Genomic DNA, 140,833 nt, shown 5'->3' with positions numbered 1-140,833 from the left:
CAAGGATGGTGGTAAACTGGGCAGCAAACGACACATTACAGACTAAAAGGAAAGTAGAGGGAATGAAGAGGAAGGGAATGCTATGATACTCCCTTCCCATTTTCAACTGCTTTACTTTGGGACTTCACAATTTGTAACATACTTCCTTCTTTAGGACAATATCCCAAGTTTCTGGTCAATCTTAGCTCCCTCAGAATTTAGCGGCTGCTTTGGAAAACTTCTGCAAGAGTTTTCAAAGGAGGGCATATTGAAATTGGGATGGATCAGGGAAATTTTAGAGATCTGAGTTCCACCCAGCTAAGGGTTTAGGCAACTCACCACAACAGGCCCATCCTCCTGGGCCAGGTATGTAATGGTTGCTGAGGTGAAGTTGAAATAACCAGCCTTGAGAGGGCGTAGGACCACAGTGTGGGAGACATTGCTAGCACTGCCTGAGAGTTAAGGAAGGGACAAAGATGAAACTAAGATTGTAACAATTCCCCAGAATAGCTTTCAACTGTGGACTAAATGTGCCATTCACAAAACAACTGCCAACACATGTATCATGCAACATGACTAGAGGAATGAAAAAAAAAATAGACTATTTTTTAAGTCTAAAGTGTCAGGTATAATATGATGTTTCCTTAGCAAAAGTTTTAAGAGATCGTGAGTACTCAGATCAATGTTTTTAAAGTAAACTTTCAAAGCAATATATTGTATGGGTGAAAAATTAGTCAGTTAAGCCCATAGAAAAGAATTCATTTGCTATAGTTGAAGGATGTTCTTGAACATGCAAAAACAAACAAAAACCAAAAAAATACAAAAAGATTTTCTCATCAGAAAATCTAAATAGATTTAATTCACAAGCGAAAAACATCATCTAATTCAAAATACTCAGGAAATAAAACTGGTAAATCAGCATAAGAGATGCAGTGAATAAGAAAAAACTTTAAAAAATCACACACATCCTCCATGCTAGTATCCAATAGACTTTTTTAAAAGCACGTTAAACATCCTTGCCTGGCCATAAATATCTTTAGAAAGGTCTACACCATCTCTACATGTTTCAGGGCCTTATAACCTGAACTTCAGGAACCTCCTTCCTTAGGTCTACACTAAATTATGCTTGCACAATTCCCACCAGTCTCTCTTGTCCCCTCCTAGGCAGAGATGACAGGAGAATGGCCGTGCACACTCAGCCTGCTTGAAGTAACCCCGCTGCTTTGCCGGCAACCTTCCCTCCCACACACCAGCCTTCATTGCCCACTGCCAAGTGGATACGGGGCAATCCGGTCCCATTTGACATTGAGCATTCCAGAGACAATGCCAAAGTCTTCTGGGGGGAAAGAATCATCAGATAATTCCACATCTAATGCAGCACTAGAAAAAGGAGGAAACAAAATGGGTTAGTAAATAACAGATATCAAATTAAAGCCATCAACAATCAAATCTGCCCCTTGTCCTAAAAAATGAGAACTGTAGAAGTCATACGGTAAGTTGGGTCCGTTTCATTGAAGAATCCTGGTCAAGGACTAGAATCTATGGCTCAGTAGCACCAAAATACTCAAATATCTAGGAGAGAATGGGTCCAAATATGTTCTTACCTCAAATTCTCCTCATAGAGAACATGTGTGGAGAGAAGGGAAGGAGGAATAAGATGCATATGGGAGAAAAAATTAAAGGGAATAAAATGAAAGAAAAGGAATGAAAATACTCATAGGCTAAGAGATTGAAACTTCAAACCCCTGAGGTAAAAAAAAAAGGATTATATATTTTCTGCCTCAACTTCCTCTCCCCATTTCACCTGAATTCTTGTTTCTACTCCCGTCTGAAACTCTTCCAATCCAAAAAGTGAAAGATGGTTTCTTACTGCTCAGGTAAGAATACCCTCCTCTTCTAAAACTAGGTCCAGCAGTATATTCACTCACAATATCTGATGCTGGAGGTGTCCCAAAGAAAAATCACTCCCTATTAGGATGTTCCCTGTTCCCAGCTAGGAAATCCAGATAAGGGCCCAAACTGTAGCTCACAGGCCTCAGGTCCTTACCTTGAGCCAACATTGTAGATGTTATATTGTAAAGTCAGGTCTCGCCCCTCCACAGCATATCTGTTCAGCAGTGATTTGGAGGCCAAAAGCCTGGCCCCTTCCTCTGCTTGAGTGACAGCAAATAGAGCCAACAGCACAAATGCCAGCAGCTTCATCTATGGAGAGAAAAAGGAAAGTGAGCAAGCAGTTAACCCAAATATGTAAAAAACAAAACAAAACAAAACACCATAATCCTCCTGACTGCCCTCCCTTACAAAGTCCTACTGATCCCATTAAAAGCAGCAGCCCCTTCCACAAAGCAGTCTATAAGCCACCAGAGCTGACCCATTCGTTAGATTTCCCTACCATCTCCAACCTGCAGCCTTTTGGAAAACCAGCCTAAGTACCAGCATATCCACCGGCCTCCCTCCTGTTACGGGCTCGGGATGCTCCCCAACTGGTATGGTCTCCTCAGAGGACACCATATGTCCAGAATAGGGGTGTCCGTGGGGCGCTTTAATTCGGCCGAATTAAAAGCAGCAGCCTCTAGCTTTCCCTCACAGAGGAGTCTCCCAAGGCCGCTAAGTTGCCGCTGCTCCTCTCCTTCTCCACTGGGATCCCACCGAACGCCCACAGGGTCCTCCCCTACGCCTCTGTATCCTACTCGCAGCCCTTCTCCCGGGATCCCATTCATCCTCGCCTCCCACATCCCTTTCTAGGTCTCTCAGTCCTCTCTGTCCCCTCCCCCCTCTTGTCAAGGTTACACGTCCTCCGGCCGGCGTGCCCTCTCCTCTACACGCCCGCCGCGAGCTAACTCCCAGTCGATGGGTGATGCGCGGATACAAGACTCTCTGCTTTGGCCCAGACCTCTAGAGCCTCGGGACTCACCATATGCATCCCTAAAACCTTTCTGGAGCCAGCAAAACCGGAAGAGAGCGTCAGCGCACGAAAGACCGGAAATAACTATGACCGGAAACCTCGCGATTCCGCCCGATGCCTTGTGGGAGTTGTAGTTCGTGGGCAAGCCCCACCTTTCCCTCTGCAGTGCCGGCCCGCCTCGAAGGTAGGAGAGCTCTTAAGATAGGCCTGTCGGTGCCTTCTCCACGGTTTTCTTATTCCGCCTTCAGTGTCTTTTCAAGGTTACTTGCCGCTACTGTATGTGACCAGCAACTGGCTAAGTTCTCGGGAGAACTAACAGACCTATAGGTTTGGTACATTTATCTAGAATGTCGAGTGTACTGTCATTGGAGAAGTAGGAATTAGAAAAAAGCTCTTTCTCTCAGGGTTACCAGCATTCTTTCTGTTCCTGGGAGAGAAACTTAGTCATCCCTATATTCAGTAAGTCACCAAGCCCTGATCTTTATTTGGAAGCCTTTTGAAATGACAAAAAAGTAGATCCTTTATTCTCCACTCCCCCATCGCCACTTTAGTTCCTGCTGGTTACTCTGTGCTTCCCTGCGCTTTTCAGTCAGCTACCAAACTTTCCCAAACAGCATTTTGAACCGGAGATTCTAAGTTCAGACGTTGGGCAATGGAATTCGGCAGTAGTCCTGAGTTCAAGTCCCAGTTCTGTCTCTTCCTGGTTAGGTGATCTTGAAGCAAAGGTGATCCTGAAGCAAGTGTATACTCTTATAAAGCTTTGGTTTCCAAATCTGTAAAATGGAGATAAAATACCCCCAAAAGGTCTTGGGAGGATCCAATAAGATAATGTATGTAAAACTTATTATTGTACTTGGCACATGTATGTGCTCAATAAATGGGAACTATAAATACTACTTTTATTGTTCTGTATCTCCATTGTAGCATTCCTTCCTTCAATAGGCATTTATTGAGCACCATTTTGTGCCTGTCACTATTTTAGGTACTGAGAATGAAGTGATGGACAAGACAGATGAAATTTCATTTTTCATGGGGCTTACTCTTGTGGACTAATACACATCACCTTGTATTTGTTTTAGGATCTGCCCCACCCCCACTCCCACACTACCCCTAACCTCCACCTCCCAGACTGAGAACAGGGACATCTGTTTTTCATGGAAGATATTCCAGGAATGAATAATAATGACTTCTCTACAAACCACTTCCACTCTGCTTCGACTTCAGGCCTTTGTGCATTTGCTTCTCTGGAATGCCCTACTGGCCCTTCTTTCCTTATCCAAATCCAGCCCATTGTTCACGGCTGTGTTCTCATCTCATCCCTTCTGGGAAGCCTTCCTTGGCTTTCCTAGACCACGTTGATTTGTGTATAGCACCAGAGTTTAGAACAATTTTTTTCTAATTGTTTCTGGCCTGAAAAAATCTATCTTAAGTATTAGGTCCTATTTCTGTAGTGTATGCTTATCCAAAGTCCCTACAGCAATGCTGAACACACAGAAAGTGCTCAGGAAGCACCTGCTGATTGGAGAAATTTTCCTTCCTTCCCAAGATTGCTTTCTATAGTAATTTCTCCAGGACTGGAAAGATGTGAGGTGTGGGTGCTCTTGTTTCTCAGACTCAGCTGCATCCAAAAGGAATATATCTTCAGCATACACAGTTTGAATTCTGTATAAAATAGGCATTTCTGGATTCAGAAGAGAAATGCCTTCATCCCTGCTTTGCCCGCTTGTAACTTTGACTCTTCTCCTACCTCTACCCCATTCACTGAGTCACTTATTCATTAACTGATATATTTAGCATTAATTTTTTGAGCAACTGTTATATGTCTAGCACTGTAATAGTCACTGTAGGGGATACCATGATAGGATATGGTATCTGCCCTCTAGAAGTTTAGAGCCTAATAATGGGATGAGATATACTCATGATAATGCAAAGACAAATGGAATGTCATAAAAGAGGTACAAAGTGTCACAGAAGCCCAGAGGAAGGAGAGCTCTTATTTACTTGGAATGATCAGTAAAATGCTTTCGAAGACAGCAAGAGAACCTAAGATGGCAGCTAGGTGAGATAGGGCAAAAAAACACTTCCGTGAAAAATACTAGATAAAAACCAGAAAGTGACCCAGAATACCGGTTTCAGCGATGCGCCAGCTGGATGAGGTCTGCTAGTACCACAGGGGCTGTATACTTGGTGAAACTGGGAGTCTGCATTCTGAAACGAGTGAGTAAGCTGGCTGGAAGACCTGCAGCCATGCTGTGGTATGGGGAAGCCAGGGGTTGGCGTTTGGAGACCGACTGGTTCTTTTAAAAAGAAAAAAAAAAGGAAAAACCCAGGAGCGGCTGCAGCTGTGACAGTGGGAACCATGCAGTAAAACACAGCAGGAGAGGGCTGAGCCAGCTTCTCGGTGTCTGGCCTGGAGGATAGCCCACTGCAGATACCCTCAGGGCCAAGGGAGTGGAGGGGAGAGCCGGAAGCAGAAAGAAACCCCTCGGCTTGCAGCTGGCTCCCTGGAGGGCTGGATAAACTCCTCCCTGGGGCCATGCCCACATCCCAGAGCCCCGCCAGTTGTCCTGGAGCTGGGAAGGAGGAACTGTGCGTGGGGGGTGGGTTGAGATGCCCCGTTTGGCCATCTTTGCATCAGGCTGAGAGTGCCCCTGCATGGCCTGGTGGCCCGGGGCTTCCCTTGAGGGACGGCGCACACTGGTGATGTAGCACATCATTCCCTCAGGAGAGGTCCTGGAAGATCACAGCTGAGAAAGGGGGACCGCTCGGAAAACCAAGGATGCTACGCCAAGTCCAGTGGTTTGTGGGTCAGCAAGAGAGAGGGTCTGGGGCTGAACTGAAATGAAGGCTTAGACTCTTGTGGTGGCCTTGAATCTCTGGGAACCTGGGGGGTTTGAATATTAAAGCTGCCCTTCCTCCCTGGCCACCCGGACACATGCCCCACATTTAGGGCGGACAGCTCCAGCAAGACACCCAAACTGAGTTCTCCAACTGAACCCCACAAGAATCATTTCCCCACACACTGTGGGGACAAGGTTGAGGAGAACTGACTTGAGGGGTATAGGTGACTTGCAGATGCCATCTGCTGGTTAGTTAAAGAAAGTGTACGCCACCAACTTGTGTTTCTGAAAAATTAGATTGGTATCTTTTTTTACAACTTGAAAGAACCCTATCAAGCAAAGCAAATGCCAAGAGGCCAAAAACAACAGAAAATCTTAATGCATCTGATAAAACCAGACGATATGGAGAACCCAATTCCAAACACCCAAATCAAAAATATCAGAAGAGACACAGTACTTGGCACAATTAATCAAAGAACTACAATCGAGGAACGAAAACATGGCAAAGGATTTAAAGGACATGAAGAAGACCATGGCCCAGGATATAAGTGACATAAAGAAGACCCTAGAAGAGCATAAAGAGGACATTGCAAGAGTAAATAAAAAATAGAAGATCTCATGGAAATAAAAGGAACTGTTGGCCAAATTAAAAAGACTCTGGATATTCACAACACAAGATTAGAGGAAGTTGAACAACATCTCAGTGTCCTAGAAGTCCACAAAACAGAAAATAAAAGAACAAAAGAAAGAATGGAGAAAAAAATCTAAATGGATCTCAGGGATATGATAGATAAAATAAAACGTCCAAACTTAAGACTCATTGGTGTCCCAGAAGGGGAAGAGAAGGGTAAAGGTCTAGAAAGAGTGTTCAAAGAAATTGTTGGGGAAAAGTTCCCCAACCTTCTACGCAATATAAATACACAAAGCATAAATGCCCAGCAAACTCCAAATAGAATAAATCCAAATAAACCCACTCCAAGACATATTCCGATCAGACTCTCAAATACTGAAGAGAAGAAGCAACTTCTGAAAGCAGCAAGAGAAAAGCAATTCACCACATACAAAGGAAACAACATACGACGAAGTTGTGACTACTCAGTGGCCACCATGGAGGTGAGAAGGCAGTGGCATGACATATTTAAAATTCTGAGAGAGAAAAATTTCCAACAAAGAATACTTTATGCAGCAAAACTCTCCTTCAGATTTGAGGGAGAGCTTAAATTTTTCACAGACAAACAAATGCTGAGAGAGTTTGCCAATAAAAGACCTGCCCTACTTCAGATACTAAAGGGAGCCCTACTGACAGAGAAACAAAGAAAGGAGAAAGAGATATAGAGAATTTTAACAGACATATATAGAACCTTACATCCCAAATCACCAGGACACTCATTTTTCTCTAGTGATCATGGATCTTTCTCCGGAAGGGACCGTAAGCTGGGACATAAAACAAGCCTCAATAAATTAAAAAAAAAAATTGAATATATTCAAAGCAAATTCTCCAACCACAATGGAATACAAATAGAAGTCAATAATTTTTGAATTGTAACTCCACTATTTACTTCCTACATGATATAAAATACACAAACTCTAATGACAAATCAGTGGTTTTGAACTCAACGTAAAATATGTAATTTTAGACAACTATATAAAGGTGGGGGAATGGAGGAGTATAGGAATATAGTTTATGTGTCCTATTGAAGTGAAGGTGGTATCAAAGAAAAACAAGATTGTTGTGGATTTAAGAGGTTAATTTTAAGCCCCACAGTAAACACAAAGAAATTATCAGAGAATATGACCATAGAGATGAAAAGTAGTATGGGTTAAGAGAAATGGGGGAAGGGGCAATGGGGAGTTAAGAAATGAGTGTAGGGTTGCTGTTTGAGGTGAAGGGAAATTTCTAGTAATGGATGGTGGGAAAGAGCATTACAACGTTCTAAATGTGATTAATCCCACTAATGAAATGCTAGGGAGGGGTGGAATGGGAAGATTTAGGCTGTATATGTTTCCACAATTGAAAAAAAAAATAAAAAAGACAGGCTAAATAGATGACAATTGAATGCCAAGGATGAACCTGGATGGAATTGGAGGATGGAGGACAGGAAGCTCAAAGGGACAAATTTGAGGCATAAGGAAAAGGAAATATAGAATGTAAGCTTTGTATCATTGTTGAACCTGTTGTACTTCTTAGCTGCGCTTAATTGGATTGCATAAAAGAATGTTCTTGTTGATGGGAAGTGTATATGTGAATTATAGTGTTTGTTCAAGGATGTGTGCAGCTAGCTCTCATATGTTCAGAAGACAGAGCAATAGATGATGGATGATAGATAGGGAGGGAGAGAGGGAGGGAAAGAAAGAAATGGTGATGTGACAGCATGTTAAAGTTGGTGGATTGGGGTATCGGGGGAGGGGGGTCAGGGTAAGCTGGAGTTCTGTGTATGGGGTTTGTATTGTTTTTGCAACTGTTCCTATAACTTTGAATTTATTTCAAAATAAAAAAATAAAAAAAAAAACAATATAAAAACATTAAAAAAAAAAAAAAAGACAGCAAAAAGAGGTGTTCTGTGTGAGAAGGATTTCAGGTAGAGGGAAAGGTTTGGGCTGTTTTGCCCCTACAGTCCTCATTTTCAGGTCCTTATCATGCCCTTTGGGTTTTGTTTTGTTTTGTTTTAACCAGGTCCTCCTCAACTTTTTTTTTTGGAGAAGTTGTAGGTTTATAGAAAAATCATGCAAGAAACAGGGTTCATTTATACCTCCTCTATACACTAATACCTTGCATTAGTGTGGTACATTTGTTAAAACTGATGAAAGAATATTATTATAACTGTACTATTAACTATAGTCCATGGTTTACATTAGGCCTCCTCAATTTTTTAACAGCCTCCTAACTCCTCTCTGCCTCCATTCTAGCCCCTCCAATCCATCTGCCCCACTGTTAGCATGCTGATCCCTAATGGTTTCCCTTCATCTACAGAATAAGATCCATAATCCTTGGCAGGCTATATGTGGTAGATTGAATTATGTATCCCGATTTAGATACATTCTCAATCTTAATCAGAATTCCTGTGTGTGTGAACCCATTATAAATAGGATCTCTTGAAGATACTATTTTTGGTTAAGGTGTGGTCCAACTGCATGAAGTTGGATCTTAATCTGGATTATTGGAGTCCTTTATAAGCAGAAGAAATTCATACAGTCAGAGAAAAAGCCACGGGGAGGAGCCAGAAGCCAGAAGTCAATGGAACCCAGAAGAGAAAGGAGAGCACACCACCATGTGATGTGAGGCAAGGATACAATCCAAGGAAACCGAAGGTTCACCAGCAGCCAGGCCCAGAATGCTACAGTCTTCCAGGAGAAAGCATTGCCTTACTGATGCCTTGATTTTGGACTTCTCCTAGCCTCAAAACAGTGAGTCAATAATGTCCCATTGTTTAGGCTAACCTGTTGTGTGATATTTGTCATAGCAGCCTGTAGAACTAAGACACCATACAAGGATGTTGAGATCTGTCCCAACCCACAGCATTGCTCATTCTTTCCTCTGTCAGGAATGCCCAGCTCTGCCTCTCATTCCCTGCTCTATGTTATCTGTCCAAGTCTTTCTCATCCCCTTAAAACTCAGCTCAGAAATCATCTCCTTCACGTAGACTTCACCGATTATTCCCGGATGGGAACTATGCCGCTGGCCTCGCCCGTGCTAACCTGAACGAACTGCATTAATGGGTTCCCTTGCTCTCTGGCTATTGGTTGGATTTGACCAATGGGTGGGTGGGGGGCACACCCACGAGAGATTGGAAGACAGGAAGAGAGTCTATTTATTCTTCGATCTCCTTACCTGATGTTTTGCCTCCTGGCAGGAGTCCCTCTCCATGTAGCTACTCTCTCTGGGTTCTTGATAGCTGCTCCCTTCCCTGACCCCATCTGATCAAGAAGTGTGAGTGGGCAAGTTCCTGGCTGTTTGAAAATGCCCACTGTGTCCTGCATCCTTGCTGATACAGTGACTGAAGCAGGCTGAGCTATTCTAAGTGTATCGAAGGCAGTTTAGTTGGAATCAGACGTATTTATAAACAATTCCTTTAGGAGAGGGAGCTGAGGAACTCCCAATCATCCCTTGGTGCAGGGATGCCCTCACCAAGGGTCTCCTTCTTCCTTGGTGAGGGCATCCCTGCATCCCAGGTTAGAAGTTTGTACACATCCAGAGATTCCTCTGTAGTAAGAAAAAAATAAAATAAAAATAAAGATGTGCAGAGGGCAAGGGCAGAATTGGTCCCAAGTCTGAGTGAAGGTTAAGCAATACATGCCTACTCCCAGTCCCTTTCTCCAGACCTGCAACCCCGCAGTGCCTTTCCACCCAGGCCTTTCCCAAAAACTGCAAATAGAGGAGGCATTGGGTCAACCCGTGCTGTATGGTGAGTGTAAAGTACCTCTCATTAGTCATCCTGCAGCTTTACGTGGTCCATGTTTTCTACAAATCTGTTGGTCTGGGTCCCTATGACTTGAGTTTAGAAAGTTACTTGTACCTGGGATGTGCTGTGGTGAACTTGGGATTTCCAAGGAGAAGCTGGGGGATCAGAGAAGTGGAGGACAGTGCTGCAATGGTGCACCCACACCTAGAGATATCAGGCTAACTGGGTGGGTGGCCAACTGGGACTAAATCAAGTGCTTTTGGAATTTAGTCAGCAATAGGAAGCAGCTCATCAGGCTCCCCAAATCTTCCCTGAGGCTCCTGCTCACACTGTCTATCAAACAGAAAGAAAATGTGAAGAACAGAGAGATAGCTTCCAAAGGCTTCCCTCTGACAGGCTGCTGGCTTGGGGGATTCCCAGCATCTGAGAGATGAAAGAAAAGAAGCAGTAAACTAGAAGGAAAATATGCTTTCTCCATTCAGTGGGTTGTAGAGAGGATTCTAGGACTATTAGGACAGAGACCAATGATATGAGATATATGCAGGAATTTACTTTTTAATTTATTTATTTTTATTAGAGAAGTTATAGGTTTACAGAAAACTCATGCAGAAAATACTAAGTTCCTATATACCTGCCCTCATTATTAACATTTTGCAATAGTGTGGTACCTTTGTTATAACTGATGAGAGAATATTATTATAATTATACTATAAACTATAGCCCATAGTTTACATTAGGGTTCACTGCATGTATTGTACAATCATATGGGTTTTTAAAAAATTCTTACTCTAATAACGTATATACATCCTAAAATTTCCCCCATTTAATTACATTCATACAAATTTTTCATTACTGACATTTTAATTTCTGGCATACGTTTCAGAGTCCCTATGTATCTCTGACTGTGGATTACATAAAACAATCTAGAAAATTTAGAATGGGATAAATTTCAGGATATTAAACGCATGGACCAAGACGGCTTAAATCATAAGACCTCAAGTTCAGGATGTGTTGGTCTATGCCTCATAGAATGCCTAAGACTTTAGATTAAATCAGTGTCCCTTAGTTTAAAGTGACATTACCACATATCCTTGGCAGAAAAAGAGTAAAAAGGAGTCTTTATTTGCCAGTTTGGTCTTTGTCTTTTGGAAAGATTTCTCATGGCCCAGGCCACTTTCTAGACCTGATGGAGAAAGTGTCAGTGATGTCATAGTTTGAGTTGCTACCACTTTTAAAAAAAACTTTTTATTTTGAAATAGTTTCAGATTTACAGGACGGCTGCAAAAATAATAGAAACCCCATACAGAGAATGCCAACATACCCATCACTCAGATACCCACATCCACCTACTTTTATTTTTTTTGTTTGTTTTTTGTTTTGTTTTGATTTTCATTTTTATTGAGATATATTCACATACGACACAAACCAACCAAAGTATATAATCACTGGATCACAGTTTATCATCTCCACCTACTTTTAATGTATTGCCACACTGCCCTATCATTCTATCTACCCAACTATCCATCTTTCTATTTATCTATTTTCTAAATATTTGAGAGTAGGTTGTACATATCATGCTCCTTGAACACTCAATATTGTCATGTACATTTCCCAAGAACAAGGAAATGTAACCACCTTAAGTACCTTATGTACAATTAATGAGTTCAAGAAATTTAACATTGATATAAAGCTTACAGTCTATATTCTACTTTTTTTCCCTATGTCCCAATAATATCTTTTTGGGCATTTTCTCCTCAATTATCAGATCTAGTATGGGATCATGTATAGTCTTTAATTGTTATTGACTCTTTAACCTCTCTCTCTCTCTTTTTTTTAAATGTGGATACATATATACAAAATGAACTTTCCCATCTCAACCACTTTCAAGCATACAATTCAGTTGTATTAATCACACTCAAAATGTTGTGCTACCTTCACCACTATCCATTACCAGAATTTCCCTTCACCCCAATCAGAAACTCTGCACACATTATGTATTATATCCCCTCTTCCCTCCTCCCAGACCCCATGGAGTAATCTGTGCTCTATTTTCTGTCTGTATGAATTTCATATTATAGCAGTTTAATTTGAGTGGAATCATATAATATACGCCCCTTTGTGCCTGACTTACTTCATTCAACATGATGTTCTCAAGGTTCATCCGTGTAGTAGCATATACGAGAACTTCATTCCTTTTACTGCTGAAGAATATTCCATTGTATGTGTGTATATATACACCACATTTTGTTTATTTGTTCATCTGCTGATGGACCTTTGCGATGCTTCCACCTTTTGGCTATTGCGAATAATTCTGCTATGAACATTGGTGTACAAATATCTGCCCTAGTCCTTGCTTTCAAATCTTTGGGGTATATACCTAGAAGTAGAATTGCCAGATCATATAGTAGTTCTATGTTTTTAAGGAACCACCAAACTGTTTTCCACAGTGGCTGCACTATTTCACATTTCCACCAGTAATGTACTAAGGTTCTCATTTCTTTGCATTCTTACCAGCAATTGTTATTTTCTGTTATTTTAATAATAGTCATTCTAGGAGTATCTCTTTGAGGTTTTGATTTGCATTTTCCTAATGGCTAATGATATTGACCATCTTTTCATGTGCCTGTTGGCCATTTGTATATCTTCTTTGGAGAAATGTGTGTTCAAGTCCTTTGCCCGTTTTTGTAGTGAATCTTTTAGAATCCCATCTCATTTCTTTCTGGGAATATTTTTCTGATGTCTTCTTTGTGGTTACCACGGGGCCTAAATTTTACATCCTAAATCTGTAACAATCTTGTTGGTTTGATACTAACTTAACTTCAATAGGAACCCTATGTTCCTGTACCCCTCTTTCCCTCCACCTTTATATAGTTCTTGTTGTAAATTACGTATTTATACGTTGTAAGTCCAAAACCATTAGTTTATCATTTCTTTTTATGAATTTGCATTTTAGACCCCGTAAGAAGTAAAAAGTGGGGTTACAAACCAAAATATACAATAGTTCTGGCATTTATATTTACCTTTACCAGAGATATTTATTTCTTCTTGTGACTTTGATCCATTGTCTAATGTCCTTTCTTTTCAAACTGAAGAACTCCTTTTAATATTTCTTGTAGGTCCAGTATAGTGGTGATGAACTCCATTGGCTTTTGTTTATCTGGGAATTTCTTAATCTCTCCCTCGTTTTTGAAAGTTGGTTGGCATTTTTTTCCTTTTAGGGCTTTAAATATGTCTTCCCACTGCCTTTTTGCCTTCATGGTTTTCCTTGAAAAATGGACACTTATTCTTATTGAGGTTCCCTTGTGTATGACACATTGATTCTCTCTTGTGACTTTTGGAATTCTCTCTTTATCTTTGGCATTCGACAGTTTGATTACTGTACATCTCAGTGTCGATATACTTGGGCTTATCCTGTTTGGAGTTCATTTGGCTTCATGGATATATATTTTCATGTTGTTCGTTAAATTTTGGAGCTGTTTTAGTTTCCTAGGCTGCTTAAAGCAAACACCATGAAATGGTTCAGCTTAAACAATGGGAATTTATTCACTCATGGTTTGAGTCTGGCAAAATGTCCAAATCAAGGCATCATCAAGGTGATGCTTTCTTTTAGAAGACTGGCTGTTGGCAAACCTTGGCTCCTCAGACGTACTGTAAGCACTTGGTAGCATCTGCTTGTCTCTCCCTTCTCTTCTGGGTTTTTTTGATTTCAGTTTCTTCCTTCCATGGCTTTCTTTCTCTCTCTCTGTCTGTATTCATTCCATTTATAAGGGACTCCATTAACAAGATTAAGACCAATCCTGAATGGGGTGGATCACACCTTAACTGAGGTAGCCTCATCAAAAAGTCCTTCTTACAATGGCTTCACACCCGTAAGGAATGGACTAGATTTAAGAACATGTTTTTCTGGGGTATGTACAGCTTCAAACCACCACAGGAAATTTTCAGCCATTATTTCTTCAAATATGCTTTCTGCTCCTTTCTTTCTTTTCCTTCTGGGACTCCCACAGTATTGGTATGTTTGATGGTGTCCCACTGGTGTCTCAGGCCTATTCACTTTTCTTCATTCTTTTTTCCTTTCTGCTCCTGAGACTGAATATTTCAATTGTCTTATTTTCAGGTTCCCTGAGTCTTCCTTCCCATAGCTCCAATCTGCTCTTGGACCCCTCTAGGGAATTATGTATTTGTTTCTATGATCTTCAGTTCTATATGGGTCTTTTTCATGATTTCTATCTCAAGGAGACTGCCACCCAAGAGATTGAGTAGAAGTTTTTTAAAAGCGCAGGGATCTGAGATTGCAACATATATAGCTGCGTGGAGAGAGGGAGTGGGGCCTACTTCAGAGCCCCCACCACTGCTGTGGAGCCACCACTGGGGAGGAGCAGCTGCTGCCGCCCAGGACTGGGCCCTTAGGGAGGAGGAGGCAAGAAGATGGCGGACGACCCCACTGCTGCTGACAGGAACGTGGAGATCTGGAAGATCAAAAAGTTCATCAAGAGCTTGGAGGCAGCCCACAGGTGAGTGGCTGCATCAGGACCCCAGTGTCCTCTTGGTTCCTGGTCCTCTCAGGATGGCTGCCCTCACGTCACATGGCAGGATGAGGAGAACCAGGCAGTAGTCAACTCCTGTGTTCTAGATCTCTGGATAAATGATATGGACAGATTGCTTAATCTGTATGATTTAAAAAATGAAAGCAAGTTACGTGTGTTTGAGTACCTTGCAAGTGAAAATTGTTGATTAATAGAACATTCACCTCAATGATGATAAAGGGAATACTGCAAAAGCACTGAATTTCAGCAATGGCACAAGCATGATTTTGCTGATCATTCCTCCCAAAGACCAGATTTTACAAGTGGCAAAAATGTTAGCAGATGAGTTTGGAACTGCATCTAACATTAAGTCATGAGTAAATCGCCTTTTAGTCCTGGGAGTCATTACATCTGTACAATAAAGACTCAAACTTGATAACAAAGTACCTCCAAATGGTCTGGTTGTTTACTGTGGAACAACTGTAATGGAAGAAGAAAAGGAAAAGAAAGTCAACATTGACTTTGAGCCTTTCAAACCAATTAATGTCATTGTATTTGTGTGACAACAAATTGCATATGGAGGCTCTTACAGCATTACTTTTGGATGATAGCAAGTTTGTCTTCATTGTAATAGATGATAGTGGTGCACTTTTTGGCACATTCCAAGGAAATAGAAGAGAAATCCTGCACAAATTCACTGTGGATCTCCCAAAAAACATGGTAAAGGAAGTCAGTCTGCCTTGTGTTTTGCCCGTTTAAGAATGGAAAAATGACATAACTATGTTCGGAAAGTAGCTGAGACAGCTGTGCAGCTGTTTATTTCTGGGGACAAAGTGAATGTGGCTGGTCTCATTTTAGCTGGATCAGCTGACTTTAAAACTGAAGTAAGTCAATCTGATATGTTTGATCAGAGATTGCAATCAAAAGTTTTAAAATTATTTGATATCTACTATGGTTGTGAAAATTGATTCAACCACGCTATTATCTACTGAAGTTTTCTCCAACGTGACATTTATTAAAGAGAAGAAATTAATAGGGTGATATTTTGATGAAATCAGCCAGGAAATGGGCAAGTACTCTTTTGGAGTTGAAAATACACTAAAGGCTTTGGAAATGGGAGCTGTAGAGATTCTAATAGTCTATGAAAATTGGGATATAAAGAGATACATTCTTCAATGCCAAGGCACAAAAGAGGAGAAGATTCTCTATCTAACTCCAGAACAAGAGAAGGATAAATCCCATTTCACAGACAGAGACAGGACAAGAACATGAGCTGATTGAGAGAATGCCCCTGCTAGAATGGTTTGCTAATTAAACAAAAAAAATTCAGAGCTGCATTGGAAATTGTCACAGGAAGGATCCCAGTTTGTAAAAGGATTTGGTAGAATTGGAGGTATCTTGAGGTACCAAGTAGATTTCCAGGGAATGGAATACCAAGGAGGAGGTGATGTATTTTTTTACCTCAGTGACTACCAGGTAGTCAACATGGGTCCAGCAAACTGTGCCTCACCCTCCAGCAACCACCCAAGGAGCATACCCATGGTGGAATCCAAAAAGATCCCTGCCTTACAATTGGAACATTTCCAGAACCTAATCCATGAGCATTGGATAGTGAAAAGAAAACCAAAATGAAACTAGACCCAACCCTACACTTTGGTTTTTCATGATGTTAGCTCAACAGCCTACAACAAAATTCCTAAATTCCACTTGGGACTAATTTAAAAAAGAATCCCAGTTTTTGCCTTTACTTGATGGTGAAATTGGTTGCTCTTGTATTTTATGGGAAAAAAGTGATTTTTTAAACCTTCATACATAGAAGCAAAAATACTCTAACTGCTGCAAACCTTCAAAAGTTTATAGAAGTGAGATCATACTGGTTTGTTTCTTATTTTCATTGGAGAAAAATTAAATAGCTGCATTTTTCAGTGACCCATTTACATGGCATTCTTAGTTTAGACTGCATAAGAAGGAATATACGTGGTGAAATGTTGGGGAAAAGAAAAGTGCAGTTATCTATGGGCTGGGATGGCTCAGAGAGATCCTACAGTAGGAGAGTGTGATATAAAGGACTTCTATGTCCCCCTCAGTCCCTTCACCCCTTCGTTCCTCCCCACCCTCCTCTCTGGTAAGGGTGAGAAGCTATTTTAGCATAAGAGTACATCAGTGCATTCTGAGAGCCAGTCTCTATGAGCAAGAGTGTGGCTTGTTTGTTGATAGATGCCATGCCCTGAAGTAGGAATAGCTTGGTCCACTGTGAGACCTCCAGGAAGGCGCAAGAAACAGTGATTTTCCCCCACCCCACTGCAAGGGGCGGCAGCAGGAAGAAGTAGCATCCAGCAGGAAGGAGATAAGGAAAAGGAAGGGCTCCTTTGGGAAAAGGTACTTCCAGGTATCTGTTCAAAGGCTGATTCTGAATGGCAACCTTTGGGAGAAAGTGAATACATGTATGCCCTGCCCTCTCAGGCCAGACTCCCGGTATGTTAATGGCCAGCTACTGACAGGGCTGGATTTTTGGTTTGGTTTGGTTTGGTTTATTCCAGATAATGAGCTGTGCCCACCCATTCATCCTTCCAGACACCAGCTGCATTGACCAGCTGCTCTCTGCGCTCTGTTCTGCCACTGCACTCACCACACTGTAGTAAGATGACTTGTTGCCAAGTCTGCCCCTCGTGGGACTGTGAGCACCTGGAAGGCAGGGACACACCTCGCCTTTGTTGACCCTATAGATGGTCATTGAACAGAACTGAGCCTTGGTGGGAGAGGAAAAGCATTGCTGCTGTCCATCCAACACAGTCAGTTTTGGCTGGAATTGGAGAAGATGCTAGATTGTAGAGCCAAGAACACTGCTGAGCACACAGGCATTCAATAAAGCCCTCTCTAATATTTTATTCTGAAAAACTTTGAACTTATAGAAACTTGAAAGAATGGTTCAGTGAACACCTGTATGCCTTTCTCCTAGATTCACAAATTGCTAACATTTTGCCCATTTGCTTTATCTATCTCTATATAATCATACACATACATACACATACAATTTTTGGAACCATTTGAAAGTAAGTCACAAACATCATGACACTCTACCCCTGTGTACTTCAGCATGTATCTCCCAGGAACAAGGGCATTCTCCTCCATAACCGTAATACCATTCTCACACTCAGGAAGTTTAATATTGCTCTAATACTATTTTCTAATATTCAGATCATTTTCAATTTTCCCCCAAAATTTCCTTTAAAACTAAAATCTAGGATCCCATCCATGATCATGTATTGTAGCATTGCATTTGATTTATACATTTGTTTAGACCAAACCAAAAGAGCTTCTCCCAGGGAGAGTGTGGCAAGAAAAGAGAAATGCAAGGAGGATAGAATCTTGGCTATTACCTGTCCAGATTGAGAGGATGGGAGGAGAAAGGGGAGTGGAGAAATTCCAGACTGAGCTCGGGCTCTTGAAACAGACAGAGTTTCAGGCTCTTGAAACAGACAGTCAATCCCTCGAAAATCTCGACAGACCTGGCCATCTGAAGTTGCTGGTGTCTGTTTCTTGGGATTCTGGAGTTTACATCTGCATTTCTTGATGCCCTTTGGGGTTTTGTTCCATTTTCAGAATTTGACCATCGTCACCTCGTCTCCCTTGCTGTTAGTCCTGGAGGGGGCTAGAAGGTGGGGGCTGAGCAGGCTTAGTCTCTTGCTGAAAAGTGAAGAAGGAGGTGTGTGTGTGTGCATGAGCATGTGCTTGTGTGCTTGCATGGAGGGGTGTATGTGTGTGTGTGTTTGGGATGAACTGAGCCCTCACATCCCTCAGAGGAGCCCTCCTTGAACCTAGGGCCCTGGGACCCCACCCTCCTATTGCTATGACAACCACTTCTGTGAGGACATGGGGGCTGAAGAATTGTGAGTGTGCGGTGAGGGAGGGAGGGGACACACCAGGGTCTCATTGCATTAGGGACCATAGAACTTTAGTGATAATGAAGAACGAGGATAGGACTTTGTCATCAACTTTCAAAGTGAGAGGGCAGGATATGGGCACACACAGGAGCTGGTGCAGGGTGACTTCCAAAGTTCTGCTTGGTGTGAGCTGCTCCACCTCTAACTGACCGCTCCTTCTTCTCCTTAGGAGCCCAGAGAAGCTTGGGGAGCCCCAGGGGCAGAAAATCTCTCCTTTAACAACGTTGATATATCTTGGAGCTCCATTTACAGCTTCACAGATGACATGGGCTACCAGGGGAGCCAGGACCTGAGCAGTGTGAGTGCCCCGTCCCTGCACCCATCCCTCCTCCGACACCTCCTCACGCCTCACCTTTCCACCACGCAGGCATTTTAGCTCACCCACCACCCACAAGACATCCTGAGGCAACCTTCCAGGCCTTCTCTACATCCTTCCAATTCACGTCATTATTTCTTTGTAAGCATGGTTAACATGGTTCAAATCTACTCCTTCCAGAAAAAAATACCAACAATACTAGCAATTGCAGCTTACATTTATTGCATGCCAGTACCTTTACAAGAAGTTATATCTCATTGAAGCCTCATAAAACCCTATGGTCTGCATTTTCATTCCCATTTTTCAGATGAAGAAACTGAGGCACCAGCAGGTGAAATAACTCTCCTAAGGTCACTTAAGTAAGAAGCAGAGACTCTAGGGTTTGAGTCCAGTTTGTCTGACTCAAGAGCTCACACACAGAACTGCTACTCAATTTTTATTAGTCCTCCATGGCATCCTTTCCACATTTATGTTCTGTTAAACATGCTTGTTACAAGAAATTTTTGTTTGGTTGGGTTTTGGGGGTGGGGTGGGGTAGGAGCTAAAGGCTAACCATTTTTGTTGTTGTTGTTGTTATTGAGGTATAATTGACATACAATGAACTGCACATATTTAAGGTGTACAATTTGATAAACTTTGATGTATTTATATTCTCATGAAACCATCACTACACTTAAGATAATAAACATATCCGTCAGCCCCCAATACAAGCAACCCTGCTTTCTAGAAGAGGAAAAATAGAGGGTGATTATTTCCCTTTTGAAATGAATCCTTATTTATACAAAGTACTTGCCTTAGGATCCTTTGGAATAATGAGCCCCCTTCTAACACATTCGGAATATGCCCGTGTGTCCTTTGCAAATGCTGCTTTATAACTTCTCTTTAGTGATTTTCAGTGACTGCCCCCACCCTGTACCCCACCCCCAGGTGGACAGTCTTTTAGAAAAGTGCTCCCTGCACTGTCCACCAGGTGAGTGCCAGGCTTGCCCTCTGACCTCAGTCCTTCTCTGCCTCACTTCCTTCTGCTCAGACGTGCAGTCCCACATGTACTGGGATAGGTCTGTGGACAGCACGCTTCACCCCTTGCTCTTGGATTTCCCAAGGAAGAAGAGTCCAGCCTTTCTCTGTCCAAGAGGCGGAAGCGGAGCAAGGTTGCCATCGTCCGGATGGAAAGAAATGAGATGAAGAAAAGGGATAAGGAGGATGAAGACGACGAGGAGGACAAGGCAGTGAGGTCTGCCGCCTCTCCTCGAGCTCCTAGGGCAATTCAGAGACAATATCCATACTTGAGGACCAGCAAACTGGGGCATGAGGAACACTTGAAGATCTTGGAAAGTAGCTTGAGCACGTCCACCGCCGAGGTCAAGTTGTCCCGCTGGAGGCTGGCCGTGTTTTGTGAATACTTATGTAGCTGCTGCCACAGGAGGCAGAAGTCTGTGGAGGAAAGCAAGACCTCAGGCTCCAGAGAAAGGAGGAGCCCCAGTGAGCCTGGCTCAGGCAAGGCTGGATTGGTGGGCGATGGGCCCGAGCTCAAAGGATTTCCTCAAAGAACTTCAAGGAAAGGTCTGGGCAGAAACTAGGAGTGAAAGCATAATCCTTCAGTTTGTAAATAAAGCAAATTTTATTTTTGTGAATGGCATGTATGGCCTGGATGATTTCAAGTTTTTATCTTTCTTAATTTTTTTTTAATGGTAGATGGCTCCACTTTCTTCCTGTTTATCTACCCCTTTCCCTCTCTGAACATCTCGTTTCCTAACTCTATATGAATTTCTGTCTCTAAGAAATGGGGACAGTGTATGACTGAGTCTGAGACCTCAAGATGCATGAGAAGGCTTTTTTTCAAAACTTTGAGGCCTGAAACTCCAAAAAAGTGAAAATCAACCCGATGAGTTTCTGTCTTGAGGTAACTAACTTGCACTCCAAGGCCCAATTTTGCAGGTTTTCGGCTTCAGAGTTATCTCATTTTCCTCTTAGTTCTTCTCAGCTCTAAAACAAAGCCTGTGAGTTCCTAATAGTAGCAAACAATAAGAATGAAAGGAAAATGTTGTGTTTTTTGTTTGTTTTTTAATATTCTGATAAAGTTAAAAAAAAACAATGAGTGTCAAAAAAAGTAAATGAACAATGGGGGGAGGAGGGGAATGGAATGTTTTGGATGTTCTTTTTTATTTTAATTTTAATTTTTTGGGGGGATTAATGAAAATGTTCAAAGATTGTGGTGATGAATGCACAACTATATGATGATACTATGAACAATTGATTGTACGCTTTGAATGTATGTTATGTGAATATATTGCAATAAAATTGCATTTAAAAAAAAAGAAGAAAAGGAAAACTGTTTTGACCAGAATGAACTTAGAAGCCATATCTAAAATTATGGTTACTCCTAGCAACAAAGCTTAAGGCCAGCTCCCAAGTTTATATTGCTGTCTCATCTTTCTTTCCTAAGCCTGAGTAAAGGAGAAAAGGACTCCATGCCTTCCACAGCTCCCCCAATCCCTTCCCTCCTCCACATACACATTAATTATTCAGAAGGAATCTTACAGATAAAAAAATTATCTTAGGTCATGTTCCCTAGAAGCTGAGCATGAGATAGAGATTCTTGTGCAAGTGATTGAGAGCATGCTCTCCGAAGAAGCAGGGTGAGATAAGCAGGGTAAAGTAGGGGAAGAAAACTAAGCAACGATGTGGTCTTGGTTAGAACCTGCTTCAGCTGATCCAGTAAGCTCAGAAGCATGAATTAAACCACATAGTTAGTCCCATTTTTGAGGTAAGGGTTTGACCATGTGCAGGTCCATCTCAGTCAATCACTGGCTGCAGGCTGCCCAAAAGTAATGGGGTTGCTGTAACTTCTCCAGCAAGGTAGCCCCTGGTGACTGAGGATCGTTGTCCAGTGAAGGGGCCATCCATGAGCTGCTCACAGTCAACCCACACAGAAGCTGGGAATGGGGGTATAGCCCAGAAAAGGGCATCTGGGCAGGGTACCCACAGCAACTACTGTCATAGCACACTTAAAGAAGGATACATAAAAATAGATGCACAAATGGGGGAGAAAGGGCAGCTCTTCCTTAAAGAAGAATTGCAATAAACAAATACAGAAGGAAAGAGGGAAATAGAAAATCACTATTAGAACTTCAGAGCCATTATGGCTGCAGCAAGATCTAACCATGATGGTGAAATAGTGGGTGAACGTTTGAGGAGAAACAGGATACTTGCATAGTCTCAATATATTTATTGAATTGCAAAGGGGAAAACAAAAACTTTACAGGGGAGAAAATTCAACTGAAATTCAACCGAATTATCAAGATTAACATTACCAGTAATAAGACATACCATATTGACATGGTGTACCCCTGGCATAAACCATTTAAAAGGCACATCACTTCTGTGGCATTCTTGCCAAAAAGGCATAACCTCAATCTAAGCATGAGAAAACATCAGACAAACCCAAATTGAGGGAAAGTTCTACCAAATTAATTGACCAGTACCCTTCAAAAGTGCCAAAACCCTGAATGACAAGGAAAGACTAAGGAATGATCACATATTAAAGGAGACTGAGACATGACAAATTAAATGGTAGTGGATCAGATCCTGGAACAGAAAAAGGCCATTTGTGGACAAAGTGGTCAAAGCCAAACAAAGTGTAGTTAATATTATTGCACTAATGTTAATTTCTTAGCTTGATCATTGTTCTATGAGTATGCAAGATAGTAACAATAAGAGAAGCTGGGTGAAGGGCATAAGGAAACTGTACTATTTTTGTAATTTTTCTGTAAGTCTAAAATTATTTCTAAATAAAAAGTTAAATAAGTAAATTCTCAGTTTAAGGAATTATACAACATTGCCAGCACCCCTGAATCATCCCATACACCTTCCTTCCTAATCACAACTTCCTACCTCTCCACAGAGGTAACCACTATACTGACTTTTATGGGAATAATGTCCTTGCTTTGCATTATGATTTTTCCTCCCAGGCAACCAGTCCTAAAAATATAAAGCTTAATTTTGCCTGTTTTAGAATTTTATGTACATGGAATTGTGCAATATGTATTCTTTTGTCACTCCCTTTTTGCTTTGCTGTGTCCATTTTCTATGTCTATTATCCTTATTTTCCCATCCTTCTATATTCTTTGGGTTTATTTGGCTCTTCTTAAATTTCTTGAACTGGTTGCTTAGCTCATTAATTTTCAACCTTTCTGCTTTTCTAATATATGACTTTAAGGCTGCAATTTTTCCTCTTCATACTACTTTAACTGCATCCCACCAGTTTCAATAGATGATATTTTTGTTATTCTTTAATTTAAGAATATTTTCTACATTACGTTATTTCTTTTTTGACCCATGGTTTACTTAGTAATGGATTTTCATACTTGCAAAAATATTTTTGTGTTGAGTTCTAGAAAACTTTATTGTGATCAGAAATCATATTTTGTACTATTTCCTTCCTTTCAAATCATTGAGATTTATTTTATTTCCCAGTATATGTTTAATTTTTATAAATGTTCCATGTGTGCTTGAAAAAATGTACAGTTTATGCTTATTGGATATAGCATTATATATATATATATATAATATTTCATTTACCCTATTTAACTTAATGCTATTTTATTATATAAGAGAGGCTGAGTGATTTTATTTACCACCATTGTTTTATTACTATCAAAAAGTTTCAAAATGCTGCCAATTAAACTGTTGTTGGTATCCTCAAATTCAGGATACCAACAACATCCCAATTTCAGAGACAGTTAAAATATGTCTTAGAATTAATGATATACGCCATATCCTCACTGATTTTTCCCCCTACCTATTCTATCAATTACAGAGAGAAATGTATTAAAATCTATTATTGGAATTTTTCTAATTCTCTTTGTGTAGGGCTCTCAATTTTTTCTTTTTATATATTGAGGCCATGTTATTAGATGCACAAATATTTAGGATTATTATATTTCCCTGGAGAATATTATCTTTTTGAATATATGAAGATGATTATGAATTAACACTCTTTATGTCTAATATTGTTTTTTGCCTGAAATTCTATTTGGTCCACTTTTACTATCACTGTGCCAGCTTTCTTCTGGTTTGGGTTTGTATAATTTATCTTTTTTCCAGACTTTTACTTTCAATTTTCCCGTTTTCATGTGTTTTAGGTATATCTTGTGACCAAAATATAGTTAAGTCTTTATTTTATTGATCAAGCCTGACAATATTTGACTTTTAATTGAAGGATTTAACCCATTTACATTTAATAAAGTTACTTATATATCAGGGTTTAAATCTGCCATATCACTTATACTTTCTATTTGTGTATTCTATTTTCTCTCTTGTTTTGACTTAAATAAACTTTTAACTTAGATTTATAGAACAATTTTAGATTTACATAAAAATTGTGAAGATAGTCCAGAGTTCCCATATATCTGCACCAGTTTCACCTATAGTTTTTTTGTTTGTTTTTTTAATGAATTTTTTATTGAGATTGTTCAGATACCATACAACTATCCAAAGATCCAAAGTGTACAGTCAATTGCCCACAGCACCACCATACACTGTGCATCCATCAATACAATTATTTTTTTTCAATTTTTAGAACATTTTCACTACTCCAGAAAAGAAACAAAGAAAAAAAAAAAAGGAAACTCACATCCTCCTGTACCCCTAACTATGCCCCCCGTCCATTATTGATTCGTAGTTTTGGTATAGCACATTTGTTACTGTTGATGAAAGAATGTTAAAATACTACTAACTGTAGTATATAGTTTGCAATAGGTATATATTTCTTCCCTATATGCCTCTCTATTATTAACCTCTAGTTATAGTGACATACATTTCTTCTAGTTCATGAGAGAGATTTCTAATATTTGTATAGTTAATCACCGACATTGTCCACCACAAGATTCACTGTTTTATACATTCCCATCTTTTAACTTCCAGCTTTCCTTCTAGTGACATGCGTGACTCTGAGCTTACCCTTTCCACCACCTTCACACACCTTTTAGCACTGTTATTCTCATTACATGCTACCATCACCCTAGTTGAACATTCTGCTCATAATAAGCAACTACTCCCCATACTTTAGCCTCATTCTATATCCCGGTAACTTATATTTCATGTCTATGAATTTACATATTATAATTAGTTCATATCAGTGGGACCCTGCAATATTTGCCTTTATGTGTCTGTCTTATTTCACTCAATATAGCGCCCTCAAGGTTTCTTCATCAACCCATTTCTTTTAAGATGGTTTTGTTCAAACACTATACATTCCATCCTAAGTAAACAATCATTGGTTCCCTGTATAGTCACGTATTTATGTATTGAGCACCATTGCCACTCTCTATATAAGGACATTTCTTCCACAAAGATGGAGGAAGAGTCAAAGAAGGCAGAGAGGCAAAAGAAAAAGGCAAGAGAAAGAGAGAAAAGCAAACAAACAAACAAACAAAAAAACTTGATAGCTAGAAAGTGACAAAAGGAAAGATAGCATTAACCTAAAGTAAAATAAAAAGTCAGACAACATCACCAATGCCTGGAATCCCATACCCTTCCCCTATTTCCCCCCCACCATTTGCATTTAGCTTTGGTATATTGCTTTTGTTACATTAAAGGAAGCATAATACAATGTTTCTGTTAAGTCTAGCCTCTAGTTTGCATTGATTGTATTTTCCCCCCAATCCCACCCTATTTTTAACACCTTGCAATGTTGACATTCATTTGTTCTACCTCATGTAAAAACATATGTGTACCTTTTATTACAATCATTGAGCATCCTAGGTTTCCCTGAGTTACACAGTCCCAGTCTTTATCGTTCATCTTTTGTTCTGGTGTCCCACCCACATGATCCCAGCCTTCCTCTTTCAACCATATTCACAGTCATGTTTGTTCAGTGTACTTACATTGCTGTGCTATTATCTCCCAAAATTGTTTTCCAAACCTCTCACTCCTGTCTTTTCCTTTCTGTCTGCAGTACTTCCTTTAGTGTTTCCTGTAGAGCAGGTTTCTTGTTCACAAACTCGGTCATTGTTTGTCAGAGAATATTTTAAGCTTTCCCTCATATCTGAAGGATAGTTTTGCCAGATATAGGATTCTTGGTTGGTGGTTTTTCTCTTTCAGTAGCTTAAATATATCACCCCACTTCCTTCTTGCCTCCTTGGTTTCTATTGAGAAATTCACACATAGTCTTATCAAGCTTCCTTTGTATGTGATAGATCGTTTCTCTCTTGCTGCTTTCAGGATTCTCTCTTTATCTTTGATGTTTGATAATCTGATTATTAAGTGTCTTGGCATAGACCTATTCAGATCTATTCTGTTCGGGGTACGCTGCGCTTCTTGGATCCATAATTTTATGTCTTTCATAAGAGATGAGAAATTTTCATTGATTATTTCCTCTATTATTGCTTCTGCCCCTTTTCCCTTCTCTTCTCCTTCTGGGACACCAATGACACATAAATTCTTGCTTTTTGTCTTGCCTTTAAGTTCCGAGAGACGTTGCTTGTATTTTTCCATTCTTCTCCCTATCTGTTCTTTTGTGTGTAGGCTTTCAGGTGTCTTGTTCTTCAGTTCCTGAGTGTTTTCTTCTGCCTCTTGAGATCTGTTGTTGTATGTTTCCAGTGTGTCTTTCATCTCTTGTGTTGTGCCTTTCATTTCCATAGATTCCACCAGTTGGTTTTTTGAACTTTCAGTTTCTACCTTATGTACGTCCTGTGTTTTCATTATACGGTTCATCTCTTTTGCTATATCTTCCCTAAACTTTTTGAATTCACTTATTATTAGTTGTTTCAATTCCTGCATCACAGTTGAAGTGCAAGTTTGTTCCCCTGACTGGGCCATAACCTCATTTTTCTTGGTGTAGGTTGTAGTTTTCTGTTGTCTAGGCATGGTTTCCTTGGTTACCCCAATCAGGCCTCCCCAGACCACAATGGGCTCAGGTCCCAGAAGGAAGAAATATTCAGTATCCGGTTTCCCTGGTGTGTCTTAGAAAATTGGTATACCTTCTGATGCCTCTGGTCACTGCTTTTATGCCCAAGCAGGTGGTGCCTGTTAGCCTATAATTCTTGACTGTTGTAAGTTCTGGATGAAAAACAGGTAGTAGAGCTGGGCCCCACCCCTTTCCTCTTAGAGAAGATAGTCGCCCTAGGGGGAGGTCATTAGCATTTCAATGGTCTCTCTCTGCCTGTGCTATACCCTTGTCTGGGTCACAGAACTGGGAACTGAAAATGGCTGAGGCTTTCTCCACTGAGTCAAAAAAGGAACAGAACTAGTCCAAAGCAACCCTCCAGCTCTCCGAGGTCAGTCGTCACCCAAAGCCTCTGTCTACTTGTTGAGGATTCATACCTTATAGTGAACAGTTCACACTTGCTAATTAAAACCCCAGCTGGAGCTCAGCTGAGCTATATTCACTTGCTGGGAGACAGCTTCTCTCTGGCACCACAAGGCTTTGTAGCTTGGGCTGTGGGGGAGGGGTCTCCCGATTAGGATCCACAGTTTTTACTTACAGATTTTATGCTGTGATCTCGGGCATTCCTCCCAATTCAGATTGTTATATGATGAGTGGATGGTCATGTTTGTCCCCCTGCAGTTATTCCAGATTATTTACTAGTTGTTTCTGGTTTTTTTTAGTTGTTCCAGGGGGACTACTTAGCTTCCACTCCTCTCTCTGCCACCATCTTAGATCCTCTCCACCTATAGTTTCTTATATTAATATAGTATATCTGTTATAATTAATAAACCAACATTGATACATTATCATTAATTAAAATCCATACTTTATTCATATTTTCTTAGCTTTTAGCTAGTATTCTTTTTCTGTTCCAGGATCCCATCCAGAATGCCATATTACATTGCATAAGCTCTTCTTGGCTGTGACATTTTCTCAGACTTTCCTGTTTTTTATGACCTTGACATGTTTAGGAGTACTGGTCAAGTATTTTGTAGAATATCTCTCAACTGGGTTTTAGCTAATGTTTTTCTCTTGATTAGACTGAATTACATTTTGGGGAGGAAGACAAAAGAAGTAGAGTTTCATTTTCATCACATCATCTCAAGAATACAGATAGATGATCAACATAATTTATACTGTCACTGTTGACCTTGATCATCTGGCTGAGGGAGTATTTGTCAGGTTTCCCCACTGTAAAGTTACTCTTCACCACCCCCCTCTCCCCTTTCTACACTGTTTTCTTTGGAAGAAGGTCATTACATGCAGCCCATGCTTAGGAAGTAGAGTTTTGCTCCACCTCCTTGAGAGTGGAGTATTAATGTAAGTTATTTGGATTTCTTCTGCACAAGATATTTGTGTCTAATATCACTTAATTTTGTTGCTCAAATTGTTTTAGCTTTGCTCACTGGGTACTCTTTTGGTTGGTGCCTGTGTCCCTTCATTTGTGGGGTTTGGATTTTTTGTTGTTTTTTGTTTTTAGCATTTCGTTACATTCTGGTCCTACCAGATGCTCCAGGCTCATCTTATATATTTTTACTGCCCCAGTTCTAGAATCAGCCATTTCTCCAGGGAGCCCTGGTTCTTTTTATTGGAGGATGGTATTAGAATCCAAGATCTGAGTGTTAAATGTGCACTTTGCTACTGGAGGTTGTTGCTTCTAGGCCCACTGAGCAGACAAAGCAAGGAATCGCATGTGAGTGTAAACTCCAATTCCAACAATAAGAAACCAGGTTCCTTACATCCACCATTTATTGAATTGTTCAATTCCACTATATATGTACAGTGGAATCAGAATTGTTAACCATATATCCATGGGAAATAACTGTATTGAATAAAGCACAGTGTTTATGTACAGTTTCTTTGCCTTTAATCTATTAGACTCTACTCATTTCCAAAGTTTCTTAGATCAGCATCTTTCCCTTCACTCCCTTCATTGAGGTTGTTTTGTACATTTTTATTTCATAGACTGTTTTTTAGAGAAGATGTAGGTTTACAGAAAAATTACACAGAAAGTACAGAGTTCCTATATACCCCTCCACATACACACAGTTTTCCCTATTACTAACACTTTGCATTAGTATGGTGCATTTTTTACAATTGAAGAGCCAATATTATTATGATTATATTATTAACTGAAGTCCATAGTTTACTTTCGGCTCCACTCTTTGTATTGTATGGTTCTGTGTTGTTGTTGTTGTTTGTATTTATTGTGGTAACATATATACACTTTAAAATATCCCATTGTAACCACTTGCAAATATACAATTCTGTGGTATTTGTTACATTCACAATGTTGTGCTACCATCACCACCATCCATTATCAAAACTTCACCATCAACCCAAACACATTCTTTACCCATTAAACAGTAATTCCCATAATACCCACCCTGTCCCACTACCAGCCCTGGTAGCCTATAATCTACTTTCTGTCTATATTTGAATTTGCATATTTTAATTATTTCATATAAGTGAGATCATACAGTATTTGTCCTTTTGTGTCTGGCATATTTCATTCAACATGATGTCTTTAGGGTCCATCCATGTTGTAGCATATATAGAATTTTATTCCTTTTTACAGCTGAATAATACTCACTGTATGTGTATTTTATTTTTTTATACATCTCTTGATGGACACTTGGATTGTTTTCACCTTTTGACTATTGTTGAATAATGCTGCTACAAACATTGGTGTACAAATATATGTTTGAGTCCCTGCTTTCAATCCTTTTGGATTGCCAGAAGTGGGGTTGCTGGGTCATATGGTAGTTTTATGCTTACTTTTCTGAGGAACCACCAAACTATTTTCCATAGGGGTTGCACCATTTTACATTCCCACCAAAAATGAGGGTTCCTAACACTTGTTGTTTTTCTTTTTTAAAAAAAGCAGTTTTATTTACACACCATACAAGCCATGCAATGTGTACACCCTTAGCTATGTGTACAATCATTGGTTCTTGGTATAATCACAGAGTTGTGCTTTCATCACTACAATTTGAGAACATTTTCATTGCTCCAAAAGCAAAAGCCCCATACCCCTTATACCCTCCTATTATTGACACAGCATTGGTATGGTATCTTTGTACAATTGATGGAAGAATATTAAAATATTACTTAAACATAGTTCATAGTTTGCATTTAAATGTATTTTTCTCATATACCATCCTATTATTAACACCTTGTAGTAGTGGCATAAATTTGTTCTAGTTCATGAAAGAACATTCTTTTATTTATACTGTTGACCACCTTCATTATCCACAACAGGATTCACTATGTTATGTAGTCCCATATTTCTTCCTCTAGCTTTCCTTCTAGTGACATACACAACCCTTAACTTCCCCTTTCAACCACAATCACACCTATAATTCAGTGCTGTTAATTATACTCACAATAATGTGCCACCATCAACTCTATCCATTTTCAAACACTTACAGTCAACCGTATTAAAAATTCTGCACAAATATCTTAAAGATCTTGTGAAAGGAGGTGGTTTCTTAGACCTCACACCCAAGGCACGAGCAACCAAAGAACAAATAGACAAATGGGATCTCCTCAAAATTAAACACTTTTGTACATCAAAGGACTTTGTCAGAAAAGTCAAAAGGCAACCTACACAATGGGAGATGATATTTGGAAACCACATATCAGATAAGGGTTTAATATCTCAAATATATAAAGGAATCCTGCATCTCAATAACAGAAAGACAAACAATCCAATTAAAAAAATGGGCAAAAGACATGAACAGACATTTTTCTGAAGAGGAAATACAAATGGCTCAAAAGCATATGAAAAAAATGCTCAACTTCACTGGCTATTAAGGAAATGCAAATCAAAACCACAATGAGATATCATCTCACACCTACCAGAATGGCCATTATCCAAAAAACAGAAAATGACAAGTGCTGGAGAGGATGTGGAGAAAGAGGCACACTTATTCATTGTTGGTGGGAATGTAGAATGGTGCAACCACTCTGGAAGACAGTATGGAGGTTCCTCAGGAAGCTAAATATAGATTTGCCATATGACCCAGCTATTCCATTGTTGGGTATATACTCAGAGGAACTGAAACTTAAGACACAAACAGACATTTGTAAACCAATGTTTATTGCAGCATTATTCACAGTTGCCAAGAGATGGAAACAGCCCAAATGTCCATCAAAGGACGAGTGGATAAACAAACTGTGGTATATACACATGATGGAATATTATGCAGCTGTAAGACAGAACAAAGACATGGATCATGTAATAATGTGGATGAACCTTGAGGACATTATGTTGAGTGAAGTTAGCCAGAAACAAAAGGACAGATTCTGTATGGTCTCACTAATATGAACAGACATTAATGAACAAACTTTGGGAGTTAAAAGCTGACAACACAGGCAACCAGGAGATAGAAAGAGGGCAGAGATCAGCCATTTGATGCTGAAGGACTACAGAGTGTTTAGGATTGATTGCATAGATCCAGAAATAGATAGCATAATACTGTGTGATGGTAGCACGGTATTTTAAGTACACTGAACAAAGATGTCTGTGAGTAAAGCTGAAAGAGGTGGGATAGGAGAATGTATGATACCAGAGGTAAAGATAGATGATAAAGACTGGGACTGTGTAACGTGGCAAAAACTGGAGTGGCCAATGACTGTTACTAAATATACAAATATAAAAATGTTTTTGCATGTGGGAAAGCAAATGAATGTCAACCATGTAGAAATTTGAAAAAGGGATGGTATTCAGGAAAAAACATAATCAAAGCAAACTGGAGTCTATGGTCAACAGTAACATTGTAATATACCTCCATTAAATGTAACAAAGGCAATACGCCAATGCTAAATGTATATGAGAAGGGGATATAGGGGAGTAATATGGGATTCTTGGTAGTGGCGTTATTTGCTGTCCTTAGTAGTATATTGTATTGTATGACATGTTATTTTTCTTTTTATCATTTTTTCTTATTGCTAAAAAAAAAACAAAAAAACAATTTTTCTTGTAGTAATCAGTATGTTCAAATGCTGATTGTGGTGATAAATGTACAACTTTATGATGATACCATGAACAACTGATTGTACACTGTGGATAAATGTATGGTATGTGAATATAACTCTATAAAATTGTAGGAAAATATATATATAGGAGTAAAAGTGTTGGAGAAAACATGGTGAGAGAGATGATGCCTCACCAATATGGACTAACTACAATGTGTAAACTCAGAGTTGAATCTTAGAACATAGCCTAACGTGGACACAATAATTGTAATAGTCCCTAGATTGTAAGCTCTTACAGCAGTTAACTCTATCCCTGAATTGTAAGGCCTATCTCTAAACTTTGAGATGCTGATCCCCTAGCGTATGTTGTCACAAACATTGGGACTGGGGGTTTGATGTGCTGAGCCCTCGAGCATGGGATTTGCCCTTATGAAGCTCATTACCACAAAGGAGAGTCTAAAGTTGTATGTAATGGTGCCTAAGAGTCTCCCCCTGAGTACCTCTTTGTTGCTCAGATGTGGCCCTCTCTCTCTCTAACTGAGCCATCTCGACAGGTGCACTCGCTGCCCTCCCCCCTACGTGGGACCCAACTCCCAGGCGTGTAAATCTCCCTGGCAACGCAGAGTATGACTCCCGGGGATGAATGTGGACCCAGCATCGTGGGACTGAGAGTATCTTCTTGACCAAAAGGGGGATGCAAAATGAGACGAAATAGTTTCAGTGGCTGAGAGATTCCAAATGGAGTCGAGAGGTCACTCTGGTGGACATTCTTATGCACTATATAGATAACACCTCTTAGGCTTTAATGTATTGGAATAGCTAGAAGTAAATACCTGAAACTACCAAACTCCAACCCAGCAGTCTGGACTCCTGAAGACAATTATATAATAATGTAGATTACAAGGGGTGACAGTGTGATTGTGAAGACCTTGTGGATCACACCCCCTTTATCTAGTGTATGGATGAGTGGAGGAATGGGGATAAAAACTAAAGGACAAATGGGGTGGGATGGGGGGATGATTTGGGTGTTTTTTTTGACTTTTATTTTTTATTCTTGTTCTGGTTCTTTCTGATGTAAGGAAAATGTTCAGAGATAGATTGTGGGGATGAACGCATAACTATGTTATCATACTGTGGGCAGTGGATTGTATACCATGGATGATTGTATGGTGTGTGAATGTATTTCAATAAAACTGAATTTAATAAAAAAAAAAAATTCTGCACAAATTAAGCATCAGCTCCCCATTCTTTACCCTCATTCTATCTTTTGGTAACCTGTATTCTAGATATTAACTCCATGAGTTTGTTCATTATATTTAGTTCATATTAGTGAGATCATACAATTATTTGTCCTTTTGTGTCTGGCTTATTTCATGCAACACAATGATCTTGAGGTTCATCTATGTTGTCACATGTCTCAGGACTTCATTCATTCTTACTGCTGAATAATATTCCATCATGTGTATATATCATATTTTGTTTATCCAGCCCTCGGTTGATGGACATTTGTTTTTTTTTCATCTTTTGGCAATTGTGAATAATGCTGCTATGAACATTGGTGTGCAAATGTCTGTTTGAATCCCTGCTTTCAGTTCTTCTGGGTATGTATATATACCTAGTAGTGGGATTGCCAGATCATATGGCAATTCTATATTTAGCTTCCTGAGGCAACACCAAACTGTCTTCCACAGCAGCTGTACCTTTTTATATTCCCACCAGCAGTGAGTGACTGTTACTATTTCTCCACATCCTCTCCAGCATTTGTAATTTTCTGTTTTTTGGATAATGGCCATTCTGCTAGGTGTGAGATGATATCTCATTGTGTTTTTGATTTGCATTTCTCTAATAGCCAGTGAAGTTGAGTATTTTTTCATATATTTTTGAGCCATTTCTGTTTCCTCTTCAGAAAAGTGTCTGTCCATGTCTTTTGCCCATTTTTAAATTGGGTTGTTTGTCTTTTTATTTTGAGTTGTAGGATTCTTTATGGATTCTGGATATTAAACCCTTATCAGATATGTCGTTTCCAAATATTTTCTCCCATTGAGTAGGCTGCCTTTTCACCTTTTTGACAAAGTGCTTTGAAGCACAAAAGTATTCAAGTTTGAGGTGGTCCCATTTATCCATTTTTTTTCTTTCATTGCTTGTGCCTTGGGTGTAAAGTCTAAGAAATCACAACCTACCCCAAAATCTTGAAGATGCTTCTCTACATTTTTTTCTAGGAGTTTTATGATACTGGATCCTATATTTAGGTCTTTGATCCACTTTGAATTAATTTTTTGTATAGGGTATGAAATAAGGGTCCTCTTTCATTCTTTTGGATATGGATATCCAGTTCTCCCAGCAGCATTTATTGAAGAGACTGTTCTGTCCCAATTGAGTGGAAGTGGTAGCCTTATCAAAAATCAACTGACCATACAAAGAAGAAATTGCAGGAGAAATCAGTAAATATCTGGAGATGAATGAAAATGAGAATACAACATATCAAAAGGTATGGCATGCTGGGAAGGCAGTACTGAGAGAGAAATTTGTAGCTCTAAACACCTACCTTTAAAAGGAAGAAAGAGCTAAAACCAAATTCCTAATTGAACAACTGAAGAAACCAGAGAAAGAGCAGCAAACTAACCCTAAAGCAAGTAGAAGAAGAGAAATAACAAAGATTAAAGCAGAAATAAATGAATTGGAGGAAAAAAATAGAATCAATAAAACCAAAAATTGGTTTTTTGAGATCAACGAGATTGACAAACCCTTAGCTAGACTGCCAAAGCCAAAAAGAGAGAAGATATAAATAAATAAAATCAGAGATGAGAAGGGGGTCATTACCATGGACCCCAAAGAAATAAAAAAAAAAAATCATAAGAGAATACTATGAACAACTATATGCCCACAAACTAGACAACTTAGATGAAATGGACAATTTCCTAGAAACACACAGACAAGCTCTACTGACTCGAGAAGAAATAGAAGACCTTAACAAACCAATCACAAGGAAAGAGATTCAATCAGTCATCAATACCTCCCTACAAAGAAAAGCTCAGGGCCAGATGGCTTCACAGGGGAATTTTACCAAACATTCCAAGAAGAGACCTAACAACATTCCTGCTCAAACTCTTCCAAAAAATTGAAGAAAAGCAGACACTACTTAACTCATTCTCTGAAGCAAAAATCATTCTAATACCAAAACCTGGTAAAGATACAAGAAAGGACAATCTCTGTAATAAATATAAACGCAAAAATTCTCAACAAAATACTTGCAAATAAAATCCAAAGGTACATTAAAAAAATTATACACACGACCAAATGGGGTTTATTCCAGGAATGCAAAGGTGATTCAACACAAGAAAATCAATCAATGTAATAAAGCACATTAACAAATTGAAGGGGAAAAATCACGTGATCATCTCAACTGACACAGAAAAGGCATCTGACAAAATTCAGCATCCTTTCTTGATAAAAACACTTCAAAAGTTAGGAACCAAAGGAAACTTCTTCAATATGATACAGGGTATATATGAAACCCACAGTCAGCATGAAAGCCTTCCCCTTAAGATCAGGAACAAGACAAGGATGCCCATTGTGACCACATTCAACATTTTGCTAGAAGTTCTAGCTAGAGCAATTAGGCATGAAAAAGAAATAAAAGGCATTCAAATCAGAAAGGAAGAAGTAAGACTCTCATTATTTGCAGATGACATGATCCCATAGTTGGAAATTCCTGGGAAATCTATGAAAAAACTACTTGAGCTAATAAACAAACTCAGCAAAGTGGCAGGATGCAAGATTAACATGCAAAAATCAGTGATGTTTCTATACACTAACTGAGGAGGCAACTAAGAAAAAAATTCCATTCAGAATAGCAACTAAAAGAATCAAATGTCTAGGAATAAACTTAACCAAGGATGTAAAGGACTTGTACACAGAAAACCACAATACATTGCTAGAAGAAATCAAAGAAGACCTAAATAGGTGGAAAGACATTCCACATTCATGCATAGGAAGGCTAAAGATCATTAAGATGTCAATTCTACCCAAATTGAACTACAGATTCAATACAATACCAATCAAAATTCCAACAATCTATTTTAAGACTTGGAAAAGTTAATTATTAAATTTATTTGGGAGGGAAAGGGAATAGACAAAAGCATCCTGAAAAGAAGAATGAAGTTAGAGGACTTACACTTTCTGAATTTAAAGCTTATTATAAAGCCACAGTGGTCTAAACAGCATGGTATTGGCACAAAGATAGACATTATTGATCTATGGAATCGAATTGAGAGTTCAGAAATAGACCCTCAGATCTATGGTCAATTGATATTTTTATAAGGCCCCCAAATCGACTGAATTGGGACAGAATTGTCTCTTCAATAAATGCTAATGGGTGAATTGGATATCCATATCCAGAGGAATGAAAGAGGACCCCTACCTCACACCCTATCAAAAATCAACTCAAAATGGATAAAAGGCCTAAATATAGGGACCAGTACCATAAAACTCTTAGAAGAAAATTTAGGGAAACATCTTCAAGACCTAGTGATAGGAGGTAGCTTCTTAGACCTTACACCCAAAGCACAAGCAATGAAAGAAAAAAATATATAAATGGGAACTCCTCAAGATTGAACACTTCTGTGCTTCAAAGTACTTTGTCAACTTTAAGGCAGCCAACTCAATGGGAGAAGATATTTGGAAACCACATATCTGACAAGGGTTTGATATCCAGTATATATAAAGAAATCCTACAACTCAATAATAAAAGGACAAACAACCCAATTATAAAATGGGCAAAAGACATGAATAGACATATTTCCAAAGAGGAAATACAAATGGCTAAAAAGCCCATGAAAAGATGTTCATCTTCATTAGCTATTGGGGAAATGCTAATCAAAACCACAATGGAGGCGGGGCAAGATGGCAGACTGGTGAGCTGTAAGTTTTAGTTACTCCTCCAGGAAAGTAGGTAAAAAGCCAGGAACTGCGTGGACTGGACACCACAGAGCAATCTGTCTTTGGGCATACTTCATACAACACTCATGAAAACGTGGAACTGCTGAGATCAGCGAAATCTGTAAGTTTTTGCGGCCAGGGGACCCGCGCCCCTCCCTGCCAGGCTCAGTCCCGGGGGAGGAGGGGCTGTCAGCTCCGGGAAGGACAAGGGAGAACTGCAGTGGCTGCTCTTATCGGAAACTCATTCTACTGATTCAAACTCCAACCATAGATAGACTGAGACCAGACACCAGAGACTCTGAGAGCAGCCAGCCCAGCAGAGAGGAGACAGGCATAGAAAAAAAACAACACGAAAAACTCCAAAATAAAAGCAGAGGATTTTTGGAGTTCTGGTGAACACAGAAAGGGGAAGGGCGGAGCTCAGGCCTTGAGGCACATATGCAAATCCCGAAGCAAAGCTGATCTCTCTGCCCTGTGCACCTTTCCTTAATGGCCCTGGTTGCTTTGTCTATTAGCATTTCAATAACCCATTAGATCTCTGAGGAGGGCCGTTTTTTTTTTTTTTTTTTTTTAAATCCTTTTTGCTTTTTCTAAAACAATTACTCTAAGAAGCTCAATACAGAAAGCTTCAAAGAATTGCAATTTGGGCACTTCAAGTCAAGAGCAGAACTAAGAGAGCTCTGAGACAAAAGGCAATAATCCAGTGGCTGAGAAAATTCACTAAACAACACAACTTCCCAAGAAAAGGGGGGTGTCCGCTCACAGCCACCATCCTGGTGGACAGGAAACACTCCTGCCCATCGCCAGCCCCATAGCCCAGAGCTGCCCCAGACAACCCAGTGTGACGGAAGGGCTTCAAATAACAGGCACACACCACAAAACTGGGCGTGGACATTAGCCTTCCCTGCAACCTCAGCTGAATGTCCCAGAGCTGGGAAGGTGGAGCAGTGTGAATTAACAAAGCCCCATTCAGCCATCATTTGAGCAGACTGGGAGCCTCCCTACACAGCCCAGCAGCCCAGAACTGCCCTGGGGGGACGGCACTCACCTGTGACATAGCACAGTCATCCCTCAACAGAGGACCCGGGGTGCACAGCCTGGAAGAGGGGCCCACTTGCAAGTCTCAGGAGCCATACGCCAATACCAAAGACTTGTGGGTCAGTGGCAGAGACAAACTGTGGCAGGACTGAACTGAAGGATTAGACTATTGCAGCAGCTTTAAAACTCTAGGATCATCAGGGAGATTTGATTGTTAGGGCCACCCCCCCTCCCCGACTGCCCAGAAACACGCCCCACATACAGGGCAGGCAACACCAACTACACATGCAAGCTTGGTACACCAATTGGGCCCCACAAGACTCACTCCCCACTCACCAAAAAGGCTAAGCAGGGGAGATCTGGCTTGTGGAGAACAGGTAGCTCGTGGACGCCACCTGCTGGTTAGTTAGAGAAAGTGTACTCCACGAAGCTGTAGATCTGATAAATTAGAGATAAGGACTTCAATAGGTCTACAAACCCTAAAAGAACCCTATCAAGTTCAGCAAATGCCACGAGGCCAAAAACAACAGAAAATTATAAAGCATATGAAAAAAACCAGACGATATGGATAACCCAAGCCCAAGCACCCAAATCAAAAGACCAGAAGAGACACAGCACCTAGAGCAGCTACTCAAAGAACTAAAGATGAACAATGAGACCATAGTACGGGATATGAAGGAAATCAAGAAGACCCTAGAAGAGCATAAAGAAGACATTGCAAGACTAAATAAAAAAATGGATGATCTTATGGAAATTAAAGAAACTGTTGACCAAATTAAAAAGATTCTGGACACTCATAGTACAAGACTAGAGGAAGTTGAACAACGAATCAGTGACCTGGAAGATGACAGAATGGAAAATGAAAGCATAAAAGAAAGAATGGGGAAAAAAATTGAAAAACTCGAAATGGACCTCAGGGATATGATAGATAATATGAAACGTCTGAATATAAGACTCATTGGTGTCCCAGAAGGGGAAGAAAAGGGTAAAGGTCTAGGAAGAGTATTCAAAGAAATTGTTGGGGAAAACTTCCCAAATCTTCTAAACAACATAAATACACAAATCATAAATGCTCAGCGAACTCCAAATAGAATAAATCCAAAAAAAACCCACTCCGAGACATATACTGATCACACTGTCAAACATAGAAGAGAAGGAGCAAGTTCTGAAAGCAGCAAGAGAAAAGCAATTCACCACATACAAAGGAAACAGCATAAGACTAAGTAGTGACTACTCAGCAGCCACCATGGAGGCAAGAAGGCAGTGGCACGATATATTTAAAATTCTGAGTGAGAGGAATTTCCAGCCAAGAATACTTTATCCAGCAAAGCTCTCCTTCAAATTTGAGGGAGACATTAAATTTTTCACAGACAAAGAAATGCTGAGAGAATTTGCTAACAGAGACCTGCCCTACTGGAGATACTAAAGGGAGCCCTACAGACAGAGAAACAAAGACAGGACAGAGAGACTTGGAGAAAGGTTCAGTACTAAAGAGATTCGGTATGGGTACAATAAAGGATATTAATAGAGAGAGGGAAAAATATGGCAAACATAATCCAAAGGATAAGATGGCTGATTCAAGAAATGCCTTCACGGTTTTAACGTTGAATGTAAATGGATTAAACTCCCCAATTAAAAGATATAGATTCGCAGAATGGATCAAAAAAAATGAACCATCAATATGTTGCATACAAGAGACTCATCTTAGACACAGGGACACAAAGAAACTGAAAGTGAAAGGATGGAAAAAAATATTTCATGCAAGCTACAGCCAAAAGAAAGCAGGTGTAGCAATATTAATCTCAGATAAAATAGACTTCAAATGCAGGGATGTTTTGAGAGACAAAGAAGGCCACTACATACTAATAAAAGGGGCAATTCAGCAAGAAGAAATAACAATCGTAAATGTCTATGCACCCAATCAAGGTGCCACAAAATACATGACAGAAACACTGGCAAAACTAAAGGAAGCAATTGATGTTTCCACAATAATTGTGGGAAACTTCAACACATCACTCTCTCCTATAGATAGATCAACCAGACAGAAGACCAATAAGGAAATTGAAAACCTAAACAATCTGATAAATGAATTAGATTTAACAGACATCTACAGGACATTACATCCCAAATCACCAGGATACACATACTTTTCTAGTGCTCACGGAACTTTCTCCAGAATAGATCATATGCTGGGACATAAAACAAGCCTCAATAAATTTAAAAAGATTGAAATTATTCAAAGCACATTCTCTGACCACAATGGAATACAATTAGAAGTCAATAACCATCAGAGACTTAGAAAATTCACAAATACCTGGAGGTTAAACAACACACTCCTAAACAATCAGTGGGTTAAAGAAGAAATAGCAAGAGAAATTGCTAAATATATAGAGACGAATGAAAATGAGAACACAACATACCAAAACCTATGGGATGCAGCAAAAGCAGTGCTAAGGGGGAAATTTATAGCACTAAACGCATATATTAAAAAGGAAGAAAGAGCCAAAATCAAAGAACTAATGGATCAACTGAAGAAGCTAGAAAATGAACAGCAAACCAATCCTAAACCAAGTACAAGAAAGAAATAACAAGGATTAAAGCAGAAATAAATGACATAGAGAACAAAAAAACAATAGAGAGGATAAATATCACCAAAAGTTGGTTCTTTGAGAAGATCAACAAGATTGACAAGCCCCTAGCTAGACTGACAAAATCAAAAAGAGAGAAGACCCATAGAAACAAAATAATGAATGAAAAAGGTGACATAACTGCAGATCCTGAAGAAATTAAAAAAATTATAAGAGGATATTATGAACAACTGTATGGCAACAAACTGGATAATGTAGAAGAAATGGACAATTTCCTGGAAACATATGAACAACCTAGACTGACCAGAGAAGAAATAGAAGACCTCAACCAACCCATCACAAGCAAAGAGAACCAATCAGTCATCAAAAATCTTCCCACAAATAAATGCCCAGGGCCAGATGGCTTCACAGGGGAATTCTACCAAACTTTCCAGAAAGAACTGACACCAATCTTACTCAAACTCTTTCAAAACATTGAAAAAAATGGAATGGAACACTACCTAACTCATTTTATGAAGCTAACATCAATCTAATACCAAAACCAGGCAAAGATGCTACAAAAAAGGAAAACTACCGGCCAATCTCCCTAATGAATATAGATGCAAAAATCCTCAACAAAATACTTGCAAATCGAATCCAAAGACACATTAAAAAAATCGTACACCATGACCAAGTGGGGTTCATTCCAGGCATGCAAGGATGGTTCAACATAAGAAAAACAATCAATGTATTACAACACATTAAAAACTCGAAAGGGAAAAATCAATTGATCATCTCAATAGATGCTGAAAAAGCATTTGACAAAATCCAACATCCGTTTTTGATAAAAACACTTCAAAAGGTAGGAATTGAAGGAAACTTCCTCAACATGATAAAGAGCATATATGAAAAACCCACAGCCAGCATAGTACTCAATGGTGAGAGACTGAAAGCCTTCCCTCTAAGATCAGGAACAAGACAAGGATGCCCGCTGTCACCACTGTTATTCAACATTGTGCTGGAAGTGCTAGCCAGGGCAATCTGGCAAGACAAAGAAATAAAAGGCATCCAAATTGGAAAAGAAGAAGTAAAACTGTCATTGTTTGCAGATGATATGATCTTATATCTAGAAAACCCTGAGAAATCAACGATACACCTACTAGAGCTAATAAACAAATTTAGCAAAGTAGCGGGATACAAGATTAATGCACATAAGTCAGTAATGTTTCTATATGCTAGAAATGAACAAACTGAAGAGACACTCAAGAAAAAGATACCATTTTCAATAGCAACTAAAAAAATCAAGTACCTAGGAATCAACTTAACCAAAGATATAAAAGACCTATACAAAGAAAACTACATAACTCTACTAAAAGAAATAGAAGGGGACCTTAAAAGATGGAAAAATATTCCATGTTCATGGATAGGAAGGCTAAATGTCATTAAGATGTCAATTCTACCCAAACTCATCTACAGATTCAATGCAATCCCAATCAAAATTCCAACAACCTACTTTGCAGACTTGGAAAAGCTAGTTATCAAATTTATTTGGAAAGGGAAGATGCCTCGAATTGCTAAAGACACTCTAAAAAAGAAAAACGAAGTGGGAGGACTTACACTCCCTGACTTTGAAGCTTATTATAAAGCCACAGTTGCCAAAACAGCATGGTACTGGCACAAAGATAGACATATAGATCAATGGAATCGAATTGAGAATTCAGAGATAGACCCTCAGATCTATGGCCGACTGATCTTTGATAAGGCCCCCCAAAGTCACCGAACTGAGCCATAATGGTCTTTTCAACAAATGGGGCTGGGAGAGTTGGATATCCATATCCAAAATAATGAAAGAGGACCCCTACCTCACCCCCTACACAAAAATTAACTCAAAATGGACCAAAGATCTCAATATAAAAGAAAGTACCATAAAACTCCTAGAAGATAATGTAGGAAAACATCTTCAAGACCTTGTATTAGGAGGCCACTTCCTAGACTTTACACCCAAAGCACAAGAAACAAAAGAGAAAATAGATAAATGGGAACTCCTCAAGCTTAGAAGTTTCTGCACCTCAAAGGAATTTCTCAAAAAGGTAAAGAGGCAGCCAACTCAATGGGAAAAAATTTTTGGAAACCATGTATCTGACAAAAGACTGATATCTTGCATATACAAAGAAATCCTACAACTCAACGACAATAGTACAGACAGCCCAATTATAAAATGGGCAAAAGATATGAAAAGACAGTTCTCTGAAGAGGAAATACAAATGGCCAAGAAACACATGAAAAAATGTTCAGCTTCACTAGCTATTAGAGAGATGCAAATTAAGACCACAATGAGATACCATCTAACACCGGTTAGAATGGCTGCCATTAAACAAACAGGAAACTACAAATGCTGGAGGGGATGTGGAGAAATTGGAACTCTTATTCAGTGTTGGTGGGACTGTATAATGGTTCAGCCACTCTGGAAGTCAGTCTGGCAGTTCCTTAGAAAACTAGATATAGAGCTACCATTCGATCCAGCGATTGCACTTCTCGGTATATACCCGGAAGATCGGAAAGCAGCGACACGAACAGATATCTGCACGCCAATGTTCATAGCAGCATTATTCACAATTGCCAAGAGATGGAAACAACCCAAATGTCCTTCAACAGATGAGTGGATAAATAAAATGTGGTATATACACACGATGGAATACTACGCGGCAGTAAGAAGGAACGATCTGGTGAAACATATGACATGGATGAACCTTGAAGACATAATGCTGAGCGAAATAAGCCAGGCACAAAAAGAGAAATATTATATGCTACCACTAATGTGAACTTTGAAAAATGTAAAACAAATGGTTTATAATGTAGAATGTAGGGGAACTAGCAGTAGAGAGCAATTAAGGAAGGGGGAACAATAATCCAAGAAGAACAGATAAGCTATTTAACGTTCTGGGGATGCCCAGAAATGACTATGGTCTGTTAATTTCTGATGGATGTAGTAGGAACAAGTTCACTGAAATGTTGCTATATTATGTAACTTTCTTGGGGTAAAGTAGGAACATGTTGGAAGTTAAGCAGTTATCTTAGGTTAGTTGTCTTTTTCTTACTCCCTTGTTATGGTCTCTTTGAAATGTTCTTTTATTGTATGTTTGTTTTCTTTTTAACTTTTTTTTTCATACAGTTGATTTAAAAAAGAAGGGAAAGTTAAAAAAAAAAAAAAAAAGAAAAAAGACAAACAAGGAAAAAAAAAAAGATGTAGTGCCCCCTTGAGGAGCCTGTGGAGAATGCAGGGGTATTCGCCTACCCCACCTCCATGGTTGCTAACATGACCACAGACATAGGGGACTGGTGGTTTGATGGGTTGAGCCCTCTACCATAAGTTTTACCCTTGGGAAGACGGTTGCTGCAAAGGAGAGGCTAGGCCTCCCTGTATTTGTGCCTAAGAGTCTCCTCCTGAATGCCTCTTTGTTGCTCAGATGTGGCCCTCTCTCTCTGGCTAAGCCAACTTGAAAGGTGAAATCACTGCCCTCCCCCCTACGTGGGATCAGACACCCAGGGAAGTGAATCTCCCTGGCAACGTGGAATATGACTCCCAGGGAGGAATGTAGACCCAGCATCGTGGGATGGAGAACATCTTCTTGACCAAAAGGGGGATGTGAAAGGAAATGAAATAAGCTTCAGTGGCAGAGAGATTCCAAAACGAGCCGAGAGATCACTCTGGTGGGCACTCTTACGCACACTTTAGACAACCTTTTTTAGGTTCTAAAGAATTGGGGTAGCTGGTGGTGGATACCTGAAACTATTAAACTACAACCCAGAACCCATGAATCTTGAAGACAGTTGTATAAAAATGTAGCTTATGAGGGGTGACAGTGGGATTGGGAATGCCATAAGGACCAAACCCCACTTTGTCTAGTTTATGGAAGTAGGGGAAGCAAACAAACAGATAAAGGTACCTAGTGTTCTTTTTTACTTCAATTGCTCTTTTTCACTCTAATTATTATTCTTGTTATTTTTGTGTGTGTGCTAATGAAGGTGTCAGGGATTGATTTAGGTGATGAATGTACAACTATGTAATGGTACTGTAAACAATCGAAAGTACAATTTGTTTTGTATGACTGCATGGTATGTGAATATATCTCAATAAAATGATGATAAAAAAAATAAAAAATAAAATGAAGGAAAAAAAAAATGTAGCTTATGAGGGGTGACAGTGGGATTGGGAATGCCATAAGGACCAAACTCCACTTTGTCTAGTTTATGGATGGATGTGTAGAAAAGTAGGGGAAGGAAACAAACAGACAAAGGTACCCAGTGTTCTTTTTTACTTCAATTGCTCTTTTTCACTCTAATTATTATTCTTGTTATTTTTGTGTGTGTGCTAATGAAGGTGTCAGGGATTGATTTAGGTGATGAATGTACAACTATGTAATGGTACTGTAAACAATCGAAAGTACAATTTGTTTTGTATGACTGCATGGTATGTGAATATATCTCAATAAAATGATGATTAAAAAAAAAAACCACAATGAAATATCATCTCACACCTATAAGAATGGCTGCTATTAAACAAACAGGAAACTACAAATGTTGGAGAAGATATGGAGAAATAGGAACACTTACCCACTGCTGGTGGGAATGTACAAAGTTACAGCCACTGTGGAAAACAGTTTGGCCATTCCTCAGAAAACCATTGAGTTACCCTATGACCCAGCAATTCCACTACTCAGTATATACCCAGAAAATCTGAAGTAGGAACACAAACAAACATTTGCACACTGATGTTCATAGCGGCATTATTCACAATTGCCAAAAGATGAAAACAATTCAAAAGCCCATCGACAGATGAGTGGATAAACAAAATGTATATAAATACAGTGGAATATTATGCTGCAGTAAGAAGGAATGAGGTCCTGAAGCATGTGACAACATGGATGACCCTTGATGACATAATGCTGAGTGAACTATGCCAGACACAAAAGGACACATATTGAATGATTTCACTAATATGAACTAGCTAGAACATGTTGTAAGCTCAGAGTCTTAAAATGTAGAATATAGGGTACCTAGAGATAGACAGAAGGTAGAGAAGGGGAAGCGGTTACCTAATGTACAGAATTGTTAATGAGGTTGAACTGAAATGTTTGGGAATGGATAGAGGTGACGGTAGCTCATTATTGAAATTATACGTAATAGTGCCATAGTGTAGTTGAATTTGATTGAAAGTAGTTGTTAAAAGTCATGTATGTCACTGAATAACACTACAAATATAAATAAGTTCCTGCATGAACTACTACACAATAAAGCATAATAATAGTAGAGGGCTATATGGGAAAAAACATAGCTATTGCAAACTATGAACAATAGTTAATCATATTTTAATATTCTTTCATCAACAGTAACAAATGTAATACACCAACACTATGGGTCAACAATAGGGGCAGAATAAGGGGTATAGGAAGATATAGGTTTTATTATTTATTCTTATTTATGGTCTGTAGTAATGAAAATGTTCTAAAATTGATCATGGGGATGTATGCACAACTATGTGATGATACTGTGAACCAGTGATTATACTTTGGATGGTTTGTGTGATATGTAAATATATCTCAATAAAATTGAAAAAACAACTAGTAAAAATGAATGAATGAATGAATGAATGAATTAGTAAATAAAAATCAATTGACCATAAATGTGTGGGTCTATTTCTGAACTGTCAATTCTATTCCATTGATCAATATATCTATCTTAATTACAGTGCCATGCTTTTTTGAGCTTTAAAGTCAGGAACTGTGGGTCTTCCAACTTCATTCTTCTTTTTCAAGATGTTTTTGGCTATTTGGGGACCCTTACCCTTCCAAATAAATTTAGTAGTTGGCTTTTCCATTTCTTCAAAGTAAGCCACTGGAATTTTGAGTGGGATTGTGTTGAATCTGTAAATCAAATCTGAGTAGAGTTGACATCTTAACGATATTTAGTCTTCCAGTTCATGAACAGGGAACGTCTTTCCATTTATTTAGGTCTTCTCTGATTTCCTTTAGCAATGTTTTGTAGTTTTCTGAATACAGGTCCTTTACATCCTTGGTTAAATTTATTCCTAGATATTTTATTCTTTTAGTTGATATTATAAATGGAATTTTTTTCTTGATTTCCTCCCAGATCATTCATTACTAATGTATAGAAACACTACTGATTTTTGCATATTGGTCTTGTATCCTACCAGTTTACTGAATTTCTTTATTAGCTTTAGGAGCTTTGTTATAGATTTTTTTGGGAATTTCTAAATATAGGATCACGTCATCTGCAAACAGTGAAAGTTTTACTTTTTCCTTTCTGATTTGGATGCCTTTTATTTCTTTTTCTTGCCTAATTTCTCTAGCTAGAACTTCTAGCAAAATGTTGAACAACAGTGGTGACAATGGACTTCCTTGTCTTGTTCCCAGTCTTAGAGAGAGAGAAAGCTTTCAGTCTTTCACCATTGAGTATGATTTCACCTGTGGGTTTTCATATATGCCTTTTATCATGTTGAAGAAGTTTCCTTCTATTCCTTTCTTTTGAAGTGTTTCTATTAAGAAAGGATGCTGGATTTTGTCAAATGCCTTTTTTGTGTCAATCGATATGATCATGTGGTTTTTCCCCTTCTATTTGTTAATGTGGTGTATTATGCTAATTGATTTTCTTTAGTTAAACCACCCTTGCATGCTTGGAATAAAACCCACTTGGGAGATTTCAAGTGGAGTCGAGAGGTCACTCTTGTGGACATTCTTATACACTATATAGATAACACTTTTTAGGTTTTAATATATTGGAATAGCTAAAAGTAAATACCTGAAACTACCAAACTCCAACCAAGTAGCCTTGATTCTTGAAGATGTAGCTTACAAGGGTTGACAGTGTGATTGTGAAAAACCTGTGGATTGCACTCCCTTTATCAAGTGTATGGATGGATGAGTAGAAAAATGGTAACAAACCTAAATGAAAAATAGGGTGGGATGGGGGTGTGTGATTTGGGTGTTCTTTTTTTATTTTTATTTTTTATTCTGATTCTGATTCTTTCTGGTGTAAGGAAAATGTTCAAAAATAGACTGGGGTGATGAATGCACAACTATAAGATAGTACTGTGAACAGTTGATTGTACACCATGGATGGTTGTATGGTATATGAATATGTCTCAATAAAACTGAATTTTAAAAAAAGATACAGGGCTGCATGGACAGGAACTATAAACCCATATAACAAGTTGGAATGTTGAATTTGGACACGTGCTATCATTAAAATTAAACACATAAATGTGAAAAAAAAAACCAGTAATATATTAGTTTGAATTTTCTAGACTTTTATGTAAATGGAATAATGGTGTGCTTTCTTTTTTGTCTGCATTCTTTCAGCAAAATTATTTCGAGGTTCACGCATATTGTTGTTTATCAGTAATTCATTCATTTTTATTGCTTAGTAGTTTTCTATTGTATAAATATATCATAGTTTGTTTATCCATTCACTCTTTCATGGATATTCTAGAAATAGGCATAAGGAAACCTTTGGAGGTAACCAATATTTTCATTATCTTGATTGTGGTGATGGTTTCAGGGGTGTGTGTGTATGTGTGTTTCTGTGTTATGTATATGTCAAAACTTATCAAATGGTACCCTTTAAATTATTTTATCAATTAAACTTTTAAAAAGCTTAAGAAATTAAGTTGTCCTATGATCAGTGCTTGTCAGGAGAAAAAAATGAAAGTATTTCTATCTTGTTCCAGCATGTTCCCAGTTTAAAACTCGGTTTAATAAACAAATATTGGACACTTAACTTTCTCTTCCCATGTTTTAAATTAATAGTAGTTCCTATTTTTAGTGAGATAGTTACTTATTTGTTGTCCTGTTTGTGTTAATAGAGAGTCTGAGAAAGCTCTTCTGGAAGCTCAGACTTTCTCTTTCTTGAAATAAAAATAATGCTTAAAAAAAAAAAAACCACTTGGTCATGGTGTATTGTTGTTGGATTCAATCTGCAAGTATTTTTTGAGAATTTTGCATCTATATTCATTAGAGAGATTAGTCTTTAATTTTCCTTTCTTGTAGACTATTTATCTGGCTTTAGTATTAGGGTGATGTTGGCTTCATAGAATGAGTTGGGTAGTGTTCTCTCCTCTTCAATTTTTTGGAAGAGTTTGACCAGGATTGGTATTAACTCTTCCTGGAATGATTGGTAGAATTCACCTTTGAAGTCCTCTGGTCCTGAGCTTTTATTTGTTGGGAGGTTTTTTTTTGTTAATGACTAATTCAATCTCTTTATTTGTGATTGGTTAGTTGAGGTCTTCTGTTTCTTCTACAATCAGTGTAGGTTGTTTGTTTGTTTCCAGGAAATTGTCCATTTCATCTAAGCTGTTTAATTTGTTGATATATAGTTGTTCATAGTATCCTCTTATGATCTTTTTTATTTCTCTGGGGTCAGTAGTAATTTCCCCCTCTCATTTCTGATTTTATTTAGCTGCATCTTCTCTCTTTTTATGTTTGTCAGTCTAACTAAGGGTTTATCAATTTTATTGTGTTTCTCAAAGAACCAACTTCTGGTTTTGTTGATTCTGTCTCTATCTCTATCTCTCTTCTCAATTTCATTTATTTCTGGTCTAATCTTTGTTATTTCTTTCCTTCTGCTTGCTTTGGGCTTAGTTTGCTGTTCTTTTTCTAATTCCTACAGGTGTGCAGTTAGGTCTTTGATTTTAGCTCTTTCTTCCTTTTTGATGTACACATTTAGGGCTATAACTTTCCGTCTCAGCACTGCTCTAGCAAGTCTGGCTAAGACAAAAGGATTCCACACCACCATTGACTTTGGAGTTAAGTATGCAGAAAAACAAACAAGATGTTTTGATGAAGGAGAATTAAAAGCTGGCCAAGTGTAATTGGCTTGCAGATGGGAACCAACAAATGCGCCAGCCAGGCAGGTAAGACAGCCTATGATGGGACTAGGAGGCATCTCTATGATCCCAAAATGCAAACTGACAAAACTTTTGACCAGACCACGATTACTCTGCAGATGGGCATGAACAGATGAGAATGTTAGCACCAGGCACCAGGAGAGACATCTACTATCAGAAGCTGACACTACAACTCGTGGACAACTCGACAATTTCTCTGCAGATGGGTACCAACAAAGTTGCTTCCCAGAAAGGAATGAGTGTGTATGGGCTTGGGTGGCAAGTAAATGATCCCAAATACTGTGCTGCTCCAACAGAACCTGTCATTCACAATGGAAGCCAAGGAACAGGAACAAATGGATCAGAAATCAGTGATAGCGATTATCAGGCAGAACACCCCGGTGAATATCATGGTTAGGACCAAGATGACTACCCCAGAGATTACCAATATGGGGACCAAGGCATTGATTATTAGATATAGAGAGGAGTTCAGTATTTAGTTCATTGTTTTTACTCATGGACAACCAAGCTAGCTTTGAGTAATTTTTATCTTGTCTTCCTAAAACACTATTATGCTTATTGTACCTAAAAGAAATATTGCCTTACATACATTCCATTTTCCTTTTTCTGCTTCTTTCCTAAATAGTTGCCTTTTAGTGCTGTAACAGTGTAACTAATAACTTGCATATGAAGTAAAAAGGAATACTGTGAAAGGGGTGTACTCTTGCACAGCCAATTACTTTATTAAAGAGCCATGCATTTTTGCAATCTTCTACTTAAACTGGTATTTTCAGACAATAGGAAGCTTCTTTTTTTTTTTTTTTTTTTACAGTTTAGTACCTGGTTTCTACATGGAAGACTAAACTTGTGCTTATAGCTAAATGTGGTCTTCACCAACTAAATCTAAGATGCAGCATTTTAGGAATTTACATATCAGTTTTTATAGTATTGTTTGCCAATTTTTAAATAAAGTCATGATCAGTGTGCATTTGTGATTATATGTGTATTCATTCTCTTACCAAGCTGACAAGAGCTTTTCAGAGTGGTGTTTCTAAAGGAGCATGTACAAAATTGGCCTGCAGACATTTAGGTCTGGGTGGTGCATTTGCCCTTTCTGTTTTTGCCAATGTATCAGTGTAGAGTTGCTCTGTTTTCTCCAACTGTATTTATTGCTGCATTTCTGAGCATAAACTTATCCCATTGTATTTTTTTATAAATTTTTTTTAACGTTAAAAAAATTCACAAATGCAGATTGCTTCAGTTAACCATCCTTATCTTTTGGAATTTTTACTTTTTTTTTTCCAAAAACTTTATTCATTTATTTGGCATGAGGGAGCTCACAGGCATGCCTGAGCACCAGGGTACCCGAAGCCAGTTGGCCTCACTCTGCCGGGAGGCCACTATGGAAGGGACGACTGCCTCACAGATGCATTGAGTACCCTCCATGTCAATCGTAAGAAAATCATGACTGTCCTTTTCTTGCCAATCTTCAAGGGCTTAAGGAGGAAAAAGCAGGTAATTATCCAGTCCCCAGCATCTTGATGAGGAACTCGAAGAGACGCTGTGAGACGGTTCCTGGCCTTGCCCACCATGCCAATGGAGGAGATGAGCAGCTGCATGCAGGGCTCCAAGGAACCGTTCACCACCACGGTCAGGCCTGGCCGCACCATCACATTCATGTGGTCCTTGGATGCCTGGGATGGTGGCAGTGGCTGTGCAGAGCCACTTCTCCAGCCTGCGGGCATGAGGTTGGTGGGCAAGTTCGTGTCCAGCTCCAGGAACCACATGTCCAGCAGGAGTGGGTGGGAGCAACAGCGGTGGCGGCCGAGAAAGATCCCACGGAGTCCAGCAGGGAGTTTCAGGCGTGGCTGGAAGTTTTACTTTTATTACTGGTCCAGCCTGGTGGAAAACTTGAAAAGGAGTTCCTCTGTCACTTTAGTTTCAAAGTTGCCCACAAAAAGAGTGAGAACCACTTCAGTGGCCACTGCCCCCATCTCAGCATCATCCCCTCCCCAATAAGGCTGAGGGGGTCGTCACTCTCAATTCTTTATGCTCACCTAGTGTCATTTTATGCTCACCTAGAGTCATATTTTTTTTCATCTCCTTTCCTTGATTTGGGAGATTTGTTTTAACATCTTTGATTAGTTGTTCCAAATTCTGTATATCCTGCGACTTTTTAATTTTTTTTTCATTTGGGCCATGTCCTCCTGTTTCTTTGTTATGTCTTGTAATTTTTTGCTGATATCCGGGCATCTGTTTACCTTGATGAGATTATTCTGAAGGTTGGTTTCACTCTCTTGTTTAGGATTTTGTTTTGTTTGGGTTTGTGTTCAGGCTCTTCTTTAACACTTGGCTCATCAGTATTTTCCAGCCAAAACAGGGCCAGGTACCCACACAGGGGGTGCAGACCAGTTCCACAGAGCCCTGGGGAGAGGGTCAGGAAAGATGCCAAAAAGCCTTTTTTTTTTTTCAGCCTCAAGGCTGCACTTTCTTGGCCTGCCCAACAGATGGCACTCTTTGGCAATCTATTTACCACAGCCCTAAGTAGGCAGGGTATTTTTACCCCTCTGCTGGCTCCACCTCTGAGGTGGGTTGAAACAATGGCCCAGTGGTGTCTGTCTGGGGTGGGCTAAAGCAGCAAGACCCAGTGGTCTAAATTGGCCAACCAATAGCTGGAACAGTACTGGGTCATGTTCCCCTCTTTTCTTGAGGAGGAGGACTTCCACAGCCCTCCCATTCTGCAGCAGCCTGCCAGGCAGGGACTGGACCTATCTGAAGCCGTTTGCCTCAAGGGTGGGTGGGGGGTGGGTGCCAGGAGCCGTGGCCGAGCTAGTTATTCACAGTTCTTCACCGCAGTTTCTCAGTCTCTTCTTCTCGCTCTTCCCTGGATGTTGCAGTACTCCCCTGGTCTTCAGAGCCCCAGAACGGTTGTTTTGGACACTTTCAGCCTGTTCACTAGCTGTTTTTGGAAGATGAGTGAGCCCTGCAGCTCCCTACTCTGCCATCTTCCCGGATGTCTCCTTGTTTACATATATATATATAAAAATAATCATTCTAGTGGGTGTGATGTTGTATATCATTGTGATTTTGATTTGCATTTCCCTAATGGCTAATGATGTTGAGCATCTTTTCATGATCTTATTGGCCATTTTTATATATTCTCTGGAGAAATGTTGATTCAAGTCCTTTGCCTATATATTTTTAATTAAATTCTGTTTTATTGAGATATATTCACATATCATACAATCATCCATGGTGTACAATCAGCTGTTCACAGTACCATCATATAGTTATGCATTCATCACCCCAATCTATTTTTGAACATTTTCCTTACATCAGAAAGAATCAGAATAAGAATAAAAAATAAAAGTAAAAAAGAATACCCAAATCATCCCCTCATCCCACCCTATTTTTCATTTAGTTTTTGTCCCCATTCTTCTACTTATCCATCCATACACTAGATAAAGGGAATGCGATTCACAAGGTTTTCACAATTACACTCTCACCCCTTGTAAGCTACATTGTTATACAATTGTCTTCAGGAGTCCAGACTATTGGGTTGGTGTTTGATAGTTTCAGGTATTTACTTCTAGCTCTTCCAGTATATTAAAACCTAAGAAGTGTTATCTATATAGTGCATGACAATGCTTTGCCTATATTTTAATGGGATGTTTGTCCTTTTGTTGCTGAGATGTAGGCATTCTTTATACATTCTGGATATAAAACCCTTATTAGATATATGATTTCCAATTACTTTCTTCCATTCTGTAGGTTTTCTTTTAATTTTCCTCATGATGTCCTTCGATGCACAAAAGTTTTAAATTTTGATGAAGTCCAATTTATCTATTTTTTTCTTTTGTTGCTCATGCAAGAATCCCTTCCCTAATACAAGGTCCTAAAGATATTTCCTATATTTTCTTCTAAGAATTTTTTTCACATAGTCAATGTTTATTTAGACTTACACACATTAAACTACTTTCATCACTCTTCATTCCTTCCACATTTTTTTTCTTTTTATTATGCCTGAAAAATATCCTTTAGTATTTCCCTTAATTTGAATCAGCTGGTGGTTGAAGTCACTTTTTGCTTTTCTGAATATATATTTATTTCATCTTCATATTTGAAAGATATTTTCACTGGGCATAGTATTCTAGATTGGCAGTTAATCTTCTTTAAGCATAGTGAAGATGTCATCCCATTGTTTTTTTTTAACTGTTTCTCCTTTGAGGGTAAACTGTCTTTATTCTCTAATTGCTTTTAAAGATTTTTCTCTTGCTTTTGCCTTTTTTTGTAGAGTGCAAATTTATTTTTATTTGTTGGGCTTCTCAAATCTGTGAGTTAATGGTTTTCATCAATTCTAAATAATTCTCAGACATTCTTTCTTCAAAGATTCCTTCTTCCCCTTTCTCTCCTCTCCTTCTAGGACTTCAATTAAACATGTTAGCTCAACTTATGATCTTTTATGTCTCTTTTCTAATCTTCTGTATTTTCCATCTTTTTAGTATTCCAAGTTTAATTCTGTACAGTTCCTCTGGCTTATTTTTATAATTCACTAATCCTCTCCTCAGCTGTGTCTAATCTGCTATCCAATCTGCCATCTATTGAGATCTTAATTTCATTTATTACATTTTTTCCAGCTAGAATTTTTCAGTTTGTACTATGTCTGTTTTTAGAGTTTCAGTTCTCTGCTGAAATTTTTAAGCTCATCTTTTATCTTCTTGAAATACTAAGCACAGTTATTTCTGTATGATAATTCCAGTATATGGCATTTCTGTGAGTCTGTTTTCTGTTGTTTCTGTTTGGTTTCACTCATATTGTCCTTTCATGTGCTCCACTGATTTTTATTGGGGTTTGTGCCAGTTTGAATGTATTATGTCCCCCAAAATACCATTATCTTTGAGGCAATCTTGTGTGGGCTGACATATTGGTGTTGATTAGATTGTAATTCTTTGATTGTTTTTATGGAGACGTGACCCACCCAACTGTAGGTGATAACTCTGATGAGATAATTTCCATGGAGGCATGACCCCACCCATTCAGCATGGGCCTTGATTAGTTCCTTGGAGAACCATATAAGCTCATACAGAAGGAGTGAGATTGCTACAGCCAAGGGGACATTTTGAAGAATGCACAGGAGCTGAGACAGGAACTGCAGTTTACAGAGACATTTTGGAGATTGCCTTTGAAAGCAGACTTTTGCTCCAGAGAAGCTAAGAGAGGAGAAACGCCCCAAGAGCAACTAAGAATGACATTTTGGAGAGAAGTTGAAGCCTAGAGAGGAATGTCCTGGGAGAAAGCCATTTTGAAACCAGAACTCTGGAGCAGACGCCAGCCACGTGCCTTCCCAGCTAACAGAGATTTTCCAGACACCATTGGCCATCCTCCAGTACCTGATTGTTGATGCATTACCTTGGACACTTTGTGGCTTTAAGACTGTAACTGTATAACCAAATAAACCCCCTTTTATAAAAGCCAATCCATTTCTGGTATTTTGCATTCTGGCAGCATTAGCAAACTAGAACAGAGTTGGATGCTGTATTCGAAAAATTGTTGCTGTTTTTTTTTTTTTGATGTCTGAGACAATGTTACCTTCCCCCCAATTTTTGCTTGTTTCTGCCAAGCACCTGGAAATGTAATCTGTGATTACCTTATTCCAAGTTCAAGATTTGAGAATTTCTGAGCCACTCAGAATGACAGGAAGGTAGGCTACAGATTATGAGGGCTAGTTTACTCCCAATTCATCCTTAAGGATCCCAGTCCAAGTACTGAATTGGTTATCAAAGTCCCTATCTTTGTAGTCGTTAGATTCCTACCTCAGTCCTGCAAGGTCCCTAAAGCACAGCTCAATTGGCAAAAGGCTCCAGATCAAAGGCAGCCTTTAGTGCTTTCTTTCCTTTCTGGGTTCCCAGCCAATCTTATTGTTTTTTAGATTTTTTTTTTTAATGTATATTCCACTTGTTTTTTTTTTTTTTTTTTTTTTTTTTAGTTTCTAGTGAGAATGTTGGTCTGAAGCATCTAGTCTTTCATTATCAGAAATGGGACCATCCTCTCAAGAATAATTCACATACCAGAACCTCACTGTACAAAGATAAAACCTCAGAGGTATGAAAAGACTTCCTAAAATTCATGTGATTAGTGGTAGAGCCAGGTTTAGTCTCAGAGCTCAAGACTAATAACTATTAAACTCCAATTGCATAAGATCTGGACACTTCAGGGTTTTTGTTCACCTGAGGCAAAAAGAGAGTTATCTTGCCTTCCCCATACCTAGAATGGGGAAAATGACCTAGTTATTTTCCCAATTCCTTTCATACATTCTTCTTCCAGACTCGACCCATGGGGAAAAAAATCTCAGATATCTTATGGTCTGGGGATGAGGAATGGAAAAATGTAATCCTCCCCATTCCTAAACCATGGATTGTTGATACCTCCATGATCAGTTATTCCTTAACCTTCAGTGTTTCTTAATATCTGTCATATCAGATCCGAACTTCAGATTCTTCTAGATCCCAGTTTATGTCCTCTAAAAACAAGAAGGTGTCTTCAGCCAGCCTCTTCTCCCCAACAAAACAAACACCAAAACACCCTCACAACAAAGACCACTTCATTTATTTACAAAGGCCAGTGTGGGAGTTGGGGATGTAGGAAAAGTCCTCTCTGGATTGCTTGGGATCCTTTCCCATGCAAAGCAAAATTCTGTTCCTCTTGCCTCCATATTCTTAGTCATGAGTCCTCCAAGCAGCTGGGCCAAGTAGCACAGAGGGGAAGTGATGCGAGGCTCCTCTGTGCTCCAACAGAGTGATATCCAATTCCAGATCAAAGGCATCACTGCCACCCTCTCCTCTCCCTCCTCAATAAAGAACTTTCTGGCCTAGAGGAAAATAGTAGGGAACTGAAAGTGTAGGGATTAGGAAACCAACAGCTAGGGGCTCTGGAAGGAAAGACCCTTCTTCTGTTCCCCCAAAACACTTACCAGAGTGAGGGGTGATAAGTGTGTTGGTCACTGCCCTGACAGCTTCAGGAGTATCCCTCACTACCCTTGGATTATCTGCATCCAAAGGTCCAAGGGACCTAGCTTTCTTGGCTGTATCCATTCCTACCCCAGAATGGCCCTACCACCACTCCTTCTAGTGGCAAAGAGCTCCGAACCACGAATCAACAAAGAATCCACATACACACTCAAACTTTCTCTCTCTCTCTCTCTCACACACACACACAATTTCCCACTGCTGAGATGAAAACCAATCCCCTTCATGCCTTCTGAGGTTTTAAGAGGGGTCCAAGTCACCATGGAAATGTATGTGTCTATGTGTGTGTGTAAGCATGTATGTTTGAGGAAATGGAGCCAATATGACCCCTTCTGAGCTGCATCTCTTAGTTCAGTGAGCCCCTTTCTTTAGCTTAAATTTCATTAGCATCTCTAAGTTTCCTCTGCTAAGCCTAGGCCTGGACTATCCCACCTAAAAGAGCCATTAGTGCTCCCACTCCTTAACTGTCAATTCCAACTTCTAAGCCTTTGAAGATGACTCAGGTTGTCTCCTTCATTCCCTTCCTCTAAAAAATCTCATTTCCTCCTCTTCTGCACGGATCTCCATTAGGCTGCTCCAGGGCTGGTTAATTCCTTGTCCAGAGAGCTGTGTCTCATCGCCCTCTACAAACAGGGGGAACAGGCATCTTCCTCCTGCCCCTGGAAGTCCCAGCAGAGGCCAGGAAAAAGTGCTGGATGAAGTGACCAGAACAGGCGTGAGGAGAAAAATCAGACTGCCTGTTTCACTTGCCCTCCTAAGAGTGTGACATTCTTCTTCGCAGTATGGGCTGGGGATTGGAGGGGCGGAAGGTAGGGAAAAGGAAAGAAGAAAGTTACTGAAAATAAATGTAAGATAATCAAAACCCTGTTGGTATAGATGGAAGACTCTGTTCCAGTAAACTGCACTGCCACTGAGAAGTCTGGAGATCACAAAAGGCGGTTGTACAGCAAGAAGGTAGGGCCAATCAAAGAAAACTGTGGAAATTGTTTAAATAGCTCTGCTCCAGGAAGCTCAGGAGAGAAGATTCAGTAAAAGATGTAGAAGGAAAACCAAAATTCTTGGACAGAGCCACGGGAGTGAGGCCCATGCCTTGGAAGTCACCCTGCTGTCTGGAGAGGACAAGGGAGATGGCAGAGGGATGACAAGCTGCAGAGGGTGGGGGTTGTCAGAGGAACCAAACACTGGCATCAAGGGAGGGGAGAGGCAAGAGGCTTGGGCCAAGGGATTAGGAGAGCTGAGAGCCCAGGAGTCTCTCAATAGCCGCATTGATGTCGCCTCCTGTGGCAATCAAGGCCTGCAGGTTGGCCTCCCGATTGATGAAGCCCATGGAGTTGAGCTGCTCCAGTTGCTGCTGAAATCTCACTTCTGGTGTCTGCACCTGGAGGAGAAAAGCCTTGTGAACTGGCACAGGACCAAGCAGGGGTCTCTCTAAATCTGACGGTTTATAGTGGAGGGAAGAGGACCAGGAGGTCTTCTCCAGAGTCTTCAGAGTCTAAGGGTGGGGGTGGGGGTGGGGGAGGCTGTGTTGCAAATGGGGGAAAGGGAGTTTGAATTTCAAGCCATAAACAACTATGCAATAAAGGGGGGATATCTTTCTCAAAATTTCAAAGTAACTGTTAGGCCTAGATCAGCCTGTATTCCTAACTGCTTTCCTTAAACACCTTGGAGATGTGAAGAGACATTCCAAAAACCACACTCTCTGTGGGCAAAAGTTGCATGCTAAACACTACCCCCAAATGCCTTCCTGGCAGTCATCACATACACAGAGATATTAAAGACCAGGGAAGGGCTCCAGGAAAGAAAGAACCAATTTAATTTTGTTTAAGTGCTCAACATACATGATTATTTACAAAAGAGAAGGGTCATTCTTGACCCCCCTATAAACATCTGGAAAATTTTCCCAAGAGATGTTTAGGACGCACTAGCCTAGATCAAAAACTAAAGGCTCTTCACCTTGGCAGGTGATCTCACTGCCCTCCCCTCTATGGGGGACCTGACTCCCAGGGGTGTAAATCTCCCTGGGAACATAGGATATGACTCCCGGGGATGAGCCTGGACCCAGCATTGTGGGACTGAGAATCTTCTTGACCGAAAAGGGGATGTGAAATGAAACGAAATAAAGCTTCAGTGGCTGAGAGATTTCAAATGGAGTTGAGAGGTCACTCTGGTGGACATTCTTCCACACTATATAGATAACACATTTTAGGTTTTAATATATTGGAATCACTAGAAGTAAATACCTAAAACTACCAAACTCCAACCCAGTAGCCTTGACCCTTGAAGACGATTGTATAACAATGTAACTTACAAAGGGTGATAGTTGATTGTGAAAACCCTGTGGATCGCACTCCCTTTATCCAGTGTATGGATGGATAAGTAGAAAAATGGGGACAAAACCTAAATAAAAAATTGGGTGGGATGGGGGGGTGATTTGGGTGTTCTTTATTTTTATTTTTATTTTTATTCTGATTCTGATTCTGTCTGATGTAAGGAAAATATTCAAAAATAGATTGGGGTGAGGAATGCACAACTATATGATGGTACTGTGAACAGTTGATTGTACACCATGGATGATTGTATGGTATGTGAATATATTTCAATAAAACAGAATTTAAAAAAAAAACAAAAAAACAAAGGCTCTTAGAGCTGAAAGGAGCCCAGTAATCACAGTCCACTTGCCCACTGAAAGGAGGAAAATGTGACCCAGAGAAGGAAAGGACCTGCCTAGGGTCTCAGAGCAAGTCAGTCAAAGGGCAGTACAGTAGCCCTTTCCAGTGTTCTGTGTTGCACTCATCACTTTCCGCAGAATTTAAGCTGGAGCGGACCTGGGAGATAGCTCACTCCAGCCCTCTCAGTGCCTTGTACAGAGCTGGGCATACAGTAGGCACAGAATATATTTTTGTTGAATGACTTCTCCAGATGAGTCACAGAGAGGTTAAGAGGATTGCCCAAGGTTACCCCCACTCCTCCTAGTCCCGGGCCTTGACTTTGTGGCTCAGGGCTCTAGTCATCTGACTTTCCAGAATCCTCCCCTCCAGAGTCCCGGGTGCTTTAGTTATCAAAAGAATCCTTTGATATAAATAGAAGTGGTATAATATAATGATCAAAGTGTAAATTCCGGAGCCAAAATACCAGGGTTTAAATATTGGTTCTGATATTGGTTCTGTTACTTACTAGCTATACGACCCTGAAGAAGCCACTTAACCTCTCTGAGCTTCAGTTTTTCCCAACTATCAAATACAGATGATATTAATAGCTTCCTCACAAGGCTGTTGTGAGGAATAAATTAAATGAGCTCTTATAAAGCACTTAGAACAGTATTTGGTACATGGTAAGAGCTATTACTCTTCTCATTTCCATTTTATAGCTATGGAAACTGAACCCAGGCAGGATCAGTAACTTGCCCAAGGCTAGTAAGTGGTTGACCAGAATCGAAAACCAGGTCTGGCTTACTCTGAAGCCTGCTCTGCTATCTCCACCCTCCTGCTACCCTTCCTCTGTCCTGCATTGCAGTGGTGGTCCCAACACCAGCTCTGCTGCCCCATGTACCTGTGAGTTTCCACTTCCAGCCAAAAGCTGGATCATCTGTTGCATGAGTTGCTGCTGAGCACTGGAAGCCCCTGATGGAGACGATGTGGCTGGGGTGGATGGCAAGGAGTTGGGGGCCTCAGGTGCAGACCCGGCGTTGCTGCCTACTGAGGGTGCTGGGGTCCGGGACATCCCAAAGGACCCAAGGCTGCAGGCAGGAGATAACTACATGAGAGTCTGAGAAGTGGGAGAGCACTCAAGGAAGGGATGGAAATGTGAGATCCAGAAGGAAAAGCAGTTGGAGGAAAACAGAAAAACCAGACCCTCACAAATATGAAGGCTGCCAGGAGCCAGCGCGAGACTTGGAGGCTGGCAGAGAGGAGTCAAAGGGGAGGAGTGATCAGAATCTTGCTGCCCATCTCCCCCCCTTCCCCCCCAACCCTCACCTGGGTACCAGTCCAGGGGCCTCGGTCTGCAAGGTCTGCAATCCCTGCTGGATCTGCAGCAGCGCCTGCATGGCGCGGGGGTTGGTAAGGATGGAGAGCGATTCTGGGTTCTGCATCTGGCACGAAACAGGCAGAGAAAGACCACGGGAGGTAGGAGGAAAGAGGAGGCAGCCCCAACCCTGAGTCCAGAGCCAAGCTGCACCCCCTCCCTTAAGTCCCAGCCATTGGGCTTCAGGGTCCACCCCTTGCCCTCAATCTCTGACTCCTCTAGGCTCCTCACTCACCTGCTGCAGGAAAACTGGGAGCTGCAGGCGGAGCTGCTCCTGCAGCTGAGGGTTCCCCGCGAAGAGTGGCACGTTCACCATCATCTGCCAAGGTGACGATAGTAAGGGGGAGGTCTGGGCCCACCCACCTTAAGAAATCCCCCACAGACCAGACTCCCTCAGCCCCTCCTACCACCATAGGGAATCTGGCCAGCTTTTCCATGGATCTCAAATTATCCTGAAGGCCTAAATAGGTCAGTGAGAGGAAATGGAAGTATATTCTGGGCAATGGTGAGTATAAGGAGTCAAGTGGCTCAGCACTGGGTTTGACGATGATGAGGAGGACAGTGATGATGATGATGATGATGGTGGTGATAGCTAATGCTTCCAAGCATAGAGTGCTTACTATGTGCCATACCTGTTATAAATACTTTACATGTAGCAACTCATCTAACTCTCACAATAACTCTCTGAGGTAGAAACTATTATTATCACCATTTTACAGATGTGGAAACTGAAAGATTAAAATAACTCGCTTGATTCACACAGCTAGGCAGTAGCAGTGCTTGGGATAAACAGCCAGGCAGTCTGGCTCCAGAGGCTTTGCTCTTGACCACCACAAGACACGGCCCCCAAACAGGGGATACCCTCTCCCCAAGACATTCCCCTTGGACCAGTTCGATACCTGAGCAGCAAAATCAGGGTTCTGGGCAAGCGTCTGCATCATGCTGCGCATGTAGGGGGCTGAGACCACATTCTGCATTAGCTGGGGGTTCTCAGAGATCTGCTGGAGGAGAGCCTGCATTTCTGGGCTGTTGAACATCCCTAGGACAAGAAGGGGGGAAAGAAAACAGGAGAGAAGGAGGTCCAGATGGAAACCAGATGCCCAACTTTAATTTACCTTTCTTCAGATACTGAGTGGTTGCAAAACTCAGAAGGGCAATGGCAAAATGGGCACCCATGTACTATGGCGTGGGTCCAAGTCTTTCCTGACTCCGAGGTCATCTCGCCCTGCTCTGGCCTGGCCCCTTTCCCATTGACTTTGCTAAGGACAGGCCAGCTGGAAACTGGGTCTGATTCATGCCCCTCTGGATTGTTCCTACCACAAGCTCAGATAATGTTGGAAAGGATCCACTAAGATCACCTAGACCCATGGTTTTCAAACTTGTCTTGGCAGCAGAGACTCTTTACTCAAACCAAATCCCACTCAGAACCCAAAAAAGTCAATGCTTTGGGCTGGAGCTGGGGCAGGAGTCCTGGAGCCTCTCCCATTTCATCCTCCCTCATCCTGGAGATGGTCCAGACCTCCCAGGACTCGGGAGCATAATTTAAAAACCACGGATCAAGTGTAAGTCCTTTTTTTCTAAATAAGGAAGCTGAAGCACATGGAGAAGGGACTTGCCCAATCAAAATGTTCCCCAGGGTGCAGAGAAATCAGGGCATCCACCAAAAACATCCTCAGGTCCGTGTGTAAAGCCATAGTCCTTATAAATGAGGGTTGTGCAGTGTATAACCTGAACTTCTGTTCACAGCAGTCTGCACATCCCTCACCCCCAGCCTCCTATCTGCCTGTCCCCAGGTCTGCCCTGATTCCTCTTCAGCACTCCCCTCCTCTGTCTGACCCGTTTCCACTGGACAGGATTGGCAGTGCTCAAAGAGCTTAGGAGGTGGGGCCTGGTTTATTCATAAGCCCTTACTTAGGTCACTACCAGAGATATCAGGACATGACCAGAACCAACCCTCACCCTCTGAGGGGCCTGGCCACTACCCCAGGCTGCAGAGCCCCCTCTGTGGCTTCAGTACAGTCTCACCTTTCAAAATCCTGGAGCAGTATGAACCCCATTCAGTCCTGGGGCAGAGGGGCTGCCCTGGTGACCCCACTAAGCTCCTTCCACCCTAGGACATACCTGACCCCAGGCTAGCCGCATTGATCCCAAAAGGGTTCGAGACTGTCGGGTGCACCTGGCTGGTCCCCGATCCTCCGGTGCCCTCCCCACCGGACCCGGGGGCCTGGGAGGTGGGGGGCGAGGGGCTCCAGGGGTTAGGGAGGGGCTCTCGATTCTCAGTCCGCAGAGGCTGGGAGGACGAGCTGTCGGAGTTCCCGGCCAGGGAAGAGAAGGGATTGTTGCCAAACTGGGAGGAGGGAAAGGTTTCGGGTTAAGGACTGAAACAAATGAGGGACAAGGGCCAGCCCTTTCTCTTCTCTCACCTAATAGCTTCCCCTGCCCCAGGAAAGGGAGAGTGATCTAAGATCCTTGGAGGTCCTTAGCTCAATCTTTGCTCCACAATGGGTGGCTCCACCCTGGCCCTGCGGGCTGGGAGCTGGCTGATGCTAATGACTGGGTAATTAAATCCCTCAGATAACTGGAAATTTCCCATTTCCCCTGTTGACTACAAATATTCAGTCTCTAGTCTCCTCCTTGGTGCTCCTGTAGCATTTTGCATACACCTTTCTTATTGTGTAGTGAGATATCTGTTTTCCTGTAGCTCTCAAGGGGCAGAGCCAAGGTCGGATTCGCCTTTGCACCCCCAGCCCCTGGCACTAGTAGGTGCTCAATAATTGTTGGCACGATGGGAGCTGGCTCTCAGACCTAGCTCTCCTGCTTCAACCTTGAACTATCTCCAGCTCCCTTTTCCAGCTACCCTGGTCCAATCCCAACTCCCCAAAGCCCCCTCCCTCATTTCCTAGGTTCCCTAAGTGCCATTCTCTGTCCATTCAGGCCTGCCACAATGGAGTCCCACACTGGCCAGTCCTCTGACTCAGGATGTCCTCCCTAGGCCTTTTTCTCCTTCTGTTGCTTCCCCCACCCTATTTTTCCTTCCCTCCCCACCTGGCCTACCTTTTCACACTGGCCTCCTGCCCCCTCAGCACTGGGCTCCTTACTATGTCACCCAGGATCGTCTTGAAGTCTGTACCCCATAGGATGGTGTGCTGCCCAAAGGCAACTCCTGAACCTGCTCCCTCTGACCCTCCAACACCCAGGGCAGAGCTCAGGGTGGGCTTGCTGAGGGAGTTCCAGGACCTCTCTCCCCTGCTCAGTCTTCCTCAGGACCCTAGAGCTTGGCAACTCCCTCTCCCCAGCTCCCAGGACATCCTGACCTGAGCAGGAGGTATCTGAGCCGCCTCAGCCCCTCCCCACATGAGGCTTCATCTCCAGTCACTTCTCCTGTTTGTTCAAAGTGGCTCATGGGGACCCTCCTGATCTGGGTTGCGGTTCCTTTGCCTTACCAGATGGCTGTTCAGATAACAAGGCTCACAGCCAGCATTCATGTGCCACGGTTTCAGTCTTTGTCCCTTTTTCAGATTTCCTGTTTTGGTATCTGCCTAGCACCTCACCCCACCTAGTTCTGAGCCCTGCTTTGTTCTTCCCAGTACACCCTATGGATGGAATCCCTTTCCCTGAACTACCCGCAGTGATAACGGCCACCATTTATTGAGCACCGACCATGTGCCTGACACATTTATTCGAATGCTTACAATATCCTTCTAAAATGCCAGTTCTTGAAGTGTGGTCTGAGGACCCCTGTGAGGATCAAAACTGTTTCCAAAATTTTAAAACATTATTTGCCTTTTCACTCTCATTCCTTCATGAGTATACAGTGGAGTTTTCCAAATGCTACATAACATGTGACATTGCAAAGGTCTGAATGCAGAATGCATAAGCAGGTTTGAGAAGCTACCTGTCTTGTATGAAGCCAGACATTAAGCTACTCTTTCCTCTAAACTTTTGTTTGTTTTGGAAAATAGTTATTTTTCAAAAGAACATGTTATGTATATTAACATTAATGGATTTGCTGTTACTTTTAGAGGAATTAATAAGTAAATTTTTTTAATTTCTCAGTTTTAATTTTTGATATAGTAAACATAGATAAAGATATCCTACAAGAACAAAAGCTTTTTGGGGTTCCCAGTCATTTTTAAGAGTATAAAAGGGTCCTGAGATCAAAAAGATTAAGAACTGGCTGCTATAATACATTATCTCCTCTTTGAATACGAGGAAGCTACGACTCAGATTGGTTAAGCAACTCACTTAAAATCACACCACTAGAAAATGGTGGAGCCAGTATTGGAACCCAGTTTGTTGATGGCAAATGTGGTTTTCTTTTAGTTAAACCAGTGGTTCTCACACTTTAGTGTGCATCAGAATTAGCTGGAGTGCTTGTTATAAGTCTTTTTCAATTATGTGTTTGTTTTACCAGGTGTATGCATTACTTTCAGAAAAGAAATTTAATTAAATACTTAAAAATAAAGTAAAATTTTAAAAATAAAAATTAAATTCCTTAAATATTCATAGGTGATCCCCACCAGCAGTTTCTAAAATTCATTTGAAAGAGCAATGCCAAGAATAACGAAGGTGATGTTGAAGAACAATGTGGGAGATTCACTCTACCAGACACCAAGATTAAATCAGGACTGTGTGGTACCAGTGCAGAGAGAGACAAATACCAGCGGACTAGAACAGAGTCAGCAAGAGGGGCACTCACTGTGGAAACTGGGTATAGGACAGAGATGGCATGAACAATGCATTGGAAAAGTATGGGCCACTCATAAACAGTGCTGGCAAACTGGTTATCCACAAGGAAAAAGTAAATGTGAGCTCCCGACCTCACACCTGGCTACTGGTTATGGGGAGCATAACGCTGATGAAATGTGCGTTCTTCCGTATGCATATTATTCCTCAATAAAACATTTTAAAAACGTTTTTTAAAAAGCAAGTTATTTTGGTTTTGTTTGAAATATTGGTTTTTTTATTGTTTTTTTAATTTTTTGATAAAGTTAAAAAAAAACAATGAGTGTGAAAAAAAGTATATGAACAATGGGGGGAGGAAGGGAATGGAATGTTTTGGGTGTTCCTTTTTATTCTAATTTTTATTTTTTGGAGTAATGAAAAGGTTCAAAGATTGTTGTGATAAATGCACAACTATGAACAACTGACTGTACACTTTGAAGGACTGTATGTTATATGAATATATCTCAATAAAAATGAAAAAAAAAGCAAGTTAAAAATGATCTGAACAGCATGATACCACTTCTGTGAGGTTTAAAAATATGCAAAATATTACAGGTTGTTTATAGACAGATACATGGGTAATAAAAGCATAAAGAAATGAATCAGAATGATAAACAACAGCTTCAGTAGTAGCTACTTCTGGAGGGAAAGAATGGACTAGGATTGGGGAGAAAGAACATGAAACCTGCAATTCTATCTGTAATGTCTTATTTGCAAATACTAAACACAGCTAGAAAAATACACAAAATACTACCAACGTCAATTACCTCTGGGGTAAAAAAGAGGTGTCTAGGAGATGGAAATAGAAGAATCCTTTTGTATCCCTTTGTTTAGCTTGTAAACTTTTCTATACATTTTAAATATCCTTTTGTTTACTTTTGAATTCTGAACCAAAATGTATATGTTAATGTACGATACATTCAAGACAAATTAAATTTTTAAAAGAACCAAAAAAAGCACTGAAACTACATAGGGCAACATGTTAGGGTTAGATAAAGTTGGGTGCTGGATATAAGAGAATGCTATATTTTTATCTATACTCTTTATACACTTGGAAATAATTCATAAAGCATTATTCTAAAAAAAGTGCATATTCCTGAAGCCTAACCCCAGAAATTGATTCAATAAGTAGTTCAAGGGTAAGGACCAGGAATCTCATTACTAACAAGCTCCCCGGGTGATTCTGATGCAGATGCTCTGTGGACCACACTTGAGACACACTGTGTTAGGGTCAGCTGTCTGATTCCCAAGCCTGCCCCCCAACTTTGGAACCCCCCTGGTGCAAGATGTTTGTCAGAACAATGTCAATTCCCTTGGACATTACGTCTCCTCCATTTCCCCAGAAAACTCTGCTATCTTTTGTCCTAGTGCCTCAGTCCCATGCCAACTTGGACCAACCCTGCCTATGCACTGGGAGAGCCAGCCTTCCAGCCAAGGCCCACCCATCAGGGGCTGGGGGGAAGAAAGAGGAGCAGACAGCACCCTGAGGCTTGCCTGGGTCTGGGGGCAGGGAATCCCAAGCCCAGACAGCCCCTCCCTATGCCCCTGCCCCTGGCCCCACCTGCTCCCGGGCAGCACTGAACATGGGTTCCTGGATGTCCGTGTACATGCGGCGGAGAGCATTATACCCCCCAGGGATGCTCTCGAGGTTGCTCAGGGCCCGGTCCTGGTTCCGCATCATCTCCTGCATCATGGCTGGATTCCGAGCAAGTTCCATTGTCTGGTGGAGGAGGGAAAGAGAAAGGATGGGCCCTGGAAACAGCAGAGCACCAAGCTAGGAAAAGGGTGAGGCCTGAGGAGGGGGTCTGCCCTAGAAGCAGGGTCCAAAGTTCAGGGCCCAGGGCCCAGCAACTACCCTGCAGTGGCAGGGAGTAGGGTGAACTGGACTTCCTTCTTCTACTATAATCTTGGCTCCAATCCTACTTCCTTGTGGGTATTTTGGTTGGCTTTTTCTAGTAGGGGACAATGATCCAAGACAAGGTAAGGGCAGCAGTTTCCCTCCCTCAGGCTCAGGGGTTCCACAGAAGTGCCAGGAGCACTGAGGAAACTGAGTAAGAGGGGACCCGAGAGAGGGGAGGAGACCGAAGAGAAAATTAACATCTACTGAACTCATTACATACAGGCACTGGGCGAAGTACTTTACAGAATTTAAGTTGTTTAATCCCCACAATAACTCTCCTAGGTAGGTATTTCTGTCACTATTTTGCAGATGAGAAAACAGGCTCAAGAGATGTTATCTGACTTTCAGCCTGGGGACACACAACCAGTTCAGTGGTGAGCCAGGTTTCAAGACCAGGAACGTTTGTCTGACCGAGGCCATACCGTGACTCATAGTAAATGACCACAGGTTAGGGAGGGAAAGGATTCAAGTTGGGACAATGCTACCAACACCCTCTAATCCCCGCCCTCACGTCTTTGGCCTGGTTGCACCTTGAGAAACACTGAAGATAGGGGCAATGGCTCACTCTGTGTCTGTGTCAACACCAGGGGAAAACAATGCATGAAAGAAAATGAACATAACTTCTTTTTGTTCCCATTCATCTTCGGATAACTTTTCTCTCCACCCATCTCTCCTTCCTTCTCAATCCTGCTCTACACTTGGCTTTAAGATGCCTTTATGGCCTGATACACCCAAGCTCACAGGGCTCTGATCTCTTGTCCCAGTGTTCATTTATTCATTCAGTAAATATTTATGAGTCCTACTATGTACCAGGCACTGTTCTAGACAGTGAACAAAACACACACTCGAAAATGTCACTTATCTTCTAGTGAGGTCAACACTGGTGTTGACAGCTCTGCTGGGAAAATTGTCTATCCTTATCCCTTGGTGGAATGAGTGGGCCAGGAGATGGAGCTCCCGAAACTGCCTCCCCGAGGTCTCTCTTCCCAACTGGGCCCTGCCCAGCCACAACGCTCCCCAAACACCCTATCTTTTTCACTTCCAGACCTTTGCACTTGCTTTCCCTCAGCTCTAAATATTATTCTCTCTTTCTTCCCCTGATTTATTCCTTCTCCTCCTTTGGGTCTCTGCTTGGATGACACTTCCTCTAGGAGGTCTCCTCTGAGGCCCAGGATAGGGTCAGAGCCCTTCTCTGTGCTCTCAGGGGATCCTGTACTGTCCCTATAATAGCACCAACCACACTGAAAGATAATTGCCTGTTTACCTGTGCCACTTCCCTTTGAGATCAGGAAATCCTGGAAAGCTAGGACTGTATTTTCATCACTGTACCCCCAGGGTTCAAAACATGGCAGCTAAATGAATGAATGACTCTGTCAATACAATCACAATCAATCAACCAATCAGAGTAGGACAAGGTGAGAATAGACTGGGCAGGGCATGCCTGGGCTCCAGGTGTCCCCTCCAACACAACCTTCTCCCACACCCACCTGCCTCATGAGCTCGGGGTTGTTGAGCATGTGGCTAATCTCGGGGTTCCGCTCCATCAGCTGCTGCATCTGAGGATTGGCCATGATCATGTGACGCATTAGGTCGGGATTAGACATCATGTCCTGGACCAGGGGGTTCTCCATGATCTGTGACAGCATCTCAGGATTGGACATCAGCTGTCTCTGCATCTGCTGCTGCAGCTCCATGAAGTTGGCAGAGCCTAGGCCCAGGCTGCCCAGCCCCAGGATGCCCCCAAAGCCAGCTGCGGAGAGGGGGCAGAGTCATGATCTGCCACAAGAGCCCTTCTCCCACCTGGCCAAAGCCACCAATTTCAGGTCTCCAGAAGAGGCCCCATCTGTCCTCTGCCTCTCATGTCTCCCTTTTCCACTTACTCCCACAGTCCCAGCCCTGATCCACTGCTGGCAAGATGTCAGCCTACTAGACTGAGAGCTCTTTGATGGCAGAGACTTAAATTACCCCAGAGCTGAGCACAGTACCTAGCCCAGAGTGGGCAACCAGTGATGAATGAGTAAATTAATATATCCTATCTGGCTCTGGCCAGGTCCAAATTTTCCCCAGTCTCACTGGGTCTTCAATATCCTCACCCAGGTTCCCCATATTCCCAGCCCCATTTCTCCCCTTACTCTTAACACTCAGCCATGTTCCCCTCTTCCAGGAAGTCCTCACAGCCTGGTCTCAGCTCAAGTACCAATGTCTGGAACCCTATGTCCAGAAGCCCCCTACCCCCACCAGCCCAAGAGCAGGGACCATTTTTCTCCCTCCTCTTGGTTTTCCCTCACTCCCCAGCCCAAAATTGGACTGTATTCTCCTTCCTAAGGGCTTACAGAGTATGGAGGCAGGAGCACTGGGGGGAGCCTCCCCAGCCCCCGGGGAGGGACCCCCCCCACTGCTCCTCCGGCTTCCACTGCCAGTATCTGAAGTGGCACTGCCAGAGGTGGAGGGCTGGGCAGGGGTGGCAGGTGAAGCAGGTGTGGTGGAGGGTGCAGAGGCAGGGTCTGGAGTGGAGGGGGAAGAAGCAGTAGCAGCAGCCGGATCCTGAGCCCTGAGGACAGAGAAAGGAGAATACTAGTTGGAGTGGGCCCCCAGAGAAGAAGAAAGGCACTGCCCTAATCTGAGCTACCTCCTGAGGGACCCTGGGGCAGCAGCAGGGGGAAGGGGTGGTCAGTAAACCAGGGAGAGGGAGGAAGGAGCTAGTCTCATCTGTCATCAGGGCATTCTGAGAGGAGTAAGTCAATTTCCCTTCTCCTGGAGATGAGATCATAGTGCTGCCTGGCAATACACTCAGGCTGCCAGGCAATTCTTCCTTGGCATAGGCCCTCCCGGTCCAGCTAAGCAACGGGTGAGAAAGTGTCAGATGGGGAAGGGAGAGAGGAGCCCAGTCAGAGGCTGGGCCTGCTTATCTCCTGGACTTACTTCTGAGGAGTCTTGATGACCAGGTGGACGGTGAGCCCATCCTTGATCCCATGCTGGTTCAGTGTGTCCCCATCCTTGAGGATCTTGCCGGCAAAGATCAGGACGAGCTGGTCCTGCTGGGCCTTAAACCTCCGGGAGATTTCCTCTTTGAACTGTGATCAAGAGGCAGAGGTCACTGAGGAGGCTGCTGGGTCTACACCTACCAAGGACCCTGCGTCTTCTCCAAGTAGCCTCTGCATTCCCTTGCTCCCACTCTAGTCATGGGAAGTCCTTTCTGCGGTCTCTTCTCCACCCCTTCAGTGCAATAAGCAGCTCCTTTCTTAACCAAGATGGACCAGTGCAAGGCTCCTCTCTCAGCTCCATCCCAAGCTCCCCCACCCTAAAAGCCCTTGCTGCTATCTGCCATCCCACCCTCAGTCCCTCCATCCAGCTCCTTGTGAGGGTGCTGCCTGGGCAGCCCTCCCCATACCAACTCTTTCACCAGCTTTAGACCCAGGCCCTGTCTCCTTCAGCCTTCTCTTCTCAGACCCCAAGTTTCTTTCTTTATTCCCAGCTTCTGCTTCAGCGTTCTTTGAACTACAACAACAAATAGCACTTGATATTCACCAGTTAACAGTCTAAGTCCCAAGAGATACTTAGTAATTGTTATCTCCATTGGAAAGTTGCGAAAATTAAGGATCAAAGAAATTACGCAATTTGCTCTGGGCAGAATGGAACTCAGGCCTTGACACCCAAGCCCACACTAGTAAAGGCTCGGACACACTGCTTCTCAATTAAAGCTGATTTCAATTTAGCTTTGCAGGGAAAAGGATTAAAATTCAGGAATTGGGGTCATTTTATAAGGTTGAGGGGCAGGGATGGCACCAGGGGCTGGCTTGGGAAGAGTTAGACTCCCCAACTATCAGCACCCCCCAACAAAAAATAACATTCACTCTGAGGAAAAACAATGCACCTGCTAAGCAAAGGCAGTTTCCAGAATCCCTCTCTTCCAACCAGATGGCCTATCTTAAGCCCCGCCTATGTGAAATTTTGGAGCAGCCACTGGGGGTGAGAAACACAGGCAATATTCCCTCATTCACTTATTCAACAAATTTTTATTGAGCATCTACTGCACGCTGCGCAAATCCTAGAGGAACTGACCACCAAAGGAAACCACCTCGATTTGTAAGAATCTGGGCAGAGGAAAATACTCCTCCCACAACCCCAGGTTTTCTCCTAAGACTCTGGGCCTCCTCTGAGGTACACAGTAGGCACCCGGCGATCTCCTGCACCCCCCGCCCGTTCTCCTGGTTCAGCACGTAGTCTGGGCCCCCCTACTCTGCCTGGAGACCTCGAACCCCGACAGTAACCGGGGCGCACCCTCAAACCCAAGGTTTTTCCTCATTCTCTGTCCATGGTGCCCCCTCCCCACTCTCTATCACGCCCCCAGTCCTGGCCCCACGACCAACCCTGGCCCCCCCAGCACGCGCCACGCTCTCCGGATCTACCCTCGTAGGGCGCCCCCTACCCGCCTCTCCTTCCCTACCGCTCCTCGGGGTCCCGGCTGGACCCCCGCCTTCCTCTCCGGGGCCCTCCCGGACACCCCGACCGTTCCTCGGAGCCGCCACCACCCCCCACCCCAATCTCCCTGCAGACCCTTCCACCGCGCGCGGTCCCCGTCACCCCTACTACCTCCTTGACCGAGGCTCGATCGCAGATCACAATTTCCTCCTTGTCCTTGGGGGTCTTGACGGTGACCCGAATGGGGGGCCTCGTCTCAACCCCGCTCGGCTCCGCCATGCCGCCGCCGCCGCCGCCACCCGGCCGCCCGCCAGCCCGCCCGGGTCCCTCCTCCTCCTTCTCCACCTCCTCCTCCTCCTCCCCGCCAGCCGGGCCGGCCCGGCTCGGGCGCCTCCAACACTCCCCTCTCCCCGCCTCTCCCCAAGGCTTCGCCACCCCCTCCGGACCCGCCGCAGCCACAGCGCCCCGGGCGGACTGGGGGGGCCACTGCACCGGGGTCCGCCCAGGGCCGAGCCCTGGGTCCGGGAGCCTGAACAGGGCCTCGCCGGGCGGTGGCTCCTAGAGGGACTCTGGGCGGGAGGGAGGGGCGTGTCCCTTACTGCGGGGGCCGGGGCGGGGCGAGAAACCACTTCCCACCCCCGCCTCTGCGAGCCGCTCGGCGGTCCTGCCGGGCCCAAAGCTGCCCCCGCCCCCTCCGCGGGTAACTCCCGCTCCGGGACAAAGGACTTTGTGTTGCCGCTTTATCTCCGCTCCGTGTGATAACTTGGTCATTCTTGGGAGGCCCAGTTCCCTTCCAAGTCTGGGCCCTCTTTTTCCTGACTTGGAGGTTGAATTTTCCCACCTCGGGTCCACCTAGGATCTCACCTCTAGAATTGTCCCTAACCCCCCGAGGGTTGTGGCCTTAATAAAGGAATATTGAATATGGTTCCAGAGACCTGGGTTTGACCTGTGTGGCCTTTCTAAGCCTGGGTTTCCTCAAGATAATAGTACCTATCACCTCATCTCAAAGAATTTTGTAATACATGGGAAATTGCTTTGAAAAGTAACCAAAGATGTGCTTGATACATAAAGGGTTTTTTTTTAAATTATTGAGTCGTGGCTTGCCAAGCGGACGTGACGACTTTTCCCTGAAGGAGTTAAATCCCCGTAGTACTTCTACTGTCCTTTTACTCCCGCTCTTTTCCCCCATAACCGCGTGGTCTGACTGGAAAGGCAAACTATAGCTCCCAGGGTGCCTCGCGACCCCACAGGAACTACAGTTCCCAGAGCCCTCCGCGGCTGGGCGGGGTTGAATCAGAATCACAACAGGCCAAGAAACTACAACTCCCAGGGCGTTCCGGAGCCGGGCAACTGGACTACGGGAAGTGGCCGGCGAAGGCCAGCAGGAGGCAACTCGTGGGGTCTGGGTGCAAAAGCCCGGGCTTAGGAGTTGCAGGCATGCTGCGCCCCAAGGCTTTGACCCAGGTGCTAAGCCAAGCCAACACTGGAGGCGTCCAGAGCACCCTGTGAGTGCGGACCAAGGATCCCAGCGGCGCGTGCTGGAGCCCGAGTCGGGAGGCGTGCGGCTCTCTGAGGAAGGGTTGGGGAAGGATCGCCGGGAAGGGAGGAGGAGGCAGACGGGGCAGCAGCCGCGGGGGGAACTGGCCGGGAGGGCCCCTCTCGGAAAGGGAAGTCGGAGTCCTGGGTGACCGGGGCACGTTCCCAGACACACTCAGCCGAGGTGGCGGGGTTGTGATGGGACCCCTGTCTTAAGCACATCGATATCCCTCCCCGCCCCTCCCCAGGCTGCTGAATAACGAGGGATCGCTGCTGGCCTACTCGGGTTACGGGGACACGGATGCCCGAGTCACCGCGGCCATCGCCAGTAATATCTGGGCCGCGTACGACCGGAACGGGAACCAAGCATTTAACGAAGACAATCTCAAATTCATCCTCATGGACTGCATGGTATGGAGAGGAGAGCCTAGCTTCCTCTACCCTCCAAGGGGGATCCCCAGGGGGTGACCTGGACCCCATCTTGGATAGTTGGAGTGGCAGAGACAGGATCTCCGAAAGCTACTAAGAGTTGGTCTGCAACAGTACTTGTAATAGGCAGGACCCAATGCATCAAGTAGTGTTGAGGAAGGAGGCCTGGACATGAGGTCTGAGTGGCGATCTGGTGTCAGCCAGCCACTTAGCTATGGGACCTTGGGTAAGTCACTTAACCTCTGGGAGCTTCCTTACTTCTTCAAGGTGAAAACAATACCCCTTCCCCGCCCCCCACCTTCCTATCTCACAGAATGGATATCAACCATACACTGAGGGGCAAACTCAAGGTACTATGGTCCCAGGTTCAGAACCCTAGTGCTTGCAGGGTCTCCAGGCCCTAGTACAACCCCTTCTATTTATAGACAAAGGAACTGAAGTCCACAAAGGGGAATTGGCCATTAGACTGTGAACTCCTCGGGAATAGGGACTGTCTCACTCATCTTTGTATCTGTTCATTCAACAAATATTTACTAAGTGCCTGTAGTTTTCTTGGGACTCAGGTGAAAAAGTAATAAACAGGACAGACAAAAACTCCAGTCTTCATGAAGCTTCCAGTCTTATATATGTTTTAAAATAAGTTCAATGATAAAAATGCTATGGAGAAAAATACAGGGGGAAAGGAGATAGAGATTGTGGGGGGCATGTGTTAGAAACAGTCTCTAACATTTGAGCAAAGATTGGAAGGAATTTGGGGAGCAAGCCATGTGGCTATCTTGAAAAAGAACCTTTCTGATAGAGAGAACAGCAAGTGCAAAGGCCCTGAGGCAGGATGATGCCTGGTCAAGGAACAGCAAGTTTAGTGTGACTGGAGTGGCACGAGCTTGGGGAAGAGTAGCAGGAGATGCGGCCAGAGAGGCAGGGGGCATAGCGCCTGGCTCACTGCACACAGTGGATACCTAATATAGATTTGCTGAACCAAATTGAATAGTCCCCGAGGTGAACTGCCCAAAAGGTTCTCCATGGTGACTTGGCTGGCTGGCTACCTCTTCCCCATTGCATGTCCAATCAAAAGGCCATTTCAGTTCAACAGATGACCCCTACTGGGTGCCTAGACTAGAGCCAGTGCTATAGGGCAATGGCTTTTAAATATTTATGACTGCAACCTAGCCATAAGACATACACCCACCAAAACAATAGTTTCATGAAACGGTGCTTCCCTTACTATATGCCATGCACTTCATTTCTCTTCTTTTCTTTTTTTAATGATCTACTTTCTAAGTTGATCTAAACCTAGGGTCAAACCTGCATTTTGAAAAACATTGCCATGGAAAAAGAAGAGAAACATAAGTTGGGCTACTTCTCCCAAGCCCCTCTCAGTGTCTGTGGGTTGAGCCCATAATAATAACATCACCCATTTGGAAAGATCTTTGCAGATACAAAACTCTTTCATGTGTATCAGCACCCCCACCAGCTAGGATGAGATAGAGATTACAAAAAGAGAAACCGAGTTTCTGGGAGATTGAGTTTCCCAGGGTAACTTGGAGGTGGCTGTGCTGAGGTTGGAACCAGGGCTTGGGACCCTCATGTCCAGGGCTGTGGCCAGAGCCCCGCAGCTGAACCTACTGTGCGTAGGGCATGGAAGGAAGATATAGTCTCTCTGGGGCAAGAGGAGCCCTTGTGGAAAGAGAGGGTGAGGATGCCAAGCAGAGCTGTACATCCCGTCATATCTCCCCCTCTAGGAGGGCCGCGTGGCCATCACCCGAGTGGCAAACCTTCTGCTGTGTATGTATGCCAAGGAGACCGTGGGCTTTGGGATGCTCAAGGCCAAGGTATGTATGTGCCCCATTCTTCCATAACCATGGGCATGGCCTTCATGCTCCATCCCCATGTCCACTCCCACCCCCACTAACTTTTTGGGACCCTTCTCAAATCCACCCAGTCCATGGGCTAATTCCTAGGAGCAGGCAGAGGCTGGTGATCTGAGAATATGGCTTTGGGGGTAGATCTTGGATTCAGGATCCATCAATGTGGGACTAATTTCTGTTCCCCGTCTTGCAGGCCCAGGCCTTGGTGCAATATCTGGAGGAGCCCCTCACCCAAGTAGCTGCATCCTAGTGGGCACAGACGGAAGCTGGGGTCACAAGGGAGAGATGATCGTTTGGAGGGGCAGGGCCCCTGGGAAGACCTTCCTGGACTGGGGGAGGGGGGAATGGGGCTTTGTTTTTTCCAAGAATAAACTTCAACTCCTGTCTTGTGTCTTGGCCTCCTTCTTGGGTAGGAGAATCAGAGGTAGGAAGGATCAGGAATCTCTGGTAGGAATCCTCAGTTCTGCAAGGGTGGAAAACCCACTCCTTCACCATCATCTTCCACAAACAAATAGTTTTTGGCTGTGGTCCCTTTGGCCTCTCCAGTAGTGTGGCCTCACCCAGCTGCTGCCACTCAGAATAGAATCATTCCCACGTGGTTAGCAAGGTCCTGGTGGGGGTCACTTTAGACAAAGAATATAAGGCCCTGGGAGTTTAGCATCCTTCCTTCCAGGCTTTTGGGGGTGACTTCTACTCTTGGGGTTGGGAAAGTGACCCCTAACTGCCTTTGAGGGACCAACTTCCCCTTCCTCTTCTCCCAGACATTCACATGCCAGCACAGACCCTCTTGGGTGGTATTTTAAAGAAGACAGGATAGCTTTGCTGTGAGGCCTCAATGCTAGGCAGGAAGTAGAAGGAACCCTCCAAGAGGCCTCCATCTCCAGATCCAGACCCTATACTCAGACCCTTCACTCCATCTGGATGTTTCTCCCCTTGGCCTCCTGCTACCCTGTGTACTTGGAGCAGATTGGCTCAGGGAGCTACCAGCCCCTTTCCCCAGTGCCATAGGAAGCGACCCATCCCAGGAAAGCAGGTCAGGCCTCAGGTTCCAGCCCCACCCAGACTAAGAAATGCCACCCATCCCAGGCCTTGGGCTGTCAGGGAGGGGCAGATGTTGCTGTGGCCAAGATGCAGCTCCCACAGCTCTGCCCCACATAGGAGTAACTGGCATCCCATCGGCCCTAGCCCTGGCCCCAACAGCCCTGCCACTGTGTCCCCCCCATCCACCCCACCAGAGGCTCTTTGCACTTCGCTTTGAAGGAAATGCAGGAGACCAAGTGGGTTTCTGCTCCCTGAGGGGCTCTTTCTAACTCTCTGGTGGCTGAGCCCCCACTTGCCACAGGTCCCAGGAGATGAGCAATGCATGCTTAACTCCCAGCTGCCTCTCTCGGTAGGTCTTGTCTAGTCCCCACATCCCCTCCTACCGACCCTTGGAGGCTGCTCCCCTGCCTGCTGGAGCCCTGACTGAGAGCAGACACCCAACTTGTCTAACCCGTCTGACTGACGTCATCGTTTCTCCACCCACCTGGGCCTCAGGTCTTCAGCCGCCTGCTCTTCCTGTTCTCTGCTTCCGTCCTCTCAGCTTCCTTACAGTACTCCTACCTGCCAGAACTGGGCCTCCCTAGGCCTGCCTAGCCTTGAGTCTGCCCTCAATCGCTCTGGCTGCAGAAGTCTCCTTACCCCCAGTGAGAGGTGGGGCGGGTCCAGGACGCTTGAAAGCCGAGGGTTGAGGGCATTGAACCAACGCACAGACCCGTCACGTCTGCCTCCAAAGACACTCGCACCCTCCATGCGGAGCCAAAATGGGGAACGGAAAAGAGGAGGATTATAACTTTGTCTTCAAGGGTGAGTTGGGGTCCATGGGGAGAGAGGAAGGCCAAGAGAGATCAGATAAAGAGATAAACAGAGGTAGAAGTTCCCTTCCCAGTTTTTATCTCTTACCAGGACCCCCCAGGGCTCACGATGCCCTCCGGATAAGAAAGCTGCAGGGAGTGGGGAAGGAACAAAAGTCATGGAGCTGTTCTACTGTTGTCAATGATGTTGTTGCATTCCTTAATAGAGCTGAGTTGGGCTCCTCTGCCTGGTTCCTAATGAAAACCCAAATCCCTGGGAATCGTCAGTCATTGCAGCATAAGAGATGGAGGTCAGACTTCAGAAAGGACTTCCCTCATGAGAAGAGGGAAAACAGGCAGACTCAAGAAGAAGAAAGTCATCATTCTGTACACCTCATCGGGTGTACAAGAAAGGAGAGGCTTATCCCTTTATAGTACTGGGTAAACACATGGGGAAGATGTAACAAATTGGGAGCGGGGTCTGATAGAATCCGGAGGACTCCTGAGCCTGTGGCCTTGTATGCTTGCCCCTTGGCAGATTCCTCAGGCCCAGATACCAGGTACTGGGCTCAACTTGGCTCAACTTGGCTGTGCCTGAAAGTGTGTGTATCTTCCCTGCTTCTTTATCTGCCTTTGTGTTCGGCCTCTCTACTGCACCCTCCCATACACCCCCACACCTCCTTCAGGGTAATGTGGACTGGTCAGGCTCTGATTCCCTATCCAGCCACTCCCAGCCTTAGCCTCACTCTCACTCAAGCTGTTACTCTCAGTCGACCTGGAGTTGGGAAACCTGGACTCCCAGCACCTTTCCCAGGAAGGGGAGACAGAAAACAGGGATAGCCAGGATAAGGGATAGCGATAGTCTGGGGCAATAATACTATTACTAACTACCATTTACTGAGCCCTTACTGTGTGCCAGCCACTATCTCACTAATCACCATAACAACTCCCAAAAGTTTTCTTTCATCTTGAGAGGTGGTATAGCATAGTGGTCAGGAGCCAAACCAAGTAAGTTCAGATCTCAGCTCTGCCCCTAGTTATTGTATCAGCCCTAGCCCTGGCCCCAACAGCCCTGCCACTGTGTCCCACATCCACCCCACCAGAGGCTCTTTGCACCTTGCAGGAAACCAAAAGTCTGCACAGCCCTTCTGGCCCTTGTCCCTGAAAACCCAAAGGCAAAAGTCCTGAACTACCCACAACAATTGCAACACTAACAGTTTTGTACGCTTACTTTTATCCTGGGCAATATCTCATTCACTTCTTGCAACAATCCATAAGGTAGATACTGTTATTTTTCATATGGGAAAAAAAAAAAAAAAAGGCTCAGAGAGATTAAATAACTTGCCCACGGACACATAGCTGGTAGAAAGTGGAGCCAGGACTGTGGACCTCAGCTCTCGAATCCAAACCCCATGTTCTTAATCAGGCAGGATGGCAGAAGCAGACACTGAGAGGTATCTTGGGGTGGAAGATATTTGTTATGGATAATACCTGGGACAGGAATGGGGATGAAACAGGATGGGGCAGAGGGGGAAGTCAAACTGCGAAGCAGGATATACACAGGCCTCAGCCAAGAGCGTGGAGCTCTAGAGCAAATATTGCTCATCAGAGCAACTGGGGACCTGTACTACCTTCACCTTGTTCAGTCACTGGATACAGGTTGCCCAGGAAGGCTCTGACCCCAGGCAAGGTGGCTCTTTGTATCAGAGGCAGATGCTGAAGAGCTGATGGCTGGAGGCTGTCTGCTGACCGCACTCCCTACAGCTGGGTAGAAAGTCCTTCCCTGAAGGCCAATCTAGGCAACACATCCTTGTGTCTACCACACTAGCTGTGTTATCTTGGGCAAGTCATTTTACCTCTGAAGTGCCTTGGTTTCCTTGACTGTAAAGAAAATGGGGACAATTAGTAATGGTTCTTACCTCATGGCATTGTTGTGAAGGTTAAATGAACTAAGATGTGTAAAGCTCTTAGGAGAGTGGTCAGCCCTCAATTAATGTTCTCCAACAGTAAGTCCATTTTACAGATGAGGGAAACTGAGGTTTACAGACGAAGTAGCTTACAAAAGGTCACAGTCTCAGTATTCAAACCCAGGTCTGTCTGGCTCCAAAGCCCTTGTCCTGAGCACCTTCAGGGCCTAAGCATAGGGCTGTGAGCCCACACACTGGGAAGGATGAGATGGAGGTGAGGTTCCTAGTAGAGGAAAGGCAGAGACACACACACACACACACACACACACACAAGTACACCCTGTTAACTCACATCCATCCATCCAACTTCCTGCTCTTTCCTGCCCTACCCAAATAAGGAATATTTTTTTTAGTTGGAGGGGCCCTCTATAGATTTCACTAACAAGGAAACACCCAGAAGAGGTGAGCCACTTGTTCAACTAGTCAGAGACTGAGTTGGGATCAGAGCCAGTATATGTGACTCCCGATCCTTGGGTGCCAAAACCTTGGCCTCCACTGAACCACCTTGGTTCTGAAGGGTGGCCTCCTCCGATCTTCGTGCTGGTGCAATTTGTGGGTCACACTTCAACCCCCACCCCAACCCTACCCTGGCTCATCTACAGTGGGTAAGGCTGGGCCTTGAGCCCTGCCCACCAGTCCCAAAGTTCTGCACAGCCCTGCTGGCCCTTGTCCCTGAAAACCCAAAGGCAAAAGTTCTGACCTACCCACAACAATCGCAACACTGTTTTGTACCCTTACTTTTATCCTGGGCAATATCTCATTCATTTCTTACAACAATCCATAAGGTAGATACTGTTGTTTTTCCCATGTATCATATGAAAAAAAAATGGGCTCAGAGAGATTAAATAACTTGCCCAAGGACACACAGCCGGTACAAAGTGGAGCCAGGACTGTGGACCTCAGCTCTCCAATCCCAGCCCCATGCTCTTAATCAGGCAGGATGGTAGGGACAACTGGATCCTAACTTCTTACACCCTCACAGGCATGCACAGCCATACCTCCCCCAGATGGGTCACCTGCCAAGCTTTCTCCTCTCTCACACCTCTATTCACATCTTGCTCCCTCTGCAATCCCACACACCAAACCTCCCACTTCTCCTCCCACCTCATATACATAGAAACAGGCACACTATTCCCATACTCTCTCCCCCAGAACCTGGGCACAGCCCCTGACTCCCCAGCGTCTTACCATCCCTGTCCACACTCACATATGCGGATGGCCCCTCTGCACAGTTTACAACTGTAAACACACAGTTGGTATACACAACCTGAATACCATAGATGTCACACCATGACCAGAAGCACAAGCTGACTCTCTGCAGCCATATTGCAACAGACCAAGCCTATAATCCTTAAAGCCCCTTAGCTTGTCTCCAAACTCTTGGCCCTTCTGCCCAGGACAAATGCCTCCTGTAGAGCTGCAGACCCCAACCCCTGCCAGGAGCCCAGGCTCCCTCCTCAGTTTTCTGAGCTCGGCAACCCTTCCCTGACAGGTGGGCTTGGCAGCGGCTCTGCCCTGTGCTCAGCCCTTATCTCTCCCCTCCTTCAGTGGTGCTGATTGGCGAGTCAGGCGTGGGCAAGACCAACCTGCTATCCCGATACACGCGCAACGAGTTCAGCCACGACAGCCGTACTACCATCGGGGTGGAGTTCTCCACCCGCACTGTGATGCTGGGCACGGCAGCCATCAAGGCTCAGATCTGGGACACAGCTGGCCTGGAGCGGTACCGAGCCATCACCTCAGCGTGAGCCCGGGCCTGGGGGACTTCGGCGGGTGTGAGGGTGCTGGGGGAGTCAGGGGACACCTCAGGAGGAGAGAGGGAGGATGAGGAGGCAAGGGGATTCAGCAGTGTGTCCCCTGGGTGAGATCACAGGAAGCGGGGTGTGGCGTCTCCCTCAAAGAGTTCATGGCCCGGTTGCAGAGACTCAAGTACTGTGAGCAGCAAATAACCTGAGACCAAATATAGTGACGCTAACGCCTAGGATTAAAACCAAGAATCATTGCCACCACTTACTAAGCCTTTGCTATGTGCCCAGGAAATCCTCAAAGTGCCACCAGGAGTAAGGTGCTACAATTAACCTCTGTTTAAAGACAAGAAACCCAAGGCTCAAGCAGGTGGGATCAGGGTCAGGTGGGGTGGGGGTGGGCTCTGGAGGTGGAGATGGCCCCTCCCCTCTGCACTGTCCTCTGCACCTGGCAACACCCACCGTCTAACCACAAATGCTGAGGGCTTGACCAGTCATTTCCATTTTACAAAGCAACAAGACTCAGGGGACACACAAGAAGTTAGGCCTCCTAACACCACATCCAAAGTGTCTCCCAGTCAGTGGCAGGCCACACTGTGTGGAGAGTGGTCTACATGTTTGTGCTTGGGGATAGCACTTGCCGGGGGGCAGGAAGCAGGAGGGCTTCAGTTATACACACTCCTCACCCTTGGACTGGTCACATGACCTCTTATGAGCCTCAGTTGACTCATCAATCAAATGGGAATAGCGAGACATCACCAGGCTGAAGAAGCCCATCTACCTCTAAGACGGAGGCTGAATGTTTGCAGGCTGCCTGGGGTGGTCAGGTCAGGGACTGCTGCACAAGGTAGCCATTTAGGAGTCCTAAAAAAGTGGGCAAGATTCGGCTGGCTGCAGGAGAGACGAGGGTGCTGTGGGTCAAGGAGCCCTGCGAGGAAGCTCTCAGAAGTGGGACATGCAAGAGGCAGACTCCACTGGAGCCCAGCTGTGTCTTGGTGGATACTAGGGGCTAAAGTCATAACGAAGGAACTTAGGAGAACAGAGGGGCTATGGAAGGAAGGAGGCAGCCAGTGGAGGTTTTTGAGCAGGGAGGTGAAGCTGCTAGACTCGAAGACCAGTGTCCGTGGAGGGAACTGAGCATCTGGAAACTGGAGTCTTGACCTGCCCTGCTGGGCTCTGTGTCCCTGGACCCCAGTTTCCATTTTTTTGGGTCCTCTGGCTTTTTGGCGTGACAACTCTGCTCTTTGGCTGGACCCAACTGACCTGACCTTGCCTCTGCCCCGCCCAACCCTCACTCCCCAGGTACTATCGTGGTGCTGTGGGGGCCCTGCTGGTGTTTGACCTAACGAAGCACCAGACCTACGCTGTGGTGGAGCGCTGGCTGAAGGAGCTCTATGACCATGCTGAGGCCACTATTGTCGTCATGCTTGTGGGTAACAAAAGCGACCTCAGCCAGGCCCGGGAGGTGCCCACTGACGAGGCCCGCATGTTCGCCGGTGAGAACCCGCCACCACCCAGTCTGACTCTTCCAGCTTCATCAGCACCCTCCCAGCTCCAGCCTTCCCAGCCCCTGTCCCCACCCCTGGGGACTCCCATAATAAGGTCCCCTACCTTTATCTCCTCTCCCTCAGGATCTCCTTGCCCTTCCTCTCTGTGTCCCTGTGCGCTACCCCCGGTTGGTCCCACCATATGTCTGAGATTGTCTTTATGGGCAATTAGTCATAGTCGACTTTAAGACAGCCCCACCTTGCAATGATCAGAGTTCCTAAGTAAGTATAGAGAGTGGGATCCCTTTGGCCACCTCTGGCCACACTCTCAGCAGTTGTTTTCTGGGGTTTAGAGGCAGTTTTCTTGGGTGTGGAGGTGAGGGGTTCAGGATCTGGAGTCTCATGGCCTGGCCTGGCCTCACTTCTTGTCTTGGCCAATAGATGTGGGACACAGAGCAAGTTCCTTCTTCATTCTCTGTTTCTGGGCTTCAATTTCCTTTTCTATAAAAGAGGAATACTAATAATATTTATTCATAAGTTGTTTTAAAGTTTAAATGAGCTACTACTACACAACGAGGGGTTAGCATGGCGCCTGGTAGGCACATAGTAAAAAATAAGTAAATATTCTTATTATTGATCCCACAATTAACGATGCTTTTCCCTTCCTGCCAGAAAACAATGGGTTGCTATTCCTGGAGACCTCAGCCCTGGACTCCACCAATGTTGAGCTGGCTTTTGAGACTGTTCTCAAAGGTTAGAGCCCCTGCCTCCATTTGACATCCTTATTCCACCCCTGTGGCTGCTGTGGGCAGCAATAGGAAAGAAGACACCTAGTCCTCACCCCAGCTGATTCCCCAGCCCTTCCCTGGGCCCCCAGCCTCCTCAGAGCCTTCCCACACCATTGACTAGCCCCACCCCCACCCCAGGCCCTCCCCAGAGCCCCTTGCTCAATCCAGAGCTTAGGAAAGGAATAGGAAGATCACATTTTCCAGGGGCCTGGGTCTCAGTCCTTCTCCACCCAGGTAAGTAGAAGGGACTCAGGTGCCCCAGCTCCACTTCTGTCCAACCAAACCTCCTTCAAGTGAGGCCAGCCCTAGTGCTCAGAAGGGGGCATGTGTGTGTATGGGGCGGTGGGTTTGGTGTGGGCTCTAAATCTTCTGGACTGATCACTGCCCTCTGCCCTCTCAGAGATCTTCACAAAGGTATCCAAGCAGAGGCAGAACACTATCCAGACCAATGCCATCACTCTGCGAGGTGCCCAGGCTGTGCAGAAGCTGGATCCTGGGGAGAGGAGAGCCTGTTGCATCAGCCTCTGACCTTGGCCAGCACCCACCCTGTCTCCACTGGCATTCTGGTCACCACCCCCACCCCCAGCTCCAGGGCCTTCCCTGCCCTTTGGTCCCAGATGTCAGTGTCCGGTTCACAGCCCCTAGAGCTCTAAGGTCATCACATCACACCACACATCTCTATTATCTATCCATCTCCTCTTAAAACTAGGGCCCTTAAATAAAGCTGTATTTTGTATCCATGCCTGGCCATCCTGCTGCCTCCCGTCTGTTCCTCCCTCTTCTCTTCCAACCCCTGCCTCCCCTTCAGCTTTGGCCCCTCCTCTGATTCCCGGTTCCCCTTCCCCTCCCCCTCCCTCTGTCCTCCCCACCATACCCACTGCCCCCCAGGACCAGCTGCCTCTGGGAGCCCTGTGGTCTGGGGATTGTGCCAAGGGGGTGGGTGGGAGGTGCCCGCCCTTCCCTCTGCCAACCCCCAGGGCAGGTGGAGGAGGGAGGATGGTGAGGAGGGGAGGGGGTATCTGGGAGGCAAGACAAAGGAAACAGCATCAGCAGGAACCATCTGGTGCCCAGGGCCCTGGTGCCAAGAACTGAGGTCACTCCAATGCCAGGGGCAAGGGGAGGAGGCCGGGGGTAGACATTAGGGAGAATGGGGGGTTCAGGGCCAGTCCTGTATCTGTGTGCTGGGAGGATGAAGGCTTGAGCCCTGGAGGTGGAATGTCTAAGTCCTCCATCCAATTTCCTTCCTGACCCCAAAGAAGAGGTGAGTGGGGAGTCTCTCTCTGTTTCTCTCAGCTCTCTGCTCCCTCTCCATTCAGCCCAGGAGATGACTGCCCAGGCAGGGTCCCTGTCACCCTGCCTTGCATTCCCCTGTTCTACAAAGCAGGGTGGAAGGAGGTCTGACCACATTCCACAGAGCAGAAGGGAGTAAGTGGGGAGAAAAGTGATTGAGTGCTTGGGGACTCAAGTCGGGTCCTGTAGAGGGCAGACAGGGGGAGCCCAAGGGTGGAGGGAGCTTTTTGGAGACATCTGCTTCTCACAAGGTATGTGGGGATGCCCAGAATTATACTCGAGAATCCCAAGCCACACCCCCTACAGCAGATCTCCCCATTCACCCCAGATCCCCATGGCAGAGAAAAACAGACAGAGCCTTAAGTAATAATACTTTTAATAAAATTAAGTTCTTAATAGCACATTTAATACATTAACCCTCCCCCTTCTTGGTTTCTCTGCATTTTGTGCAACATCACTTTTACTTGATTATTCATGGGTCGGTTTTATTTCCCGCCTTTATTTTGCTTTTGAAATCTTTTTTCCTCAGCGGATTTGTATGTGTCTTCACTAGATGCCTCAAATTAAGTCTGACCACAATCCTACTCTACTTTCTACAGTGGAGAGACCATCCCCCCTGCCCCAGGGCTGTCTCCCCCAACCCACCCTACCCCACCCGCACCCTCGAGTGCGAAAGTGGGAAAGGGGAACCCCCTCCCCACCCCAGACGCTACCATCCCAAACTAGCGGGGGTTTCTAGGACAAACAGCAGGGGGGAAATCTGTCCCTAGGTGGGGCAAGAAGAGTAAATTGGGGAGAGGGAGATGTGTTTGGGGTCTGGCATGTGTTTGGGGAGGGGCATGACAGAATCACTGGTGTACTGGAACAGGCCCCTCTGGCCAAAGGGGGTGCCAAGGGGCCTCCCCACCTCTTGAACAGGAGGGAAGGGCCCAGATCTGATTGCAAGCAAGCTGGTGTTGGTAGAAGGCAAGTGCTTTAAAAATGAGTTGATTTCTCACATGCAAAAGTCAGGATCCCCAATTGTCTGCATGTGTGGGGGTTGGGGGAAGCTATCTGTTCCCAGGCCAGGGCACAGCAGATGACCCCTACCTGAAGGTGGGCTGGAACAGAAAGGATCAGGGTTGGTGTCGCCCAAGGTGGCTGCTGCCCTCCCCTGGCCTCTGTACCTGGGGTGGGGGTGGGGGGCAGTTCTCCCAGGTCATCCTTCCACCTCACTGAGTGGGAAGTCCTTTTTGGAGTCTAACTTCTAAGACATAATTAAGCATGTTGCAAACCTATAAAACACATTACAGCCTTAAAGAACAATTATTGAAATTATTACTCCCACTGCTGCCATGGTGGTCAAAAACAAAGGGGGATCTTGGGTGGGACCAGGTATGGGAGACGATCCCCCGTCTCCCCAACTCTGGGAAGGTAAAGTTGTGTGTACATTGTGCGTATGTTTGGGGAATGACCTACCAGGCTCTCAAATCAAACTGCAGTGAAGTGGATTGAAGTTACACTCCAAGGACTTCCTCAGTTAGGCCTGGGAGAAGCTGGTTTAGGAGGGTTTGAGCTGTGCCGTCTCCACCCTTCCTGAGAGCCCCAAGAGAGGACAGACCGATTTGGAGTGAGCACGGGGATGCAGGCAGGATGGAGCAAGCCAATGTTCTCAACCTGCACTGCTGCCCCAGCCCAGTGCCCCATCTAGTCAACAAAATCAATGTCCATCCTTTGAAAGACCCTCAAAACTGAGCCCTCGTCTATTTGTCCTATAGTTGAAAAATCCAAGGATTCTCAGAATCAACCCCAACTGGTAAACCAGTAGCCCCGAACCTTATCCAGCAACCTGTTCCCACCCTGTTAATGTGATGATGGGGCGACTCTGGGTGGACTCAAGAAACTTCCCTCCTCTATTTTTCTTTTCTTTATGACTTTTATACATTCTACTGGACCCAGGGGTCCTCAATGCTACTAAACTTTAAGCTATCTGAATATCTTCTACTAAGTAACTAGTAATTCTTTCTCTCTCTTTCTCTAGGATTATATGAAATAAATTTGTATTATTATTATTAATAATTATTATTTTGTAGTATTCTTTTCTTTTAAACCTTTCGGTTTTTCTTTTCCTCTCTCTCTCTCTCTCTCTCTCTCTCTCTCTCGTTTTTGGTTAAAAAAAAAAAATCTATTTCTCTTAAATCTCACACCTCTCTGAGGGTTCCCACGGGCCCACTAGGCCTCAGTTCTTGGCTTCCCTTCCTCACTTACCCCCGGGACCCGGTAGGGGAAGGGGGGGGACACCCCAGGATCCTCAGTCCTCAGCTTCTTCCTTTCTTCTTAATCCCTTTCTTTGTTTGGCTCTGCCGGCTCCCCCGAGGGGGAAGGGGGAGGGGGAACCCACTGAGTGAAACTTAATCTATTTGCAGGGCCCCAAAAGGGGCCAGGTTCCCCCAGCCCCTCTCCACCATCCATCCCAGGATGCTCCCCCCAGAAAAGCAAATGTATTCCTCCCCAAAGAAAAGTGGGGGAAAAAAGGAACGTAAACCCGAACATATATTAAAAACACTTTTTAAGATTTAACTCTGAATACAAATGTATTTTTTTCTTCTCTCCCTACATATATTCTAAACCTTCTAAAGTTTTTTTATTTTTTTAAGGATCACTTTATCATAAAAGAAAATATCCTTTTCATATAATAAATTACCTAATAAAAAGTCTTTTTTTTTTTCATATTAGCCCAGGTTCTTTGCTACATTTATACGGTAATAAACGCCTTTATTAAAATAGAATATTAAATTATAAAGAACTGCTTTTTTTTTTTTTTTTTGCTATTTTTGTTTTCTCTCCTCTGTGTTGGTCGCCTTTCTCGCTCCCTCTCACGCTCTCTTTCTCTCCTCTATCTCGTCTTTCGCTATGCGTGTTTTGTGTTTGCTTCTAGGTTTGGCTCGATTAGTAAGGGTAGGATTGAATTTTCTGAGCCGCCTAGTGTAACAGTCTTCTGCCTTTGTGGGTACCGAGTGGAGAGGGGGAGGGGGGTTGACAGACAGATATCCCTTCTTCCCAACCCCCCTCCCCACTCGCCCCCGGCGACCAACCGAGGGTGCCCATTTGGTTTGGTTTCTATTGTATAGACATCTCAGGATGGCTCACATTGGCGGGAAGGAGGGAAGTGATCACAGGCCCGTTTTCTTGGCTGTGACCTCCTTCCTCTCCCTTCCCTGGCTGGTGGTCTGGTGGGGGAGGGGGGCTGAGGGGAGAGGATTAATTCACATCAGGAGGAAGGAGAGGAGGAAATCCCCTCTGCACTCCCATCCCCGTTACCCCCTCTTCACCCAGGAAGAATGGGACTCCCAAGCTAAGTGCTCAGATCACTCAGAACAGTCCCACCCCATTATATACAAAGATCTCCCAGGGCCCTCTGGGCCCATCCCCCATCCTCTCCTGGCCCGACCAGCAGAACCAGGAGGATGGGAGGCTGGCGACAGTCCCAACTGAGCCTGGGGAAGCTGGGAAGGGGTGCACAGGTTGTAACAAGACACAATTCTCAGAACACGATCTGCTGCACCCCAATCCTGCTTCACCCCGGATTGATCCTTCTCTGAAGACCTGGCCTCTCTCCTCAACCACAACGAGTGTGACAGAGATTTCATGATTAGTTTGCTAATGATTCAGGTCAGGTCCAGAGAGAGAGAGATGCAGAGAGCCGGGGTGGGGGTGGGGAGTGGGATGGGATGGGGGGGTGGCCTGTAGAGGAGGAGGGGCAGCATGGGGGAGAGCTGTCCTTTCCTCTACCACCCTCGCCTCCTGCCTCCAGCCCTATCCTACTCTTGAAATAGCAGACACACTACTCTGGCCACTGTCGCCCATTCCCACAGCCAAAAATTCCAGTCCAAGAACCGTTCCCTAAATGTAATGCCCACAGACAATGAGGGTGGAGGTTTGACCCCTTTTGTACCTCAGTATTAGTCCCCTCACCCCAGTTTCACTGCGAATGGGCCCACAGTCCATTAAGAATTTAAGATGTTTCTTTGGAGGAGTGGAGGAGAGGGCCCCAGATGCCTGAAGGAGGAAATGGGGGGGGGGGTCGTCAAGATGTTTTTCTCCTTAGGTGGACAGTGTCCCCAAAGCTGGACTGGAAGAGACAGGAGGGAGGTGGAAGAAAGGAAGAAAGGCATTGACAAACAGCAAGACAGAGCAAGGATTGACAGCCGCCAAGGGGAAGCAAAGAGAAGAGCTGAACGAAAAGAGCAAAGGAGAGAGGAGAGAAACCGCAGGGAGGAAAAACAGGGAGAAGAAAAGCAAAGGAAAAAATTTGAAGGGGCAGTGAGGATCCCCACTCTCCAGAATCCTCTAGCCCAGCTTTGTGGAGACAGGAATTCTGAGCTCTTTATCGATTGACATGCCACTACTTCCCTGAGAAGTTCTAGGCAGACTTCCCATAGGGCCCCAACCCCCTTAGGCTGTGGGAAACTTCTGAACAGATTCCCAAACAGGATATGCACATACGGGGTTAAAAGGTCATGTTAGGAGGTTGGAGATCAGGACCAGAGGGCTTGAGGATCGGAAAGAGCACCTCTAGATACAGATGGTAATTCTCCCTCTCCTTTTTCCCTACCCCTCTCTACAAAGGAAGGGGTAGAGTGACCCACAGATGGGGAGGTGGGCAGAGGGACTCAGGATTATGAGATTCAGCCTTAGCTGCCACCTCTTGCAAAACAAAAGTTTCTCCTTGCTGATTCCAAGATTTAAGGGTGTGTTGAGGTATCAGGGTTGTAACTCTAGTAAAATTGCCTGTCTGGCCCCCTCCCAACCTTCCCAGGACAGGGTGACCAGAGGCTCCGAAGGTGGCCCACCCTCTGGCCACCACCATCTTGCCTTCCCTACCCCCTCCCCAGCGAGCGAGGATCTAAGCACCTTGCCCCCCAAATCACTGATTTCCAAAAGGCCCCAGTGGAAAACAGCTCCAGGGCAGGCCCCTAGGGAGTGGGCCCAGGAGGCATGGGGCAGGGGGCTTAGGAGAATATTCGGATGGCTTGCGTGGCCGTGATGTGGCAGACGGGACACTCCGGGTCCGTCCTCTCGCAGATTCGTACTGCACATTCCATGCAAAAAAGGTTGTGTCCACAGGGAACCAGGGCGGCAGTCACCTCGCTCTCGAAGCACACCATGCAATCCCGCCCGCCGCCGGGGCTCCGCAGGCCGCCCCCGCCAAGTTTGGAGAAGCCCTGGAGAGGCTCTCCCGGCGGGCGCCTCGGGAGTCCGGCCAGCTCAGGCCCTGCGGAGGTGGCAGGAGAGCGATGGGCGCCAGGAGGCCCACCGCGGGCCTTGGCGGAAGAGGAGGAGGAGGAGGAGGAGGAGAAGAGCACCGAGGAGGGCGTGGCGTTCTCCTGGCCCGCCCAGAGCGGGGGACTTGTCTCAGCCACTCCGTAGTACACGTCCTGCTTGCCCACACCATAGCCTGGAAACAGGTACCCGCCATAGCCAAAGTCCCCGCTCTGCTCGCCCAGGCGCGGGGCCTCAAAGCCAGAGTCCACTCCGCACTCGCCAATGCAGCCCAGACTGTTCTGCCGGAAAGTGGAGAGCGGTTTGCAGCCGGGCGGATGCACCCGCCAGGCCTCGGAGTAGCGGCTGTCGAGCGCTGCATCGGGGCTGCCAGCCAGGAAGTCGTTCTCATTGTTGTACTCGAGGATCTTGCCTGTGCGCACCGCGATGTGCGTTTCGATCTCCTCTCGCGCACGCTCCACGTTGCCTGGGGCGCCTGTGATCTCAAACACTGGGTCGCGGTCCCGGCTTGGGGTGATAATGTACGTGTTGGTCTGCTGCTGGATGCGCTTGATGGTTGCCCCCTTGGGGCCCACCACCAGCCCCACCACGCGGTAGGGCACCCTCACACGGATAGTCACCTGGCCCGGTAGAGCAGGCGCCACACCAAAGGCCGCACCGGACTTATTGCGTGAGGCACGGATCATGGAGAAGTGCTCGGCTGCTGAGATGATTTCCCGCCGGGCTGTGGCCACGTCTTCCCGCCGCCCGGTGACCATGAATACCGGCTCCTCGCCCCGCACCGGCGTCTTGATATAGGTGTTGGTCTTGGCCCGCAGAGCCTTTATCTTGCAGCCTGGGATTGGGTGAGAAGGAGAGAGAGAGACCCACAGGGCAAGAAGGTTTGTGCTGGGACCAATAAGTTCTCTGATCTTCACCCAGATACCCCAGCCCCCCAGAGACCTCTCAGTCTACCCTTTGAGCCCCCCATTTCAACAGTGCACTCACCAGATCTCAGATCTACCCAACGTCCCTATCAACCACAGATTCAAAACCTACAAACTTCCCCTTGCGTTCATTCAGAACCTTCCAAATTCATTCACTAACCCTCCCAGGCAAGATGCGAACCTCAGATCTACTCACTAACTCCTCCCCAACCACCTGCTGTTCCCTCAGTTTTTCTACTGATTTCTGGCTACTCACAAACTTCCAAATCATTTAATCACCACACCCCTCCCCCATCTGTTACTGATCGCCATCTTTCCACAGAACCTCCAATGCACTCAGTAAACCCACAATCTACTCCTCGCCTGACCCCTATTCATGAAAACTGTCCTCAGATCTGCTCAGGGACCATTGACCCCCATCTGCTGTATGACACACACACCCCATGTTGCCCACCCATTAGTCTCTCAGTAGATCCCAAATTCATAGGGAGTTCGCAGCAACTAGTAGACTGCGGGAAACCAGGAAGGGTCTGAAAATCAGAGCTTCAAGAGGGGAAGGAGGGGTATGAAGATAAAGATAATCATATGTGAGGGAGCAGCGCCCCACCCCACCCCACAGTCACCCTGTCCCCTGGGGGCAGGAGAGCAGAGTTGGCCTGCGGGCTGAGTAAGGGTGAGGGAGAGGGTATTCTGACCCCTTCTTCTGCTTCAAGGTAGGAGGGGGCTAAAACTGGGAGGCTGGGGAGAAAGGCAGGAAGAGAGAGAAAAAAGGCTGAGACAAAGACAGACAAAGAGGGAGAAGGGGAGAGAGAAAAGTGAGGGAAGCTGGGATGACCATGCCATCTCTAAAGGCTGCAGTTCTCACTGGCTAACTGTACAAGCCCCTTGCTCCTTTTCTGTTCCCCCTTCCTCCACCTGGCTTTACACAGAAGCCCCAGAGACTTAGACCCTTTCACAAAGCCCATATGCTACATGTGTGTGTGTTTGCACACACATGTTCCTAACAGCCGTAATGCACCGTGTGCATTTATCTACACAATACTTGTGGAGAGAGCTGAATGTATACTTTTATACACCCCTTTCACACAGAGTCCCTGTGTTTCAACCTTCCATACATCCCACCCTTCTATCCCCATCCTCTCCAGCACATAAATAGCACATTCCTATACACGCCCACAACTTTTGCTCCCATTCACACATACACACACTCACACCCCTCTCCAGGCACGCAGTTCACTAGTCCCTTTCTCACTCCCCACCACACTACCTATCCCCCCAAAACCAAGTTTCTCTCTGCCCCTACCTTCCAACCACAGGCCTGAGGTGAACTCTCTCTCTTTTTTTTTTCCCTTCTCCTTCCTCCACTCCCGATGGCCTCTCCTCCAATCCTACCAGATTAGCAGCACTTCTCATCTTCAAGAGACCTCAGGAAACAGAATTTGCTCCTCCTCCCTGTTTTGTCTTCAGCCCGTTGGGCAGTTGAGAAGCCCTACCTGTTATCAAGTCCACATCCTTGCTGCTATAATTTCAGTAATTGACTGTTCTATTTGTGAGGCATGGAAGGTTGAGGAACAGTGAGGTCCTCTTTCCTACCACCTCCACTCTCATGGTGTCTGAAGAGCACCTGGGGTTTGGAGCTAAGTTTTGGTTCCATAAACTTAAGTGACAGCCAGGTATCTTTGGGGGTTGGGACTGGGATGAGGAGGACAGTCCAGGACATAAGAGCAAGAAGAAAAGCCAGGAGCATGGACAGGTGGTGGACCTCATCCTATGTTCTGCAACCCTGAAGAAGTCTGTGGAAGGGAAGATCCACTGGGCTTCACCTTCCTAGAGGTCAAACAGAGGAGTACTGACACTGCAGCAGGAGGAGGGAGGTTAGACAAGAGGAAGGACTTCCATACATTTAAAGAATCCCCCTACTTTTATGAGGGAAAGGCCCATCAGATGCAGAGGCAGAAAAGAATGATCCCATTAAATTCCAGGGCCTCCCAAGAACACCCCCACTCCCAAGAAAAGATACAGTCAGTATCCCCACCCAATTCCAGGGCTCTGGATCCCCAACAAGAGGAAATCCAACTTTCTCAACCAGAAATCTCAAGAGGAGTGCCCCCGGGGGGTGAGGGGTGTGCAGAGGAGTGGCATCTTTGCCACCTCCATCTGGGACTCCCTGCGAAAAGCCCCTAGCCCCCAGCACTCCTGGTGGATGAGGTAGGATGTAGAGTAGGGGCCTGCCAGGCCCGCCTCCCCTCTTCCCCCGACAGCAGCCGGCCTCCTCCCTCACTCCCAGCCGGAATGCAGCTCCTCTATTGTTCCCCACTGTGGGACAGCTCCTCCTCCGCTCCTCCCCCACCCCACACCTCCCCAGCCCAGCCCCTCTGCAATTTTCAGACTCCCGTACCCAACCCCCCCACTCCCTTCTGGGAAATCCGGAGAGGAAAGGGTCCCCAAGATCCCGTCTGTTCGATCTGGACCGTTACCAACAAACCCTCCCCCCCACACCACCACCACCTCCCAGGGATGCTGGAGCCGGGGAGGGTGTGGTATCAGACACACTACACTGGAATAATTCCATATCCCCCACCCTCAAACACATCCAGACACATACCCTCCACCAAATCTCCAGGTGAAGGTTTCTCACACCCCAGCTCCTCCACCCCCTGCCCTGTGCCACTCTTTCACTACTAGAGACCCCTCTCCAGGCCTCTGGCCCCCGGCCATGGCCAGCCCAGAACAAAGCCAGAGAGGGAAGAGAAGAGGTCCAGGCCAAGACATTGTACTTCCTTGGAGGCATCCCTTCCAAAACCCCATAGATGGTCCAACTGTGGTGAACTGGTGACCACAGGACCCCCTCCAACCAGCGGCCCCCCTCCTCAACTCTCCCCCAGTCTGGGACCCTCCCCTGGGCCACACCCCCTTCCATTCCTACACTCAACTCAACAAAGAGACAGATACTCAGTCTGGCTCCCGGACCAGGGCTCCTCCAAAGTCTGTAACTCCAAGAGGCTGGGGTTCCCATTAGGGCCCCCTCCCCAATCCACTAGCAGATCCCGGAGTAGGGGCTTCTGAGTGACTCTTCACACATTCCGCCAGTTTTCCGGCTAGGAGTGGACACCCCCTCAGGACAGCCTTCCCGGATTGGGAGACGGAGCCGCCTCCCCTTTCCCTCTCCCTGTGCGAAGATATTTCTTTGTCTAAGGGCAGATCCCTGGGGGAGGAAGGATCTGGAGACCCGTCCCGAATGGGGGTAGCAGGGAACTTTGTGGCACTTGGAAATCAAGGGAGGGGGCGGGTCCCCCTTTGTGGGGAAGGGACAGAGCCGGCGGCGGACAGGGAGGGAGGAAATGAACTTTCCGAGCTGGGGACGGGTGCCCCCCACCACAGTCCCTCTCCGCGGTCCCGGCGCCCGCTTACCTTGCCTGCCCACGATCTCGGCCACGTGCTCGGAGGTGGGCACCGGCACACACTCGGTGGTGTTGCTGCTGCCCTTCAGGCGCAGCTCGGCCTCTTTGTAGAGAGCGCAGAGCTTGGCGTCGCTCGCCCCTTTGGGGGCGGTGGGGGGCTGGGGCGGCTGCGCCGCGGGTGCCGCCGTCGGGGCTGCCGGGGGCGCCGCGGGCGGCGGCGGGGGGGCGGGCTGCGGGGGGGCGGCCGGCTGCGCGGGGGCGCCGCCCCCCCCACCTCCCCCGTCTTCGCCCGCCGTGGGGGCGGGGGGCTCCCCCAAACCCAGGAGGCAGAGTTGATCGAGAGCCAGCTGAAGGGCGCGCTCGTCTTCCAGAAGCCCTCTGTCCTTAGCGCTTCCCCCGAAACATCCTAGTTCCCCAAAGCCCCCATTTCTTTCCATTATTCCAGATACCACTAGACTAGGCATGGCGAAACAAAAGCTGGGGGAGAGAGAGAGAGGGAGAGAGAGAGGTGGTGGAAGGGAAAAGAGGAGAGAGGAGGGGAGGGGAGAGGAGAGGAGGGGGGTGTGTGGGGAGGGGGGAACAAAGAACTGGGGAGGGGGGAAGAAAGCGAGATAGAAAGATAGACCCTCCTCCTAAGCCCCCCTCCCCAAACACCCTGTAACCCGACTCCCCTCGCCCCAGCCCCCGGGATGGGGGTGGGGGGAAAGAGAAGCAAAACCAAGAAAGCAGATCTCTTCTCCTCTCCCGGGGTGACGGGGGGCGGGGGGCTGCGGGATCTCTGCCCCCACCCCTCCCGCCTCGGACCCGGAGTCCAGATGCTCCTCTTAGGCTCCCGCACCGAGCTCCAGTCCAAGAGCGGCGCTCAGTGGCCCCCAGTAGAGCCCAGCCCCTTCCAGCGCTCAAACTCTTTTGTTTTAAATGAACTGGATGGAGCAGCATGGAACTGACGGGAGGGGGGCGCGCCGGGGGCGCCCGGGGCATGCTGGGAGTTGTAGTTTCCCGCCCTCGGGGGGCGCGTGGACGAATTCCTTGACCCGAGGAGCATAGGGATGTGCCCTTCGGTCTTTACCCGCCGCGCGAAGGCGAAGCTAAGGGGTGGGATGGGAGACGAGGTCCCTAATTTTTTCAAGGGGCGGGCACGGGGAGAGGGGGCAGGGGTAGTAACGGAAAGGGTTTGTAAAAGGTTAATGCAGCGCGCCCCCTTCCCAATACGGTCTCCCTCCCCGTCCCCGCAGGTCCTGGGTCCCTCTTTTTTATGGTAATGAGGAGGGGTGGGGAAGAGGGCGGGGAGCGGTTCGGGCTCGGTCACTGCGGCTTTCTCTCTCTCTCCTCTCTTCGGCCTCCCAGCCGCGCTCTCTCTCCGCCTACCCTCCCCCCCTCCCGCTCTCCCAGAGTCGATCCCGGCTCGGGGCAGCGAGGAGAGGTCCTCCGCAGAGCAGACAAAGCCCGCAGCCGCGATGTGGGAGAGAACAGGGCTCTGCGCTCTGTGGGGGCCAAAATGGAGTACGGGCTGGAGGGTGGGACCCCCTGGCGAAGGACAGGATCTTCTCATCCCCAAGAGGCGAGCCCTCCCCCCGCCCACACACACATCCCACCTCCAGTCTCGGAGATCTCAGAGGCACCGACTTGGAGGTGAGTTATTTCATGGCCCTCTGGTCAGTGGAAGGGGGTCAGGGAAGGCTGTGGCGTGGTGGAGTGAGGAGAAGGAGAGGGTTGCGGGAGAGGGGAGAAGTGGGAGGTAGAGAGTGGGGTGACAGTGGTAGTCTTAAAGGCATGGTGTGATTTAACAGTTTTGGGTGAGGGGCTTGAGCTTTGGTGCAGCAGAAGGAGGAGAGACTGGAGGTGGATGGGGACCCAGTCTTGGTTCAGTCCTGGGCCATGAATACAGCTTGCGGGTGACCATTACTTATTCCACTTTTCTTCACCCACCTCTCTCCTGTTAATTCAGCCCCTTTGACTCTGGAAATTAGGTGAAAGTGAAAATAAGTTTTTAATGCTTAAATTGGTTGGTTGGGTACTTTTAGAGAGAGTTTGAGGAAGTTGGAGCAAAATGCAATCTTTTCTTCTTCCACCTCCTATCTTCAACATTTCTTTTGTCACCCTTTTAATGCCTGGGTTTTTCCAAAGAAAAGGGATGGTGTTGCAGCTTGAGGGTCTAAAGTCAGACTTTAAGAAGGACTTCCCCAAAGAATATTATAAGAATGGGTAGACAAGCTACAGTGGTGAGGTGTCCTTTCCTGGTGTGCCTTGGAAACAGAAAATCTGAACTGGTTTGTGAAGTAAAGCCCTGCTTGAAGGCAGGGGAATTAATGAGATGACCTCACAGACCTGGCACTGTGAGGCCATGAAAGCTGGGCTGTGCAGCCCAGTTCCCTAAATTGGTTCTTATCCCTGGGGTTAGGGACGTGTGCCCCCAGATCAGGGATTTAACATAAGATTAACAACAAGATTAACAACAATGGGTACCATCCCACAGGGCAGGAGTGGCTGAGGAAGATTTGTAGGGTCCTGGGGAGTGGGCTCTTCCTGAGGTTTGTTCCCTCTGTCTGCCCCAGGGACCTGGATCAGGGGGAATGGTGGTACTGGGGACCTGGGGCTCTCACCAGGGGAAGGTTCCTCCTCTGTGGACCAGGTGACAGTTTTTCACATTCATAGAAGTAGTAAGGAGTTGTGCCAGGCATCTTTATCGGCCCTCCAGCTGGTTTGAGCCTTCCTGTCCCCACTGAAAGGAGTCTCCCACCCCAGACACCCACCCTTGAATTTGCCTGCACTTTCCTCCCTGCTAAGCTAATTAAAGCAGGAGGTTAATGACCAGAGAAGCCTTGGGGATTTGCCCAGGGAAGAAAACAAAGGACAGAAACAAGTGTGTGTGTGAGTGAGGAGGGGACAGCTGCTGAATGGGAATAGGGGAAAACTGAGGGGCGGGGTGAGGGAGGTGGTGGGTGGCTGGGTGGGGGGTCCCTACTGAACCCACATTACTGATCCAACAGCAAGGATGACTCAGCCCCTTGGGTGTGTCTAGGCACCACATGTCCACCCTCTGAGTCCCACTGTGACTCCAGACAAACATCGTTTACAGCAGGAGAGAGGCAGACGAGGACCTGGCACCCTGGAGGGCAGGTGTGCATGTGTGAGGGCACTTAAGTAGGCGGCGTGGGTGTATACACATGGGAGCCTGGGCTGTGTGTATAACATGTGTGCCTGTGGATTGTATATGTGTGTGTGTGTGGGGGGGTACCCACAGTGGGGACTACCAGAGTGCCCAGGCCACAGGAGGGTCCGAGAGTGGACACCTTTAGGAGAGGTGGCCTCCTTTGTTCAGGGGACCTCTCTCTCCCCTAACAACACAGCTGGCTAAGCTGGATTTCTGTCCATGGGTGCTCTTCTGTCTCCCGACTCCTGCCCTCCCAATCTGAAATTATGCTGATGGGGGCAGAAGGCCTTACTTAAACAATTTGTTTAAGAACAGATGAACACCCCCCTACTCCCACCCTTTATGATCAGACAGGTGTGTAGGTGCCATATCTCTCCCCTTGGACCTTGGAGGGCAGGGCTGTGTCTCTCATCTTTGTCATTGTCCCCCCACTTTGGCTCCCCAATGCCACCAGCTCTGTAAGGATATGTTGAGTGGAATTTGGTACGTTGAGTGGAACTGCATGTGCAAAGCCTCATGGTGTAAGAAGGAGGAACAGGTCTCTGGAGCCAGACACACTTCTTGTTGGTTCTGCCACCTCAAGCAATCATTTAATACTGACCCTCAATTTCCTCATCTCTAAGATGGAAACAATAAGCCAAGTCCCTAGCACAGTGCTAATCAATGTTAGTTTCCTGGCCTGGTTGTTCTTCCCTTGTGGTTGATTTTAGCCAAGCTGTGGTCTCTGTTAGTTAATTTTCATTCATTTATTCCCTATTGAGCTCCTAATATGTGCCAGGCACTGGAAGAGATCCTGACCCACTGTGAGTCACATGAAGTCAGTTCTTAGGTCTAGACTTGCCAAAGTAAGATCATCCCAAACAACAGATAACTTCAAAAATAATTCCTATGGAGCACTGGAATGCAGGCAAACTGTCTCTGTCTCTCTCTAAGACACATGCACACACACACACACACACACACACACACAAGCACAGACACACACACACAAGGGCCAGGCTCCTGGCCTCAGGCCCGGGGAACAAAGGACGCTGTTGAGTTAGTTGTATGTGCATCGTGTGTCTGTGCCAGTGTGTGTGTGTGTGTGTGTGTGTGTGTGAGAGAGAGAGAGAGAGAGAGAGAGAGAGAAAGAGAGAGAGAGAGAGATGGCCTGGCTGCAGGGCAAGAAAGGTGACCCAGTCGAGAGTGGGGTGGTCCAGGTTTCACTTGGAGGCTGGAGGACAGGTGTGGGGTGTATCCAGACTGTGGGGCTCATCTGTGTGTGGAGTTGTGTCCGTTCTCTCCTCTGAGCAAACACAGGCGCTAGTTGTTGCAGTCCGGACACCAAGTACCCAGGGATGGGGCACACACCTAACGCCTGCTGCTGTCCCATCCTGTTTTCATCCCCAGACACTGCTCAGAGTCCCTGGGGAGGAAGGGAGGCATGGGAGGCTGCCACCAAGGCTGTCCTACCAAACAGGCTGGCCCTTAAGGAAGTCTCCCCAAGCTGCTCCCAGCTCATCTGTCTCCCTACCCCAGCAGGATGCCTTTTTCCTCTGTCCTAGTTAGCTGAGCCGCCTCTCCTATGCCTTATGGGGTTCCCGTTTTTCTTTTCTTAATACCACTCCCTTATGGGAAGTCCCCCTTGCTATCTAACCACCATCCTTCCTGCTGAGAGCCAGTTTCCTCTCTGTTACTGGAACATGCTTGACTCATTAAATAATTAATTTCAGTCAATGAGAATGAAAGAATGTATTGAGCAAAATTCGTAGGCCACACCAAAGAAAGATCAGACTTGATCCTTGCCCTCAACAAGACACAGAAAGAAAGCAGCCTACATAACCCAGAGAACATGGAAAAACAGGATTAAAAGTAAGGGCAAAAATGATCTACAAGACTGGGGAGATTGGAGGGAAGAGTAGGTCACTGTGGATCCTTCTGTCATTGTGGGCCTGATCTCTAAGGGCCTCAAAGACCCAATTTGAGGTTTGAACCTGGACAAACATCTCTACTCCTTCCCTGGGGCCACCCCAGTCCTCCCCCTGCCAGGTCCCCTGCACTGTCTAATTTCCCCAGGGAGAGCAGCTCAGAGGGGCTGGGGTGGAGCCTGGGCCCCCCAGGACAGGTGGTTGACAGGGCCCCTCTGGGACTCAGGGCTGGACCCAGGCGTCCAGAAGGCAGGTGATACTGGAGCTGTGACAGTTGGTCCCCAGATTCCTCACCCAGTGGCGCCAGCTCTGGTTTCGGGCTGGGGCAAGGGAAGGGGAGGTGTGCCTGGTGCCAGTTGGGGCTGGGTGCTCTCTGGGGGCAGGGAAGGGGAAGCAATAAACATGCCCTTGGCAGGTTGTTGAGGAGGGTTTTTTCTCATACCCTCTGTGCCAGGCACTGTGCTAGGTGCCATCAGGGGATTCTGAGGAATAAGACACAGTCTGGCACTGCTTTCAAGGGGCTCACAGGTGAACTGATGGATATAAAAGACATACTATACAGAATGTCAGAGCTGAAATAAAAGTTAAGTGAATGAATGAATGAGTGAACAAGTGAATGAATAGCTTCATCAATTATCTAATGGCTTCATTTCAAAGAGGAGACTGAGGCCTAGAAAGCCCAGGTCCTGTGGCCCCCCTGTGTCTTCTGTTCAGGCTTCCCTTTCCGGAAAAAGGGGTGGAAAAGGACTTGCCACCTCCTGAGTGCCTGTTTGATGCCAGCCTCTCTCCTTTGCAGATTTTTGCAGACTTTTGCAGGCCTTTGCAAACTTGATCTCATTTCATTCTCATCACAGTTCCGTGAGACTGGAATTGCTGTGTCTGCTTAACATTCAGCCAGTGAGGGAGTGATTGTTGAAGCTGGGAGAAGCTTGGGGAGACTTCCTGGAGGAAGTGGATATGAAGGAGTCATGAAGGATGACTGAAGTTCATTCAAAGGGAGAGGATTAAAGGATGTCTGGAGGTCCAGTGCCTGAGGTACCCAGGGAGGCTTGCTGATTGGGCGGCGGGTCAGCTTGCCTGGATCCTGGGGAGCAGGGGACAGATGGAGGAAACATGTGTTTGAACCTTTGCCACCAGGTGGTGCTACAGGCCAACCACTGGCTCCTGTCTGGGCTCTGACCCTAGGTCCCTGGTGCTCCTTCTGGGCTCTGTGCCCTGCCCTCCCCCCTCAGGTACCACCCAAGTTTCTACTGCACACTGCTTCCACTGGGGCATCCCACACTTGGGGGACGATGAAGCTACCAGTCTGTTCCTGACTCAGGAGACCAGCCAGGTGGTCCCTGTGGGTTTGACCAGCTCCCTGGGTGGTCTGGAGTTCCCTTCCAGCCACCCTCCTGTGTAGGAGACACTGTTCAGGAGACAGACTAAGAAAACAGGCATTTGAGTCCCAACCTCCCTGCTTACTGGCTGTGTGACCTGGGCCACGTTTGTCTAGGGCTAATGATAATAGTAAACCTACTAAGGATTTTAACTTTTCATTCAGCAAATATATATTGAACACCTACCATATCAAATATCATTAGGCACTGGGGATACACCAGAGAACAAGACGGACAAAGAGCTGATATTCTGTGGGAGCGGAGAGGCAGCTAGTAAACAAGTAGATAATGTAATTCCCGGTCGTGATAATCACTGGAAGAAAAACAAAGCAGGATGTGGGGTAGAAAGGTTAGAGGTGGATAATTTGAAAGGTTGGTCATGTGATGAGAATTTAAGTGGACGTATATAAAGCACATAGCATGGTGTCTGGCATTGGGTTAGCTAATGTTACTATTTTTTTTTTCCCTTTGCTTTGGCTCCACTCCATCCCCACGTCCCCCTTCCTTTCTCCCACAGTCTCCATACATTTTCCCTGCAGCCCTTATGGGGAAAATGGCAGTGCTGGCTTGGGAACCAGAACCCTGAGTTTTTATGTCTTGACTCTGCCCCCCAAAAGTCCAAACCCGCTCCTCCACCAGTGTCCCCAGCTTCCGGTAAAATGACATCACCATCCACCTGGTTGCTCAAGCCAGAAAGCTGGCACCATCTGTGATCCCTCCCTTTGCCTTGACTCCCTCCCATCCAGTCCGCCAACAAGTGCTCACAACTGCACCTCGAAATATTTCCCCAATCCGTCAACTGCCCACCTCCATTGCGACCATCCTGGCTCAAGCCATCATCATCTCCTACCTGCAGTAGCTTCTAACTGGTCTCCCTGCCTCCAACCCTGCCCCCTCCCACAGCTCCCTCCAATTCATTCACCACACAGTGCCTGGACAGATCATTTTTTAAAGAACCAATCTGATTGTGAAACTCTCCTGCATAAAACCCTGCAATAGCTCCTACTACCATTAGATTCAAAACCAAACTACAGCCTGTCCAGCCTCATCTCTTACCTCCTCCCTGCCCCTGACACTGCCACTACCCCCAATTCTCCATTCTGGCCACATGGGCCTTCTTTCAGTTCTTTTGAGCACACCATATTATCATCCAGCCTTTGCCTGTGCTGCCCCCTCCATCTGCTCTTCCCTCACCTTTCACCTGCCTAATGCTTGGTCATCTTGCAAGACTCAACTTAGATGTGACTTTCTCTGGGAAATCTCTCCTGGCCCTTTTTGGGTCTCTCACTATTTGTGATACTATCTTGTAACTGCCTGTTTACATCTCTGTTTCCCCTAGTACACTGGGTTTTCCTTGACGACAGGGACTGGAGCCAGTCCACTCCTGTCTTCCCAGCAGCTGGTACAGAGCCTGGCACACAGTAGGTGCTCACTAAATGTTTGCTGTTTGGAAGCTGAGCATGCTCATCCATAAGCCCCCTCCACCCCACCCCACCCTCGTCAAATATTCATCTCCATCCTCTGCTTTTCCATATCCCCCAACCTCCACACCCAGCTTTAACCCTCCCCTCACCTGCTCTCCAACAAGGTGCTGTCTGCATGGCGCTTGGTGCATGCCAAGCCCTCTCTAGCCCCTGGTCTTGGGCCTTCATACAGAGCAGGAACCTGATAATGGTGCTGAGTCACTGTCATGACTTTTTGCCTGATGGCTCAGAGGGGATCTCTCAGTATGGAAACCCCTCCTCTCAGTCACTGCCAGTAAAATGAGTCTTGCACATACATAGTAGGACTTTGAGAGTGCAAAGAAGTGTTCAGGGTCTCATGGTCCTGGCAGGCCTTCTCCACACTCCAGGCCTTCATACATGCTGTTTCCTCTGCCTGGAATCTTCTCTCCTCCACTCCTCTTGGCTGTCTCCCACTCATCCTTCAGATGTGAACTTAGGAGTCACGTCCTCCAGGAGGCCTTCCTACCAAACTGCTGGGCCTCGATACTCCCTCTGAGTCTGTCGTGGCACCTAGTACTTTCCTCTGTGTTAGCGCTTAGACCACAGTGCTGTCTGAGCCCATGTACATGGACTGCATGCTACACCAGACTTACAGCTCCCCCAGCACAGAGAATGTGTTTCTCCAGCATCTAGCACAGAGGAGGCCCACAAAGATTTGTTGAGCAAATGATTGATTGAGTGAATAAAAGGAAGAAAATTGCTGTGTGGTCCTGCACAAGTCAAGTCACTCGGCGTCTTTAGACCTCAGTTTCCTCTCTGTAAAGTGGGGCAGGAGAGTGTGGAGCAGTGGTGTACCTAAATGTTTACTAATAGCCAGAGAGGAAAAGCCCTGAGTTGTAGTGTTTGCTAGTTTCCACGGTGTAAATTCTCTCACTGTGGCCGTTTTCAAACAACCAACTTGACAACACCGAATATGCAAAGATGGGAAAAGATGTGAACACCTGCCCACCAGCTGGTGCAGGCCGACTCCAGCTCACCACTGCAGATGGAGTGGCTGGGGCCAGATGGCTTCCAAGGTGCTTTTTAGCTCCAATGTCCTGGCCCTAACTGTCCCCCAGGCTCGCTTCCCAGGAACCTGGGGGTCAGAAGTCAGGCTCTGGATTCCTACCCCCAGCTCCCCACTCTCATTACCTCCCCAGCACCTTGAATCCATTCCCAGAACCTAGAGAATGATACCCAGGCTGCCTGGTATCTTCTTGTTACCAGAGACACCTCCATGCCCTTCCAGGTGGTAATTGTGCCATCTCTGCCCGGCAGCCTTTGCAGACTACTCAAGGCCTGCCAGTTGGCTCAAGCCCCGGCATTTCAGACGTTTGCAGAGGGACCATGTACTTGGGTCTCCCTGTGTTTCTGTGCCCCACACTTACCTTGGGGCTCCCTGAGGGCGTAGGCTGCGTCAAATCTCAGTTTTTAGTCTTGCTTGACGTCTGACCTGGCTGGTGCCTCCCTCTTTCTCAAAACTGTTCCCTCCCGGCTGCTCCTTTTCGGTTTCCACGTAGACAGTGGTCCCCATCCTGCCATTTCCTCCATCTGGAACACCTGTTCTCCCTTTCTGCCCGGCTTTTCGAGTAGGGAGCCTGCAGTGTGGAGGTTAACGATGTCTTCTAAATATGGGATCCAGGCAGGTGGGTGTGCACTGCTGCCTACTACCTGCGAGCCCGTTGCAAGTTACTTAATATCCCTGAACTTGTTTTCCCATCTATAAAATAAAGATATAGTAGCAATTACCTCATGGGATTGTTGTGCAATTAATGGGGAGATGCATGTAAAAGACTGACATAGTGTCTAGTACACAGAAAGTGCTTAATGAATATTAGTTGTTATTATTCAAGACTGGGCGTAATCATCCCATCCTCAGGGAGGCCTTCTCAAAACCAAAAACTGGGTTAGTTCCTGGTTCTCTGCTTCCTGGCATCCCGAACTTTCCCTTTTGAGACACTTTAATTCCTTGTTCCACGAGGATGAGAGCCATTTTTGGCACACAGTAGGAAAGGGGTAAATATGTGTGAATGAATGAATGAACGAATGATGTAGACACCTGTCTCCCTTGAGAGGACACAGCTGGGGCCTCCTGCCACTCTCGGGACTAGTCTGGACACGCCCGTTGGAAAGGAGAAAGCGCGGCTGGTCCCTCCTGGGCCAGCAGGTGGCGCCAGCACCCACTGGTCCCTGCCCTTGGCCACCTCCCTTGTCCGGCTCATGCCCCAGTGGCCCGAGGGGTCTCAGCTGGGGCCAGAGAGATGGGGTCCCAAGGCCTAAGCTGGGCTCCAGACCCCAGGCAGCTGGGGCTGACTCCCACTCCCCCATCCTGGAGGGATGTTTTCCTCGGGGTAGCCAACCTGACTTGGCGGGGAAGGGAACCGCTGAGGAGAGGAGCTGGGCTGAGGGGCTGGGGACTCAGACCCTGCAGGTGGGGACAAGGCTGATGTTCTCTTGGGACATGAAATGAGAAGTGGTTAAATCAATCAATGAGTCAAAAGCTGAGATCTAGGAACCAGACACAGTGTGGAGGAGGATGCGGTGAAATCAGAGAAAGGAAGGGGAGGCCTGGTTTCCATGACAATGGTTGTGTTTGTGGCAAGCTGGGGACTCCTGGGTCCCCAGGGCCTGCCAACAGTGATTCACCACAGGAAAGAGAAGGCTGCTGGGGGACTGGGTGCTGGGGACCGGATGCCCTGTGGCTCCCTGTGGGTGCTCAGCATACACTGCTCTGTCAGCTGCTGGGAGTCTGCTGTGCCCAACAAGCTGTAACCAGGGGCAGACCCTTTGCTCCACGCTGCACCTGTGCATCTCACTTAACCCGCACACTGACCCTCAGGAATTAACATTCTCCCCATTTTATAGAAGGGAAAACTGATGTACCTTGCCCAAGGCGACTTGGCTAGGAAATGAACGGCACAGCCAGGATTAGAACCTGGGCTAGTCTGACTCTAACCATGCTGGGAAGACCCAGGAAGCAGACAAGGAAGAATAAAGGCACAGGAGTTAGAGTGTGGCAAACACCCAGGAGGAAATGAGGAAACTGTGTGTCAGCCCACCTCTTGCTCCCTTCTCCAAGCCTGAGAGTAGTCCGCAATTCTGGTGCACTCAATGTCCCCCGTCCACTTTCTCTCTGCCATGGTCCTGGGGCAGTAGAGTGTAGTGGGGAGTGATCATCATGGCTGATAACCACCCCCACCCCAGAACCCTCCTAGAGCTTGGGAGTTCTCGGCCTTCCCCAGCATCTGTCAGAACAGTTTCATTCTTGTTCAGTGTTGGGGCCCTCACAATTTCAGCAGGAGAGGGGATCCCCATCCCACCCCACGCCTGGGCCCTGATGGCACGCAAGCAGGAAGCCCAGCTCCTCACCCTCTCTTCTCCTGCAGCAGAAGGGATGAAGGTTGAAAGGGCCTCAGAAATCTCCCAGTTGAGTTCTCTTGTTTTGCAGATGAGGAAACTGAGGGCCATAGAAAGGTGCAGGTTAGTGGAAGAGAGAGAACTAGATCCGCTGTCTCCAGACTTCAAGTTCTATGATCCCAAAAAGGGTTTTTTGAATTTGGTGCCAGGTTCTCAGGAATGGAATCAGGCAGATGAACAGAGGGAAAACAAGCAGAGTAAATGGGATAATTTGCATGCCTAGCATGGTGCAGCATGTGGAAGAAGGTGCATGTGATGTCAGGAGTCATGGAGGTGGGATTATGGGAAAGACTTACCACACGTATGTCAGGAGTAGATCAGGATGGAGAGTGAGTATGGAAAAGAACACAGATCTGGGGTCAAAGTGTGCTGTGTGATCTCAGGCAAACCACTTACCCTCTCTGAGCCCTGGGTAACAACACAAGTGCCCCTCCTTCAGGTTCACGGGAGGATGGATGAGATAAGGGGCAAGTATTTGTGAATTGTGGGATGACATTGTATTGTCAGGAAAGGCAAGTCCCGTCTGCTGGGACTGAGAGACAGAGCTGTCCTGTGCTGCAGAGATGGGATTAACCAAGGTGCTTGACCCCTAATCCTTGGGAAAGCAAGGACGGTATATGAACTTTCGTCTTGGTACAGGTGGCAGTTCTCTTCTCTGGGGGGGTGGAGGGAGGTGGGCAGCAGTTTCCTGCAGACCCCCAGGGTGCCCAGAGGCTGCGGGAAGCTGAGCACTAATTACCTCTCACTCCCTAATTGGGCTTAATTGTCTCCTTGTGATCAGCAATTACGAGGCTACCTCAGTTAGCACAGGAAGAGTGACGGCTCAGCAGGGGCTGGCCAGGTCTCTCCTTAGGAAGGAGGCAGGTGAAGGTTGGTCCCAGAGGGAGATTGCCCCACTGCCCAGACCCTCACTACTCAGTCCCTCCTGGCCCTGTGAGGGAAGGGACCAGGAGCCTCTGGGCCCTTCCCCTGGACTATGATTTCTCTGACCTCAGTTTACTCACTATCATCACCAGCATTCTGACTTTTTTTGCTTCTAGAGGAGGCCTGGATTCTGCTCTGGCTGCACCACTGGCTCCTTTGCAGCTTCGGGGATGATAGCCACTGGGGCAAGGTTGAGAGTGTGCAGACAGGTCTCAGGGGTTTAGATCCCAGCTCTACCACTTACTACCACCTACTACCACTTACTACCACTGTTGGACAACAACAGTTCTTGGGGTTAGCTGCTGCTATAATCCCCACTCCAAGCCTGCTTTCTTCAGCTGTAAAATGACAGATTGAAGTGGTTTGCACTCTGAGGATGGGGGACATTGAAAACATGGGTCTCACCCCAGACCAATTATCAAATCAAAATATCCCAGGCTGGTGGGGCATTGGCAGCTCTCCTCTACCCCCCTGCCATCAGCAGTTTTTAAAAGCCTCCTCCCCTACCCCCAAGTGAGTTTTATGTCCAGCAAGGGTTGAGGCCACTGGATGGATAGTCTAGAAGAGACTCTCCCCTCCAGCCCTTATTCCCAGAGCCTTTCTAATAAAACCCTCCTGCCCACTCCTCGGCCCAGCGTCTCCTGTTCTCAGATCACACCATATTCTTTGCACAGCCCCAGAAGGTGCTGCAGTTGGGATAGGAGCTCATGACCACCTGTGAGGCCAGCAGCAGATCCCTCCCCAGTCACTCTGATGGGGCCCTCCTTTATAAAATGAGAATAACGGCCTTACCATGCTTACCTCCTTCCTCCAGGAGTTCCCTGTCTAATGGGGAAGACAGGCATGTGCAGACAGTGTCACTAAAGTGATGAGGGATGCTGGGGGCTCAGCCGGGACACATACCCTGGGCTTAGTGGCACTTGTAGCTGAGTCAGGAGGACGAATAGGAATCGGTTAGAGGGCAAGGCATGTGCCAGTCCAGGAAGTTAGTTTAGAAGAAATCAGGAAAGTCAGAAATGCTAGAATTTTAAGGACAAGGCATTGATAAGCTGGAGAGGCAAGGAGAGCTGGGGGGGCACAGAGGGCCTCAGAAGCCAGGTCAAGGAGTTTGCACTTTATCCCGAATACAATGGGGATCCACTGTTCTTAGAAGCCCCGGGGAAACATGGTGGAAAAATGGCTGTGGTTTCTGGAGGAGAGCGGATCAGAGTGGAGGCAAGGCTGGAGGCAGGGAGGCTGGTTAGGGGCTGATGGTGATCAGAAGCAGTGAGTTGGAGGCAGCAGACAGCGTAGAGAGAAATTCTGGAGGTAGGATCCAGAGGACTCAGGGAGTCACACACCAAGGGAGATGGAGGGGATGAGGCTGGGGAAGGAGGAGCCAAGTGGGGCTGGACGGAGTCGGGGAGTCACGAAGAGCTCCTTTTGGGATCCCCAAGGAAGGATGGCAAGCATGGAAGCTTGGCAAGCACTGCTGGCCTGGGAATGCTTTAGAGTTCTAAAAATTCTAAGGAGTGGAAGGGCTACTCGCCCTCAGCCCAGGGCTGGGGCCCTCCCTCTCCCAGGCCTCTCTGGGACAGGCTGGGAATTCCTGGCCCAGAGACACCCTGTTGGGGTAGGCCTGCCCAGCTCCTCCCCAGCCCAAAAGGAGGGAGGTGTCTGCTCCATGACACAGGTTAGGGGAGGCGTGTGAGTTTAGGGGAGCTCTGCCCCCACACCTGTCTTCCAGGGCCTCTGGCCTCAGTTGTGGCCGTGGGAATGGGTTTGGAGGAGGCCAGAAGGCAAGCTCCTTGGGCCTTGGGTATGAGGGCAGCAGGGGGCAGTGGACGTACTGCAGACAAGTCAGGCAGGACACGCAGGTTCCATCCTGCCTCTGTTGCCACAGGATTCGTTTTTGTCCTGACACCGGATCTCCCCGCCTGGATCCTTCTACTTCCTCCCTTAAGTTGAGTGTCTGAGTGTTGGGAAACCCACTTCTCCCCCCATTCCAAGGTGATCCTCAGTGGACAAATGGCCATGCCCTCACCTCTCTCAACTCCAGCCCCAGAACACATCTCCATTTCCAGGCCCACTCAGCCTACTCTCCGTCCTCCCTCGTTAGTCTCTGGTTTCTGGGAGAATATGATTTGAATTAACTCTTGGGAGAAAAATCTCAGAAACCAGAAAGGGGGGCCATGGGGACGGGGGCAGTGAGTCACGCTTCCATGTGTATTTTTCAAACTTTCCGTTGGGAGTTTGGAAGACCACACCCTTTTGATTGCAGGCCTGGACCTAGCTGTCCAAGGGTCTCATGTTCTGTTTCTATAGGTCTTGCCTTAGCTACAGCACCGCAGCCTGGCCCACCCTTGAGTTCTGCTTTGTGTCCTGGGAGTCCCTACCCCTTCTCTCTTTGGGCTTGCTCCTGCTGTAAGAAAGGCACTGTAGTGTAGCTTCCATCTCTTCTCTGGTCTCATTTCACGGTGATGGCCCTGCATCTACCCCTTCAGGGTGGACCAGTGGAGGCTGCAGCTGACTTGGGGATTTTGTCCCTGTAGTCACTTCTGCCAACCCTCCAACCTCTGAGAACCTCCCTCAGCACCCCTCTGTCCCAGCTGCTTCCTCTTTGTGCAGCCCTTCCTTCCCATCCCTGCACCTCAACTTCTCGAAGGCTTGTGGCTGAGGGTGAAGTACCTAGTGACTCCCAGCGAGAAGCTCGGCAAAGCAGACGCCTCATCCTGAGAAGATGGGCAAGGGAGAGAGCCCACTGTGTGCCCCTACTGTGTGCTGGGTCCTTAGGAGCTGGGAGGAGACTCGGGCATCATGCGGCCCCACCCCCTAATTTCTGGACCTATATAAGTCCGATTCCCCACATTGCCTCATCCTGCTACCCCTAAACCAGCCCACAGCCCTCCCCAGAGGAGCACACACTGGCCTTTTTTGCCCAGTAAGCTCAAAGCTTACAGGGCTTCCTGAAAGCCCACCTCACTTTGGCCCTTGCCCCCTGAGGCAGGGGCACATCTCATGTCAGGGACTCCTCCCACAGTCCTGGGAAGGGGTGTCAGGATACCCATTTTGCATGTGGGAACGAAGGCTCAGACTGGGAAATGGATGGGGACTCTGAGGATGGTAGAGGACAGGAAGGGGAAGGTAGCCCATGCCCTTAGCCAACCCCTCTTTGCAGGCCCTGGGCCCTTTCACCCTCCCTGCAAGCTCCCAGAAGCTTCGTTGGGGTTCCTGTACTAGCTGCCCCTCTCCCCTTCCCCATGTCCCAGGGCTTGCCCCCTTCCTCCTTGCCTCGTCTTATGACTAATCCTTCCTGGCGGCAGTGGCACATCCTTCCCCCACAGTGCCCCTGCCAGTGACGGCCCACATCACGTGGGCCACATCTGGCTCCATTTGAACACACCCTGCTCTCCCCTTCCGTGCCCCTCCCTCTCCTTTGTCCAGGGGCCAGAGCAGGGCGTGCACTGAGGACCCCTCTCCTCCACCAGCCCGCCCCTCCCTGCCTCTTTGCACCCTCTAAAAGATCCACTCTCCCCTTCCGCCCCCCAGCCTCCCTCCCTCAGCCTCCTCAGCCTTGATCCCCTGGACATATTGGCAACATCCTTCAAAAAACACTCCCCCCACACACATATTCTGAATCCTTGGACCCCTTTCCCAGTCCCCACTGGACAGCAGATTGGGAAGGGGGCAAATTGCAAGGTCTGTGCCCCAGAGCTCTCCCGGGGTGGGAGGAAGGTCTGGCATTCCAGGAATTAAGCTCTGAGCCCAGTCTCTGCCCTGTTACCAGCTTGGGCTTGGAAGGGCAGGGGTGACCCCAAGATATGGCATGCATGGAGGGTGTAGCTTAGCCCGTGGGGAGGGGTGAGGGAAACTGTAGGGCTTGCACCTCTCTAAGCAGGGATGGGGGCGGAGCCTGGAAGGCCCTCCAGCTACCGCTTCCCTCCTCCTCCCTCCCTGCTTAGCAACTGTTGCCTGGTAAATATTTGCCCCACCAGGATCTGGGGCTGGTGCGTTGGCGTCTGGCGGGCAGCTGCCCCTCTCCTCAATTCCTGGGTCTCTCCCTTGCCCAGCTCTCTACTCCGGGGTCCCTGGGCCTGGACTCCAGATGTGATGCCTCCCTGCCTCTCCCCCACCTCAAAGTCCAGTGCTTTCCCTTTCATCATAGAATTCCTCTCCCACCTTCTCCCTTTTCCCACTCTTACTTTTTCCTTCATCCCAGCTCACCTTCTGCACACAACTCTCTGACCCACCCTCCACCCTTTGATCCACTAAGGTACCTGAGTCAGGCCCCACCTCTAAACCAGGCAGATCCTTGGCCTCACCCCCACCTCAACCCACTAGGAGCCCAGCCTGGCTATGATTCCTAGGACATCACTGGTGCTCGCTAAGCCCCAGGACCCCACCTCTCTCTTCCAACAGGAACATGTCCTCCACCTCTAAACCTTAGTTCAGCTCTCCACAGCCCCAGGGGGAAGGTGGGAGAGGGGAGATGGGATGTTTTGCTGGACAACCCGTCCCCAGACTGGGAAGCTTTGCATCAGGAAGCCAGCACCATTTTTACCTCCTCTGGGGGTAGACTGAGGGAACCACAGCCAAGAGGAAACAGATGCCCGCTCGGCCCCGGCCTGGGCAGCCTGAGCCGGCCAGGGGCTGAGAAGCACGCCAGCCTCAGCCTCTGCATCCTGCCCCTCCCAGCCAGGCCTCCCGCCCCTGCCCACCCCTCCTCCAGTGGTTCCCCCCCATGTCCTGCCACTGTAACGACGAGGTTCAAGGGCCAAAGTGAGTGGGCTGTCAGGGTGCCCTGTGAGCTTTGAGCTTATTGGGCAAAAAAGGGCCAGTGTGTGCTCTTCTGGGGACGGCTGGGGACTGGCTTAGGGGTAGGGAGACAGGGAAATCTGGGGAATTGGACAAATATAGGTTCAGAAATGAGGGGGTGGGGCTGCATGATGCCCGAGTCTCCTCCCAGCTCTGAAGTTCTAGCTTCTAGGAAGTGAGTGACAAGCCCAGCCCCTTCCCTATCCCATAGGGCCTCACTCCAGGAGCTCCTGACCTTGGCAGAGACCCTGCCCATCCACCTGCCCCACCCTGGGCAGCCTGGCATAACCGTGGCCACTTCTCTAGAAAGTGCCCTTCACTCTATCCCACTCATCAGGAAATCTCCTGCAGGTTAACCACCACCCTCCTGGCTGAGAGTCCAAAGGAGACAACAAGGAGCTTGGTTTGCAGGGGCAGGGGACAGGTAGATTTACCATGAAGCTAAAGACAGTGAAGCTGCAGGGCCCCTCTGTTGCACAGGCCCTCCCTAAGGCTGCCAATGTTTCCTCATGTCATATGGGCCTCCCCACAAAACTGTATGAGTTGCAGATTAGGTGACCAGCCATCCCGGTTTGCCCCCCAGGCTGTGCTCATTTTAGCATTGAAAGTCCTGCCTCTGGGAAACCCCTCAGTCACCAGCAAACCAGGACAGCTGGCCACCCTTGTTTCAAGCCCCACACATTTTTGGTGGCACCTGGATGGGGAGTGAGGAAGAAAGAGAATCCTTCTCTACCTCATTTCCTGGAAGTGGGGGGCTGGGGTAGGGGCGAGGGGGCTTTTGTATCCAGCTCCGGCCCTGGAGTTGTGGCGTTTCTGTTTGTTTCCCTGGCAACAGTGAGAGGAAACCCCCATTTAGAAGTCAGGGGAGGCCCCAGCAACCACATACACAGACACGCGCGCAGACGCCCACACACGGTCACTGCGTCAGCACCAGCAGGCAGCGCTGCGGCGCCTCCGGGAGGGGGAGGGGGAGGGGGAGGGGGAGTGGAGGGGGAGGGGGAATGGAGGGGGAGGGGGCGGGAGGGAGGCCCCAACCCATCTGCCTGCGGACCCAGGCCCGTCCCCAGAGCCCCACCCATATCTCCAGTACCCCTCCCCTTTCCATCCCCTCCCTCCCCTTCCCTCCCCCAGTTCTCACCGACTGGTGGGTGGAGGATGGAGAGGAGAGGAAGGAGAAGCTGTCAGTGCTGAATTTTGTTCTGTCCACTGCCTGATTTCTGTTTGGCTGGCTCGTAGTCTGGAGTGTGTCGTTACAGGTGACAGCCGACTGAAGTTCAGCGAGCCTGAGACTCACAAGTTGGCGGCTCTCCTGGCCCAGTTGAGGAGAGGGGAGAGGTATTTGGAATGTGGGAAACTGAGCTCCACAGCGACTCTAGGATTTTGCTGTGGGATTGTGCTCCTTGGGGTCTGGGCTGAGCCTGGGGTCTGGGGCTTGGTTCTTTCACTTGTCAGCTGTGTGACCTTGAGCAGTTCCGTCAACCTGCCCAAGCCTCAATCTCCTCATTTGTAAAATGAGAATTGCAGCGCCTGCTCTGTGCTCCTCAAAGAGACTTGGGAGGGTTACTTTGATCTTGGTGAAAGGGTTGTCAGACCTGCCCAGGTGGGAGGTGGGAGGGGTTGGTTCTCTCCTCATTATCCACCACCCCTTCCCTTCCAGCCTAGTCGGGGCAGTGAGGGAAGGTAGCCGGGCCCTGGCTCAGCACCCTGCTTCCCTACATCACAGTAACATCAAGGCGGGGCCCTTGAGGTGGAATAGCACCTTAAGATCTGTCCTGTGGTAGTGCGGGTTGGGGGTTCCTGTCCCATCCTGGCCCTGCCTAGCTGTGTGACCTTGAGCAAGTCTTTCCCGTAAGAAGCCTACCTGTAAAGAGGGGCTTATCATGTATCAGTAGGTTTTTAACTTCATTCCTCAGAACCCTGGGGTGGGGCAAGGGACTGCCCTCTGTGTCTCCCAGACTCCCCTACTAGAGAGTCTCTACCTCTGATATTTAGTATACTGGGCTTTTTTGGTAAGATTTCCTTTGAATGAGGGGTTCTCTAGTTTTAAAAATAGCTGTGCACATCCCGCACTCCTTCTAAGGGCTCTTCCTCTGCTAATCAGCTATGATCCTCTGTCATTTCTCCTTGCTGAGTCCCTGCGAGAAGAAAGAATTTTACTTAGCTGTGCTGCTATGTCAGGTCAATCACTCAACCTTTCTGAGTTTTGGGTTCTTGGCATATAAAATGCAGGCAATACCTACCTCATAAGGTTGACGTGGAGATTAAATAGGATCACCCCACCCCCACCCCCAGCCCTGAGTCAGGTGCCTGGCACATGGCAACAGCTTAAAGAATGGGTAAGTCCTCCCACTCTCGAGGTTATAACTATCACCTGTGCGTGAAGGCCCCAGCAGTTCGGGAACTGTTTAGTGCCAGATCCTGTACTCAAAGGACAAGTAAGACAAGGGCCCTCCCTCCAGAAACTCACTCTAAAGGGATTCCCAAATCGTGGCCTTGGATCTCTAAATCACTCCCACACCCCAGACCTTCCTTCAAAGAGCCACCCCTTCCTACCTAGGATCTCATCTGAATCCTCCTCTCTCCCACTCCCACCTGTCCAGTATCACCGTGTGATTTGAAGAGCTTGGGCTTCAGAGTCAGGCCAACCTGTGTTAAAATTCCAGTTCTGCCGCTAACCATATGACTCAATTTTACCCCACAGAGAACATTTGGCAATGTCTGAAGACATTTTTGATTGCTGTAATTGGAGATGAGGGGGCTGCCGGCATTTAGTGGGCAGAGGCCAGGGATGCTGCTAAACATCCTAAGGGTGCAGGACAGCCCGTGACAACAGAGAATTATCTGACCCCAAATGTCCGTAGTGCCAAGGTTGAGAAACCCTGCCTTAAATGAATGACTTAACCACTCTGAGCTTGTTTTCTCACCCATAAAATAGGGCTAATAATAGTATCTACCTTGTAGAGTTACTGTGTAGATTCAACAAAATAATGCAAATTACTGAGTGCAAACAATAGTAGGTACTCCATACACTTTCCCTAGAGTAATTGTTACCAGTGCTCCTCTGGAATCTCTCTGGGTTTCATCTCCCCGCTGACTCCTGCCCCAAGGCCAATGCCTCTGACACTTTCCTTGCTGGTCTTGGTGCCTCTCTTCTCCCCTTCTTTACTTGAGTCCCTGCCAGGGAGTTACCTCTCCCTCAAACACCACCCAGCACCAGAGCCCCTCGCCCCTCATAGGTCCCTGCCTCTACCTCCCACCTCTCCCTTCCTACCTCTTCTCTCATGCTTTCTGCTCTTACCTCTCATGGCTCCCTACTCCCCTCGGCGGGCCAAGCTGCACACCTTCCCCAGCTCTTCCCCACTCTGCACCCCTGTACAGATTTCCTCCCTGGCACCCATCCACCCCACGCACGTCCCAGTCCCATGCATCCAGCCAAAGAGGCATAAGAGAGTGAAGCATGTCCTGGATTTGGACCAGGCTGCCTGGTTTCTAGTCCAGACTCTGAGCTCAGCCTGTTAACTTACCATCTGGTCTTGGGAAAGTGAGCCTCACCTATAAAACAGGAACATAATCTCCAACCCATTCTCCACGTTAGAGAATGTATGTTAAAACATGTAGTCAACTCTAAAGAGCTTAAATTAATTGCCTTGCTTTATATTTTTATTTCCACAGCACTTAACATCGTTTAACCAACTATAATTTTGTCTTGTTGATTGACCACCTCCCTCTGCTAGACAGCTTCATGAGGGGAAGGATTTTTGTCTGTTTTATTCACTGCCACAGCCTCAGTTTCTAGAACAGTGTCTGGCACATAGAAAGTGCCCAATAAATATTTGTTGAAGGACTGAAAGCACTGTCTATGTTGTAAGGCATCCCTGTGTAAACCCTCTAAATTTACCTACTCCAAGAAGCCTCCCTTCAAATGCTTGTTACCTTACCTAATCACCACAGCATCCTCCTTTTTACAGACAAGGAAACTGAGGCTGAAAGAAGTGAAATCACTTGCCCAGAGTCACTCATCTGAAAAGTGGCAGAGCCAGGTGCATTTATTCTTTCAAGAAACACTGAGCACCTACTCTGTCAGGTGCTGGACCAGGTATTGGAGTCACAGATGATCAAGACTTGCTCCTTCCTATCCCTCACGGAGCTCACCTTTGGGGTATGTGTTCAGAGGGAAGCCTAGAATGCTACAGTAGCACAGAGGAGGGGCCCCTACCAAGGTTATTGGTCTCCAAGACACTGCCCAAACCACTCCCCAGACTTACCCCACCATCTCCTGAGATCACTCATTAACTTTCCAGCCTGCTAGGATCCATTTATAATTCATTATCCAGTACAGAGTCCTGGCTATTCCTTAACCATTCTTGCTTATTGGTTTTGCCTCTCTTTCTGTCTTCCCTACCACTGGGCAGCTCCTACAAGGGCAAGCTTGTAGTATCATTATCACCCCCTGACATGCTGTGCAGGGCTCTGCACCCCTAGGAGCTCGATCCTCCTGTGTGGTAGCAGAGAATTGAGTAGCAGATCTAGCATCACCAGCAAGTGAGAGGCAGGATCAGAACCCAGTCTCCACCCAGGCACAATTCCCCTTCCACCCCAATGTCTAGCAGGCCCAGCTCCATTGGACCTGGCCTCCCCCTCTCTCATGGGACAGGTGTTTCTCCTAGGAGAGGTGATCCATTCCTAGGATTTGGGGTCCACACTTAGGATTGAGTATTTAAGATAAAGTCCCAGTTTGAAATTCACATTTAGGATGGAGGCCATTTTTGCAGTAGTAGTAGTAATGGGGAGCTATTTGGGAAGAACCCAGAGTGAAATTTGGAGTGAAAGCCCTCTCTTTTCTCCTTTCCCTTAACCCAAAGAGGGGGAGGTCCAGGATAGGAAGGGTTAAGTATAGTTTTGCTTCCCCAGCCAGGAGGGGAAGCCAGGCTGCTGGGTGGGGCAGAGGGGGGGCTCGGTGCCAGGGAGGGGGCTGAGGCAGCAGGAACAGCAGGAGCCAAGTCCCTCACGTTTCACTGGCTCACCACCCTGCCTCTGCTCCCAGTTTGGGGAACAGAAGAGGAAGCAGCAGAACAAGGCTTTTTGTTTTGTCTGGAAAGTTAAGAGTGGGGCGCCACACCCTGGGGGAGAGGGCTGCTGGCAGAGGAAGCCATATCCCAGGTTCCCTCGGGCAGACCCCAGAGGTGGGTGCTCACTACATGGCCTGGTCACCCTCATAGACGTGGGAAACCTAGGTGCCCCTCCCCAGTCCCCCTCTCTGAACACTCAGAGTTCCTGCCTCTGTCCCATTGCAGTCCCTTGTCTAATCTGAGGCCAGCTCCAGAACCCAGAGCCGAGGACCCAGCCGGCCCTGCTTGCCTTGTGTATTGCAAAAACCCTAATATCCTGGAGCTGTAGGAGTTAGCAACATAATCTAATGTCCCAGGTTCCTCATCTGGGAATAAGCTGTGGGAGGCATCGGGGCAGAGCAGCCAGGCAAACGGGGTCAGAGAGGATGAAGCAGCTTGTAGAGCTGGGCCAGGAATAGGGGAGAGGAGTGGGAGACTGATCAAAGGGGTCCTGAGTGAGGCCCCCCAAGGTTCCAGGGGTGGGAAGCCTCCTGTCCTGTGAGAGGACCTGGTCCCCTCCCCAGAGGCAGCTGCAGTTAGACCTGGGCAAAGAGGAATGAAGGTGTTCTGCTGGCCTGTGCAGCCAGCAAGGCTGTAGGGTCTTTACCATCCCTATCCCTACCGACCCCTTTCTGACTAAAATTGGGCCCAAGACCCAACTTTGGCTGTCCAGCCCCTGGCCCTGTTCCCCCTTTCAGGCCCCTCTGGGAACCACAAAAATCTGGGACCTGGTGTCCTGGCAACGTGATGAATGCATGCACAGCTCCGGTATCTGTTTTAAATTATCCAATAAAATGAGTACAGTCTTGGAAAAAAAAAATAAGTACAGTCCTAGAGTTGGCTGGGTGGGGCAAGGAGAAGAAAGGAACTGAAGGGGGCAGGAAACTAGGCAGCCTCTTCTGCCAACTGCTTGGGTCCAAAGGAGGGGGACAGGGGATGGGCAATGCAGATGCTTTCTCTGGGGGACTGGGGGTTGCTACTTGGATCTAAGACCCAAGGCTTGGTTTGGAAGGGAAATAAATTGGGGCAGAAGACAGGGGAAAGGGGACCCTAAACTTGTGGACCCTGCCCCAAGTTTGAGGGAGTAGGGGAACTCAAGACCCAGGACTTCGCTGTCCCCCAGGGAAACCCAGGCATTCCTTCCCTGCTCCACCCCTGGTTTACTGAGCTGCAGCTTTGAATGGGCTGCCCACTTGTGAGGGGGGGTAGTGGTAAGGGGTGACTCACCCTTACTATAGGGAGGAAAGGGGGAGCCAGTGGTGGAAGGAGGGTGAGTCACCCTGCTGGGCACCAGCCTCAGCCCTTTCCCCCATTTTCCTGGATTCCCAGCGCTGTCTGTTTGCCCCCCCCTTTCATTTTGCACCCGGTGCCCCCTTCCCCCTGCCCTTTGCCCACCCACTCTTACCCTTTGGCTCTGCCCTCTATGCCAGAAGGCAAGAGCGAGAATGGGGGGAAGCTTGGAGCTGGCAGCACTGAGCAGGCAGAAACCAAGAGGGGAAGCTTCAGGGAAGCCCCAAGCAGACGGGTGCGCGGGAGATGGGGGCACCACTTTACCACTGCTCCACTGTCCTCTCCCCTCCTCACCACTCCCTCCCCGCCCCCCGCGGGGATGTGATGGCCCCTTTAAGAGCACTGGCCCCTCCTCCCTTTCCCCAGACCTATTAGAGCCTTTGCCCAGGCACCGGTGACTCAGAGTGTTCGCGGGAGCGACGCATCTACAGCAGCCAACCCGGATCCCGAGGTCCGACAGCGCCCGGCCCAGTTCCCCACGCCTGCCAGGAGCAAGCCGAGAGCCCAGCCAGCCGGCGTGCTCTGACCCCGCGCAGTCTCTGTCCTTCGGCCCTAGCTCCGCGCCCTTCCCGGGTCCCCTGCCCTCGGGCAGCACTGCCACCCTGCCGGCCATGGAGACCCCGTCCCAGCGGCGCGCCACCCGCAGCGGGGCGCAGGCCAGCTCCACCCCACTGTCGCCCACCCGCATCACCCGGCTGCAGGAGAAGGAGGACCTGCAGGAGCTCAATGACCGCCTGGCGGTCTACATCGACCGTGTGCGCTCGCTGGAGACGGAGAACGCAGGACTGCGCCTTCGTATCACTGAGTCCGAGGAGGTGGTCAGCCGCGAGGTGTCCGGCATTAAGGCCGCCTATGAGGCCGAGCTCGGAGATGCCCGCAAGACTCTCGACTCGGTGGCCAAGGAGCGCGCCCGTCTGCAGCTGGAGCTGAGCAAAGTACGCGAGGAGTTTAAGGAGCTGAAAGCGCGGTGAGTGCGCCCAGGTGGCGGGGAGCGGAGAGGGCGGGCGGACCGGTGTCCCTGCTTGGCTCCAGGAAGAGAGCGGGAGGGCTCCGGGCGGTTGATAACTTTGCCGTGGAGTCTCCTCCCTCCCCGGAACTGTCCCTAGGAGGTGCCTGGCGGTGCCTAGGGGAATTGTCTTGACAGGACGGAGAGGGAAGGGTTTCTGGGAGAGGATAGGGGCTATAAGGGGTGGTGGGGTCATCCGGGCGGGCCGGTAGGGGTTGGCCCCAGACTGCGCATTCGGTCAGGGTGGGGTCTGCCGGCCATTCGGAGCCTGGGGGAGGAGCTTGAGCAAAACAGATAGGGCCCTGGCAGGTCTGAGAAATCCGGACACCCAGGACACATTGGAGTGGGGGAAGAGTCCTATTAGAACTTTCTTGGCAAACTTGGCACTATGCCAACTTTGCCCAGCCAGGCTCTGAGCACACGATGCCCATTAAAACAGAGTTTCCAAGCTGGCAGATGTCCAGTGGTGTTGGAGAGAGGTCACCAAGGCAGGGTGACTGCCATCTTCTCCTCCAGGAGCATGGTGGTGGTCTCCTTGGCATGACACTTTCCTGGGTTCCTTCTAAGAGTCAAGAAGTTCCTCCTCATTCCCTGCATGTCTGGGATCTTTCCTGGCTCTGCCCACCAAAACAAGAGCTGCTCACCCCAACACCCACAGCCCTTGGCCTGCTTGGCTCAGGAGTGCAAGGGAGGGAGGGAGACAGAGGGCAGAGGCTCCTGTCTCTGGAAGCTGTGTTATGCTTAGGTCTAGTCCTCTGCCCAATGTCTGGGAGGGTGGGGAGCTCTGTCCCTCCCTCCCTCGGGGTGAGCCGCTTCAGTAGCCCAGCCCAGCCAGTGTGGTGGCCCATCCTCTCAGTCTCTGACGTTTTGATCTTTGCCTTATTAGACTGCTGGAATACAGTGACAATTTTGAAATCCAGCCGTTGGGAGCTTTAGGCCACTCCCACCCCAACCATCCCTGCCCTTCTCTACTCCACCCTCTTTTATAAAAAGGCTCCTGGGAGCCTGGAAGTTTGGTCCCTCTTCTTCCAGTCCTTCAAGAATTGGTTTCCTTATCCCCACTCCCCTTACCTCTATGAAGACCCAGGCCAAAGAGCACTACAAAGAGATCTACAAAGTGCTTGTAGATCTGGTGGGGGGGGGGGATGGGGGGCCCTGTGGTTTTGACTTTACCCCTCACTGTGTATCATCTTTTCCAAACTCACGGTCTTCCCAGATCCCTTTCATGGCTGTTCTAATCCTTGCCTCACTACCACCACCACCACCCCGCAGCCATGGTGAGCATGGCCAGATCTCATCTCCCTTCTAAGTGGAAGGAAGTTCTGTGGGAAGACTAGTTGAATGTTTATTTCTGTTAAAGGGATCAGTCTGTCTTTTCTCCTTGTGATATGAAAAATTTAATTAGCAGAACAAATATGAGACAAGCCGTTGGATTTAAACCGTCCCCCCACTCCCCAGACACTTGTTGAAGAACGGAGAGAATTAGTGTTCTCAACTAGTCCACTCAACTACCAAAGCTCTTTGTCTGGAGAAGACGTTGTTTGGGGGACAGGATGAGTGGAGTCTGTAGTCTCTTGTTAACCCGGCCACGCCAGTCTGTCTCCTCCGCCTCCCAACGCAGCTGTCCAGGCCTGGGATACCAGGCGGGTGTGTGTGCACGTGGGGGTGGTGTGTGTCCTTGTTATATTTAGCCACCTGCCTCTCTTCTCCCCCACTGATCCTGGCCGGGAAGGCTGGGCTTCCGGAAAAAGGGAGTGGGTGTTGCACACCTGGATCCCGGGCAGATGGGAGGTAGGGGTGGAGACAAAAGGGTATCAGACTAGGGTGTCTGTCCTTTTCTATGTCCCCACTAGGAGAAGCCAGGGTCTGTTGCTCCCTTTTGTGCTTGCTGTGCTCAGGATGGGGTGGAGAAGTGGACAGTATGGAGAGCTTGGAAGAGGAAGAAAGGCATTGTCCCAACCCTTCCCATAAAGCCTGGGGAGAAGGTGTTGTCCCGGCTGAATGTTTAATTAGAGCACAGAGTTCAGGGCCAGGCTTGGGATTGGGATCTAGAGCTGCTTGTAAGACCCTGTGACAATCACTGGCCCTGCCTGGATACCTGGACCACACCCTAGGGTTTGGGACTCCCTCTCGCTGGGCTGGGCTTCCAGCAGAAACACCCTCTAGCCGCCTAGCACACACTTTCTCCACACACACTGGAGCCTGAGGGATTTGGATATCTAAGTGTGGGGAGGATGGGGAAGTTGAGAACCAACGGGAGGCTTGGAACCGGGCCCCACCCCAGGCAGGACAGCTGGGTGGATGACTCAGATGCTGCCCCCCTCTTCCACCCTGGCTTTATAAGAGACAGCAGGAGACAGGGTGGAGACAGCAGGTGTCTTAAAAGGGGGCCCTGAGTGGCTATGTCTTTTACCCCCCTCCCCATTATGTTTCTGTAGTCCCTTTCCATCCTCCTTCCTTAGGACCTCTGGTGGTATTCTGGAGCCAGGGTCCTGGAAGGGCAATGTGTAGAAGTGGCTCTAGAGTTGAGTCCAGAGCTTGGGCTGCAGGATGGTGCCAGGGTCTGTACCTTCCTGTGCAGGGCTGACAGAAGAAAGCTGAGTCAGAAGCGGGAAGATCCCAGACCCACAAAGCAGAAGCACCTCTTCCCCCCGGACAAGGCCTTGGTGCTTGATGACTTCCTGCATTGCCTGCCACAGGCAGCCCTGGTGGGGCTGGGCAGGGAGGCGCAGGCTCAGGCTCATTCATCTCTAGGTAGGACAAGAGGAGCAAAGGCCACAGAGATGCAGAGGCTTGTCCCGTGTCACACACAGCAAGAGGGGGACAGGCCAGGATTTGAGCACGGGCTTTCTGATTCCGCTAAACCTCACTTCCCCAGCTTGGGGCACAGGTTGGAGGGTTCTGAGGGTGGAGGCTAGAGGTTTAGTGCCTGGAGCCTGAGCCCCACTCCTGCAGCCTGAGCCAGTGACACCTTTATGCTCTGCTTTAGGCCTCCTGCCAGGGCCTGTTAACACTTGATCAACAGCCCTTGTCCCAGCCTGTACCTGGAAGGACCCAGGACCCTGCCAGGTCATGCGAAGTGAGACAGTCAGAGCTCAGAAACTACGGGAGGCTGGTGATTCTGTCTTGAGACTGTCTTGGGACTTGTCATGGGAATTATCTACCCAGACCCAAAGGAGGCTGTGTCCTTTGTCAGAGATGTTAGGATAATGGGGGTGAGGGCCTTTGAGGATGCTGGGCCCCAGCCCTCACCTGAGTGTGCGCCTGGTGTCATCTCTCCCAACTCCCTGCCCTGAAGTCCGTGTTCTGATCCCAATGGGAAGAAGAAGGTGCTGCTAAATCTGGGGCCTGAGAAATACTTAAGGAGCATGAGAGAATTCCTCACTGGGGCCCCAAATGCCTTCCCATGGTTTGTGCCCTTGGTTGGCACATCCCTTGGCCACCAGGAGTCTGAGACCCTGGCTCTTGAGTGGGATGAGCCCATTGCCCCCACCCCTAGCCCCATTTCCACCGACTTAGAAGCTCAGGATCAAGCTGAAGCTGGGACAGCTGGAGGAACAACTGGTAGGCGATGCCTTCACATACCAACTGTGTCCTCTGCTCTCTTCTCCCTCACCCCTCTCTCAGCCTCTCATCATGTCCAGCAGCTGCAGCAGCCAAGACCAGAAACTAGTACTCCTAGGTCCTACCCCCTTGGGCCACCTGTACTGAAGGTGACACAGGCTGAGGTCTAATATGCTTGGAGGTGTCTGGAGAGAGGGTCTTTGGGAAGGTTGTAAGGTCTCCTATCCTTAATAAGAGTCAGGGTAGTTGACCAACAAATTGCCAGGCAGTGTGGGGTGGTGGAAACAGCCCTGGCTCTCAGTTTCCTCAGTTCTAGACTTGGCTCTACCACTCAATTGCTGTGTGATGTTGAGCAAATCACCTCCCCTTTCTGGATTTCCTTTGCTATAAAAGAAAGGGGTTGGAGCAGCAGGTCTTCAGAGATCCCTAAGGTTCCAAAGTAGTACACTGACCCACAAAATGAGAAAACAGTCCTCTAAAATACCAAGCTATTAATATTAAAATCAATTACAGTTAAAGTGAAATAATTAAGAGCCAATGCTCTTCTCGATAGAAATATTTCCCATGAGCTGCAGGATTACAAGTACCAACACTCTTCTTTATTTCCCAAAGAAAGTTTATTAGAAATGGTTAATAATTTTGGCATTTACTCTTGGCTTATGTGTTGTTTTTATTGCTAGTAGGAACGGCCAAGTGGAAAGGACTGTATCATGAAATAGGAGAGAGGGAGGGTGGACCCAGAAATGCCTCCCATTGACCCGTGCTGGGGGCTGGCAGGCAGGGCCTAGGGAAGGTTGGGACTGTTCCCGTGGAGCAGGAGTAGACAGCACATGCCTGGAGCCACAGGGAGGCACAGAGTGACTTTGATCTGCCTACCGGCCACCCTTCCTGCTCCCGCCCTGGCTTCCCCAATCTGAGGCTAGGCCATGATGAGGTCTGGGCCCTTCTTAGTTCCTTAAAGAAAGGGACAGGCTTTGGAAAGGAGGCAGGGGGCTCCCCCTGACCCTCTGTGGGAGAGGAAGCAGAATCCTGCCTGCTGAAGCCAGGAATAATTCTGGCTGGGATCCCAGGCCCGGCAGGGGAGCTGAGTCACTGTAGAGGGCTGACCTGGTGGGAGACCCTGAGCTTGTCCAGTCGGGAAATCCGAGGCTGAGGGGTGGCCTTTTCTTGAGAATTATGCTTGGGTTGCAGCAAGCGCTGGTGGGGGGACAAATGGAAGGGGAACAGGACATATAGGTCCCTTTAGGGCTGGCCCAGGAGAACCAGATCCGTCATTTCAGAGAGTCCAGTTTCTAGGCCTTTGAGAGGTTGTTTGGGACTCCCCTTCCTCCCAAAGTTCTAACGCAGTCACCTCTGCCTGCTGGGATAGACAGCTGCCTCTTCCTAGCCTAGAGCTGGAATGCAGTGGGACCAGAACTCCTAAGTCCTCTCCCACTTCTGCTCCTGACCCTGGGGCGTGGCTCCCACCCCCTCCCCGTGTTGTCAGGGTTAATAACCCTGAGCCACCAGATGGAAGATTAATAAGGGACTGCTGAGTTAGCTTCCTGTGGGGATCCCCCCCAAATGCCCTTCCCTTTGGCCAGTGGCCGTCTTCCCTCCCCTCAGGACCTAGGACCTTCTTCCTAGGCCCTCCCTCCTCCTTCCCCCCTCCCCCACAGCCCTACCTCTTTTGGTCTTTCTCCAGGTCCCACCCCTGCATTTTTGTGACAACTTAAGAATGACTTCTGGAGACAGATAGGCCAGGAAGAATGAACGTGAGGCTTGGCCGGGGACCTTGCAGGGGACGGTTGATCAGGAAGCCAGCCGCCTGTTGTCCAGGACCCCAGCGTCCTGGCCCCAGGCCCCAGGCTCCTCCTGCTCCCGTACAATGCCACGTTGATACACCCAGCAGCTGTGACTCAGGCCTGGCCCCCCGCCAAGCTCAGCGCCTCTGCTCCTGTCTGAACATGTAAACAGGCCGCCTATCCCCCATTTCAGCACCAGCCCCCCCTGCCTCGACCCCCCAGGCTGCTCCCTCTGACTGCAATCAAGACCTGGCTTTACTTGGGGGGCGGGCGGGGGCAGCTGGGAGCCTGGCAGCCCTGGGAGGGGATCTGAGAGGCCTCAGACCCTGGGCATGTTTGGTGGGTGTCACACCCAAAAGAGGCATGCAGAAGCAGAGCCTGCCTGCTGTGGGCACACATGCCCCGGTGGGGAGGTCGTAAAGTGTGGTCCACATTGGAGGAACCACCATGTGCTTTCCAGGCATAAGGGACATTCAGAACACCACGGGATGGAGTTTGGGGAAGTCTCAAGGGACTGTGGGACCCTGGAACACGTGCCCCTTCCAGTCCTCTCTCTTCAAGGGCCTTGAAGGGATGATGCCTTGATGTCAGAGCGGGGAAGTCTGGGGATAAAAGGTGATCGTGGTAAGGGCCAGCTTTCCCACATCCTGCCCTTAGCTGAAAGTGATCACAGACCCACAGACCAGCCAAGAAAACCAAGCAGTGGTTAATATGGGGGGTAGGGACAATGTTAAATCTCATGGCTGTGCACCCACCTGTGGGTGTGTGTGATGTTTGGGGGTGGGTGGGAGTGGCGGTTTCACCAGACCTCTGTATCACTCTCTGGCTAGGGTGTCTCCTGGCAGGCAAGGCAGATCGTCGGCACGTCTCCCAGGCTCTCTGTTCCTGGGTCTCTCTGTGCTGTTCTCTGTGGCCCTTGCGTGCTTCGTGCCATTTTCTGTTCCGTCCCTGTCTGCTTCACGTGTCCTCAGGTTACCCTTTGGGCAGGTATTTAGTAAGTGAGCCCGCCCCTCTCCAGACCTTGGTTTCCCCATCTAGAAAAGTGCAGGAGTTGGTCCAGGAGGAGGTCTCTCTAGAAGCCTTGACCATATGAACCTACCTCCTAGACTCAGGGCATTTGGGGGGCAAACAGAAAATCCCTGAGACACTTACAACATGAGTAGAGAGAGAATAAAACCAATAGGTAAAACAAATGGCACCCTTGGCACCAGCTAGAGGTCACTGGGAGAGAGAGGAGAGAGGAGAGAGAGTGGGGCTGTAGCAGCTGGGCAGGGCTGGGTGGGGATGGGGGTAGTTTAGCTAGGGGAGGGCGGTGGACTTGGATAGATGGACAGAACTAGGGAAAGCAGGATGTGTTGCAGAGGGAGGAGTTGCTGGAGTAAAAGGAGTGGTGGTACGAACATGCAGGCAGGCTTGGGGTGCAGCAGGAGACGCCCCACCACGCAGCAGGAAGTCAGCCTGGGCAGCGGTCTAGACCACCCGGAGGACAGGGGAGAGCAGTCACATGAGGGCAGGGCCCCCCCACCCCGCCACCCACCCAGCCCTGCACAGCCCGGCCACAGGGGGCGCCCTTTCTTATGAGGCAGGAAATGCCCAGGGGCTCAGAGCCCTTTGCCTTCCTGCCCCAATCCTCTCTCCCACTTCCAGCAATGGGGAACTTGGAGGGCCGGTGAGGAGGGGCAGCCGGGGGTGGGGGAGCCCGGGGGGGGCCCTGGGGACCCCTGCAGGGCTGGACCAGCTCCTCCACCGCCACCTCACCTATCTGCTCCTCCCACTCCTTGTTTTTAATGCCTCTGCCCCCTGGTCTCTCCCCCAGCCCAGGGGAGGAAATGGGGCCTCTCTCTTGGGCCAGCACATTGCTCCCAGCAACTGGCCCAAACAGCCCTGTGGCCAGCCCTGGCTTCCATATCTGGCATCAGGGCTGGGCTGAGGAGGATGACTCAGAGGGTGGGGTGAGGGCCTGGCCCGGTGCCCACCCAACCCCTTTACTGCGCTGAGCATCTTTCTCCCCCAAAAGCAGCCCTGAAAATCCTGGCCTGTAGCTGCCCAGGAGCTGGGCTTCCCTGTGTCACCAGCCAAAGCCTGACAGACCTCCAGCCTTGGACCCCAACCTTCCAGTGTCCAGCTCTCATTTCTACCTTATTCCTTCCCTCTCTGCTATTCTCTCCCCGTCCCCCCACCCCAATCTCTTCCCTCTTTCTAAGATCAGATTTGCCAGCTGTGGGAAGAGTTAGAAACAGGATGCCCAGCCCTTCTTCCCTCACAAGGCCACAGGGATGGAGCCACTCCTGTGCTTGTAAAACCTGGCGGATGCAAGAGGGCGAGCCAGCCCCTCCCACTGGCATGGCACTGGGCCTGGGGCAGGATGCGGGCAAAGCCAGGGTCTCCCCTGTGAGCAGTAGAGGATTTCCCGATCCCTGCCCCCGGGTATTGTCTGCCTGTGAATGAGTCACCTGAGAAGCCCCTAGTTCCCACCCTTCCCAGCTCCCCTGGCTTGCCCCACCCTGTCCTCCCTGCCAACCCAGTGTGGGGACAGGGGTCTGCACGTGCCCAGTTCTCCCAACCCCATCCCAGGGGCATGGGCGGCGTCACCACCGTGGGGCCAAATGCCTGGCCAGCATCTGCTGTGGGTCCCTGCTAGGGCTGAGGGCCCCAACTAGGCAGGAAATGCCATTTGGCACTGTTGGGTAGGCAGGACTGGGGAGGAGGCAGGAGAGAGGTGCTGGGCTCTGCCACCCCCAGCTATCTCTCGGGGAGTGCGTGTGGCTCCTTGGCCACAGACTCCTGCGGTCTGAGTCATGAGCCATGGGTGATAGTGACTTCTTCCACACTAAGAAAACCGCAGAGGCCCTCGCCCCCATTTCCCTCTACTTGTGGTTCCCCTCCTCTGCAGGGTGTGTTTTAGTTCTTTCAAGTGCTAGTCAAAGCCTCCAGGCGGGATAGGAAAACTGGCCCCTGAATTTCTTAGGAGGCCATATAGCATGGCATGTGCTGGAGCAGTACTGCATTAATTTCCAACTCTGCCACATACTTGCCATGGGACCCCAGACGTAGCTCTCTGTGCCTCGGTTTCCTCAACTGCATAGTAATAGCTCCACCTCACAGAGTAGCCGTGAAGACTGAGTGAGTTTGCCTTGTAACTTTTAGAGCAGTGCCTGGCACAGAGGAAGCTCTAGGTATGTGTTTGCTGCTATCAACATCATCATCACTGTCACCACCACCACCTTTGGGAGCAGGAGGAACTGATGAGGTTAGACTGAAAGAAAAATTCCTGTACCTGTCAGACTGTAAGCTCCCAGAGGGCAGAGTCCATGCACGTGTCTGCCTGGCACTGCACAGAAAGGGTGTTCCCAAGGAGAACTGGAGTCCCTCTGGTGGGAAGAGATGCCCTTGAGACATCTTCTGAAACTGTCCTGTCACTCCTTCCTGCTTCTCCCAGCTCAGGTTGGCTGGGTCGGGGAGCTTTGTGCCAGGCTCTCCCTTCTCTCTGGGCCTTGTGGCTTAGGAAAGCAGTGAGGTGAAGGAGGAGGAGTCTTAGATCAGCAGCCAGGATCGACTGTAACCCTGCTCCTACTGCGGCCATCCACTCTCCTCCCCTGTGCCTCAGTGTCTTCATCTGTAAAAGGAGGGGTTTGAGCTGAACCGACTCTAAGCTCTCTCTAGTGGTCTATATTCTAAGAGCCAAGGGCCTTCCCCTACCTGGCAGTGCTGCCAGCTACAGCCGTTAGCCCTCAGGGCACAGAGGCCTCTTCTGGGAAGTCCCTGCCAGCCTTGGAGTCTGCCCAAGGGCCTCGGAATGTGTGTCTATCGGGTCGCTTCACTTTACCAGTGGTTTTTCTTTGTCCCCCCTCCCCGCCCCCCGCAGCTGCCTCAGCTTCGGAAAAGTTCTGAAGTCATGGAAAGTTGGGGCTGTGCTCCCAGCCAGGGGCTGGGCCGGACGGCAGCCAAAACCTGAGCCTGGTTTTAGCTTTATTTTTAGCTTTTCTGTCTGAGAAAGAGGATGGGAGATATCCTCCAGTTCTCGAAGGGCCTCTTTTTGCAGGAGACAGATACTTGGGTTAAAAATCTGAGGTGCGGCCAGAGGCCTAGACCAAGCAAGGATGCCAGTTGAGGGAGCCTCCGGGCATCGCTCTGTCCCCTCCCAGCCCAGTGGAGCTCAGCTGGATGGGGCGTACTCCCTGTTTGGGACCTCCTAAGTTGGGAGGGAGACGCCACCTCCCTCCAGAGCTTCCTTAAGTCTGGCCTTCTCTATCCCACTTCAGGGTGAATTGTTGGGCCTCTTTAGAGCTTAGGGCTTGTGTGGCAGGAGAAAAATGTTGGCAGAGCCGCTTTTCTCCTTTCCAGAATAGATTTTTTTTTCCCCTGCCCACGTTTGGTTTTCCTTCTTTCCATCTGCTGTGGTGGGCTGTGCTTAAGGACTGACGAGTTACAGATGGCAGCTGGGACCAGGCTCCCTGGATCTACTGCTTTCTCTCACCCTGTTTGTGATTTTAATGACTGGAAAGTTCCCGGGTTCCCAGGAGGTCTTCAAGAAAATACAACCCCTCCAGTTTGCTATCAGCAAAAATAATTAGGGGCCCAGAAGGGAGGGAGGTGGCAGAGGCATCCCCAGTTTGGTTGTTCTAGTGAAGCTTTGTCCAGTTTGAGGAGCAACGAGGCTCCAGGCTGGAGCCCAGATGGGCCTGGAGGCCAGAGAGCCACATCTGCAGCCAGATGCTGAGGCTTGTGGTGGACGGGTAGAGCCTGAAATTCTCTCTCTGCTCTGCCCAGACAGGAAAGCCCCGTCTGGGTCGATACTGCATCTGGTCCCCCTCATCCGCGGTCCCCCCTGAGCTCCAACCAGACTTTCCTTCCCCATGGTCCCAGGGGTGTAAAAGGGACTAGGGGGGCTCACATCAAGAAGCCTTGGGGACACAGACCCCAGGGCTGGGAGCCTGAGTGGCTCCCCAGAGGGAGGGCGGCTTAACTGAGCGGAAGGTGGGCGGAGCCCGGGGAGGAGGAGTTTAAGGCCATGCGTGGGAAGGGGCAGGAGACAAAGGTACCCCTGTCTCTTGGGAAGGGATGGGAGGAGAGGGAAAAGCATTCATATCATGGGATCGAGCTTTGCCCTTAGCCCCAGGCACGTTCCTGAGTCATGAGTCATGGGGAGGGTGGAGCAGCAGGAAGGGGGTTTTCGGGGATCTTGGGGGTGGTGGGAGCCTGCTGGAAGCTGGCAGATGCAAACAAACCTAAACCAAGGCCGCCCTCTTCTGGTAGTTGGGAGGACCACAGAGCTAGCCCTGACTCTGACCATTACTGACCTCTGGGGAGTAGCTTCTCTTTCTCCTTGGGGGAACGTTCTAGGGAGTGGATTTCTTCTCTTAAACCCACACTTCCCTCTCTTCTTCAGCAATACCAAGAAAGAGGGAGACTTGATGGCTGCCCAGGCCCGGCTCAAGGATCTGGAGGCTCTGCTCAACTCCAAGGAGGCGGCCCTGAGCACCGCCCTCAGTGAGAAGCGCACGCTGGAGGGCGAGCTGCATGACCTGCGGGGCCAGGTGGCCAAGGTGAGGCTGCCCTGCAAGGCTGGCCCATGACCCCATTTGACCTCTCCAAACACATGCACCCTCACCCTTCCATCCCATTCTACCCAGGAGGTGCCTGGTGTGACCTGTCACATGGTATCAGTCCTTCACCTGTCCTAGAAACATTTTTTTTAATTCAATCTTATTGAGATAGATTCACATACCATACAGTCATTGCCGGTGTACAATCAGCTATTCACAGCACCATTATATAGTTGTGCATTCATCACCACATTCAATTTTTGAACATTTTCATTACCATACACAGAAGATAAGAATAAAAGTTAAAGTGAAAAAGAACACCCAAAACATCCCATCCCCCCCATCCTTTCCTATTATTCATTTACTTTTTGTCCTCATTTTTCTATTCATCTGTCCATAAACTGTATAAAGGGTGTGGGAGCCACAAAGTTTTCATAATCATAAAACACACATTGTAAGCTATATAGTTATACAATCATCTTCAAGAATCAAGGCTACTGGGTTATAGTTCTACAGTTTCAGGTATTTCCTTCTAGCTATTCCAATACACTAAAAACTGAAAAGGATTATATAATGCATAAGAATAACCTCCAGAATGACCTCTCGACTCTATTTGAGTTCTCTCAGCCACTGAAACTATTTTGTATCATTTCACTTCCCCCTTTTGGTCCAAGAAGGCTTCCTTAATCCCACAATGCCATGTCCTAGCATCATTTTGCCCATCCAGACCATATCTCATTCTTCTCTGGCTGTCCAAGGCATCTAGCATAGCATAGTGAATTTAGAATAATCCACAAGCCATTTGCATTTAGCTTTGCAGTCAACTGTGCCTGGCCCTGAGTCCCTCCCGGTGTGGCTCTCCTGTAAACAGCTCGTGACCTCTCTGGATCTCATCCACAGAGGCCATAGGAGCCAATGGCTAAATACATATGGGAAGCGCATACATAATGGCTTGCATGGAGTAGCTTTTACTTTCAAAACACTTTGCTATCTCTTCTCTCCTCTAATTTCTCATGTTACAAGCTTAGGGAACAAATTTAAAGAAACCGGCTTGTTCCCAATTTCATAGCCTCATCTGCTCGGAGCAGGGCCAGGGCTAGAACCAGCTGCCCAGTTGCCTCCTGGGGCTCTCTCCCTTCCCAGGCCCAGCCAGGAGATGCCAGTGGGTTGACCACAAAACCAAGGCTGGGACATTCTTCTCCTGGGTCTCCTGCCTCCAGCTCTATTCCTCCCCTCAGAACCCCCAGCCACTTTTTTTCTAAAATGAAAATCTAAGCAAGGTGATTCCCTGCTCAAACTTCTTCAGACGAGGGTGTCTTTATGATCCAGGCCCTGCCCACCAGTCCAGCCACCTCTCCCATTACTCTCCTGCCTGTTCTTCAGGCTTTGGCAGTACTCATCTTCCTGAAGATCTCAGAACATGCATGTGCTCATACCTCCATGCCTCTGCATGTGCTCTCCCCTACCCCTGCCCCCAACCCCAGCCTACATGTCCTCATCTTTCTATTCATCTGTCCATACACTGTATAAAGGACTAACCTGTCCTGCAGGTCTCAGCCTCTTGGAGGCCTTTCCAGACCCCTCTGCCCCACTACCCCAGGCACACTGGTTCCTTTTCTTCCCTCCTGTTCCCTCCATACTGTGTACCTACCCCCTTTATAGCAGTTGTTATGTTGGGCTAGGAGAGGGGAGGTCCTATGGGGGCGGGAGGGACACAGCATCTACCCAGAGTGGTTGTAGCTAGTGGATGAATGCCATGACTTTGTCCTGACTCCCTGTGGAGCTGTATCCTCACGTATGAGAGATGGAATACCCCGTCTCTCAGCTTCCTTCCAGCTCTGACCTCTGCCCCCTTCTCAGCTGGAAGCAGCCCTGGGTGAGGCCAAGAAGCAACTTCAGGATGAGATGCTGCGGCGGGTAGATGCGGAGAACAGGCTGCAGACACTGAAGGAAGAACTGGACTTCCAGAAGAACATCTACAGTGAGGTGGGGACTGTGAGCTTTGCAGGCCAGAGGGCCGGGCTGGCAGGTGATAAACCGGGGTCTTGGGGCTGTGGGATCAGCCATGTACGGAACTCACCTATCCAAGTCCCTTGTCAGGGAATAGGGCTGGCTAGCTCCCAGCTCCCAGCTGCCAGATCCCAAAGCAGGGCTGACAGTGGCTTGCGGGGTCAGGGTTGGGCAGGGAGCTCAGCCATCTGGGTCTCAGACTCCAAGGAACCAATGCTGATTTCGGTTTCTGTGTCTTTGCTCCAACCCTTCCAGGAGCTGCGCGAGACCAAGCGCCGCCATGAGACCCGGCTGGTGGAGATTGACAATGGGAAGCAGCGTGAATTTGAGAGCCGGCTGGCGGACGCTCTGCAGGAGCTGCGGGCCCAGCATGAGGACCAGGTGGAGCAGTACAAGAAGGAGCTGGAGAAGACCTATTCTGCCAAGGTGCTTGCTCTGTCCTTTTTTCCCCACTGCCTCTGCCCCCAGTAGCCTGCCCCCTATTCACACTGGAATGTTCCAGGGGGATCGGGTGGGTGGGGTGGTCCAGGACCTGCAGCTGCAGCAGTGGTGCTGCCCTCACGCCCCTCCCTCCCTGTCTCCCTCCCTCCTGGTCCCTGTAGCCCTAACCCTGTGTCCTCTCCTCCAGCTGGATAATGCCAGGCAGTCGGCGGAGAGGAACAGCAACCTGGTGGGGGCCGCCCACGAGGAGCTGCAGCAGTCCCGCATCCGCATCGACAGCCTCTCGGCCCAGCTCAGCCAGCTCCAGAAGCAGGTGATGCCCCGCTTGTCTCCACCAGCCTACAGTCTGGGCAGGATGTAGGGCAGATACCCAGAGGGGCTTCCTGAGGAGGGCACTGTAGAGGTGAGGCTCCAAACATGCCTCCAGGACCACAGACTGAGAGAAGGGGCCCAGGATTTGGAGTCAGGTGACCTGTCTGCTGTTGCAACATCACCTCACATTTCACCTTTATGACTTTCTCCTCCTGGAGTCTCGGTTGTCCCATTTGAAAACGGAGATCGTTCTTGTCCTCCCTAACTCACGGATCTGCCATGAGACTCGAAAGTATTTAAGTGCCATGAAATGTGAGGTGTTAAAAGCATCATTATCGTTCTAGCTGGCTGTGCCATTCATAACAGGAAGAAGTAGGTTTTAGCCTCAGAATACGAGCATTTACTTAGGTATTGGGAAGGACCTCCCGGTCGCCAGCCAAGGGCCTGTTAGGACTGGCAATGGACTCTGATAAGACGCTTGAGATCCTGGGGAGAATGACTGGGTCTTCCCTACCCCTGACCCACGTCCTTTCCTCTCCAAACTTGGGGCCCTTGGGAGCTCACCAGACACCCCCCCTCCTCCCCTACCCCAGCTGGCAGCCAAGGAGGCAAAGTTGCGGGACCTGGAGGACTCCCTGGCCCGTGAGCGAGACACCAGCCGGCGGCTGCTGGCGGAGAAAGAGCGGGAGATGGCAGAAATGCGGGCAAGGATGCAGCAGCAGCTGGACGAGTACCAGGAGCTGCTGGACATCAAGCTGGCTCTCGACATGGAGATCCACGCCTACCGCAAGCTCCTGGAGGGCGAGGAGGAGAGGTGGGCTGGCCAGGAGTCGGGGAGCTGCTAGGAGGGGCCTCTGGCGGGCGACCAGCCTTAACTAACACCCTTCCCCCACTTTGTCTCCCCCTTCCCCAGGCTACGCCTGTCCCCCAGCCCCACCTCGCAGCGCAGCCGCGGCCGCGCCTCCTCTCACTCGTCCCAGACGCCGGGTGGGGGCAGCGTCACCAAAAAACGCAAGCTGGAGGCCAGCGAGAGCCGCAGCAGCTTCTCGCAGCACGCTCGCACCAGCGGGCGCGTGGCCGTGGAGGAGGTGGACGAGGAGGGCAAGTTTGTGCGGCTGCGCAACAAGTCCAACGAGGTAGGCCGCCCCTCGGGTCGCGAGCTAAGGGAGAACAGCTGGGTTAGGGAGGAAAACCTGAGACATGAAGGCGTGAAGTCTGGAGAAAGGAAGCAACCTCCCCACCTGCACCGCAGAGGGTATGTCTCCTCCGGCGCCTTAGTCCCAGCCCTGGCTCCGCCACTTTATTGGCTGTGAGTTATTTAACCCTTGGGCAAGTTATTTAATCTCTTGGGGTATCAGTTGCCTTACCTGTAAAATAGGGATGAATAATAGTCCCTACCTCTTTGAATTGTTGGGAAGATGAAAGATAAAGCATCAAACGTGCCTGACACAGGGTAAACATCCCACAGAGTGTAGTTATTATCCCTGGGGAGGCAGGGGTGGGGTGGGGGTAGGGACCTGCCCGGGCTCTTGAGCGAGATAAACCTACAAGCCTGGATGAGCCTCCCCCAGCTTCCTCTTCCCTCCGTCTCTGGCAGGACCAGTCCATGGGCAATTGGCAGATCAAGCGCCAGAATGGAGATGATCCCCTGCTGACCTACCGCTTCCCACCAAAGTTCACCCTGAAGGCTGGGCAGGTGGTGACGGTGAGTGGCAAGGCGTTGGAAGCTCTGGGGTAGCCCTGGGTGGAGGGGATGGACAGGCCTGGGGATGGGTACACTGGAGTGAGCTCCCCTGCCCTAATCCTCCCTCCCCAGATCTGGGCTGCAGGAGCTGGGGCCACCCATAGCCCCCCCACCGACTTGGTGTGGAAGGCGCAGAACACCTGGGGCTGCGGGAACAGCCTGCGCACAGCTCTCATCAACTCCAGTGGGGAGGTGAGTATGCTGCCGGCTGGCTCCCCCTGCTGGTCAAAATGGGAGGCAGCATCTCCCAACCCAAGGGAGCCAATTCCTGGCCATTTTCTCCTACTGGGTCACTTTCGCCTACCTCTCTGGTGCAGTCACAGACCTCAACCTCCCCATCCACTGGCAAACCAAAAGATGCTTCCCCTAGCAGCATGAGGGTTGGAAGTTAGACAGTGAGGGTTGTTGAAGACTGAGCGCTTGACTGTGTCCCTCTTGTAGAGGTAGAAATGAGTTCCTCAGAGGACAGAGTAAGCAGAAGGCTGTACAAAGGGTCGACCAAGAGAAAGGCTCCCAGGGGGTCGCTGTGGGTAGAAATGCTGCACAGCCCTCCTTTGACCCTGGCCCCCTAACCCTCAGCTCTGTTTCTGTGTCCCCGCCAGGAGGTGGCCATGCGCAAGTTGGTCCGCTCAGTGACTGTGGTGGATGACGATGAGGATGAGGATGGAGACGACCTGCTCCACCACCACCACGTGAGTGGTAGCCGCCGCTGAGGCCGAGCCACACGGGGGCACCCAGCCAGGCCTGGGGACAGCCTCTTCCTGGCCTCCCCATGCCCAAAATCTTTTCATTAAAGAATGTTTTGGAACTTCACTTGCTGCCCTGGCCTTTCTTCTCTCTCCTCCCTCTACCTTGAACAGGGAACCCAGGTGTCTGGGGGCCCTACTCTGGTAAGGAAGGGAGTGGGAACTTTCTGATGCCATGGAGTATTCCCATGGGAGCAGTGGACAAGAGTTTGGATTTGTGTCCTGAAGGGGACGGGAGGATAGATGTGGGGCATCCCAGCCCTGCCTCTCTCCCCCCATTTTTCTTGCATGCGTCTTCTTTCTTATCCCTTCCCCATTTCTGTTGCATGCATGTCCTCTCTTTTCTCCTGTTTTTCCTGCAAGAATGTTTCCTCACCCCCTTCCCCCAATTGATTTTGCATGCTCGCTGTCGTACAAGCATGCTCTCTTACCCTCTCTCCTTCCGTTCTAAAGCTTAAAACAGCTACAACAGAGTCAAAGCCACGACTCCCATTCCCTTCCCCCAAGTCTTCCTGAACTAAATATCTTTCTCCCCCTTCATTCATTCCCTGCCCACCTCTTCCCCTCCTCTGGCCTCCCAAGCCCCCATTCACCCCCTGGTTCCTTGGGCCCAGAGCCACCACCTTCCTGCCTAGTGGCTGGGAGCCTGCAGGAGACGGAGCCTGGGTGTTGGGCCTGAGCAGTCAGTCCCAGACTCGCTGTCCCGCCTGAGCCTTGTCTCCCTCTCCAGGGCTCCCACTGCAGCAGCTCGGGGGACCCCGCTGAGTACAACCTGCGCTCGCGCACCGTGCTGTGCGGGACGTGCGGGCAGCCGGCTGACAAGGCGTCTGCTAGTGGCTCTGGAGCCCAGGTGGGCGGATCCATCTCCTCTGGCTCTTCTGCATCCAGTGTCACAGTCACTCGCAGCTACCGCAGTGTGGGGGGCAGTGGGGGTGGCAGCTTCGGGGACAGCCTGGTCACCCGCTCCTACCTACTGGGCAACTCCAGCCACCGAACCCAGGTGAGTTGTTCTCTTTGCCTCTGCACCCTGCAGGCAGAGGACCCTGGGGTCTTTGAGGGTTAGGACGAGGCCCAATGTGGGTCTGGGGAGGCGGGACAGCCTTATCTTCCGCTGCCCCGGGGGAGTGGGCGCCTCCTCCCCTCAGCCCAAAGTCCTAGCAACCCACTCCTGCATCCTGCCCCTCCCTTCTGAGCCCCAGACTGGAGGGCAGGACAGGGCTGGAGTGTGAAGATTACAGGGGACTGCTCCCTTCTGGGGGAGGCAGGGTACGGGGCCAGGCATGGCTGCTCACGCCCCTTCCCTTCTCTCTTCTCTTTTAGGGCCCCCAAAACTGCAGCATCATGTAATCTGGGACCTGCCAGGGCAAGGGTGGAACAGAGGCTCCCGGCCTCCTCACCTCCCTGCCCGCCACCCCCCACTCTGCACCTCACGAGAGGGGGCTTTAAGCCAAAGAAAATACCCCTTTGGTTTTTTTTCTTCCGTGTTTCATTATTTTTTTTTTCTAAGAGAAGTTATTTTCTACAGTGGTTTTATACTGAAGGAAAAACACAAGCAAAAAAAAAAAAAGCATCTATCTCAATCCTAATTTCTAACCCCTTCCTTTTCCCTGTTCCCGGGAAACTCCACAACTGCCTTAAAACCAAAGAGGGCTTCCTCTAGGAGCCGAGGGAAAGGAGTGCTTTTACAGAGCGTAGTTTCTGCTTTTCTGCCCTGGCTGCTGCCCCCACCCCGGGGACCCTGTGACATGGTGCCTGAGAGGCAGGTGTGGAGTCTTGGCCGAGCCTCCCCCAGTGGCGGGCCCCTTGCCAGGCCCCCTGCCCCCAGCCTCCCGTCCACTACACCTTGCTGAGGCTCCTCTGCCTGCCCTGTCCCCTGCCCTCACCCTGCCCCGGGGTGAATTGATTCTCCCAGGTACCAGCTGCGCTTGCTTTTTTCTGTATTTTATTTGGACAAGAGATGGGAATGACTTGGGAGGTGGAGGAAGTGGGAAGAAGGGTTAGTTTTAAGTCTGTCTTCTCCCAGCTTTAGAGCCAGGGAGTGGGCTCTGTTGGGTCACTGGAGGGAGGTCGAGGTCAAGTGGGGTGCAGGGGAGGAGGGAGAGGGAGGCCCGCCAGGAAGGGTGAGAGCCTGCTGGGGCCCCACCCCAGGGGACAAAGCTGAGAAAGGGTGGAGAGAATGTGGCAGTGGGGATTTTAGCAAACACTAAGGAGCCCCTGGCCTCCCCATTTCCCATCTGCAGCCCTCCTCTCCTCCCCAAATCAATACACTAGTTGTTTCTATCCCTGGCTGCTGTCGTGTCTGTGTTTGTTGGTGGGTGTCATGGTATGTTTGAGGGGCAGATGTGTGCACACACACATGTGCACACATATGGACACATAAGCTTTTCACGGGCATCCAGACCCTCGTGCTCGTGGCTGCCCAGCCTCCCCGCTGCTCTAGGGGAGGCAAGAAGAGATGAAGCCCTCAAAGCGCTTCAGGTGCAAATCTGGACACTCAGGTGGTGGCAGCAGATTGGAGAGGCTGTGAAATAAGCATCTCTCTCCTTGGAATTTCTTCAGGGAACCTGAAGGAAGGCATTTCCTTCTTAACTACCCTCAACCAACATTTATCAAGCACATGCTGGGCCCTGAGCTAAGCATGAAGGTAAAGACTGTGATATGGGCCCCGTCTGAGGGTAGCAACTTCTTAGAACCTAAAGGCAAGACACAAGGGGAGGAGGGAGTAGAAGAAGCTGGGCAGCCAGAAAAGATTAGGACTTATTTTGCAAACAAGCAGTTAGTGTCCCTTTGTGTCCTACTCTAGTCAGCCTTGGGGATACAGAAATGAACAAGACAACACAGCCAGTGTCCTCAAGGAACTTATAGTCAAGTGGGAGTCAAGAAAAGGACTGCTGAACACAAGGGGATGTGTCAGGTGGAGGAGCCAAGAGGAGATGGTTTGTGACTGGAGGGGTTGAGGGAAAGGGTCCCACACAGGGAAAATGAGTGTTCTAGTTTGCTAATGCTGCCAGAATGCAAAACACCAGAAATGGATTGGCTTTTATAAAAGAGGATTTATTTGGTTATAAAGTTACAGTCTTAAGGCCATAAAGTGTCCATCAACAAAGGGTACCTTCACTGGAGAAAGGCCATTGGCATCTGGAAAACCTCTGTTAGCTGGGAAGGTACGTGGCTGGCATCTGCTTGCTCCCATTTTGCATTTCAAAATGGTGTTCTCCAAAATGTCTGCATCAGCTTCCAACAGCCATCTTCAAAATGTCTGTCTCAGCTCCAGCCAGCTACAAGCTCCTTCTGTCTGAGCTTACATAGTGCTCCAGTGCACTAAACAAGGCCCATGCTGAATGGGCGGGACCACATCTCCATGGAAATTATCCAATCAGTTATCACCTACAGTTGGGTGGCTCACATCTCCATGGACATAACACAATCCAAAGGTTCCAACCTAACCAACACTAATGTCTGCCCCTACAAGAATGCATTAAAGAATATGGCTTTTTCTGGAGGACATAATATATACAAACCAGCACAATGAGCTGCAGGAAGTAATTTGTCCAACCCTTTACAGTTTCCGAAGCATTTCGGCACTATTTCCTTTGGTCCTCACACTATCTTGAGAGGTAGGCCTTGTTGCCTTTGCCCTAGGAAACGGGGACTCAGAGTTAAGTTGCCCAAGGCCACACAGCTGTTAGTTGGCAGGGATTCCAAGCTGGCTGCAGACCCCTGCTCCTTCTGGGACATCAAGCTCCCTCACTGAACAAAAAATATTGAAGACAAAAAATATGTAAATATATGTCCTGTGGGCACAAGAGTTGCGCCTACAGTCTAAAGCCAATGAGAAAAAGGGCATGTCGGGGATTATGGGAAAATAGGATTAGCAAAAGCAAAATTAATAAAGAAGAAAGGCTACTGCTAGCAGCCTTTGATCCCTGTGATGGGCTGAGACAAGGTGTCCCTAGGGCAGGGATGTGAAGGGGAGGGAGACGGGGCTTTAAGAAGGGGCTCCCACCAGGGGCGGGTACCTTCAAAGAAAGTAACCCTTCCCTGGTTGCCCGAGGCCACCCGGGCCTCAGTGGTCACCTGGTCTTAGGAATCCGCCAAGGGGCTCGGCTCTTTTAAGCAAGGGCGTCCATATGCACTTCCAGAAGCCGGCACGTGGGGGCGTTAGCGCCCCACCTGCGGTCGGCGAGGCGTGCACATATCCCGGGCGCGGGACCTTCGCAGCAGAACTCGGAGCTTGTGAGGCTCCACCGGCCCTGTGGGCTGGGGAACACCAGGACGAGCAGGCGAAGTCCCCGGCTCGTGAGGAGCGCTGAGGGGTGTAAGGCAAATATGCAAAAACTGCCGCGAGCTCGTGTGTCCTCACACGTTGTTACCTCTGTAGGATACTCACAACGCAACTCAGCACTCAGCAGGCCAAATGTGATTAATATATATATTTTAAAATTTTATTTTGGTTAGCGTGAAGCCCGTACTCTGCAGTAAACCTGAAAACAGATAAGTACATCGATGGAAGAAAGGCATCCATATTCAGTCACCCAGAAGCAACCACTGATGGATTTCCTTTGAATTTTTTTTTCCTGGTCATATGCATTACATAGTTCAGATCTCGCTGTGGTTTCTGTTTTGATTCTGCTTTTTGTAGTTAAAGTGCATAAGCACTTTCCAATGTTATTTCAAAGTTTATAAACATTATTTGGGAACGAATACCTACTCTTCCCTTTACTGTTCATTTAATACCTGGTCACACAGAGTGTAGAAAAGGAGAAAGAAAAAAAATGTTATCTATACTTCCACCACTCAGCAATAACCACTACTAATGTCAGCAATAACCACTATTAATGTTATGTTAAGGCCTTTTGGCATTTTTTTCCCCTATATGTATGCATATGTTTACAATTTCTCTGCTGACTATTATAAATAATGCTTCCTTAAATATACGTCATGGCACACATATCTGAGCATTTCCATGAAGTAAATTCCAAGAAGTGGAATAGCTGATTCAAGGATATACAGATTTTAAAGGCCATTGATAATATTGCCAAACTGCCCTCCAGAAAAGTTGGACCATATCTTTCTCACTTGCAGTGGAGCACAGTTATCCCCACACTCCTGCCAACACTGGAACTTTTGTCAATTTTAATCTTGGCTGATTTGGTAGGGAAACTATGACAGTTTATTACTGTTTCAAATTGCATTTCATTAAAGAGAAGTGGAATTTTTTTCATTCCTGTATATTTGGTTGGTTGTTCTTCTTCTGGTGTGAAAACATATTTCTATCCCTTTCACTCATTTTTTTAAAAATTCAGTTTTATTGTGATATATTCACATATCATACAATCATCCATGGTGTACAATCAACTGTTCACAGTACCATCATATAGTTGTGTATTCATCACCTCAATCTGTTTTTTTAACATTTTCCTTATACCAGAGAAAGCAAAAATAAGAATAAAAAATAAAAGTAAAAAAGAACACTCAAATCATCCCCCCTCTCACCCTATTTTTCACCCAGTTTTTGACCCCATTTTTCTACTCAGCCATCCATACAGTGGTTAAAAGGAGTGTGATGCACAAGGCTTTCACAATCACACTGTCACTCCTTGTAAGCTACATTGACATACAATTGTCTCCAAGAGTCAAGGCTACTGGATTGCAATTTGATAGTTTCAAGTATTTACTTGTAGCTATTCCAATGCATTAAAACCTAAAAAGAGTTACCTACATAGTGCGAAAGAATGCCTGCCAGAGTGACCTCTCGACTCCATATGGAATCTCTCAGCCACTGAAACTTTATTTTGTTTCATTTTGCATCCCCCTTTTGGTCAAGATGTTCTCAATCCCACGATGTCGGGTCCAGATTGATCCTCAGGAGTCATATCCTGCATTGCTGGGAGATTTACATCCCTGGGAGTCAGGTCCCAGGTAGGGGGAGGGCAGTGATTTCACCTGCCAAGGTGGCTTAGTTAGAGAGAGAGGGCCACATCTGAGCAACAGAGGCGCTCGGGGAGATTCTCAGGCACAACTACAAGCAGGTTTAGCCTCTCCTTTGCAGTAACAAGCTTCATAAGGGCAAGCCCTGAAATAGAGGGCTCGGCACACCAAACCACCAGTCCTCAATGTTTGTGAGAACATCAGCAACAATTCAGGTGAGGAAGTCCAACACCTCCGCATCTTCCCCCAGCTCCTCAGGGGGGCCCTCTTTTGCTCACTTTTTAGTGGGAAATTTTATCTTTTTATCTGGTTCTTAAGATTAAGAGAGAAAGCATTCCCTTTTGATTTTTCTTCTATCTATAGATATTAAGCCATATGTTTTGCAAACATTTTTATAAAAG

At 47.5% G+C, this 140,833-nt stretch overlaps 7 protein-coding genes, 2 long non-coding RNA genes and 1 pseudogene across 10 annotated transcripts in view; 5 read left to right on the top strand and 5 right to left on the bottom strand.

The window, feature by feature from the left end:
- Positions 1–2,958, bottom strand: part of SSR2 (signal sequence receptor subunit 2) — a 6,216-nt gene extending 3,258 nt beyond the window's left edge. Inside the window, exons 1-4 of the mRNA XM_037813837.1 lie at positions 2,894–2,958; positions 2,027–2,181; positions 1,261–1,359; positions 319–427 (exon numbers count right to left, since the gene is read on the bottom strand). Of these exons, the coding sequence (XP_037669765.1) occupies positions 319–427; positions 1,261–1,359; positions 2,027–2,181; positions 2,894–2,902 (372 nt within the window). The 5' untranslated portion in view covers positions 2,903–2,958. The remainder of the gene's footprint in view (positions 1–318; positions 428–1,260; positions 1,360–2,026; positions 2,182–2,893) is intronic.
- Positions 2,959–9,105: 6,147 nt separating this feature from the next.
- LOC119512771 lies at positions 9,106–20,490 on the top strand (annotated as a pseudogene).
- Positions 20,491–50,665: 30,175 nt separating this feature from the next.
- DDT (D-dopachrome tautomerase) lies at positions 50,666–51,052 on the bottom strand. The gene has a single exon (XM_037807578.1). It carries the CDS (start codon positions 51,050–51,052, stop codon positions 50,666–50,668), a length of 387 nt encoding a protein of 128 aa, XP_037663506.1.
- Positions 51,053–55,849: 4,797 nt separating this feature from the next.
- On the bottom strand, positions 55,850–71,639 carry UBQLN4 (ubiquilin 4). The gene is made up of 11 exons (XM_037825754.1): positions 71,532–71,639; positions 69,861–70,012; positions 69,272–69,489; positions 68,426–68,688; positions 66,600–66,758; positions 62,435–62,660; positions 61,213–61,352; positions 60,549–60,632; positions 60,265–60,380; positions 59,840–60,026; positions 55,850–57,668 (listed from the first exon to the last, which is right to left on the bottom strand). The coding sequence occupies exons 1-11, from the start codon at positions 71,637–71,639 to the stop codon at positions 57,516–57,518; spliced, it is 1,806 nt and encodes a 601-aa protein (XP_037681682.1). The 3' UTR covers positions 55,850–57,515.
- Positions 71,640–72,657: 1,018 nt separating this feature from the next.
- On the top strand, positions 72,658–75,584 carry LAMTOR2 (late endosomal/lysosomal adaptor, MAPK and MTOR activator 2). The gene is made up of 4 exons (XM_037813835.1): positions 72,658–72,865; positions 73,145–73,307; positions 75,068–75,157; positions 75,387–75,584. Exons 1-4 carry the CDS (start codon positions 72,798–72,800, stop codon positions 75,441–75,443), a joined length of 378 nt encoding a protein of 125 aa, XP_037669763.1. The 5' UTR covers positions 72,658–72,797; the 3' UTR covers positions 75,444–75,584.
- Positions 75,585–76,725: 1,141 nt separating this feature from the next.
- On the top strand, positions 76,726–83,752 carry RAB25 (RAB25, member RAS oncogene family). The gene is given in 6 exon segments (XM_037813831.1): positions 76,726–77,038; positions 80,541–80,736; positions 82,040–82,233; positions 82,897–82,977; positions 83,413–83,501; positions 83,504–83,752. Coding segments are annotated over 6 exon segments (765 nt in total). The 5' UTR covers positions 76,726–76,995; the 3' UTR covers positions 83,666–83,752.
- A 1,206-nt stretch (positions 83,753–84,958) lies between these two features.
- MEX3A (mex-3 RNA binding family member A) lies at positions 84,959–94,431 on the bottom strand. The gene is made up of 2 exons (XM_037813828.1): positions 93,902–94,431; positions 84,959–90,399 (listed from the first exon to the last, which is right to left on the bottom strand). Exons 1-2 carry the CDS (start codon positions 94,353–94,355, stop codon positions 89,294–89,296), a joined length of 1,560 nt encoding a protein of 519 aa, XP_037669756.1. The 5' UTR covers positions 94,356–94,431; the 3' UTR covers positions 84,959–89,293.
- An 835-nt stretch (positions 94,432–95,266) lies between these two features.
- On the top strand, positions 95,267–102,062 carry LOC119526557. Its single transcript, XR_005215206.1, has 3 exons — positions 95,267–95,523; positions 99,807–99,987; positions 101,671–102,062. It is a non-coding gene; the product is annotated as an uncharacterized LOC119526557 (long non-coding RNA).
- Positions 98,587–117,619, bottom strand: LOC119526556. Of its 2 annotated transcripts, XR_005215204.1 has the most exons (7): positions 117,464–117,619; positions 112,089–112,259; positions 111,684–111,775; positions 105,185–105,272; positions 103,204–103,413; positions 100,518–100,644; positions 98,587–100,036 (listed from the first exon to the last, which is right to left on the bottom strand). It is a non-coding gene; the product is annotated as an uncharacterized LOC119526556 (long non-coding RNA). The 2 variants fall into 2 exon arrangements; XR_005215205.1 differs by lacking the exons at positions 111,684–111,775; positions 117,464–117,619 and having other exon boundaries at positions 112,089–112,906.
- On the top strand, positions 114,959–136,781 carry LMNA (lamin A/C). Its single transcript, XM_037825753.1, has 13 exons — positions 114,959–115,109; positions 117,715–118,315; positions 129,092–129,248; positions 131,109–131,234; positions 131,514–131,684; positions 131,887–132,012; positions 132,605–132,825; positions 132,925–133,147; positions 133,609–133,716; positions 133,828–133,947; positions 134,358–134,447; positions 135,232–135,501; positions 135,822–136,781. The coding sequence occupies exons 2-13, from the start codon at positions 117,960–117,962 to the stop codon at positions 135,846–135,848; spliced, it is 1,995 nt and encodes a 664-aa protein (XP_037681681.1). The 5' UTR covers positions 114,959–115,109; positions 117,715–117,959; the 3' UTR covers positions 135,849–136,781.
- Positions 136,782–140,833: the final 4,052 nt, after the last annotated feature.

Source organism: Choloepus didactylus, chromosome 2 (genome assembly GCF_015220235.1).
Source record: "Choloepus didactylus isolate mChoDid1 chromosome 2, mChoDid1.pri, whole genome shotgun sequence".
NCBI lineage: Eukaryota > Metazoa > Chordata > Mammalia > Pilosa > Megalonychidae > Choloepus > Choloepus didactylus.
Note: the sequence above shows the minus strand (reverse complement) of the source record. Positions and strands in the feature narration are given on the sequence as shown.

Excerpts from the sequence above, each read along its gene's own strand:
- LAMTOR2 (XM_037813835.1), top strand. The coding sequence starts at position 72,798 with ATGCTGCGCCCCAAGGCTTTGACCCAGGTGCTAAGCCAAGCCAACACT. Across the intron at positions 73,308-75,067 it reads TCATCCTCATGGACTGCATG|GAGGGCCGCGTGGCCATCAC; the intron begins GTATGGAGAGGA and ends CTCCCCCTCTAG. Across the intron at positions 75,158-75,386 it reads TTGGGATGCTCAAGGCCAAG|GCCCAGGCCTTGGTGCAATA; the intron begins GTATGTATGTGC and ends CCCGTCTTGCAG.
- MEX3A (XM_037813828.1), bottom strand. The coding sequence starts at position 94,355 with ATGCCTAGTCTAGTGGTATCTGGAATAATGGAAAGAAATGGGGGCTTT. Across the intron at positions 90,400-93,901 it reads CGAGATCGTGGGCAGGCAAG|GCTGCAAGATAAAGGCTCTG; the intron begins GTAAGCGGGCGC and ends ACCCAATCCCAG.
- LMNA (XM_037825753.1), top strand. The coding sequence starts at position 117,960 with ATGGAGACCCCGTCCCAGCGGCGCGCCACCCGCAGCGGGGCGCAGGCC. Across the intron at positions 131,235-131,513 it reads AGAAGAACATCTACAGTGAG|GAGCTGCGCGAGACCAAGCG; the intron begins GTGGGGACTGTG and ends CAACCCTTCCAG. Across the intron at positions 133,948-134,357 it reads TCATCAACTCCAGTGGGGAG|GAGGTGGCCATGCGCAAGTT; the intron begins GTGAGTATGCTG and ends TGTCCCCGCCAG.
- UBQLN4 (XM_037825754.1), bottom strand. The coding sequence starts at position 71,639 with ATGGCGGAGCCGAGCGGGGTTGAGACGAGGCCCCCCATTCGGGTCACC. Across the intron at positions 68,689-69,271 it reads TGCTCCTGCCTCCATACTCT|CTGGCTTTGGGGGCATCCTG; the intron begins GTAAGCCCTTAG and ends CCCTCTCCGCAG. Across the intron at positions 61,353-62,434 it reads TGCGGCTAGCCTGGGGTCAG|GGATGTTCAACAGCCCAGAA; the intron begins GTATGTCCTAGG and ends TTCTTGTCCTAG.
- DDT (XM_037807578.1), bottom strand. The coding sequence starts at position 51,052 with ATGTGGTTCCTGGAGCTGGACACGAACTTGCCCACCAACCTCATGCCC.